Raw genomic sequence first — 144,179 nt, 5'->3', positions numbered from 1 at the left:
ACTCCATCTACTCCTAGTACAGCTTTCCTTCTAGACCAATCTCCATCTTTACAGCCCTCCCTGCACCAGCTTGATACTCTCACATTGTGGAGCCCAAAACTGCACACAGACTCGAGTTGATGCTGGACTAACTCAGAGTAGAGGAGGACAATCCCTCAGCTGGCTGTGCCTGATGCCCCCAGGACATGGCTGGGTCCTCCTGGCTGCCAGGGCCCTGCTGACCCATGTTCAGCTTGCCATGCTCTAATTTTTGTTGTTATTAGTAGTATTTGAAACAATATTAATACCTGTAGAAATTTTTCAATCTGATCCCAGATAGATGGAAGATAGATTGAAAAGGTTGTAAGTGTGCATTTTTTCTCCTTGTGAATACATAGCTCGGCCTATGGAAAATAACAATGAACAATAACAAAGTAGATTACATGAACTTTTTACATACAGTCTTGAAAAAGCTATACCCTTGCTAAATGAAAATACACACTTTGTTGTGAGTTAATATTGCTTCTGTTCCAAAGAAATAATAAGGATAATTATAGATACAAGATATTGTTGTAGAAACCATTCTCACTTTACACATTATGTGAATAGTCTTTATAGATAAAGTCCAATATTTCACAGATCCTGAGTACTTTGTTATTTATTATTTGGCTCTTGCAATGCTTTGGATTTAATTAATGCAATATAGTGGGTTTTGTTTCCTGTTATATATTGTATTTTGAAATTTGTTATTTTGCTTCTTATAAAGCATGATGGCTGTTTTCCTGTTCTGAGTAAGTAGTTTTATATATTGCTTGTTGATTTTAGGACTGTATTAAGAGATGTAAAACTCTGTTATAGATAATACTTATATAGCTAAATACAGTATTTCCATACCATACCTCAGTGTTCAAAAAAGGCTTCCTTGTCATTTGAATACCTCTTGAAGTTCTAAAGCCAGATTTTCTTACCCTGTGGGACTGAAAAATAGATGAACTGTTACAATATGAAGGTTAGGATACTTGGCTGATGAGCCATTGTAGTACACCCTGGCCATTAACTATTTTCTCTTCCCTTCAGTAATTTCAGACTTTAAAAAGATGCTGGAGGCCACTCTGTGACTTAAGCAACAATTTTGTCTTCAAGACTTCAGTTTTGAATAGCCTGCAGGACACTAAAATCTTGCACATAGTGCAGCAATTGCTGCTCACTACATGTAATTGAGAAGCAGCAATCCCTGGTGTTTCAATTTACTAGAGAGTAGATCCATGGAGCATAGCCAGTTTCCTGGACTATTAATTAAGGAAAGGATAGAGTGTTCTACTTCACTATGGATCAGTTAGACAATTTGTCATTCTTACGGATCCAAAAAACCACATCTGTCCACATCTTGTAGAACAATATTTTTTTCACCCTATATATTTCAACAACATATACCTTTCACCAGCAGGAAGTCTTGTTATTCACCTGCAGTGATCAGTAGCTGAATATATTCAGAGAGAACTTAATGTTCACAGTTTAAAAAGGCTACTCAGTTTACTTTTCACCTTTTCAGCTCATTCAGTTGACTAGATAAATTCTTACAATAACAATTCCAATTTCTGCAGTCTTCAGCACTGCCATCCAAAAGTGGGATAGTCGGAGCACAAAACATCAATATTTGGAGTTTGCATCGATGATTGCAAAACCTGTTTTGCAGAAGCAATTGTTTCAATGAGAAAACAATTGTCTTGCCTCAACCTGTACAGCTTGAGTGATTGAAAAAAGATGTTTGGGCAAGTGAGAAATAATAATCCCTGAGCAAATTTTGTCCACACTTGGCCATTTCTGTACTGTTTCTGAAGAGAAACTTGAACAATCTGAGGCAAATTGTGTGATCTGGCTTAAGTGTTAAAAAACACTTGGTACAAACAGAGTTTCACAACTTCTGTGTGATAAATCAATGTAACGTTCATAGCAGCAGAGTAGGAATTAGGACTGATGATGACAATGATGATCATTTTATTCCTTAATGAATGCTATTATGTAAAATTAGTCTAGCCTACACCTGGCATTTCAATCATCATACTTCAAACATGTCTTTTTCCGGAGTGACTACACACATATTCATGAAGCAAATATTTCAACAGCAGCAAAATTTTCTCCTCTATGAAAGAGTAGCTTTTAATTTTGAGATACTGAATAATCCAGGAATTAAAGGTTTTATTGTTCTATATGCTACACGTGCGTAAGTTTCTACTTATACTTCCTCTGCTTATGCCAAACATGGGACTTTCCCAGTATCCAGTTTTAATATACTCTGACTCATATTTTTTGTCAGTGTAAATCAGATTGCATTCAAATTTGAAATTCATTGCAGCTTACATTGCAACTCAGTGTAAATTGATGTATCATCCAAAACTTAAGTGATCTACACTGGTTTTACTGTTCTACATCAGTGCAGGTTCAGTGCATCTACAGCTTTCTTAGGCTTGTGGAGATGAGTTGGGTCGGCCCAGATGTGCAGTCCTGGATGAGGATTGAGTGGAAGTGGTAGGCATACAGGACTGCTGCTCTGGATTAGCTAATTAAACTCCAACAAGGTTTTTGTGGAGCCAGTGGAGCCTTTGCTCTGTGGTGTATCACTAGTAACAACCTCTCCTAATGGCTGGAATGAGGTATCCAAATTATCTTGTACCAAAGCAAGCAGCACACCTGGCTACCTAGTTCAGTGTTGTGCTTGTAATTTCCATGCAATCTTTGGCCTTTCTCATTAATCCAACAGGGAACAATTCTCATTAATCCAACTGGGATTGGATTCCTTGACTAGACTACCTTTACTGAAAATCAGTGCTCTGCATTGATCCTCCTGGCCTGTGTGTGCCTGGCTGTGTTGTCTTCGAAGCTGATATCAGGGTGGTTGGTTCGGTGGCCTTTGGTGAACACCCAAAGCAGTGTCACCCATGTTATCCTGGCCTTTTAATTCCTACCCATAAACTCTACTGGTTCTTCATCCCCCCTCAGGCAGAACTCAACACATTCCACTTGCTCTTCACATAAAGAGAGTAAAGAGATTATAGTTAGTTCCTATTAGCTGATATGAGGACATCATTCTACATTTGGTCTCTCATTATGTATATTTGGTTAAAAAATATTATAACATGCATATTATATATATTTAATTTTAAAATAAATATAAACATTTCTCAACAAACATATATGTATAAATACCGATATTTATTTAGCAACACCTATAATATGGCATTTCCTATGAGAATATCTCTGGTGCAAGAAAAGGTCTTTTCATATGTCTGACTTTTGAAATAGTGCAGCCTGTACTGTGCACACAGGGTCAGGATAGATCTTTATAGTTCTCTTCTATCCTTCAAATTTCTGGGCCGTTTCTTATTTGGCATAATTCAGTCCAGCTCTCTTGAATGCAAAGGCATGTACAGGCTTAATACAATTTCACTGTCAATAGACTCCTAATTTATAAAGGCAGCTCTGATACTCTTTCATCGTTAATGTTCAGGTTTGATCTGATGCTTTTTTTTTTTTATTGGACTTTAGGCAAACATACGAAATGTATCATTTTAGTTGCTACTGCATGCCTGAATTTAAAAAGAAAGAAAAAAATTTAGGAAGTTTTATCCTGTTTAACCACAGCATATTTTTTCCATCCTCAGGGAAAAAGAAAGTAATTCTGGTTAAAAAGGATACTCTGTTATGTATAGAATAATGTTTGCTCTGACTTTAATGGATTTTACTGTTTTAGAAAGCACTGGAAATGGAAAAAATTGCACACTAACAACAAAAATCCCATCACATTGGTTTGATTAAAAAACAAAAAGCCTTTAGAAAAGAGATCAGAGAGAAGCATGGGTTGACCAGTACTCCTCTCTTTAAAAGAAAGAGATTTCCATGATATATTTTGTTTAGAAACGTATGTAAGTATGCTTAATTGAGATACTTAGAGATATTTAATAATGAGCAATTAGTTATAAATTCAGAAAAACAATTATCATTTTTATAGTTTGGTTATATGTAGGAACTCTGGAGACATTTAGTTTTCATGAAGCATCAGTGTGACTTGATATTTGATGTAACAACTCAAGAACTTTCTGGGATCCATCCCATTATGCTTTAACATTTTTAGCACCATTCCCAATTAAGTTCTAAATTAAAGTCTTACATAAACAGAGGCATAATTGCAAATGCAGTGTTTGAGATGCCATGTCTGGAATATCACAGAATTTTAACTAGCAATTCCACTCAATCCTTTTACATTACTGATAACTCTGCTACTGGGGTCATCGCTAGTGAGCTAAAGCTTCATAAAAAGTAAATACTAATGTAAATTGATTTTGCAATATTTTATGGAAAGTAATTTTTTGTGGAAGTACCTGAGAAGTGGAATTCTTTGTGGAGATTTTTTGCTTAATGAAAATAAATAAATAATAAATATATTTTTCACAAAACAACTAAAAGAACTTGTTTCTTTTCAGGCGAATGTAACCTGAAAATAAAACAAAGTTTTCTTTAACTGCCATCTTAATTTTAGTTAAACACTAACCCACTCCTGTGTTGCATTTTTAAATAAGTTTCTGTTTGAATGCTCAGATTAGTGAGCATAATATACAATATATACAATATAACCATAAATGAGTCACTGTGTGACTTTATCACTGAAAGGCTCACGTTAGCTGACATTTTTCAATGAAGGGTGTGGGATTTCAGTGACCAAGTCCTTATATAACCCACTTGAAACACTTTTAAAATCCCATAATTAACTACTGAATTCTCCTAATGAGTTATTTCTGAAAGTACCCGCCTACCTCTCAAATGACACACAATGTAGCACTTTGACATACCCTTGTCTTTGAAAAGGAGAACAACAGGTGATTTTCAGGTGATATTTCTTAACTCTTCAAATAAAGTTTATTTTTTTATTAAATACAATTCTAATTTTATGCTACATATGAGCCATTTAACAACAAATTTAATGATTGTCTTTTGAGAAAAGTATGAAAATACTCTTGTGAAAAAGTATGAATTACTGAAAGGCAGCTATAAAAATGACTGCACTTGTATCTGGCACTATATTCTAGCACAGCTTCTATTTATCATTCTCCCTGAAGTGCTTTATGTATTCAATTATCTATAAATTTTGTATCAAATATTCATAAACATACCATTTTAAAGCACAACACAATGATTTTCTAATATTACTTTAATTACAGCAGTCTGGCATATCTATATGTCATTAGTTATTAATATTTTTGAGGATATTGTTGCATTTATCTAATATGAATATGAGTGAGATTAGGGTGACATTTGTGTAAATCTGTAGGAAGATTCTTCTGTTTCCAGGGAGCACAGCTTGTCTTTTGTCTGAAAATATCTGTAGTATTAAACTTGGTTTTGGTTCCATATCCTTTTACTGCCCCTTCTTACTGGAAAAATAAGCATTAGAGAAATTTACTACTATTCTGGCATCGTCCTTAGGATTTAATGAGATGTCTCTAGTATTTCTGATCTTGGAATATAGGGAAACGTAGCTTTACAATGTTATTCTTCTGAGAATTTAATTCAGTTTTTATATGCAAAGGTCAAATTCCTTACTCATATTGGTTTAATCGTTCTGAAAAACAATTGAGTCGTCTGCAGCACATACTACTACACAGGCACAAGTGCTACTGTATGATTTATACAGATAAAATAGGATTTAAAACCTAGTTTCTGAATTTTTAATTACACAGCACAGAAGGCCAAACACAATCACATGTATGGTTGTCTGAAATTTCTTGGAGGCAGCTATTTGACATCACCCACATTGACTTTTGAGTCATTCATTTTTAACAAATTATCATGTTCTTTCTCTACCTTCATAATCAGATATGAAAGTTACTCTTTCTATTTGACAGAAATAAGAGGAATATGGAAAATAAAGAATGGAATAATGTTACTAATTGGAAGATATCTCAAGTTCTATTGCTCATATCTGAAAGAAACAAGCTATTAAAATAGCAATGTGAGAAAAAAAAAGATTTTTTAAAAGACTATTTACTGTGGTTAAAATCTAGCTGGAATGGAAATACAGTTCATGTGAAAAGTGAATATATAAAATGAAAGTGTAAAATTATACATAAGTGGTTTTATTCAAGCAAGAAAAAGATTTGAAAATTTGATGTTATCAGAATGACGGGGTGCTTATGGTCAGAAGTAAATCCAATATTTCATAGTACTATACTGTGGTCATTATTTGAGTGATAGTGGAGATTAAATTGATTTAAATTATACTTTGCTATTATAACTATAAATTTCAGTATCGATTATTTGTATTAAGACCTTGCTTTTCCCTTGGAGATCTCAGAGCACTTTAGAAGATGTACAATGCTCATTAAAGATATGGTTCTCATTAAATAAGCCATCTGTCCAGTTTACTCGTTTGGAAAGCCAACATGTGTCTGCTGCATTAATATAATTTTTAGTGCCCTCTTCAAGGCAGAGGTCAGGCAACAGCATGGTAGTGCCAGTGAAAATTCAGTGAGTTTAAACTACTCATGCTGGTGCCACATCTCAAATATTTGTATTAGCCTCTTGTCTAACTTATATAGACAAGTGACAAGAGCTTGAGAATCTTCTATCTCAGTCCCTTTCCCTTCCTAGCTAAACAAGTTTTGTAGCCCATGAAATTCTTTCCCCATATTGCCTCAACTCCATGGATCTCCCCAAGCTCCAGTAACTTTCAGACACAATGACTTAAGCTTGTATATTTCTTATTACATAAATATTTTCTAGCAGAGCATCTACATTTATTGCAACAGAGTTATTTCCAGTTTGAAAAGTATACAGGCTTGGCCAAGGAAGGCATCTTTAAGAAATGTATTAAAAATATTGAAGAGAGACATTTCAGTGTCCCAGACCAGTTTCAAGAGCTATAACTTAAAAAATCTCATTTCTATTATGGCCTTCATATTTAATTTTATTTTAAAGTCAAAAAGTGTTATTAAAAAAAAAAAAGTTTGCAAATTATTCCATCAACAATTTTACATAAAACTCAATATTGAAAATATTTGGTAGGGCTATATTCCATTTGTTGATTTTTTGTGTTTGTTTATTTACCTTATCTCCCCATCAACTTTGCATAATAAGCAGGAACAATTTGCACTTGAGGAGAGATGAAATGTGATTTTTTTTTTATCAGAGTGGGCATAATCTTGGAAGGTAACTAGCTATAAAGAAATAAATTGATAATATCGTACAGTAAGGAGGAATATCATTAAATAACTAAGGGTGAATTTTCTTACATCCAATCTATCCTTTCTGTGAGGAGCAGAGGTCTTGTTAGGATCAGCAACAATTAGTACCTTGATTTTAGGTGGTTTTAGGCAAGTGTGAAATAATACCAGAAAGACAAGGAAGTCAAATCCTGAATCTTGGTCACAATATAAACTGAATAAAACTGGAATAAACCATGTCTCCTGCTATCTCCTCAAGGTGAGATATGAGTGAATGGACCAGAAAAATGGAGAAGGCATCCCAAAATATTGGCTGATTCAATAAAAATTCGGGTTCTCCCCTCCTGGATACTCTTGTCCTGCATAATGAACACTAAGGCCCTGTATCCCCCTTCAGTGTCCCCTACATGTGAAAGTTATGTATCAGCAGAGGGAGAACTGACAACACACTGCAAAGTATAATCTTTAAAGTCAGAAACAAACTGAGGAGCTGCACTGTGCCAGTCAACAGGGAATAGGGGCAAAGTTATAGTGGCAGTTCCCAGGTAGGAGACAGTTTCAGATATCTACAAGACAGAATAAAAACCTTTTTACTTTTTAAAGGTAATTATCTGCTTTTGAAACAGGAGAAGAAGTATCAATTTTTCTCCCTTGACATAACTTCATTACCACCTAACTTAATATGTAGAACATTTTTCCTTTGAGATGTAAGAGGTCTGAACTCAACTTCCTTCTTTGGCTGGTGGCAATATAATTTTTATCCTTCACCTCCAGTGGAGAATTTTGATATTGTGTTGAGATCCCTTGTTTGTCCTCCCACTGCAGCTATCACTTTTATAAAAACATTTAAGTCATTAAGGAGAGGATGCAGGTGAAAGTAAGACTAGCATATGGCAACCTGAAAACTATAGCAGTGTCCTGGCTCAGAAAATTCTGGACATCCCGAAATTCTCCACATATTTAAGCAGTTGTCAGCATACTAACTTTGAGTATTTCAAAATGAATTTCTAATTATTGCTTTAAATGTTGTTTTCATTGCTGAATTTTATTACACAGCTAATAAAAACTGAATATATCATCTGCACTGTAACACTGAATTTAGCTTTCTTTGAGACTCTTGCAACCCTGCCTTGCTTCTCACATCAATTTCTATTTTAAGCTCTGAACAGGAGCCAAGTAATTTAAAAGTATGTGAGAAAGTTAATGTGTTATAAGTGGCTCTAATAGGTTATTCTCAGAGCCTTAAAAATCAGCATTTGCAGTGAAAATATGAGTCTGGGAGAGACAGATCCTACTTCTCTGTAACTGATGTAGACTGGGGATTTGGTGATTTAGAAGTTCAATTTTAATTGCTTTGAAGATTTTAAGCTTTCACAGCCCTGCTCTGTAAAAGAAAGTTTGCTTTTGCTGACAAATGAGAAATCACAACAGATAAACATATTAAATCAGACAATGCCTGGGCACTAAATTTTTCTTCCATCTGGAAGCCTATTAGCCAATATCAGTCCCTGTGAGACTTGCTGCCAGTAGCTAGTTGTACTTGTTTATTTATATATCAGTAATGTTTTCACTTGAATCACTGAAACCCATGTGCAGTTTAGGGTTTCATCTGGACTCTGGATCTCTGATCTTAATGAGAATGGTTAAGTTAAGAATAAGAGTGGAATGCCCACATAAAAGGGTAGACACAGGAGGATCCACAAGTGCTTTGTAATCCTCCATGACCCTCCCAGCCTGGCAGGGCTGCCTGAAGCTCTGGGCAGGCTCTGCTCCCTGCCCAGCCCGGGTAACACCCCGGGAACAGGGAATTAACGTTGCCTTTGGCTCAGCTCTTCCACTTGCTGGCCAGTGTAGCTGAGCTGGCATGGAGGTGGCACAGGAATTTATTTCTGGAAAAGACCACAAGCAAATGGAAAGGCTGAGGGTGAAAGGAGGAAGCAAGGGAGGAATTATGACTCAGAGGGATGGTTGTCTGTGACTCCCAGTGTTTCCCTGGGTTACCCAGGAGTTACATGCAGCCTCCTACTTGGAGCTAAAATAAAGGAATAATCTGTTTCAACAGCAAAGTGCGTTCTGAGGTTTAGAGTTTAGATGTTTGCAAAGGGCAACTTCATAATGATGTTTGTATTTTCATGTGCTTTCTGTTTGAATTGAGGGCATGTAAAGTAACTCTGATGAGGTCATTAGAAAATCTGAGATCATGATTGTGCTTCACTCCTTCCATTGTGTTCATCATGAATCTCAAAGTGAGAAACACAACAGAAACTGTACACATGACAATAAAAATAAAAAGATGCAGTTCCTTACTCTAGAAGGCTTGCAGATTTTACAGCTTCATTCTTGGATACCTGTCAGGTGAAACTCTTTTAGACACCAGCAGTGCAGCTGGGTGTTTCCAAGGAGCAGAAATCCTTCTTTCTACAGCTTTACTCTTCTCTAATGAAGAATTTCACATGTCCCTGTATGTCAGGGTATGTTGAAATGCGTTCATGTTCTAATGTTCTAAAGTGTTAGCATTACTGTGAATATCTCTACAGAGGAAAGATGGTTTTGGTCCCAGAGTTATCCATGATAAGTCTCTTCAGCTCAATATTAACCCATTCTTCATTAGGATGCAAATTGTGCTTAATTAGTGTTCTGAACTAGAATGTTCATACAAATCAGAGTATACACCTACAAAAGACCAGTGGCAATCATTTTATTTGCTTTACTTACTTGGTGAAAGAGTTTGTGCCTCTCCATTGAAGTGCTTTTTTCTCATAATCTGAAAAACAGCTTATTCTTTTTGTGCACCTGGTCTGCTGCTTTACCTCAAGGGAAAAAGTGTTTTAGCTTTGCTCTCTCTCACTGTAATGACACTCTGGAAGCACCCTAAGAACTACTGGATGTAGCATTAAAACTTCAGTGGTTTGAGAGAAGATATCTAAAGATTCAGAAGTGGTTTTAGTTAAAGGCTAGGAAAGTGTATCCTTGAACTGATAGAAAATGCAGCAGCACATAATAAGTTTATGCTCTTGAAATTCGATGAGATCTTTGCCAACACCAGTGAGGCTCTGGGCTCCAGGTGCACATTTCTAAGAACAGCAGCTTGGCATTCGAAAAAGGTAAAATAATTGGTAGCCTCATTTTCTAGTGATCATATGTTCTTCTGATACAGTAAGATGAAAACAAGTATTAAGATGAGGAGAACAGTGTAGGAATGTGTTTACATGTTTATATGTATAATGATGTAGTGTGTATATAGACACACGTTTCTTTGATGTGTCTTTATACATAGACGTACATGTATACATGCATACACACGTCTCCACACTTTTGGTTTATAAAGTTTCACTCTTCTTTAAATACACACTTTTTATAAAACCTTTTCAGAAATTGTTCCTGTGCTGTAGGTTAGCACTGCACCATTTGCTCAGTTATAATGCCTTGCACAAGTTGTACAGAGATGTTCATTCACTTGTTAGTGCACAATAGGTATTCTGTATTTACTTACCCTTTTTTATCATTCACATGTTTGTACTTAACTGAAAACAAGAAACTAGTGTGGTGAAAATATTATTCACACAAAAAACAGAAGTTCAATGTCATTTACTTCTTTATGGACATTATTTAAAGCATAAATGTTTCCCATATATCCGAAGTTCATAGCAAGTAATTGACATTGCTATAAGGAAGTTTTCCATTAAAACATGGTTCTGTTCCCCAGCACTGAGGTTTCAGCCAGCTTCACTTTGACTGCTCATACTCCTCCAAGGGAAAAAATTCCTCTCTTGGAGAAATGGAAAGGATAATACATGCATTCATAGGCTAAATTCTGTGTAGTATGCTTCAAGTGTAATATTCAGCTTCCTTAAGCAAGTAGAAAGAAGCTTCTGTTTCTGCTATTAATACACATGAAAATGTTTCCAAAAGAGAAGGTTTTCCACCCTTCCTGAAATCAGATCAGATGTAGTCCCCTTTATTTAGATACAATTTCTGAAAGTCTTCTGTATGATGATTTACTAGGACAGAATTACCGAGTTTGCATTCTTAATTTATATTCATGTAAAGATTAATTTTCATTAGCCTTCAAGGAATAAAAGGAAAGGAAGCTGTAACTGCACTTTCTTTTTCTTTCTTTTGGTGTAAGAAAAAAGCCAACCCACACTGACACTAATGGGTGAAAAGCATCAGTTATTCCATAAAAACCTTTATATCTCATCCCCACCTTTTGCTGTAGTGAGATATTAGCTGTAGTCAGTTCACCTAAATCAGTGTCCCGGTAGTGTGGGCTACACATGCCAGGGCTGCAAACTATTAAAACTTTGGAAAAACCTTTGTTTCAAGGAATTTTAATTATGGCTCACAAGGTCATTCATGTTGAGACTTTATATCACGGGCCAAACTTCAGATCTTCATGAGTAAGGCAGGAGGTTAGCATGTGTAACTTTATCCTCACTATAGAGTTCATATGCTGCTGATTATAAGCTTGTAAACAAATCCTTCACATCTCTCCAGTCTGAAATAGCTTTATAAGGAGTTTATTTTTTAGAAAAATAAGAACAGGTGACAAGGACAAATTGTCCTGAAGACTGTGTGAGAAAGTTAAACCCCTAGTTTCTGATGAAAAAGAGGTTATGATCAGAAATATCAGATCTCTTTTGACTATGAGGAGCGTACTTAGGTCATGTCACAGTCTTGTTGTCAAGGAACACTAGTCCTTGGCTTCAGTAAAACACAGGATAACTTCCCTTTTCATTCTTCTCAGCATCTGCTTTCTTCTCTTTCTGTTCTTTCTCCATGAAACATGCTTTTTATATGCTAGCCTTGAGCTGAAGGCACTGAATCAAATTCTTTACTCACCAATTTGTACACTCCTTAATGTATTTGGCAACTGAGAAAAAATGTTTATGACTGCTACCATCTTGTAAGGGACTTAGACAAAGTATATAAATCTTTAATCCAGATTCTCCTTTTGGAAATGATTAGTCTGTGTGAATCATAGTGATGATTCTGCTGTTTAGTCTATCCTTTATATTTTAAGACATACCTGTCTTGAGTTTGTTTGGTCCATGCACCAATAGTATTTTATAGTGTTTTTAACTTGAAAAGACATAGTTCTTCTTTTCTTTCTTTTCTTGAAACAAGCCATTCTGGCTTGTCTGCCTCTCACTTTATTTGACACACACAACTTGTCTTCTGCTTTAAGAATCAATTTGGCTCGCTTGTGTAATTTGCTCTTTTAGCCTGCTTTTGTCATCTTTGCTTCAGAGAGCATTTATGTCTTCAACTGAGACTAAATTGTGTTAATTAGGAAAATATCTGATGGCAGCTTGCCCATCACCATGCCTGAATGGCCACGTAAAGTAAAAAAGTAAAAGTAAAATTAAAAAAAAGAGTACTTCTTCTCTTGAGTTCATATGAAATCCTTCCAAAACTACCAGCACAGAATAATTCACCTTTTTAAAACACAGACAAAGGCATAATAAAACAGATTTGGATGGGATATTATGTAGATTTTTTTAAAAAAATAATGAGAATAATTAATTGTTGGGAGAATTTTCTAACCAATGTGATGGAGCAGCTATAGCTGAGTGTTTCTCAAAATCCTGTACTTAAGCTCATCAGGAAGTTATTAGGCTTGATGCAGAAATTACTTCATTAAATTTTACACCTTGTGTAATGAAAGAGGTCAAAATAAATAGTCATAATAAACATTTTTCGTCCTCAATTGCAGGTGAAATTGTGGTCAAGTGAATCCTAATAGGATCTATTCCTGTTGATTTCAATAAGAAAATGTTTTCATCCAATAAACTTACATACACATCTTTTGCTTCTGTTAGGTAAAGACAGAAAAAAAGTATTTTAGGTAATTTATTTTTAATATATTGTGTTATGTAATCAAATATTATGAAGGAGAGTGAAATATGGATACAATGGGACACGCCTATCTGTGGTTTTGCCGTGGTAATTGAAATTAATATTTTTTATTCTTGTGTGCCTTTACTAAAGGACAGAAAGATAAAAGTACCCCCTTTATCATGCTGAGAAAACAGCTGAATGTCCCTATGGAAATTTATCATCCGTTCATCTGACTTTTCTTGGCTCATTATGACTAATATTGCTGCCAACGAACCTGCTAAGATTTTACTTAATACTGGGCTATAGTATTTACTATATTGAATATTATGGTGGTGTGTATATATAGATGTATATATAAATATGTACACAATGTGTGCTGAGTAGCAGATCTTAATCCTTTTCTAGTCAATTAGAGAACCTTTTACTTCCCTTAGTCACAGGTATATGTCCCTGCTGTTTTTTTTTTTTTTCCTTTTGCAAGTTCACACCTATATTTTTATCTCCTTCAGATAATGTAGCAGAGAGACCCATGCAATCTAGAATAGAAAGCAGGTCTGTCTGCTCTTGTGCCCCTTAATTGCTTCTGTCTTAAAACATTTCAGTCTTTCTACGACATGTAATTTCTTTTTTCTTTCCAGTGCACATGAAAAGGGATAATGTTAGCATTTTGCAGTTAATTCAATTACTTCCCACTTGTGAAAATGCTGACAGGATTTCCGACCACTGGAAGAGGTGCCCTGACTGTTAGATGTGATTGGCAGCCCAGACATAACTTATAAATTGCAGCTGAAATTAAAGCATTTTATCTTTCACTCATATATATCCTTCATGACAAACCATTCAGCAATACTTCCAAGTCATTATTTCAGTGAATTGATTTTCAACAGCAATTAGTGACCAATTTGTGAGATAATGTTCTCTGTCAAATCACAGACGTGTCAGGATCTGTTTCAGTAATAGACAAGACTTTAATGCACTTGTGATCATAAATCATAACTGTTGTTCTTTAAATACTGTAGATGAATTTTTTTCAGATTTACACCATCTGCAGTAATACTGTTATCAGAAAACTGTGCTCTGTGCATTTCATATAAACAAGAAAATGTGAAAAAGGAAAGCTTATTCGAAAAATGCGATTGTCTGCATGTTGGAGAAGATAACTTCTCATAATAAAACCATTATTTTTTAAAATGTTGTTTAATGATGATAGTAAAATTTTTCCAATAGCATAATCGGAAAGTAATTTAGAAAATAAAGCTTGCCAAAAGCAATTATAAAATATATAGAGGAAAAAAGGCTTACTTTAAAATATGTTTAACTAACACTCATAATCATCACACCTAACTTTAAGTGTCCATTTAGCTCACATTTTCCCTATGGGCTGTGGAAAAAAGAAATGCTCCCAAAGCTATTTCATGTGAGAGGTGAGCTGAATTTCCATATCCAAGTGGCTCCCTGTTGTTAAATGTGCAGAGATGGAGGATCCCTCTGTACCTGTTTAGACTTAGCATCTAATTTTAGAAAACTAACACTGAGACATAAGCCTCTATTAACTCACCATCTGATGACATTAACAGGATTTTACCACTTAGAAATGCATAAGAACAGAGGTGAAAGTAGGAAGGGTACAAATTCCACTGTGGTAAATCAATGACTTAATCCCATAATGTAATTTGCAGACAAGTGCTTGAACCCTGTATTAAAAATTAGTAGACAAGATAATAGCCACATATTGCAGTCTTATTTAACATTCTTAAAAAGATATAACGTGAAGGAAAGGTCAAGGATAGGGGAAAATTTTGAATAACATGAAGATAAGTAATGGCCTAAATTAGCAAAAGATATGCTTTATAGTATTACGAACAAGAACATTTATTTTCCTTTATTTCAATTTTTAATTTGGTATATTTATCCTGATCAGATAGAATAGTAATATTTAGTGTTCTGCATATCAACCAATGGAGAGGACTTTCTTGACTGAAGATATGTCTGGGCCAGTTGGTGCAGGCAGCTGCAGGAGCAGAAGGTCTGACTCCCGAGCAACAGCATTTCATGGTTTTCAGAATTAGATTTCTTGTTCTGTTCATCCTTCAGCACCCTGGAGAGGAGAAATGAACAGTTTCTTCTGGCAGCCAAGGTCTCCATGTTGACTTTCTGTCCCTCCTTGAGGAATAGCGAGAGGCTCATGTATGTTCCAAATCTTGAAAGGCAGGGAGGAAGTTGAGTTGCTGTGCTCCTTGTCTTCACATAGTATGGAATACTGGTTTAAATACCTTAGATATGCAGCAGTGAACATCCAAGATAGCCTGTGGATTTGAAAAGAATGGTTAAGTCACATTATATAGTTAATATTAGTCAATGCACATGCCTTTAATTTTTTTTTCTATAATAGAACTTCAGTTATTTTCAAATTAAAGTTAACAAGATTTAAAGATTAAAAGTTATTAAGGAAAATTAAGGGAAAGAACTATGCTTGTATGAAATTTATGTCTCCTTTAGTATCATGAAAAGATATTTTTGTAGTTTTAATCACATTTGCTTTACACTCTGCTTGGTTTTAATTAATTTTTTTCAGTTTCTCAACTTTCAGAATGCTAATTAAACATACAGAATGGTTTTTCCCTTTAGAAAGGAGTCAATATGTTTCATTCCTTTGAGGAAACTCTCATTTATTAAAGACTCATTTGCCATCCAATAGGCAGCTTGTTCTTTAGACATGAAGGCAAGCATTTGGTACAGATCTTTCAGGGTTATTTTGCAATATCCACTTTAACTTGCAAGCAGTTGCTAGGTGTATGTCGTAATTGCTATTGTAATTTTAGTGCCTCAAGCAAAAAAAAAATGTACTTTTATAAATGTTTCTTTGTTATGTCTATACTTAATTAAATGTAGGGATATGATTTTTCCCCATCATCATGTGCTTCTGATTACAGTGATACCTGCTTTAGCCTGTATTTTGGAGGATTTAAATCTTAAATATTCACCATCTGTTAATAAAAGGGATTATCTCACTGCATTTTGCAACAGGTATAGACTAATTAGAACCAATTGGTACTTTTTGCATTCCTTTTTTTTTTTTTTTCATAAAGGAACTGTTCAATGTAGAAGTTACATGGTTAAAATCTATTTTTTGGCTGAGTGCAGTTTTATTGGATCATTCCTTAATCCATCAAAGATGTTGATTATATCTTTTAATAACTGGAATAGTTGAGACCAAAAAAAGAGATTGATTTAATGATATGGCAGTGTTAGCACAAAGCAGGCATTTCAAAACTAAGTGGTTGACTGAAAGAGGAGAAATTGCCTGAAGGCTTTGGAGAAAGCATTATGGTATTTCAGTGACAGGTTTCCTCACTGCTACTTCAGCACAGCTCCTTCACAGCTGGCTGCTTCTGTTTGTGCTTGCAGAGTCTCCTAAGGATTATGAAATTATTGGTCTTGACTAAATAAAATGAAGAGAAACTTGAGATTTCTGCACAGGCTTTGCACTGTTAAAATTATATAAGTTTATTTCTGTGAGTATCTCTGTACCATTACTTAGTGGACTCCATTGCCTCAGTGATTCTAGTTTTGAGGTTAATGTGATATAAAAGAAAACTTGTGAAACAGCCTCAAAAATCCTTCTCTCTGAAGTAAATGCATTTTGACAAGAAGAACAAGAAAATATCAATTTAAATCTTAATGATAAACTTATTTAGACAATTTATAATCTCTTGGTCAGATCTACAAAATTAAAAAGGAATTAAGTCCGCTGAAAAAAATTCTTCTCAAAAGTAACTCAGTGGCTGGATATATTTAATGATCAGAAGAATCTCTTTAGTGTCTTTAAACTAATATGGTGTTTGGTTCAAAATAACGACTACATTGAAGTGAATTCTTGTAGAGTGAAATGATCTTGACCATAAATCCAACAAAAATTACCATGATACTGTAAATATATATTTACTTTGTTTTGAAAAAGAAACATGATTTTTTATGAGAGAGAGCTGGTTCAATAAAAGGAATGGTTGGAATTGATACTTTAACTTTTCTTATGTAATAACTGTAAATATTCTACATAAGAGGCTACATTTTAGATGAGAATGTGTGTTGTTGGGCTTGATGCTTCCTTGTTTCTTAAGATTCATTAGTATGTTGGGTTTTTTTTTCCCACACAAGTTTCATTACTTCAAAAACCCACATAGATTTATAGATATATATGCATCAATATAGAAAATACAGTTTGATCTGGAAATGTCTCATAGGCCAGTTTAGAGGGTTTAATCAGACCAGGTGAAAGAGAAACCTCGTGAAATCCTCAAGCAGCTTCAGAAGCAACGGTTCTCATTCTGACTTTCCTAACAACATTTTCATAGGTTGCCCAATTTTTGAAGCCTTGGCAAATTGTAATCCAAGATCTAAAGGGCTGCAGGAATTTGTGTAATCTGTTCCTCATTGATATTAGATTATTCACAGGCCCTGAGGGAGACTGGGTTTTAACCAATTATTTTCCATAATCATCCAAACTTCTAACAGTTTTAATAACATCCTCTTTGCTATCTGTGGACCAGCCATGGGCAGACCTCAAGACACTTTGTGATTTCAGCAGGAGCTGTGGGTGTCAGAGGAATTTCACCATTCACTTTGACATGCTTAGCTTTGGCCTCAGTGATTTCTTTTACCCCTAATGACTGCTGAACCAAGAGAATGTAATTTTTTTTTTTTACTCTGATGAGATTTGAGAGGTTAAAGGTGATATGAAGGACATCATCAATTGGACTTTTAAGACTACAATATAGTCACCATGTATATGAGTTATGTTGACTAACGTATGTTTATTCTGAATATTCTGTCAAAGAAATTTTGAAATACACTTTCTTGATGGTCTGTAAGAGCCTTTCAAATGCTTCCCTGAAGATTATCCTACAAGAAGTACTAAACAAAAAAGCTTTCAGCCCAGCTTTGACCATAAGGCTGCCCTTCATATTGTTTTCTTGGACTAAAAACTTCAATCAGTACTGAAAAATAAAGCATGAATGTTAAAGCTGCCTCCTAAAACTTTGGTTCTAATTCAGGCAGATTGATATTTATTATTTGATTGATTTATTTATTATTTAATTTATTTTAATTAATCTCCACGTTTTTAGATCTTTTGATCTACAAATAACCTATTTAGCTATGTACTAGGAAAACATGAAAGTAAAACATTATTCATAGACATACTGTGCCAAATGTTTTAGCAAAATAACTGAAAGGGATCTGAAATTTTACTTTAAGTGTTGCACAGGAGATTGTACTGCAGCTCAGCTATGCATGAATAGGTGACAATGGGCATCTGGGTAAAACCTGAAATATAATTTATATGTGGCAGACATCATACTTTTTTTAACTTTTCACAGAATCATACTGGGAATGAATCAGATGCTTTTTAGCTTCTCTAAGTGTTGGCTTCATAATGTAAGGAATCTGAGAGAACTGGAGAGAAAAAACAAAGTGCTTAACAGACAGTGCTAAGGAAAAAAAGTACATCAAAAACATAGTCTGTGTACCAGATTGGCAATGATCCTACCAATGGACCGTGAGCAGATTCCGAAATCCAAAGATCTTAAAGACAGATGGAACATCATTATTAGATAAAGAGTCTTTGAAAGTCAGTTTTTAACTTCGTAACTGCAAATGAACTTGGCAGATTGGGAGCAATGAAATCTATTTTATCAATATTATGCCTATAGATAGGATTAGAAAATTCTTGTACCAACAGCTCTACTTGAGTTTGTCTTGTGATCATTCTTTAAAACCAGTGAATAGAAATAACCACCTCTAGAGCACAATTCATGTCAGCAATGTTGGGCTTGTACAATAGGGAGTTCAACAACTATCTTCCTAGAAAGACTCATTTCCCTGTTACAGATTAGAACATATCTGAATATCATATTTCTGGAGTTGGATAATCTACCTTTAATGTTTTGTAAGACGTGAGCCATATCTACAACTTTGCAAAAAAGAAATTAAGTTTCTAAGCTTGAGTATTTCCAGGCTATTATGCAAGGATAATGCTATTAACCTGTCCTCTAAATGTGGTCCTGAGATCTTATTTGAGAGTGTTAGGAATGATTTTATAGACATAAAAATGACAGCAGAGCCCAAGTTTCTGACTTCTCTGACTGCAAAAATTGGAACATGCCTGTTTCCCTGGAAGCCTTAACAGCAACCCTAGCAGTTTCTAACACACTTGACTGAAAATAATTGAAATTGCAAGTGAATTGCAATTGCTACAAAAACCTTGCAGTACCACTGCAATTTCTGATGGCAATTTCCTTGGCATTTAGTGAGGTTTTGAAAAGTACTTAAGTTGCAATTAATAGAAATAATGGTGGATCTGTAATTTCCTTTGGCCTGAAACCAAACTCTGATTGACATATATTCTAATAACATTGTCATGAATGTTAGCTGAAACTTTTTTTTTTTCTTTTTAAATGAAGTAAATAGGATTACATGTCTTTATTATTACAAGCCATGAAGCGTGCAATTACTTGGCTAGCAAGTAAATAGTAACTGGCAAACTGTGTAGACAATCTGGAGCTCAGATATTTGGACTTTCCTGGTGGTCCCAGAGTCTGCCGTGAAGACTCAATGGCATAGAGACTGAACTATTCTTGCAGTTGAGTAGGTGGTTCTCTGCAGTTCAGAGCTAAGACAAATAACTAGCAAAGGCAGGAAAATATTTACTGCCACTACCCACTACACATACTGCCACCATACATCGTGTACCAGCATTGTGACTGAAAATAACTTTCCTGGCTCAAAGACTATCAAACTATCACATACTACACCAATAATACAAGATGTTTGTAAATGAAACAGAATGGAAATGCCAGCATTTATAACATCCTAACCACATCTGTGTCACTACATTCATTGTAGGAGTCAAAGCATATGCTCATCTTATCTAAATTCAGGCACCTATAATGCTTTAATTAATATTTTGATCTTACTAAGCAGCTCATACAGTCAATATAAAAAGATAGGCATTTCCAGAAGGCAAAGCTGATCTGCAGTAAGCTAAATTACTCTTTGGAGGACTTGTCTTGATTAACTCTTAGGGAATTCTGTTACTGGATATGTACCTTGTGTGCCCCTAAGCTCTTACTTGGGGTGAAATGAAGCCAAATGAATACAAATACTATTGAGGAAAGTGTAAAGGAAATTATACATGCTGTATCTGGAGGACTGAATTTCTTTCTCCTTTTTTTTTTTTTTTTTTTTCTTTTTTTTTTTTTTTTTTTTTTTTTTTTTAATTAATTATTTTAATTTTTTGTTCTTGGGATTTCTCTGATATTCAGTACAATATTACTGCGGAGTATGCAAACTTCACCCAGTTAACACTGCCATGTTTAAGCTAAAACACTCGATTTTTCCTAGTAACTGAATTCTTGAGTTTTACCATTAGACAACCAGTTTTCTCATGGGAAGTCACAGGTGAAATAATGCATTCTATAAATTCTAATTTATAGAAATAACCAAGTTCAACCAATATGCAAATTATCTTCATTTTCTTCTTAATTGATGCAAAAGACATCTCACTGCATGTAAGGAGTCAGACAATAATGTTTCTCCATTGCAGTTATTTCACCTTTTAGAATGAGGTTCAGTCTATCTCAACTGCTGGCCTTTAAATCATCTATAAATGAGACCTATAAATCATCTAAATTCCAAACAGAAAACTAGAGATGAGTGTATTCAATTGATCAAGAAATGTCATTGCATCCTATAGCTCATATTCTGAAAAGCATGTATAATCTTCCTGGGAAACAGGAATCACAACTTTAGAGTCTTTCCTCCAAGACAATGAACTGCTAGGCAAGGATGAAATGCATGTTTGCTCATTCGTCTGAACAAGCCCTTCCTTGATGTACCCTTTTTAACCAACTGAGTTGCACCTGCCTCAAAATTGACTTCACTGAAGTCTTCTGATGGATGGTTAATGATAAATATGGATGTCTGAATCCAAATAAAATAAGTTCAGAGCTACATTTTAAGTGTGAGTGTCTCATTTTATACATATATTAAAAAACTAATAAAATTCTAAAATTATAGGGTAGTTTTGATGAAGACCACTGTCAAAGGTTTCAAATCCCATACACTCCAGCATCTGACTAGCTGTTACAGTTACTTATATTTAAGGACTTTGTGGTCTTCTTTTTAAAGCACAAGTATGTATTTATGTATTTACACCCTTGAGCTAAACCATCAAAGGCATCTTTGTAAGCTACAATTTTTAGTAAAAATAAATTAAAATTGTTCTGAATGCTACTGAAATAACAAACTGGGGCAATCCATCTGGAATTCATTTTACTTCATATTACAGGCTTTGTGTCACTGCTGTCCAATTTGACACCGAAAAGCACAAAGAATAACATTGACATAAGGATATAGTTATGTTTATAGCACAGAAGTAGATTTCTTTTTTCCAGTTATTTTCAGAGAAGTATCCTTAGAGTTGGCACCTTCAACTGGATTTCAGAAAAAAGCTATCTGTGGTGATGATGTTAAAAAGCAGCAGCAAAAGCCTGTGGAATGAAGAGCTGTCAGTCCAGCCACTGTTCTTAGTCAAGTGCTTCCGTTGTACCCATTGGGGAAGGCTGCAGGGCTGGAACTGGGAGCCAGGCTTTTCCAGACATGCTTTGAGGAAATAGGTACAATACAAGTCTTCTGTCTGCATCAGGGCTTTTTTCTTAGGGTCCATTAAGTCGTGCCAAATAAAATCAATGGGTTATTTTTTCTTTAAAAAGCCAAAAAAATCTGATTTTTTTCCCTTTTCTTTCCCTGACACCATACTCATTATGCTTATGTAATACATTTTTTTTTAAATATCTAGAAATCTTAGTGTCCACAGTGACTGCAGTTGCAACAACTTTAGGTATCTGGAAGAAATAACAGGAAGATTAAGACAATACGATCATTCTTCAGTAAGGGCTTAGAAGTGATCTAAGTATGAGCCAAAGCTAAATAAAAGTTTGCTTTCAATGAGGGACATAATATCAAAATTGAAAATAATAGATTAATACTAATAGATTTATAAAAGAGAATTGGTTTTATTTCATTTAGAAAAAAAGCTATAAGGGTTTTCACAAATTCAAGTCAGAAAACATAACCTTCTTCAGCCCCACCTATAGGCTGATTGAGCTATCTAAAAGTATGGATCTTAGTTAATTCAAGAGAGAAATTTGGTATCTCATTTAATTCCAAATATGTCCGTGTATATGTACAGGTGCTAATGTATGAAGTGATTTACTCTTCACATATGCTTACATCTTTCACTTGGAACCTAAAAGGCTACTTTATACCAGATGCCTACAGTATGTTTTGCTAAATTTAGGTGGAATATTCCTTCAATTTAAAGGAAGAAACCACTCCTTGAAACAGAATTAATCTGAAAGCAAGATGATGCTGAAGACAGTTTCATCAAAGAAAACTGCAATTACTTGTACTAATATATTGTTATTTAATTTAGGATTCATTCCTTCAGACATGAATTGTAGTAGAGAAAATGTGTTTAGACTTCACTAAAACAATTAATACAGTGCTATAGGATGCTATTAGTCAGTCAAAGGGTTAGGGTTGGACAGGTATTAACACACCCCTTATAAAAAAAAGAAAGAAAAAGAGATAGTAGCTGGACTTGAAGAAGGCATTTTTTCGGAATTCCACAAGGGTTATTCATGGAATGCATCATCTTTAATAGACTCATTTATAGGCTTGGCAGAAACCCAAGCAATTTGCTAAAGAAATTAGCAGATAATGAACAAAATAGATGACCTTAAGAAAGAAGTGTTAGACTGAAATAAATGAAATTAAATTTTAATAGTATTGAATGTTTGGATGTGAACATAAAGGTCCATTACAAATGACTGTTAAAAGCTGCAGCCAAGATTTTTGGGACCCAGAAGGAGGAAGTGTAAGAGCTGATCCCAGAGACATTATTAGCTAAGCAATGGGATTGGCCATGAAAAGAAAGAGGGGCTCCAAAAATCTATTAAGCAAATAGATTTTTGGAGTAGAATTGGGAAATGCTATATGAGGCCTAGGTAAGACAGTCATAAAATCATAGATTCAACAGTTCTGTGAACTGGGAAACACTATTGGGAAAGGCATGGGGAATGCAAACCTCTGCCAGCCCAGCACCAGTGAGGATGCTCAGCACCACTTCCCTCATCAAGCCTCAAAACAAATTTCATTATCACCTCCCAGAACCGGGGACTGGGGCTCCCAAGTGAGAAGGTAGAAATTTTGAGCAGCTCTGTGAAACTCCTCCAGCTTCCTCCTTGTGATGCCAGAACCCAGAGCAAAGCTCTGTGAGCACATGGTACCTCTGCTGCAGCTCAGGAGACAGAGTTACTGACGTTTACTCTGGAAAAAAGCTGAAACAGCATGATCTGAAAGAAGTCTCAGGTTAGTGGTGCAGATGGCTCATGGAACTCAGTATGAGTGTGTGGTGGGGTGTCCTTTCCTTTTCCTTCCACACAGATGATCTCCCACTCACCATAGCGCCTGCCATAGGAAAATCCTATTTTGAGTGGTGTAGTAGCAAGGCAGTAGTAAGTAGCTGCAAAACTGTAAACTTAAAAATATGACCTCATCTAATAATCAGAAGAGGTAAAAGAAAGTGAATTTTGGTGGACAAATAAACTACTTTTGTATAAATGTATCCAGTGACAAGGCAAAGAGTGAAGTTATGCAGCAAATATATTCTATTTCAATAATGTTTTCCCTAAATGGTCCATTTTCAAACTTTTCCACATGACATCAGCAGGTCATATAAAAGATACAGCATGAACATGCCACTCAAGTGTCACCAGATTGAAATGCAGCCCCATTTATGCTGATAGAACATACCTCCATCCAACAATGATGAGGCATAAACAGCAGGGAGTCCTATTGTATGCTTATCTAGTCTGTGAGTTACTGTGCACTAATGAGTAGCAGATGAGATAGATTCTTTGTAGTAATTGTTTCATTGTTTTCCTTTCTCCCTTCCCCATTTTTTTTTTCATGTATTGTTCTTTTTGTTGTTGCTGTTGCTGTTCTCTGTGTTTTGTATTTAGTGTGTCTTTGGCTTCTAGACAGAATTGTCCTGTATATTTTACCTGTTTGTAAGTATAATAAGTTTGAAGTATCTTATACTCTGTCTTAAATATCTACAATTTCGCCTCTACTTCATGGAATTGCTTTAATGCATTCCCAATGGAAAATATTAGCGTAAAGTAAAGAAAAATATCTAGCAACCTTAGATCTGTATTTTTGTTTCCTTTATGCTTCTAACAAGGCAACAAATTTTAAAACAATTAAGGGTAAGTGAAGATAAGAAAAAGTAAACATCAGAACCTCTACAGAATACTATCTCATTTACATTCTTAATATTGTGTTTTTGTCATTAATTTCATTAATTTCTTTTCCTGGAAGAATGATCTTCAAACATAATGAAGTAAATGACAGAAACAGAATTAAAGGTTTGTAGATTATTTATACCTCTCCTTGAGAGGAATAACAATTTTTCAGCCGTCTAACAAACTTATGGGCCATGGAATTAATGAAACATATGGAGAAAATTTTATTTGTTTAATTCTAATTACTGTTTTTATAAAGTTCTAATCCAATAATGTTGAACAATAAAAGAAATTAAATTCAGCTTTTATAATAAATATCTTAAATGCTATATTAATATTCTTTATCCATACAAATATATGTATTTATAGACATAGAAAAAAAGTGTTTGATAAGAAAAAAATAAGACAAAATTAAATATAACACAACAGAGCTGAGGAGAATTTTAAAGTCTCAAATACTATGAGGAACTGAATATGAAGATAAATATACAATATTATTTAAAATAATATTCACATCATAAAGTGAAAGCACATTAAAAAGATTGTGTGCTTTCAGCAATCTAGAGAATGGATTGTTTTACTTATACAAATTAATGTACTGATTGAATTAGCTATGAACCTTTAATGAAATTGACATACTTATTCACAAATTATAATAGCAATCTATTTTCATACTCCTACATGTGTATTATATATCAGAAGACTCTGGGTGGGGCAGCACATGTGCTACTCACCTGGTCAGCATTAGAATTATTCCAGAGGCACCAGATTTTTGCCAGAGTCAGCAGAAAATTGCCAGTCAATATTAGCAAATTGTATAATTTAGAATTAATCTTGCATTATCTTTCCAGTATCAGAAAAATATCTTGAAATTATTATCTAAATGGACTTGAGGCAGCGGAAAACATATCTGTAATCTTATTGTGGGGCTAATTAACTCCTTCCTTTGTGTTACTTTGATGTGGTTTTTCAGTTTAGATTGTTTAATTTTGGATTATGCAATTCAGCATGTCTACGATATAGAGTGGAAAATGTAGCACTATGCCTACAGCAAAATGTGAGTAAGGAAATATTGGCACAGAAAGGTTGATCCCGTAGTGCACTCAAGCTGATTATTCATCTCTTAAATGAGAAAAGCTGGTTTTTGCAAACAAGATGGTGAATTATCACATAGTTGAAGTGAGAAGCCAAAGGTTAGTAGAGGCATATGAAAATGAAACTCTTTCATGCTTTAGTTGAGTAAGGAGCTGGCAGAGTTATACTGTTATGGTTTATAATATAGATTATATTAATATATACACATTAAAAAAGGAAAGAGTGAAATTATAAATAATATATTTATAATCATAGCAATCATTTGTAGATTACTTCTTAAAGAGACAGTAGACAGTAGACTTAAGGAGCAGTAGACAGCTCCCTGCCTATGTGAATAGTGTAGCTGAAGCTCTACTATAAGGAGGAATCCCCATATCAGGAGTACATAATCCTTACAGTTCTGGATATGGGGACTCTGATGATAGAAAGAAAAAAAGCATTGAAGCAAAATTCTGACTACAACCCTTAGATTCTGTTCTTGGCACTAGAACAAGTTGCAGTTGCTAAGTTACTTATAACAGCGTTCATGCAACTTTGCTGTTTTCCCTAGGGAGCAGAGTTTGTGCCTAAGCACAATATAATATGATTTATCTCTATGTATATCTACTATAGATCATGTGTTTAACTGATGAGGAGACCATGGTGGGAAAAAGTGACCTGTCACTCTCTTCAATATGATTACAATTTCCGTAATATGAAGCAATTATTTCAAGTACCATCACTGTGAAATAGGCTGCTGTGTGAGATCCTAGAAACTTTCTCATGGTACAGATTTCCTGGGGGCTGGATGTATCCTTATAATGACATTTGGATTATTTCAAATGAAAGAAATGTCTTAATTTTGTATTCCATACTCAAATACTTCTTAGATTAAACAAGATTAGTAATATTGAGCTATGTGGTAAACCTAAGTATGTCAAAGCAGCTTCTTAACTAGATTTTAATTAACAGATTACAGATATGCTTTTCTTAAACTGTTGTTGATGGTAACTGAAGTTACCACTGCTCATTAGCATTACTGTGGTGAGATGACTTATGGTCCTTATTGCTCCTTGGCTATGAGGCAGTATGTGAATATTTGCCTACTATTTTGTCTAACTCAAAGGCAAAGGACTGGACCTTTATTGTACTCATGTGAGATGTCTGGTACAACACAAATTCTTCTCAATTCTCCCAACTCTGCTCAGTTAAATAATACAGTTAAATTACTTCAATTAAATAATAACTAACACATTTTGGAACAGAATAGACATGCCATAAAAAATATTCCCCAAATGGAAACAAACTCATCAGTGTAGATTCAGAAAAGATTACGTATCATTTTAAAAGGTAAATCCAGAGCAAAAGCACCACTGAAGTACTGACCTGTGATCATTCCTAGTATTTAAATTTTTGGTGTTCTTCTAGCCAACTTTGAAAAAAAGCACTCTTCCAAATAATATTTGGTCATGGCTCAGGAAACAATACAAGGACTATTCTACATAGGGAGTTGGATGATGTTATGTTGCTTGGAGATGAAGACAGTGGAACATTTTAGCTAATGGATGTATGCCATGTGGCCTCTGAGATATAAAATGGTTTTCTTTAGTAATACTTTGGCAGCCAAGGAAACCATATTCTTTCACACTAGCAGGTCCTATTAAAGAATTGCTACTTTTCTAAAGAAGAGGTGGTTGCAGTGTTTCACACATCTCCAGGTTGTGTTGTAGTTGCATCAGCTGCAGCTCTTTATTGTCGATGTTATTTGCTCTTATTTGAGGATAAAAGTGGCTGAATGCAATTTAGACAATCATGACAAGTATGATTCATTAGTTTTATTCATAAATCTTCCAAACACTGTTGTTCGCTTTTGAGTACAAATAAATTTTAATTCAGTCTCTGAAATCTATCTCTTGGTTTATTAATTTACATTTCATAATTGAATGGAAGGAAGAATAGAGAAGACACTATTCAGAGTGACTTTCCTCCATAAATTTTTTTGTTAAATATCATAAAATTTGTTGCCAAGAAAATCAAAGTCATCACTAAGACCAGACACTGAAATTTTTTATGTTATACTTTCCTGCAGTCATCAGCACACAAGAGAAATAACATGGCCTTGAGGATTTTCATCACCTGAAAACATTTGTCAAGCTGACAGTTTGGCTACTTCACAAAAATACATAAAGTTCATCAGCAGTGCATAAATAGTTGTAAATTAAAGCTCTTTTTATTCCATTTCAAGATATATGATTAATGGGACATAGCCTAGTTTGATTAATCTGTGCATTCATAGTATCTCCCATTTGACATTTGTGGATAGTTGCTTCTTTTACAAGAATTTTTCTTACATTTATATCCAAAAGGGGATTAATCATCCTTCCAGTCAGTCACCTTTTTTGTCACATACCCACCAAAAAGACTTGGCTTTCCAGAGAGGGTTTCCACTAAACACTCTTGCCGTAATATTTGGTTTCTCCACCACACACTCAGTTTTCATCTCTCTTGGCAAAACTATTTTTCATTCTACAGCTTATATGGAATGTGATATTAACAAGGTATTTGAACAGAAAAAGACATTGCTGGTCTATTTTCCATTTCGTATGTAAAGGAAACAGTTTGAATTTGAGTTGACGTACAAGCACTAACAGTGTTCATGCAAGGGAAACAATAAATAATGACAAACATCAGCAGTGGTAGAATCCTACACTTGTATTTGACAAACAACCTCAGTGTCCAGTGATAGAGTGTATGGCTTGAGTATATGCCGGAAAACAAAAAGAGTGAAAATAAATCTGTTAAAGTATAGTCAGTATCCACTTAAGCTGAAGAAAAATGGTCATCCTAAACCATTATTTCATTTCATCTTTCAAAGGAGAGATGCTCCAGTCCTCTGAGCATCCTCAGGGATTCCTCTGGACTTGCTCCAATACATCCATATTGTTATATTTGGGGTCGCAGAGCTGGATGCAGCACTGCAGGTGGAGGGTCTCTCTCTCATGAGAGTGCAGTAGAGTGGCAGAAATCACCTCCTCAACCTGCTGCCTATGCTACTTTGGATGCAGCCCAGGATAGAGGTGGTTTTCTGATATGTGAGCTCACATTTTCAGATCTCGGCAAGATTTTCATCCACCAAATTCCCCAAGAGCTCCCCTCAATCCATTCTCCACTCCGCCTGTTCTTGTGCTTGATACTGCCCTGACCCATGTGCCACCTTGCCCTTGGCCTTGTTGAACTTGATGCTGTTTGTACATTCCCACCCCTCAGGCCTGTCAAGGTCCCTCTGGATGAAATCTGTTCCCTCCAGTGTTTTGGCCACTCCACTCAGATTGGTGTTGTCAGCAGACTTGCTGAGGGTGCTCAATCCCATTGTCACTGGTAAATGTGTTAAACCCTGCCAGTCCCAGTGCCAGCCCTTGGGGAACACCACTCATCACTGGTCTCCACCTGGACACTGAGACACTGAATCTGCTCTGTGGTGTACAGTGAAAGAGGAAGGCCTAAGAGTTTTTCAAAATCTATTATAGAATTTTATTGACAAAATTAATATAGCTCACCAAGTAGTTCAGAGGAAGAGATCTTTACAGAAAGGGCAAAAAAATTAACTTAATTTTAAGTTTCATGAGAAATTACATTAAACCCTTCTGTGTTGTGGGGGAGCAACAAAGTACTTGTAAGTATTAGGAGAGCTCATTAAAAATCTGCCCCCAAATCTGTCTCTTAAAACATGTCATCATATCTATAAGTGAGGGTGCTCATTAGTAATAGCAATTATTGCTCACGGCACTAATAATTGATGCTTTCCCAGTAGTTGGTGCATGTTCTTTTTTAGACATAAAAAGTTTTACTCTCAGTCTTCTTGCCTTATTCCCCTTGCTTTTTCAAAGGCAACTTCCCTCTCTCTACCTTGAAGCTCAGAGGCTCATATCTTTTGAATTAGGTGAATAAAATACTGGCAAGTAACCTGCCAGCTGTAGGATCAGTTTCCATTTTCAAGATAAACTTTTAAATAAGCTGGAATACTTTTCAGAGTTTGTTAGCTCACGAAGTCTAAATGTCAGATTCTTCTGTGCTGAGCACAGTGTAGGCCTGTGTAATTGTCGAGCACACCAACCCTATTGTTGCTTTATAATTAATTGATTTTCAAGGCAATCCTTCTTCTGTTCATTTAAACATATTTATGCTATTCAATTTGTCATAAATAAAGATTACCTAATATATCTCTTGATTTTTTTAATGTTCTTTCTTCAAGTAGGCCAGCAAAGGACCAGAGATTCTCAGTAGTCCTGAAAGTAAAATCTGACACTCTCCCAAATGCAGGCTGAAGTGCCATAATGTGAAGAACAATTTTTAATTGCTGGGTTTTTTCCTTCTCTGAAATGCAGCTGAGTAGCCACTGTCACACCTTTAGCAATTATATCATTCCCTGAGCACACAGAACCAAGCAAACCCCAAGAAGTTCCCATTGACAGCAACAGCAAAGAGACCTTACTGAGACTATGGCAGTGCATATTTGAATGCCATTATTGCACTTTTAATTGAAATTGGTCTCCCCTTAACATGCCACACTTAACCTCTAGGTACAATGTGCTGTACAAGAGTTTCAAGATTGTCACACATTAAAGGTGTGTATTTAGGCATAAAGCCAAAGCAAAGTGCTCCTCGTTCCTCCAGAGAAGAATATCCCCCAAGGAATGCAAATATTTATATTTGGAAGGTATCCTTACCAGCAAGTGATTCAGTCTTCAACAATCTCCAATTCTCCAAAAGGAAGTAGATTATTTTATAATGGTAATAAATGATCAGTATACTATTTCTATTGATATTTATGGACAAGCAAATAAATAAGCACTCTAGCACCCCCATCTTTCCTTCTTTATAGTCATTATTACAGTGTTAAACTGATACAAATCCTAGACCTTGACATGGATTTCCTTTTAGCTGATTTGTGCTAAAAAACATGTGATGTGTATAGATGAGTTTGTCCACCTGTTTACCATTTTAAAAAGTGATGAACAGGTCAAAAATCTAAGTCCCACTTTCCACTCTTTATATCAATGCTGGGAAACAACTGCTAAATGTATTTTCTTTTAACCAGCTTCCAGATGTATGTAGCCTCATATGTTGCTTCTGTCAGAAACTTTGCACATAACTAAACATAATTTTAGGTCTGTCTCTTATGTCAAAATTAATTTGTGAGGAGAACAAAATCTAGTACACAGTGTAACTAAGCACTAGCTAACCTAGATAGTCAAGGTCTATTTTTATGGAAAAATTAAGATATCCTTCAGGTGTCTTAACAGACTGTGACTAAGCTGTGATTATAAAAAACAAAGTTATATATAACCAGTTAAAATATGTTTTCAGGCACTTTTTGATTATTTTAAGAACTTTTGCATTATAACTATTCCACTAGCCCCTTCTAAAACTGAAAATGTAGATACTGTGTATCTGCCTGGCATCTGAAGAATAGTTGTGAAACAACAGAAATATTGTGATTTGAAAAGAAACCAAAGTATTGACATATCAGTATAAACTATTTTTCTCATTTATATGCATTAGAAAAGTGTTGAAATAACATGGAGTAAAACATAAAACTTCTATTATAATCTGAGCCACAATGTAGTGCTGTCCATTAATAGAAATATTTATTAATTCTCTGACTAGAAGTACTTCAAAGTGAAAAAATGCTTTTTAATATTTCTTCATTCCTTCTTGTATGGAATACTAAGTTGTATATTAAATTAGAGGTGCTTAACAGGAATGGGGATAAAGATATGTAAAAAAAAAATTGGAGGAAAACATTTCACAACAAGAATTTCTCAGTAGAGATAATAGTGCTAGTCAGCCAATCCTTCTATTGAACCACTATTTTGAGATACTGGTCACAATTAACAGCACAAAGAAAAATTCCATTCAACTAGAACAGAAAAGCTTTCCAATTAATAAGACATAAAGCAGGCATTGTCATGGTCTCAGTTCTTATGTCATTTCTAATAAAGATTGGATAATAGAAATGCATGCTAAAATGAACCTTTTCTTTATAATAAGAAGTCTCTATAGAGCAGGAAAACAGTATAAACTTTTTTGGTCTAGCTGTTTCTCAATCAAAGGGCATATCAGTTACTGTATATTGCTGCAACATTCCAAGCAGTAAATTAAATTATAGACAATAGAATTAAATACAGTTTACATCTGTGGAGCATTAAAAAATGAGGCACGTTCAGCGGTTTATTTATTCCCAGTAGAAATACTCCTGTTGAAACTGTGCTCTGAAAACATTCTTTCCTACCAGGCTTGGCTATCTCAAATGCATTCCTCAGGCAAGATACATATTTAGTTTTTAAATGTGACATGTAGAAATCAGCCTTGATTTTCTTGGATGGCTGGACTTTCTTTAGTTGTGCTTCAGTTTAGGTAACCTTATCACTCCCAGGCTCTAACCCTGCTACTGGGCCTGTACAAACAGCCTGAAGCACACTTATTCCACAGGGCTGCAAATAAGCACCAAAGGTCCACCTGCCTTAATACATTTTGAAAGCTTCTGTCACTTATTACACAAGATCAATGTGTAAGGAGAGGCCAAATTCTGAGGAGACTGAACATGCAATCTTTAGTCTAAATATGAGGATCTGGACCATCTGATCTGAAAACTGCACTGTTGGTGGAATACCATTACAGCTCCCTGCAGTCATAAAATAAAGGGCTGAAAGCTTTACTAGTAGATTTGGATGCACTTTTTAAATGCAGCTTAAAATTGTTTTATAAATCAAAAGTATTTTGGATTTACATTATAAACATCATATATTCTTGTTCCTAATGCTGGATAATTCCTTCTGTAATTTAGATCAGCAGACTGTATAAATGATTCATAAACAGCAATAGGGTGCATCAAGGGCAAGATTCTACACAGATATAAGTAAGTGAAACATCACTGAGCAATTTACAATGCTACCTTTTGCAGCGTGGTCATTCCATCTTCTTTGGCTGCTATGGTCTTTTGCATGGAGACACTAGACCACATTTGAAATGGAATCATTACCTATGTTGAGTCCATCCATTGCATGATACGCTACACTATTCTCTAAACACACATATTTCTATTTTTTTTTTCTCCCCAAAAAGACTCATTGGTCAAGAAAAAAATGCCTGTATCTTCACAGAGTTTGAAGCTTGATGTGAAATTTAGTGTGTTGAGTTCTGTGACTTAAAGCCCAGACTGGGTTGTATTGAAAAACAAATGAAGGTGATTAGGCAGAAATTAATCCAAATTTTCTAGAACTCTTGTATAATAGAACTTCTGACTATTTACATTAATATTCTGTAGACTTCCCCTACTTGGTTTTTTTTTTTTTTTTTTTTTTTTTTTTTTTTTTTTTTTTTTCTTTTCATTTCAAGCTCTCTAACAAAAGAATGTGAACAGCAGGTAAATATTTAACATGAAGGGATTCCTTAGATGTCTTTAGTACAACTTACTTGAAGCAGAGGATGGGATTTGAAAACATGTAATTTGTATTAAGGTGCTGATGCTTATTGTTTTGGTACAAATGCAAGAACAGGGGCAGCTGACTTGGTGGAAGCCACAGATGCCTTGACAAAATCAAGACATCTGTGCAAACAACACAGCTCCAGTGCTCAACACAGACAGCATCCAAAATGCTGCTTTACTAGATCAGGACATCAGTAAATCAGTAAATCCTTATCAGTAAGCCACCAACAGATACACTGTGAAAATAAATCCTTCTAAAGGACCTGTCTTCTGATCTTTATAAACCTTCTAAACAGAGCAACAAAGAAAGCAGAGCAAATTCCACTGATTATCTGACCTATGAATCACCAAAATGCTAAATTCTACAGAGAAGAAATAATTGTTTCCAATAGCTCTTTAGCACTTTTAAAGCTATTCAGATAATGATGATGAGCATAGATCAAAGAACTGATAACCACTGAAAAAATAGGTACCGTGAATAGCATTAATAGCAGCACCAGGCTAGACATGCATAGGAATGCGTAGGTATATATCAGCCCTTTAACAAATTTTAGAATAGAGCTTTATTTTTGTACTGCTATCACTGAGACTAACTAACTAAAAAAAAAAAAAAAAAAAAAAAAAAAAAAAAAAAAAAAAAAAAAAAGTTGAAACAGGAAAAAGAAAAAGCCAAAGTTTCTTTGAATTCTTATTATAGCTATCTTTTTCTTTTTTGGAACCTTTATTAGAATACTTTCAGATGCTAAGCAATCTTTTTTAAAAACAAGACCTTTGTGTGAAATAACGTTTTGAATATGCATATAAAGATACCTGCACACATACACAAAAACACACATTCTGCTAGTCACAGAATATTTTCATTGGATGAATATTTTCCTAGGACATGGATGTAAATATACTTTTTTTTTATTTATTTTATTTTACTGTTCCATAGAAATATTTTACTTGGAAATATGACACATCCAACCACTGATCTGGTATCAACATCCTGTGCTTGTAGAAAACTTTCTTCTTTATAGTATATTACATTAGGAAAAATGAAAATGGGGAAATAACCTGGAAGACAGCTAATCCTTTCCCCACTAGTATGTGGCTACTAACTAGAACAGATTGTCAGATGTTTCCTCCTATCTTTTTTTTTTAATTGGCTTTTCTACTAGCAGTTCCACTACTTGCCTTTGCAGATTATTCTCAAATAAATAGATCTAACTTTTACATTATTTGCCTCCTTATTTCTAAATTACCCACCACAATGCCTTGTCTTGTTCTGGCAGTATTTGCTGTTTACTTTTCCCTTTTTTTTTTTTTTTTTTTTTTTTTTTTTTTTTTTTCCAAAAACAAATATATATTACGCTGTGGTTTAACAACTTTATCATCCATTGCTTCCAACAGTGGAAAATAGGTAGAGAATGTTTGATATTTATCATCCACTCAATCCAAATAAGTGAATGAGATTGCAAAAGATGCAATGAAACCATTTTTTGGGGAGGTATCTTGTATATCTATGACATTCATATAACACACACCATGGCTTGTGTGGTCTCTCAGTGGTTGCCAGATGAGATGTTTGTATTGAGAAATACATCCTTCTGCAAGAGAGCCTGTTGAAATCAGAAACAGTGTATAAAGATATTTATGTGAATAATGCTGGCAGAAACAAACCAGATACATTGCATTTCCATTTACATATATGAGCATTTTCTAATGCTTTGCCTCTGTAGTGGTGCATTTTTGTTCCATTTGTAAATTGTATGGTTTGTTCTATGAACCCCCTAAGTTCACCCCCATATGGTTTACCCAATGTTACAGTTATTTGTCAATCATTTGCCATGTAACCCCCGGGTCCTGCCAGTCACATCGTTGCCTCTCCCTGGGTCTAGAAAGTTCCAGTGAGGTCATCATATGGTTGTTCAGGATCCAAGAAGTTCCCTCCCTCCCTCCAAGGATTGGTTCCTTGGAAAGTCCTTCATCCCTGAGACCACTCCCTGGTTGTTCCTGATTAGTCCCTTCCCCAACCCTTCCCCTTTCTCCTCCCCTGTATAAAAGCTGTTATCACAGGGTAGTCTGTGCTCTGCTGAGCCAGACTCCCTGGGGTTGAGGTGGCTCCTCGTGGGGTACCAATAAACTTGTGTGGCAGACCCCTGAACAGAGTCCTCCTTTCTTCCCTGTTGTGATCACGCCTACACTTAAACCAAGTGTCGTGGTTTGAAAGCAAAATGAGTGAGAGGCTCCAAGTCAGAAATACAATTTAATAAGATGAAAGGAAAAAAAAGTAAACTTAACTAAACTAAAATAAATCCAATAATACAAAAGACCACTGGCAGAGTCAGAATACAACCTGAGCAGGATGGTGGAAGCAGTCCAGATGAGATGGTCTTCCTGAAGCAGAGATCCTGTAGAAAGGTCTGGTAGCTCTGGTCCTCTGGGAATCCAGTGGGTAAGAGCTGCTTGTCCTGTTCCAAACCCCAGATTATATCCAGATGAGAATGCTTGGCTCCTCTCCCTGGGCGGAGCATCTCACAATGGGATGATGAGCCATGCAGTGGGTCCTTGATGGCCCATTAAACAGAGATAACTCCTGGAGGGAGTTACCTGTGAGTCATGGGCAAGGCATTGATGGGCCATTAGCAGAAGACAGCCCAAAGGCAGGGGCCTGGGAAGACACTGCCCCACCTGGTTTCAACAGTTCATGAAGATGATAATAAAATAAATACTTTGTGTACATCCTACACTATAACCCAGGACACCAAAGATCCACAGGATCAGCAAGGTGTGTCTGCACACTGAGCTGTACCTTGCTTTTCGCCAGTGCCAGGGCTAGCCAAGGCAGGTTGAGAGGACACCAACCGACCCAGACATGCCTCCTTTTATTTTTCTTTGTAAAGAAATGTGTCTCACTGCCATCAGATCCTATTTTATAATATCCTACAAGGGTCAGAATAGGACCCAATTCTTTAATTCTTAAAGAGAGAAAATTCCCTTGAACTTTAGTTAAGCTTATGTAATAAGTGGCAAAACTACTTAAGTGTAACATTTTCCTCTAAAGTATTTATGAAACATAATATAAACAGTTAAATAGCTCTGAGTTAAATAATATATGTTTTGGACCTATTCATTCCTAAGTGTACTTACTTCTGACAGTTGGATAAATATATTATTCTGTGACAAGTTATTTCATTCAGTTCATTTGGTTCTTTTTTTCTTACATGTTTTTCCTAGTGTCACGCATAGAGAATTGTATCCTGATGTATAAATACTAGTGCATTATGCAGCAGGTATTACAAAATTAATTTGTCCTCAGATAGTCCCATGCCTGTAAATAATGAGCAGAATATAAATCTCTGTTTCTATTCTATTCTAAGAAAAAAACATTACAGGAAGATTAAGTATATAGTACTTGGCATCTATAGCTCTAATATAATATCTTCACATTTTTCATATTTATTTTGACAATCATTTTGAATGTAACAGGCATATCTCAAAAGTTGGTATTTAGAAATTGTCTTATAATTTTGTAAATCTATTCTGAATTTTGTCTTCTATATTAATTTTTCTCTACACCTTTCTGTCTCTACACACTACTATGAAAAATCCATAGCAGTTTTTTCAGAAGTCGTATTGCTTTAAGAGATAGCTAAATGTTATTAAAGAAACATCTTTTTAGAGAATGCATAATAATAAGTGCTTTAAAGGTATGCAGAAATTCTTCGCTAGCTGTACAGGTTCTAGTTTTAGATTTTGATTTTGGTGTTTTTTTCCTCTGTGAAATTTTTTCCCCATTGATTAATATTTTGGCAAAAAAAGGGATATTTATATGTTTTCAATTAAGACTTCTATTTTGTATTAAGAACATGTAATTTTGAAATGTTAGCTGATTTACTATAAAAACAGAGGACTGCATTAATCAAAATAAAATATGTAAAATTATCAAAATAGTTCTATCCATGGGAAAATAATTGGATTTTTTAATGTTTAAAAATGCTCTGTATCTGAAGTTTTTATTCCAGTTTGAGATGGAAACATTTTCCAAAACCTTTACAAATTCTTTCAGAGTCTGAAAAATGTTCTTTCCCAGTTCCAATATATTTTGTGTGTTTTGCTCCCTTTTTTCCTGAGGGCAAATTCTCAGGATTTGTAGCCTGTGGGTCCCCCATTGTACTTGCATTCAAAATATGAACTGTCCAGCAGTTTTATGCAGACTTGCTGAGTGATCAATGTAAATCACGTAGAGCAAAAGTTAAACACTGGAGAATTTTGTAAATATTAAATTATTATTTTCTCATTTACCCTATCTTCATGATGGAAATTCTTTAATTTTGGTTACATTTTTTTTATTTTGTTTTGGCTGTGCCTTCAAAATAGATTGGAAATTCCTGGAGAAAACAGTTGTCCAGGGCTGTGTATTTTTTCAGCTCTGAGCAGTACATAATCTGTTAATGAGGGGTGTTCCTCAAGGATCTGTTCTGGGACTATTTACTATTTTAACAGTAATCTAGATTGCGAGATTGAGACCACACTCAGGAAGTTTGTGGATATCACCAATCTGGTGGAAGCAGTGGCAGTCCCTGGCTCTGGCAGGGGATTTTGGTAGATGATCTTTGAAGGTTCTTTCCAACCCAAAACTCTCTATGTGTCTGTAATTTAACTACTAAATCTCTATGGACTTCTGCACAACTCTTCAGTGTACAAAAAAGAATCAGATTAATCAATCCTTCATTTTCATAGTATGTCTATAATTCTAAACATCAGTAGCCCTTGTGAGAAACAAAGGACATTAATGAAATTATCTCATGTTCTACCTTCTGTAAATCCAGCTATAAGTAGAAAAGACAGATTGGCCCCAAAACATCTGAAATTCAGCCCCAATGTCAAATCAAGTATCAAGTTGAAGGTGATTTTCTGATTTAGAGTGAAGAAAGAACTAATGAAGGAACACCCATAAGTGTATGATGTTTTTACATCCTGTGCAAAATTATTCAGAACAGAGTCATAGTGAGACAATGTTCCATTTTGAAGTGGGAGAGGTTTATGGGAGATTTTTTTTTTTTTTTATGATTACCATTGGGTCAACTGAGGGTATAAAGATGTTACTTGTAATTTCAGGAGACTGTTTCTCTGTTTTAAAGTAGAATTCTCTTCAGTGTAAGAGGGGCTTTTGTTATCATTGAGTACTTTTCTAAAAGCATCTGAGAGGCTTAGGAGCACAAACTGCAGCTGAAATTCAGTACAGTCTATTGTATGACTCTGTTGGGTAATCAAATGTGACATGAGAAAAGATAATGTTTATATCAAAGCACAATAAGCTTCTAAACAAGCACTATAATTTTTCTGTCTTGCAAAATCCATCAGAAACAAATGAATAGTGGGGTGAAAAAAAAAAAGGAAAGGGAGGATGAGTGGACATATCCATGAAGGTTTGAGGATAATATGCAGCAGTCCATAATACAATTTATTATAGTTACATGACCATTAATAGCAACCTATAATTGACTTATTCTCCAGTTACACTCTTTAACTTCAGCTGTGTTGAGTTCTACCAGGTCAGAATCAAATCACAGAAGACTGTTTTGACTGTTAATATTTGCAAAGCATTACTGATTCTGAAAGGTTTCAAATATGTCTTAAGTTATTCAAATAAAGCTTTTATTCTGTCTTTTTCTTCCAAGGTGTTTACTTAACCAGCATTTTGCAGATTATTAGGCATAATGGGGGAGAAACAGAAAAGACAACAAAGATAGCTATTTCTATGTGTTGCCCATCACTGCAGTGATTAAAATTGCAAATATTGATAAAATGCAACCTTTGTTTATTTATAGAATGCATTTTGGAGTGGAATTCACCTACGGTTCATTATGCATCTAAAAATTAGATTGCATTCTTAAAATTTGGATTATAGAAATTATTGTTTTTCATTTATATTTGTTTAGATGCTCTTGCAAAGGAATTTTAAAATGCCATTTGGGAATACCTCTTTCTTTTGTTCTGATAAGAAAAAGACAGCTGGATAAATACGTTAAACTGGACACCTGACTTTGAACAAAAACAAAAACTGAATATGACATATCCCCTTCTGTAATAAAAGAGCTTGAATTCTTTCATAAAGCTCGGTGTCATAATAATAATTTTTAAAAACCCATAACTAAAATAAAGGCAACAAAAAGACCTTTGATGCATTCAGTTTTCATTAATATTTAAAAGTATTTGAGATGTATCAGGAAAAGCCGGGTCAAATCATGGATGTATTATTGCCAGTTAACTCACATGAGGTTGGCCTTCCAAATGTAGCAGCTGAATACTTCTCCTTTCTATGAATTAAATCTTTCCAGAGAAGATATTCTGGTCAATTAAAACTTTAGGGTAACAAAATGTTCATTTCTAGAAAAGTCTATTCACTGCTGTTTATAGAGTTTCTGTGCTCAGGGAAAATTGAGTTTATTTCAGTGTGTGAGGTATAGCAAGTCTTTCCGAACTCACCTATGGAATATTGTCTCGAACTCTGCATATACTGTGAGTAATTTATTTCACAGAATAAAAAACAACCTTGAAAATTTCCTTTCATCTTTTTAGTTATTTCCATTTCAATTTTCCCTCTGCCTTTTGCTTTTCTTACAATGCCTCATTTCTCCTCAATTCTATTTTTTTTTCCTGTTGATATCTCCAGATATCCTCACATACACTGTCAATCACATGCCATCCTGCCCAAGAGCATATGCTGCTGAAAATCACATGAGGTAGCTCCTTTTAATCCATCTTTTACAGGGGAAATTCAATTTAACAGTCATTTCAAACAGCATAAACCCGTGACTCTTGGCATCTTCATTTTAAATGAAAGCACCAGATTCTCTTTCTGTCAAAACACAGGATCTCTCCAAAGGAAGAATTCTCCTCTTCCCATGCTGGTGTGGTAATAAGCATGTAGTAACTGGTACACCTTAATAAATCAGGTCCTCAAGAGACTGGACTGTCTGTGTTTCATCAGCAGAGGTCTGTGATTATTTGAACCATATGTACCTTCTAAATCTGTAGTTTTATAAATTGATTATTTCACTTGTTAACACTATTAAGATATTAAACATAATCTGTGAGTGTAATTTTAAAATGACTTTTCTTTCTGTGCTTGCTTACTTACTTAGAGGTACATTGGATGAAATGCATAAAGTTCACAAAAACTATTTAATGGATGCTTGTGTCTTCCATAGACTGGAATAATTGCACAGTAAAAAATTACAATTTATATTTCTACTGGAATGTTTTAATAGAAAAACACATTTCTGAAGGTTTCTATCCTACAGTCCACCATTCGGAAAGAAATTTATAATATTGATGAAGATATTTATTATCTACAACATGATAATGTATTATCACCTCCTAAAATGCTTTACTAAAAGTAAAGGATCATTAGGATTTGAAGTTTAGAAAATTTTAGGAAGCCACATAATGCAGGTCACTGAGACCTGGGAGTTCATAACAGCCACAGTGTTATGTCATTTTCTATAAAGAATTTTCTATATTTTCTATCACAACCACATTTCTGAACTGTGTTGTCAGATTGCATTTTGGGGATGCATGTACCTTTTCCAAGAAAAATCCTACTGGTAAGCTAAACAATTTTTTTGATAGTAGAGTATAATGTTATACTGAGTACGTCAACTTACCATAGCAAATTTGTTTGAACAAGTGCCAAAATCTGCTATCTAATACTGAAATTAATTAAAAAATACATTTCTTCACGACTCTGCAACCCATAACCCTCTAACTTGAAATAGATATGGAAAAAATATAGTTAGCTTAATTTAAACTATTTGAAATTGTTATTATTGTTGAAAATTAAATACTACCATTAAAAGCATAATGAATGGTAGACATCATTTATATAGTAGTTTAACACTGAAATGATGAAAATTTCTTCTCACTCTGAGTTGATTCTCTGTCAGTTGTTGCTCAGGTTCAGATAAAATGGCAAAGGAAAACTATTTTCTCTATACTGTTCCACACCTATTTAATCTATTGGTGTAATTACCTAGGTCAAAATTAATGAAATGAATTGAGCAAAATGGCAGATGAGCCTTCTATGAGAAACCATACTATCTTACTTCTATGATAAAAACCAGCAAGATCCAGAAATTGGTAGGATCAAATGTGTTATTGTCAGACAACAAATATCCCTTGAACATACATGACTGTTTAGCATGTTCTGTAACTGCTTTCATTTGAATTACAGAGAGATTCTCTTCTAAAACAATCTGTAAATCATCCATCATTTCTAGGTAGGTATGATTAAACCCCAAAAATATAAACTTTTTATTACAGTGAATTTAACGTCTTTTAAAGAATTAGTAACATTAAATTGAATATCAGATTTTTTATTGGACCAGCAAGTAAATCTAGAAATGTATCCTAAAATTGCTGTAAACCCAGTTTGTATGAAGATGGTGTGTGATCACCCTTAAACTGATGTACACCATAGAAATTTCCAGCAAGAATTAAAAAAAATATAAAATACTGTGTAAGCATACATGCTTTTATTGTTATATAATATAATAACACTATAAACCCTGGTGATTTTTAATGGTTATATTGCTGTTGTTTCATGACTAAAACCAAACCAGCTACAGTGCTACTAACTGAATATGCTATTTTGCCAGCAGGGAAGAAAAACTTAGTGTTTGCTAGATGTGACAGAATACACGAGTATCACAGTATAGATGTGACACATAATAGTTTGAAATGGAAATATCAAGAATTAGGACTTGAATTATCATGGTTAGCTGTGTTAAGGACATTCAAGCTATACAGACTATTTTCTGTCATTATCTGAGTAGAATTACTAGAAACAAACATATTTCCCAAGATTTAATATGCGTTGCAGTTTAAGGTTTTTCCAATATTCTTAGGGCTAAAAAAGCCAGAAGTGTGTTTCGTCTTGCATCCAGATTGAAACTATTCTTGTCTCCCCAAACTGTGCCTTTTAATTTCAGAAACTTTTACCTCTGTAATTTGGACAGTGTGACAGGGAAAGATGTTGTTTGAAGTTTTGTCTATAATTTCAACTTCATCACTAAATCCAGAACATTTAGAGGAAGAGAAGCAAAATTATTCATGGGCTTTGCTGCACCAGCTCCCTTCATCAAACCAATTACATTCTCCAAAAAAAGCTCATCAGCCAAACTCACCTGCTGTTAAGAGCAGAGGTTGAATCATATGAAAGTTGTTATGGACTAGTGGGTTTTTGCTTGTTGTTACTGGAGTTTGCTTTCTGTCTCCTACCCTGCCAAGTTTCTGAGGGATCTGCCTGGCAGCCACATAGATAAAACCTCAAGCAGTGAGAGCTCATACTTCAGTCTCCCTCACAGACTTTTAAACCTATCTCCTACGGATTCATCTTCTCCCAATAAAACGCGAAAGTATTTTAAGAACAGTGGTTTAAAATTGTAGTGGTGTCTTTCAGCATTACTACTATTCTGGATGTTTTAGTTAATTACTATTTGCAATTAATTCTGCTATTACAGTTCTTAGCTCAGATTTTACTACCTGCAGGAGGTTTTACTTTGGCCACCTTGGTCAGTTGACTCTGTCTCCTTTTCTACTTCCCAACCAGTTCAGTTCCTTGCTGTTTGACCTGAGTTAATGTAACTTTCCATTACTTTATGATCACTCTCATGACTTTATAATTATTTTTACTGAGTTATATTTGACTGAAGACTGTAAGCACAGAAAAGTAAAAATTGTTAATCTAATATTCAGCAGAATAGGGGGGTTTAGGAGAATTTTACTCTCTATTTTTTTTTTCCCCTGGGAAGATATCTTCTGCCTCCTGCTACTAATTTTATATAGAATATGTCCAGTTAGAGGTCAAAAAGATTCAACCACTTGTAAGTTTATATTTTTGTCCTTGTGATGGATGAGTCTTTAGAGTACCCTCAAATAAGCATTTGCCTTAAAATACCAGCGTTTTAAAACAGAAGATACATATATTCCCTGGTCTTACAATTGACCTGCAGTTCATAAACTGTGTCACAGATATTTCAGGATCTCCTCTATGTCTCTTTTTATTTTCCCTCATTTTTTTTTTCTGTCTCTTTCTTGTCACATGTAAACAGATTTTGTTATCACTTGTCAGCAAGGTAGCAAAATGCTAAATTAATTAAAATTACATAAGGTCCATGAAGTTCTTGAAAACTTGTTCCACTGCAGTATCTATATTCCAGGACTATGCCACTAATTTGAAGCATAGGATGACATTCAGGTGGTCACATTACCTAGATTTTATATCAGTGGCCTTTTACATTATTGATGGGTACAGAAGGCAACCCCAGCCATTAACTCTTCCTGTAAAGCAGCACGGAAACATCCACCTTGTGTGGACTCATTTGTCAGTGCCTTGCATCTGGAAAACATCTTTGCCAGAAGAATGATCTGCAGCATGAAGTAGTGTGGGAGGTGAGACTATATTTCTGAAGAATTTAAAAGGGGAGCCAAAGATTTTTATGAGGGCAAAAAAGGGCAAAGGCTATAGACTTGTGCAGTTGTGATGATGTAATGCTATGAAGAACAGAGCAGAACAACAGCAGCTTTGTAACTCCCCGAGAAAAATAAAAATTATTAAAAGTTTGTGGTGATTCTTGTCTATATTCAAAGCCCAATGTTATATATTACTCAAAATGTGCTTAAATTCTGAGAATGTGTCATAAATGAAATGTGTAGTTTGGTTGCTGTGGAACAGCATTGAAATGTTTGCCTTTAATTTTCTAGGCGTATTTAGGTTATCAATCCTTAATATTAAAAAAAAAACCCAAAAAACCCAACCAAACACTGAAATAAAAATAGAATTCCATTTTTTTTTTCTGATGGAAGAAATGACTGTTCTAAAATAATCATAGAAGTTAGAATTATATACTGCTCATTAAAGTGTCCAAGAAATTGCCTGTTAGGAATATAATTACCATTGTTAGACCAATGTGCAATAGAATCCATTTTGTAAAACAGGATACAATATGAATATTCTCACCAAAGTAGATTCTCACCATAAGAGATGATGTGTTAAGCAAGATCAGTCTGAATATTTGCCAGCAAGCTCTTTCAGACAGATAGCAAACCATCAGCTTCGTTCTCAGCTTTTAAAGCAGAAAGAAATAAGATTTGTTCTCTTGTGAAATGTAATTCAGCCATCCAGACTTGCCTTAAAGCTTTCACAGGTAAAGTGAAGTGCCATAGAGGAGTATGTAAATATTGATGCAGTCTTTCCTTTGTTGAGTAAAATGCTGTTTGTACTGCAATGGTGTGGGTTTAGGTATGGTCTTGAGTCTTTAGATTAAAATGGCAAAGCACTGTAGCACAGAAGATAACATTTTCTCAAATTTATGGATCACTACTCCAGAAGATTTGTTTGTACCAAAAGATAAGAGTGGGAAAGGTCTTTTCTCTTTCTTTCTGTGGGCTGAGTACTAGCAATATATTCACCCTGAATAATTCATCCTCTGTGTCTCTGGCTTTTTGCTTCTTATGCAAGATCTTTACAGAAAAAATACCTTTTTTTTCTTTTTTTGTCAGAAAATTGTAGAAACTCAGTAAAAGGAGGGTTTCTGGTCAGCCGAAACCCTTAGTCACTCCCACATGAGGGAGAATCCAAAGGTTTCTAGCCCATGTGCTGAAACAGTTTGTGTAGTTTATTAAATATTTAAATCTTTTTTGTACAGCTTCAACAGAAAATGGAAAAAGCATCCATCCTTCCCTACCAATCTAGTACGAATAACTTGTCATTAGACCTCTTTACGGAAGGAGAAAAATGTGAGTTTCTATCAATTTAGAAAAAGAAATTGACCTCACATCTGCTATTCCTCAGGTGACCGATTTAGCCTTTAGGATATTTTACAAATATTAGGTAGAACTATATTTTCTCTGGCCAGGTTGTTGAAGAAAACTGCACTTGCATCTGATCTTGTAAGTGTACTAGATGTGCCTAGCATAAATGTGAACATTAAATCCTTGTATTAGGTAGAGGAGCAACGTCTTTTTGGGTTATGCTCAAGTTTAGAACACAATTGTCTAGAATTTCAATTGTCTAGAAATTGATCTTTTAATTAAAGGGTATCAGTATGACCAGGAGTACAACTCTTGACACCTCAAGGAATCTGTATTTACACAGTGACCTTTGTGAGCATAAGCTTCTTCAAGGTAATTGAAGGTGGATTTGGGGGAAATTCACTTAAAATTTTGAATCCAAGTGCCTCACCCTCAATTGTGTTGTGATTTCAATGAGCAAGTGCAACTCAGCACTGCCAAGTGCAGTGATCTGTGTGTCCAGCTCTGGGGCTCCCCAAAAAAGAAGGACATGGACCTGTTTGGAGCAAGCCCAGAGGAGGCCACCAAGATGATCAGAGGACTGGAGCACCTCTAGGATGAAGACAAGCTGAGAGATCTGGGGCTGCTCAGCCTAGAGAAGAGAAAACTTTAGGAAGACCTTATAGCAGCTTTCCATATCTAAAGGGGCTACAAGAGAGCTGGAGAGGAACTTTTCCCAAGGGCATGTGGTGATAGAAAAAGGCACAATGGCTCTAAACTGTAAGAGCATGGGTTGAGATTAAATGTTAGAAATCTTCTACTGCGAGGGTGTTGAGGCACTGGCAAGGTTGTCCAGAGGTGTGGGTTCCCCATCCCTGGAAGTGTTCAAGGCCAGGTTGGACAGGGCTTGGAGAAACTGTAGCAGGGGGGGTTGGAACCAGGTGATCTTTAAGGTCCCTTCCAACCCAAACCATTCCATGACTGTAAGAACTAACGATGCACTTGTGTGAGCATGAAAGCTGTGCTATGTGTGGAGGCAGCAGCTTGTCCAGAAGCAGTACAGCTTCATTTCTGCAGGGCTATACTGAAGCCAACCAACTTTGCTGAAGGGGCATAGCACAACAAAAATTATGTTCTATTGCTTTAGAACTTGTGTCAAACCGCACCATGGTGAGATTCACTCACCTAGAAATGGCATGCTTCTAGTGCTGTTTTAGACTCCTAGATACACCACTCATTCCCCAGGCATTCACTGCGTGCACTATCCTAATATCTCATGTATCCTACAACATATGGAAATTCTACTACCTTTCAAAGGATCCACATAATGTTGCTACAGTTGTGATCCAGTACAAAATCACTCTCCAAAACTGTTTGTTCAGATCTTGGGTTCACTTCTATTCTTGTCTCTACCCCCATAGCAGCCCCATGTCTGTGTAATTTGTTGCACATAGTCTTAGAAACATATCTTTTTACAAGTTCTGTCTTGAAAGATGTTTAGTATTCTCAATTTCCATTTAAGACAATAAGACTCTCAGGTGTGCTTTGCAGGACTGTCTTATATGAGCAGTTGCCAGTTTATGTGATCATGTAGAGAATTGTTCATGAGAACACAAGTCATGTCTCTGATCTATGTAAAGAAATACTGTCTCATTTATGAACAATTTGCCTTCAGGACAACATGAAAATAAATCAGGGGAAGCTACCACAGTAACCTTTTGTTGCTTGTATATAACTAGAATTTAAAATGTAATTCTTTTCACTCCAACACTGATTAAAATATATATATATTGAATTATTTAAATTCTTGCAAATAAAAAGTGGCTTTATTTAGGACCTAAAGTGTATTTCTAGCTCTGCTTTCATTTAACTTCTAATCTGTTCAGAAACAAGCGATGTTCTTCCAAAACAGCAATCTGCTCATTTGCTTGGCGAGAGCAAGCTTTATAAGTGCCATTTCCACATTGCTGTGCAGCTGTGTGCTGAGTGTATCACTGTCAAAAAATTCGTGTCTATCCACTGGTTAGTATGCAATGCTTGGACAAAAAAGTCTCTTGTTCTTTTCATCATGTTGTTCATCTCTGTGACTTATTTTTCCATTTTCTAAGTGAGGGCAGTCACACACAGGTACAACTATTTAATAGATTCTGCTTGAAAGAATCACTTGAGAAAGACATCATATGTGAGGCTGTATTTTTACTACAACTGCTTTGATGTAAATTTTATCATATAAGGAAACAGTTTTCAGAAACTAGTTACTTTTAGCCTTTCTTGAGCTGAACTTAGCCTACCTAGTAAATGGAGCAAAACATATTTATCCTATTATTAAAATCACTTATCATCACAAACATAATATACTTAATAATTTAAAATGAATAGAAATTGTATCAATTTGTTGGGTTAAATTAATACCCTTCTTGAACATTAAATTTCTTGCTTACAGAACATCAGCTGTGGTTTCTCTGTTGCTGTCAAGGTGCAGCATGGACAAATGAACATAACTGCAGGTGTGGCATATGAGCAGGAGCCTCCAAACTGGATGGGAGCTCATTTGTCTTTTCTGGCTTAGGAACAATCCCACTTCGTCCAACATCACCTTTAGGACCACATCCAAATAATTGAAAAAATTATGCTTATGGAAAGCTGTGACAATAAGGATATTTAATTAGTTTTACCAAGACTGATTTCTTCAAAATAAAACAGGCTGCTGCAGTACAGACATAAGAACATAGTTGCTTTTCCTCAGTCCAAGCTCTATCATTTTGGAGGGAGGCCAAGGGTACTCTCAAATGACTCCTTTTGAGGCTTCCCAACAGCAAAATCATTTTCAGCCTCTGTGACTTACTGCAAGCTTGGTTGTGCACTGCACCACAGTGCAGTGAGACTCCCATGTTTTGCCTCTTTCTTGCTTCCTGAGGCCTGAATCCAAGTTTCTGCAACATTACCCAGAATGAATTTCCTTTTCTCAGTGGAACTGGCTTTAGCCTGGATCATGTACAGCTAAACCTCAGATTCCCATTTCAGGTCAGTGCATTTCCTGACAAAATCAGTGTTAGAAAATTCTTCATATGCATTTCACATATTTCATACTGCTTTTACTGAATTTAGAGGCAATACATTCAGTGAACTAAGTGAACATAGTGCTAGGCTTAAAACCCACAATGCCATCCTCCTAAAAATATAAAGCCAGGTAAAAATAGTGTGTACACTGAAAACCTGGAGTTTCACATACCTGAAAGACAAGGACACAATTTCCAGTAATATTTTTTTTCCAATTCCCATTAATTCACTCTTCCCCCCCCCCCCCCCCCCGCCCCATTTGCAGTTATTTGTTTTCAGAAGTACTATGTCCTTTTCAGAAAATGTCCAGGAGAAAACTAATTTTCATTCCTCCCCATCTCATATCTCAGGCGTAAAGATTATGATGTGAAGACTCAGAGACAAACCTCCTGGAGAACTGGCTTAGTATGAAAATTGTTCCCAGGTGTTTCGTGTCTCTTTCTTACTCAACGATCATATGATTAGCATTTTAATGTTCCACAACTTCTCGCCCAGTTCCCTAGGAAAACGTGAAGATGAAGCCATGAAAGCTAAGCTGTTTGGTATTTATCAGGAACACTCTGATTGTATTTCAGAGCTCTGGGATTTGAACAGGACGTCAGTGTTTCGTAGCCCCTTTGGATACCTTGGACTTCACATAATGCTGCTGGATGAGTATCAAGAAAGACTGTTTGTGGGAGGAAGAGACCTCTTGTATTCCCTCAGCTTGGATCGGATCAGCGACAACTACAGAGAGGTGCAGTAAAAATCCATATATATGTACATATATATATCTTTACATGTATTAGTCACTTCATGTCACATCACGTAGCACAGGATATTAGAACTTGTATGACTGTGGTAATCGAGTTTTTTTAGGTGTTTTGTGCACAAATATGGTTCTTCCGAGCTTGTCTCTCGGCTAGCTCTGCCCTTCAGATACCATATAAATGAGTTATTCCTTTGGGTCCAGATTTCAGACAGAGACATGATCTTGCTTGGAAGAAGGAGTAACTCACACTTGGTGGTAATTAAGGTGTTTATTCAGGGCAAAAGCCCAGGGTGTGAGAGTGTGAGTGTCAGTGAGTGTCAGTTTGGGCTCTTAATGCTCCTTAAGTACAAGGGAGTTACTGTTGGAAATGAGGGGGAGTGACTTAGGTAAAGGGGGCATTGACATGGCCATTTTGGGGCAAGAGGGGTGGGGGGATACCTGAAGCCTTGGCTGAGCTACCTGGCTTTGCCAGGGCCATCAAGTACCAGGGCGTGTCCATTGATAAGATACAATGGGAGATGCAATGGACTGGGAGAGGGCTATTGAGGGGATAACGACAAGGATTAAGGAAAGGGGTATGGGTAGGGATGAACCATTACAGAAACTCAATAACAAAAACCATACAGAACTTTAGAAAGCCCAAAATGGACATTGCAGCACACAAACTCTAAGGCCATATTTATGTTTAAGAAAAATACACTAAATACCATTTTTCCTCCCTCCTCACCCTTAAGGCTCACTCTGGATGAAGAGACCTGGGGTCATATAATTATTTCTCACTGAATTTCAGCATGGTTACAGATGTTTAGAGCACTTCACATTTGTAGACATCTGATTTCTGTATCTCCCCTTAATTATTCAGGAATAAAATCTCCCTGGTATTTTTTGAGGGTTTCAGAAGAGAAAATGTTAAGGCAAAAAAAAAAAAAAAAATTAGCATGTAAACTAAGAATTTTTCAATAACAGCATAAACCTTGCAGCTTTTTTTTTTTTTTTTTAACTTTCTTTAGAAACTGGATTTTGCACTGGTTTGAGCCAGAGGTGCTATTACATAATGACTGAAAGTGGCATTTGAGGGCTCCTCAGTGGTCTGTGCGAGAAAGGTGGGTTAGGTCATAGTCCTACCAGAGAACTCAGTACATTGCAGAAACCACAAGTGACTGGCAAACTGACAGTTGAAGAGGCTGGAGTCTGAGCTGAGCCTTGGATGCCTTACTCACTTATGCCCTTGGAAGCCAGAATTGGAAACATGCAGTAGCAAGGGAAGCTGGCAGGAGCATTGTTCCATTGTTCAACCATTTTGAATGTGGATAAACGATCTCTGGAAATATTTCAGTGATTTCCTTATCTGCTTCTTTAAATTTTCCCAATGTGTTTTGATCTATTTTCATTTATTTGCAAATTAATAAGTAGAGTAAAAAGTAAGTAAAATAAAATAAAGTCCTTTGAGATAAATATTTTTGTTGATGTCTATACTGCACTGACCACTGATGTTTCAAATTCTTTTCTTCCTTCCCCCTTGCTAAAGAAAGTGAATATCACTATTCTTATGTCAACACTCTGGCCAACTTTACCATAAGTATCTTTGCTTATCTCCAAGCATAATTAGCATGTTCCACTACTGTGAACAGATACAATATGATTTATTATTTTATAAACATTTGGGAATGTCAATCCTAGATATGGGATACGAATCTACTCAGGAAGGCTATTTGAGAATTTATTTACATTTAAAAAAAAACCCAACAAAACAGAATTTAACTCCTCAGGGAGCAGGGTTACATGCTGAGCTTTGTTCCTCAATGGTGAGATATAAGTTAATTCCTTTTCGCTTTGATACAAATTATTAATATCCTGTGACAAGATATTAGAGCTCAGGGATATGAAAATATTTAGACAGCATTTGTTTCTATAAAATAAGGTTTTTGTCCTTACTCTTTTCTTCCCCGTTTGGCAGTAAATCTGTGAGGAAAGATGACAGGGTAGAGCACTTCATGCTTCTGTCCAACCATCATGGTCCCATCTGGACTCACTCGAAGTTCATTGCTCCCCTTCTTGTTTTTAAGTGCAATATCAGCTATTTACTCTGAAACCATGTTCTCTGTCTGGAGACCTGTGCAGAGTATGGCAAGTTGATGAAAACTCTTCTTGCCTTTTTTTATGCAAAAGATGAGAAACTGAAGTAAATTAAACTGGCTGACACTTTTAGAAACATGATCTCAAGGGACCTCTCTTGAACACAAATGTCATGAGCTTTTTCTCAGTGTTCACTCAGTGCAGATCTTGTTCAGGGATAGTTATGGAAAGTGTGATCACGTTACAGCTCTATCAGCAAAAGTGTGGAATGAGCCATTTCTGTTAGAGCAAACCTTAATTGCTGAAATACATCAAAGTTCCTGGAGTTGAGAGGCTGGTTGATTAATTATTACCAAAGTTCTTAATTAATCTGTCTTTAACTGTGTGTTGGTTTGTTTTTGACCTTTTTCTTTTTGACTAAAGAGTTTAGCTTAATTAATCTAAACTAGAAGTTGTAATCCACTGGAAGTGTGGATGAGTGCAGGCAAGTTCCTGGGTTTTATTCTCTCCCTGGTAACCAAGATGGTTCACTATTTGCAAAACAAAGGTTTTGTGAAGTTTTGGGCAGATTCGCATTGATCTTCACCTTCTGTGACCCAGAAAACAGTTTATGTCTTTTAATTCATAGTCATCCCTGTCTCAACACTTTGGAATATGAATATGCTTTCTAAAAACCAAACCGAAATCCATTCTCAACTAGAGATTTATGCCTTTTGCTGTAAAATGACAAAATAATTCAGTCCTAGCCAGCATATTAGAAGTCATCCCAAAAGAAAACAACTAAATGCTGAGTGGACATAAAGTGCTTTTGCATTGAGACCTGTTGATTGCCAAAATAATCCAACATTTCCAAAAAACTTAACTTGTGATGCATATGAGGTATGCCTCCTATAAATCTGTATTTAATAGACTACATGTTTTCTTCAGGTTCAATTCTCTTCAGCTTTCAAATACACTCTAGCACTCTGAAGGGAAGATTATAGCTTTTTCATGTAGGCTAATGACTGTTTATGTAAATCTCTACCAAATTATTTTGAACATATTTTATCCTCACCAATTTTCATATATACAAAAAATACCTAAAAATTGGGGAAAAAAGACCTGCAGGGGAAAAAAAATACTGCTGTCATTCTTGCATTCATTACATTGGTGGGGAAATCCAGATATTTGGGCTGAGCTCTCAACTGTGGCAAAAACTTTCCATGTCACCTTGGACACAGAAAGTGTCACTTTTCACTCACTTCACTAGTTGTCAAAATATGTCTTTTCCCTACTTTTCTCTTTGTATCTCTCATTTAATATTTGCAGAGTGTATTTCATTCTTGCTTAGAGTATTCAACACATAATGCTATAAGTTTTAGAAGCAGTTACTTATATGTGTTGTTTCTATGTGAAGAGTGCCCTAAGAGTAGCAAGAATGAGGGAGAATGTGAAATGTGAGTATCAGTGTTTACAGAGAATTAAAGCCATATAAGCACTCAAAACCTTGTGTAAAGCCAAAGCTTTGTAGGCACATTCCACTTAACTTTTGCTTTCCTTAAGAGCTCATTCTCTTTGGCACCATCTTTGGAATAAAACCTTACTCATATTTGAGATTTGGTCCAGAGCCTTAAGGCGTGTAGTGATCTAACAGACTGATAGAGAACTTTCCTTGCTATCTGGTGCCACATTTGTTTTTAAAAACATTGCAATTCATTGTACGTGGTGCCAGAGAGGATCTTTGTTAACAGCAAACTTGAGCCAGTGCCAGTAGCTCATCACCACTGGTCAAACAGCTCACAGAAAAGGGAGACCTTTGTTCCCACTTTTAATCTCATGTTGGAGTGAAAATAAACTGCTTTTCCTATTCGCCCACAAATTCCTTACAGATAGCTTCTGCTTCAAGGACCTTAGGAAGATCTGAATCTGAATAGAAACCTTTCCACTTCTGTAAATGGGCTTGTGCCGGCACATTTCAATTGTGCTGTTTCTCACCTAGTGTGAGATGGCTCCAGATTTGGTTTTATATCTACTGTAATAAATTATAGAGACCTCATCATATATCTTGCCTTTTGTAAAGCTCTGCTTCCACTACAGAGTTGGTTGAACACAAGTCTGCAAGAGCAGGGTTTGCTTTTTGCCTTGTTTGAATTCTGTCTAGGAAAGTGCACAAATGCAAACTGAAATAAGATTTATTCAATCTCAATTTAGGGAGTTTGATTATCCGTTGGAATATACTTCCAAGAGGGAAGGTGGCCATGTATTTGTTTATAAATATATACAATATCCAGTCATCAGCAGATATTTTTAAAGAATTTGTGCTTCAGCCAAACACAAGTTAGCTGTTAATTGAGCACTATTTATTGACTTAAACTGGGGACAGGTTGGTTGAATTTTTTATTTGCCCTGTCACACATTAGAGTTCAGATTAGAACACACAGAACTTTATTTTGGCCTGAAGTGCTATAAAGCTCATATAATTTCTTTAAATTAGTTTTCAGTAGAGATACCATCCTGTTTTTCAAGGCTAGTGGCTGAATGGAGAGGATGTTTGGAGATACTAATTAGCATTCTGGCTCCAGTTAAAGTTCCCCCCATATCTAAACTGCCTTACAACTCCATTTTTTTCCCAGGATGAGTATATTTAAAAATACCTTTTCTTTATAGAGCTTTACCCTTTACAATACTAAAATAACATCATCCAGGTCTTAAGGATGAGAATACTGTGGTACAAGAGGAGAAAACATCACTAAACAAGCAATTTAAAAATTTAATTCACAGTAATCTGAAGTGGTGAAAAATTTTGAAAAATTATGTTCAAGCCAATGATAATGTCAAGACTGCAGCCCAATGGAATGTATGCCAGCGTGATGCTAGTACAGTCTAGCAGGGAGATTTCCCAAAATACTTACTGATAATTTGCCAAATTATTCTAATCCCAGCAGAGAACCAATTAAAAATTAAGGCTGCTAATTGTCACAACTCTAAAACATAAATATCAGGAAAAGTAATACATGGCAAGTTAAAGATGACCATTGCAACTGATTAATATTTGGATTTTTGTGCGGTGCAAGCACTCCTTGTGTTAATTTGAAATTTGGTATGATATCTGACAAGCAGAGGTTTTTTTTTACTCTCAATTCTAAAATACTCTTGAAGAGATTAAAATCTTAATATTTATTTATGCTAAGACTCAAGAGCCTTGCAAGAGTTATGAGTTTTAAAAATAATTTCTGGATAGAAAAACTTCTTCAGGAGACATCTATCTATTACTAGAGTAATAATTCAGACCCATGTACTCCAGGTAATGAACATGGACTTGCCTTAGAAGTCAGTAATTTACTATGAGCATCTAAAGTCAATTCCTGCACTGCTGCACAACCTCTGAGTTGCCCGTCTACTCCTTCTACTCCTCTCTTTTGAGCCCCCAGCTGGAGTACTGTGTCCAGCTTTGGGTTCCCCCATGTACAAAAGATGTGAACCTGATAGAGCAGGTCCAGGGGAGGGCCTCAAAAATGGTCAGAGGGCTGGAACATCTCTCCTGTAAAGACAAGCTGAGAGAATTGGGGTTCTGCCTGAAAGAGAGAAAGCTCTAGCGAAACCTTAAGTTGGAGTTTCAATTTGTAAAGGGGCCTTATAGGAAAGTCAGAGAGTTTTCTCAGGGCCTCTGGTGACAGGACGAGAGACAGAGGTATTAAAATAAAAGACTGTACATTTAGATTAGATAGTAGGGAGAACTTCTTAACTATGAAAGAACAGTTTTCCCACAGAAGTTGTGAATGCTTCATCCCTGGAACTGTTCAAGGTCAGGCTGGATGGGGTTTTGAGCAGCATTATCTAGTGAAAGATGTCCCTGGCTATAGTAGATGGTTGCATTAGTTGGTCTTTAAGAGCCTCTTACAACCCAAACCATCCTGCAACTCTATGGTTGATTCTATTTTTCTGTGCCAAGGACTAAGTTCCACTGCAGCTGCTTTTTGACAATTCAGACAATCAGGAACGTTAGGTTACCTCCTTGGCTTTTTTCTCTTAATTCTGTATATGTATTTAATTCAGTATATCTTAAGTGGAAAATGTACATAAGAAGTATTTTCAACAGCACTGGGAGTAAGTCCCCAAATACAAAAATAATCACCTACACACAGTGTATTTAATATCAGGTTACAGACTCAAGTGTTTTATTCCCTCCGTGGTTTCTGTGTTCCTAACAACCACCTACACCTGGTGTGGGTAAAAGCTCTCATTTTAGCCTGCTAGTTAGAACATGTCTTTGGGAAGTGAGAGCTGTGGCTTCACACTTAAACCCTCGAGAGACCTTAGAGATCTCATAACTTGTAGGTTTTTTGGGTTAACTTAACAAGCTTAACCCAACTTTCATTCAGCTCCTGACCAGTGACTGAAATAAACAACTGTGGACACTGAGTTTTGCAATGAATGGATTGGGAATGCTCTGACCAGGATGACTGGATGAGAACCTTCATGGGAGTTCAGCAGAGCCCTTTCCAGACCATACAGCAGCAATGTACAGACAGCAGAAATTATGAAAGTCATTTTTGATCCCTCATAGATGACTGTAAGACCATCCGACTGAAAACAGATGTTCTGGTTAACTTGGGATTTAGATGGTATGAGGCCTAAACACTGCCATGGCACTGCTGACTCAGACTCAGCTTGTCACTGACCAGGATCTCCTGGTCCCTTTCTGCAGCTCTCTCATTCCCTGATCCATGCACAGAACTGGACTTGCACTGTCTCAGGTGCAGAATGCACTTGCCCTTGTTAAACTTGGTACAGTTGGTGATTGCCCAGCCCTCTGATCTGTCCTGGTCTTTCTGCAGTGCCTTGACCCTCAAGAGAGTCAAGAGCTCCTCCCATTTTATTGTCATTGACAAATTTACTTGGTATTCCTTTGATTGCCATGTCCAAGTGGTTAATGAAGATATTAAGGATAATTGGGTCTTTTACTTTCAAGTCTTAGGCATCTAGAATTCATAATTTATCCCCACTATCTTGCAATTAAGTTTTCTAATAATTTATAATTTTCTCAGATTAGAATTATTTTAAGAAAACAAAGATAGTTCAAGTAAAAAAAAAAAAAAAAAAAAATCCTAGCAGAAGAATTTAATTTGAAATGTTTTCTAGACAGAAAATAAACTTGTGATTGGATTACTGACAAAAAAGTCTTAATGATGACATCGTTTTTTTGATATTTACTTGGTTTCAGCCAAGCCTGATAGCACTGACGTGAACATGTTTTTGTTTTCACTTTTAAATGTTGTAAGAAATTAAGTAATCATTCCAGTGTGATCAGTCATGTTTAAGATTGTTTTCATCCAAACAAATCATGCATCTGGGATGAAACATAAGTGTTATACAGTAGGCAGCTGAAGAAAAACTCACTTGTGTAATTTGACTTCACTTCTGGCAATTGACTGTGAAAGGCTGCTCCTATTCCCATAAGGTTAATTGCTGACCCTTATTAACTTCTCTGTAAACCATTTTCTTTCCTAAGTGTCACTTCAAGCAGGAAATCTGTAGTTCAAAATTAATAACTATGTTGAAAATCACTGACAGGTTAGCATAGATGTTTATATTGAATTTATATAAAATGTTGCATGCATTGACTTCCTTTAAATTCTGTTGATTACTACTAAGTTTGCTGTGCTACCCTAATAAGACAGTTACGTTCTAAAAGGAGAGGCTGAAGGTTTTTTCTCCCAGGGGAAGCAAGGCTCAGGGGGAATTCACCACAGTATTCCAGTATTTAAGTATTTAAATGGAATCTCAAAGAGGAAAGGGGCTCTCCCTTCACAAGGAGCCAGGGAGAGGGGGAGTTTCTGCTGCTGGGGGGTTTAAAGACATCTAGGACAGTGATAAATAGTCTCATCTGGGATCCCATTCCCACTGAAGGCTGGACCAGATGATCTTTTGCGGTACCTTCCAACCTGAGCTGTTCTATGATTTTGTACTTCTGATCTGAGAACTTTCACATGAGAAATAGTGGGAAAAGCTGGATTGCCATGATCAGGCTGCCAATTAAATTACTATTTTTTCTTCTCAGATCCATTGGCCTAGTACACCTCTGCAGGCAGAAGAATGCATAATTAAAGGAAGAGATGCTGTAAGTATCACTAATTACAGATCAAATATACTTTAATTATAGCAGTGGCTGGTCCAAAACAAGGATTCAGGCATTCCTAACTTAAGCGAGATTGAAGCACAGATACAAAGTTAAATGTTGCAGGTTAAAAACATGTAACTACTGTGAACACATTAAATTATTAGTTTAATTGCTCTTCAAACCAGCTCCTAAACAGGCAATGAACATTTCTGATCATATGAACTTTCTCCTAATTCTTATTCTGATGGTATCAAAGAAGGTACCTTAATAATTCTCCTTTTCCATTTCTATGTCCTTTTCTTTTTGTACACATGGATTATCTTCTCCATATTCACATTCCAATTTATCTTTAAAATTCACATTCTCTAGAATACATTTAAAAAAAGAGTTAAGTTATTAATAATTATAAAATACACTGTAATTTATATTGTCCTATCAGTTTTGTGTTCTGTTAATAAAAATATTCTGTTTTAATGAACCTCAGAACTGTTCTGTTCTTATGATTCAGTGTTCTGACTGTAATCAGTTCCTGGGAAAAGACCTAAAAGCTCACTGACACACAGCAGCTGGTATCATTGGCAGCACAGGATGAAAGTTCCTCTGAAGGGGAGCTCTCTTTAATTTTGCAGTGCCCCAAGCTCATTATCTGCACCTCATAAAAACACAGAGAGTACAACTAATAAATCCCACAGCTGAGAGAGCTCACACTGAACCAAGGGATCTGAAAATTATGATGGTTTTACAGCAACAGTGACAGGAATGTAGGACATTGAAGGAGACCTACAAGCTTTGCCTAGAAACACAGCAAACAGCAGCCTACATGATAACTGACACATTCCCAGTAAATTAGGAATCTATATTGATTTATTCTGAAGTAAAAGCTTGAGAACTCTTCATATTAAGGCACTGGAACTAGATTGAAAAGTAGCAGCAGTAGTAGTAGTAGTAGTAGTAGTAGTAGTAGTAATAATGATAATAATAATAAAAAACCCAACTCTTCCCACTCACCTAGCCTAGAACTGATTATTTTTGAAAATTCTTAACAGTTCATTGTAGTTTTTTGGGTTAGTCTTATATCCTTGATAATTTTAGGTGGCTTTGGTTGAAAATGGTGGTTTTCTACAATGGCTGAACTTTATGGTCATATTAAATGAATCTCAAACCTAAATTATTTGGTCTTTATTTGGTACTACCTCTCAGCATAGGCTATTATTAGTTAAAGCTCTACCATCCTTCTTTCACCACTACATATTTTCTGATACTCTGACAATATTTTTTTGTTAAATAAATGCAGAAATAGGTACTGTTGTTTAAAGCAAAGATAGCTCAGTCAGACTCATATTTCTATAAAACTCAAAATCTTTTTGCAATCCAGTTTGTAATTATAAATCTTCAAATTTACATTGTATGAATGTGGTCATTTAAAGAGCTTCATGTGTTTCCCACATTTCTCTGAACCATGGAGGTCTGGTGTAACTACTGCTTCTACAGGAAAAAACAGAACTTTTAAATAATCACAAGATTATAGAAGCAGAGTGTTTAAGAAAAATACATTAAAATTTTAAAAGCTGGAAATATTGTAATACCAAACAATATTCTGATCCTCACATGAGACTTAATTATGTATAGACTATGTGAACCAGTAACACTAATTAATATCAGGGAAACATTAGTAATTTTCATCACCATGCCCAGTATTCAGTAAGAGAAATTACTCAACCTGAAAGAAATCTAAACTAGAATCAAAAACCTTCCTACTATTTTCATTTTCAGCTTCATTTTTTGTAGCCATAAGCCAATATTGACTTAATAACATAATGTCTTAAAATCAACTCTTTGTCGATTTTAATTTCTTAATGCTATTTTTCACACTACAAACTAGAAAAATCTTGTTCTATTTTAAATTTTTTTGCTTATTCCATGCTGCTTCTTTTATTTTCCTTTACAAAAGATCTGTTACTCAAGGCATAATTATTAAGTAGAACTGATAACATGGTAATAATTTCTTAGCATTGAAATACTTCACATGTACTTTGCTGCCTCTTCCTATATAAAAGAACAGGCCACTTTTGCAAGCTTGTATAACCTTAAAAAGTTATCAATTCATGTTGTAGCAGTAAAACTGCAAGTATTGTAGTCATAAACAGTTTCAGAGCTTGTAACAGACTTAATAGGACAGTGAAAAAAGACTTGTCTTAACAACACATGCATACTCTTAAAATAAGGCCATGCTTTTCTGATTCAAGTGAAGGAAAGGAAAAAAAAATCCTTCAGCTGTCATCCAGTGTGCCAGGAATCACACCTGTTAGCCTGTGGTGTGAGAGTTTTCAATTACCCTGAATTACTTTATCAGAATTGGAAATCATTCAGATGTAGAAATTGAGTTCTGTAGAGATGCCTCACTCCTCCATACTGAGAAGTTCCGGATAAATAGAATTCCGCAGATCTATTAATATATCTATGGAACATCCTAAAGCCATCTCAAGTATTTAATTAATTGACATAGTATAAAGAGGTCTTATTTAGTGTCCCCTTGGGTGATGTATCTCTTCCCTGCTCTGTATATAGTACATTATTAATAGGATTATCAGCAATGCCTTTTTTGTCTGACACGTCCCAGAACAGCACCTTTTGTCATCTGTTAATAAATGATCAAGATTAGCCATTTGGAATTAGTTTTCTTCTATGTTTGGTATTTCCACATCCTAGGTTATATTTTTTTTTTTTGGCAGAATTTTTCAGGCATTTCTACAAAGGCACACAGGAGAAATAAAAAAGTGTAGATCTTTCCCATTTTAAAAGAAATCTTAAATCCCTAAAATGATTTTGGCATAAAGATCAAGAGCTGAAAGCTGGATAAAAAAGGAAATCATGGAGTAAAGAGCAGACCACCACTGAGAACAAAAAGAGGGAATAAGTCAGGACAGTCATACTTGGAGGAGAGGGAGAATCAGGGACAACATCAGCACCCAGTAAAGCATCTATTCAAAAACTTCATGGCATCATAAAATAGCTATGAAATAGCATTTTGCTACCACCATTCAGCAAACATTTGGGAAATGAACATAAAAAGGGGACTCCTCTGTCATAGAGTGCTGATCCATACAAGGGGGAGCACATGCTATTGATTTCAACCCATTCTTCTCTCCATATGTCTGACTTTATGTTTTTATTTCCTTAAAAAAAAAAAGAACAAATTAGTTACAAATCAAGAAATTCCAAAAATAAGATACTAAAAGGCTGATTTGCCCTTTGTATATGCATAATATTTAATTACACAACAGGTTATGTCATGTGTAGGTTATTTCTATGAATTGGCAGGATGTATCTTGAGGATGAACAGTTAAGAAGAATCAGGTAGCAAGGGAGATTTCTTTCCTTTTTTATTTGCTGGAGCATTTGGAAGACTTACATTGAATGATTTAAGGATTTGAGGAAAGAAAAAAGATCATTTCTTAGTTTTGAACATAATGTGGATTTGCAAGTGTTGAATTCTGCCCATGAATCCCCTGCAGACTCCTGCTTTGTGACATTAAGTTCTTGCAGTTGGTTAATAAGACCCAGGATTGTTCTCACACAAATACAGCAGCCCAAAAATGAAAGAAGTCATCAGTGAAGAACTGGAAATTTTCAAAAAGGAAATTCCTCCACTCTGTTTTACATGTTCATTTCAGGATTGTATTAATTGCCGTTTGGAGATGTCTGGCCTACTTCACTGACTATTGAAAAAGCCTGGGAGAATTGCATAAATTACATGTCTAAATGCCAGAACAGCTAAAGTTAGCTCAGATTAATTCCGTTTTAAATGTCTTAAACTTAATGTGACTCTCAAAGCTCAGGGTTCTAAGCTGCAGAAATATTGAACAATGAAATGAAATTAACAGTAATTTAGCTCCAGAAAATCATTGCGAAAATCCAAAATCCAAACCTACAACCAAATCTCAGGAATCCCAGGCGTCCCAAAATCAAGGGATACTTTTATCTCACTGTCTCTATTTCTAGTTTAGCACAGGAATAATGATCCCACATCTCAAAGGGATCTTTGAAAATGTTTTAATTGTAATATTAATGAAGCTGCAAATGCACTAATGAGTCCCAAAGTATTGCCCTGGGGGAAAAGAATATTTCTTCTTCAAAGGTGTTTAAACAGTGGGAACAGGCAAAGTATGTGTTGATACAATATAAAAAATATTGGTTAAAATTAATCATACAATAAACTAATGCTGCAATTAAAAAATTATTTTTTTCATGAAATAAAGTTTATTTACTCTAGAGAGAAGCTATTTACTGACCATTCACATCTTATGCTCTGAAACTTATGTCTATATCTTATGTATCCATTAATATGTAGTAAAGACCTATTCAGATTTGCAGACTATTTCTGAGACTAAAGAAGCACAAAAGTGTGTTTTATAATTTAGTAACTCCTAACTAGTTAAGCATCTAAAATAAAACATGATCAATCAGTGCTCTAAACTTGCTTTTTTAATGTAAAAATTCCCATTCATGAAACTGATGGCACAAAGTTAGTAACATGAAGTGAAATAGAATAGAAAGATTCAAAATTAGAACATCACCTACAGGCACATAAGATATTAAAAAAAATAATAATTTGAAAGCTAATATTTCCCTATGTTTATATTTACATAAACTAGGATGAATGTGCAAATTACATCCGTGTCCTTCACCGATACAACAGGACCCATCTTCTGGCTTGTGGAACAGGAGCTTTTGATCCACTCTGTACTTTTGTAAGAGCTGGACATTCATCAGAGGTAAGAAATTTGTTTTACGGTAGTGACTCTTCTGGTCTAGATTCCAGCAAAGCCCCTGTGGTTAAAAAAAAAAACCACGAAAAATTAAGTTCAATTGTTCACAGTTCTCATATGCTATATCTTTTCCCTGATGAAATGTAATGCTGGACTATAATTTAATTTGTGATCAGAGGAACTCACTAATATTTGAAAGTATATTATGGAGAATTATGCAAGGAATTCAAGGACTTTTCATCATAGGTTTTTGGTATGTTTTTTTACTAGATAAGTTGATACAGTATTTAAAAAATATATTAAATTTTTGGGGGGAGCTTTTGCTAAATCAGTGGGGTTTTGGTTTTTTGTTTTTCTTTTTGTTGATTTTTTAAAAAAATAAATAATACATCATATATCAAAATATGTGTTAGTTGATTGGGAGATGGAATTTCTTAACAAATCCTTGGTAAAATCAGCTTCATTATATTGTTTTTGTTCAGCAAGTGCATGTAAACTCCTTAATGCTTACATGCTTACAGCTGAGTGAAACAATACTGCAGAGATCAATAAGAAGAATATATCATCAATATTTTTCATATATTTCTTATGCAAAAATATAAATTGTCTGGACATCTCATAAATTGGGATTCTTTCTGTCTCAGCTATGTTAAAACAGGTTTTTAAAGACTCAGCAAAAGTACCAACCTCTCATTTTAAATTAGTATGTAAAACTCCTTGAGCATCAAATCTAGGCTGCATGAGGGCACACGTTATGAAAGCTTTAGAAACTGAACCAGCAGTTCTTGGAAATGCACTTTATGAGGTGGGACTTAATAGATGGAGATGGTCTATAACCCAAAGATAAGATTGTTTTAACTGGCAGGTGTCAGGAAGGGTTGCTGGTCAATGGGTTTGTTTAGTTGGTTGACATGATGGTGGAGCTGAGCACTTGTCATGGAGATGATGCTACAGACCATCCAAGCAAATTCTTGCTTTCCCTCATGGGCAGGAACTCTTGGCCTCAATAAATATTATTTTCATATATAAAGTTTTTAAAAGTGTACTCATAGAAATCAACTACAGGATTTACTTCAGGCAAATGTTTTTCATTAATCTTTTCTGAGTAATGATGTGTCCTTTTAACAAAACAAATGAGAACAACGTCAGCAGAAGCAATCTCCAAGGATCCAATCCTTGCTGTGTACCTCCAGCTGCTGTCAAAATGAGAAGCATGAAGAAGACTCCAGACTTGGATTCAGAGTTGTATGAATTGCCGAAACACACTATCTTCTGAAATTAAGGAAGGAGCTAAATAATACGCAATGTTAAAATAAGGCAAATTTGCATGTGTTCTTTGCTCCTCTCACAAACCTCCTGTCAGACTTCCCAACAGAGTTTGAAGGAAGCAATGGCTGAATATGTAGGAACATTATTTTAGAAAGCATAAACAACAGACTAATAAAAATAGAAGTCAACCAAACAAAAAATGGGAAACAAGATATATATATGACTGTGTGGCCTATGATCATCCCCTTATCTGTCACTGTCCTTCCTTCCTTTATTTTTGTTTATTATTCTCCCTTGTCACACTGAGGTTCTAAAATTTTATCCACACTGAAATCATGGGAAATTTTTTTTTTGTCGTGTAGATCAACAGGAAATATATTTTCTACACTAATAAGTAGCTGTACTGTTTCCTGTTATCTGAAAAGCTGAGCATCAGGATTAAAAAAAGACAGGTGCTATTTATATGGTAGGTTAAAAATAATACATAGTATGTGGTTGAGTGGGAAAATTGTAATCTTTGCTTTCTTTGAGTGATAAGGACATGGTGTAGCTGCAGAAAGTGAAAGGACAAGATCCTTCTGCAGAAAAATGCAGGTCAGTCTCTGCTATCTCTCTGGTCGGAATATCCTTTTCTAAAAACATCCGATTACTGTCCCCTATTTCTTCCACCTCATCTCTCTGGCCATTTTCTCACTGTCTGACTGTCATGGAAAGGACAGTAGCAAATGAAACAGTATTTAAAATATGACTATAGACCTCTTTACACTTCCTCATGTCTGAGTAGCCTGAGGTATGTTTGAGGTTCATACATATTTGCACAATGGCAATTCTTAGACATGTTGAGGTGTAAGGTGTGGGATGCAGGAAAGGAGGGAGCCCTTTATGACAAAATTCTGTGTATCCAGATGCATAACTAATGCAGCATATGAAGGCAGGTGCACACATCCATATGGAACTATGAATCAGCAGTATCAGCATAGAAAAATACTTGCTCTGTGGTCAAGGAGGTTAACTAGAAGTTTCAATAGTGCTCCCTGAGCTGATGGAGTAGGGAGGATGTGACCTTCTCAGTAAAAACTGCAGGGTTCTTGAGTTATTAACTGTATATAAATGCAAACTAGAGATGATTTTGGAGAGGCATTTAAGCACCTGGGAGAATAGCAGGACTGTATCTTCTGCAACTTTATCTCTTCCCTTTTACTGAGCAGGCCAAAGAGGAACATGTTGGAACCTAACATCCAGTTAAGGCTCTGGATCTTCGTGAGCGCTTGGTGGTCCCATGTTGCAGGGAAATTTATTTTGTAGTTGGCTTCCAATAAAAGTTTACATGGTCTTCCATTTCTGAATAGTAATTTGGTATGAAAATGAAGCATTGCTGGTTTTCCTTTGAAAATTAAAATTTCCCAAAGTTATGATCACAAGCGTGCTGTATGGCCCCCTGATTAGGATGGGTTTGTGAGGTGTAGTGCAGTTTGTGAAAAGGAGCATTCTGTCTCCTGTATAAAATCTTACATACTTACCCAACCACAAATTCATCTTTTCATATCAAAACCAGGTTTGAGCTGTGCCTTGCAGAACACTGAGCTCTTGTCAACAAATTACGAAGCCAAAAGGAGATTTCCAAAAATAGACAGAATTTGATTGCTTTATTGGCAGATCATTATACCTTGGAACTGCCTTAAAAACAGAACATTTAATGTTCTTGAAAAACACAGCAATAATGTCTATCCTCCAACCAGTCTCTGTAGAAGGTATTAATCTTAATATGTAATCTTTAAAATGTTTCTCATGCACATTGTGCTATGATACATTACAGCTTCTTTTGTGCTTTCCATGGTATATAGAATTTAATTTTACCATGCATTTTTTTTAATATCTTGATCATATAAACCAACAAGAAATAAATACTGATTTTATTTAAGTCTACATCAAACTTGTGTCGTACCACCAGAGTATAACCAAATATATTTTCCTAAATCAAATTACTTATAAATTCTATTATACACTATATATCCATTTGAAAGATTAAATATAAAATGGTTTACTCCATTCTATTCCAATATTGGTTTAATTGATTTCACTTTGGAATTCCAGGCTGTTCAGTTTAATAAAGCTGTTGTCAATTATTTTATTTCTAAAAATATATAAGTATAGTCACTGACAGCAGCTTTTTATCTTTTTCTCTTTCTAATTACTTTGACTCTGATCAATGTTGTTTTTCCAAATTTAAACATTTCGGCAACATACCCAATGTTTTTCTGCCATTTAGAAATAAGTTACAAATTAGGAAAAATAGGAGTGCTGACTTTGCAGACAGAATAACTACTGGTGTTTGCAACAGAACATATTACAAAGTCTTGTCCAAGAAAACATGAGCAAGTTAAATGCCAGCCAGTAAGTTAGTTCATTATCTCTGACTTCATTAAATGCTTCCAAATGTCAAAAAATTAGTGCAGGTCAGAAAAGATTGGCTTCTTCCAGGTTTTTTTGTATTTCATCCAGAAATTAGGGTGAATTCATTAAAGTAAACATTATTTTTCCTAAAGAAAGCAAGAGTCAGAGACCCTGCACCCCAAATTTCTCATGAGGAAATGGAAATTCGTCATTCCCATGTACACTGCAAGAGAAAATATAAGTCTTCAGACCAGATATAGAAGATGAAGCAAAGTTCAGAAAAAAAAAAAATTATTTTGCTTTGATTCTCACCAAATTGACGTTTGTCTCTCTTGTTGACTTTGATGCCACAAGGCAGGGTGGGGTAGACAAGGAGGGAATCACCTACATTTAGTATCTTCCTTTTGCATTTATATAAACTTCTTAGTTTTGGCAGCATATGGCAAGTGCTGGAGGAAGTGCTTTCTGTCTCAGTCTATGTTTTGCCACATCCAGCTGCTGGTAAAAAAGTACTCCAGCACTGCTCAGTACAGCTCAAAATACTCTGGGTGAGTTTTAGAGAACCTTAGATAAATCAAAGGCTCTATCTGCATTCAGGTAATGATTTTATCTTCATGAGTTATCTATTCAGTAGAACAACAGGTTGTAGGGGTGCTCTGGAGGCCTTTCAATGATCAAGGTTACCTTATTCACTATTTACAAAGCACCTTTAACTAGTCCATGTTGGGGTTTCACCAAGTACAGATGAAAAATTACTCTGCCTCCATAGGATCTGCAAAATTAGTAGAAATTCCAAAAGAAAACAACATGCAGAAATAATATCCCAAGTTTTTGTAAGCTACATGGGGACAAGATAGAGCTGATTCCTGGAGAGCCAGGCATCTCTGCATGACAAAACCTGTTGAGGAAATTAAATTTATGGGAAAGAACAATGCATGAAGAATTTTCCCTCCAGAACAAGCTGTAAATTTTTAATATGTACATGGAGCTGGCAAGGTGCCATTTTCAGTGCCTCATTTAGCTCAGTAAACTGTTTACAGCTGTATTTCTCCACTTCAGAAGGCTGATGGACTAAGCCACCCTTTCCACAAAATGCACTGGTGGTTTTGGGGATTCTCCTCTAGGTGTTCCTAATCTGATGTATTCCTTGTTATGTTATTTTCTCCTCAATTAGCCAAATGAGATTCTGCTTATCAGGGAAGACCAACTCTAAATTTTAAGTCTTTAGTCCTATTAGAGAGGACTTGCCTTTAGTAAGCAGCAGATTTTTTTTTTTTTTTTTCTTGGAAGATAGTTCAGTCAAGTTCTTTCTAATCTATATCACCTTTAATATTTTGTTGACTGTTGGGAAGGACACTTCTTTTTCTATCATTCTGTGATTCAATGCAAAACCAAGACAAGGTTCCATTGTGCAATTAGCTTTCTGTTTACCCCTCTACACCAACCAAACACAGGCAACATGAGCTCCTCAGCCTTGGTTTAACAAACTAGAGTGAATTCACATGGAAGTCATGAGAAAATGTTCCAGTCATATCTCAACTTAGCTTTGACATGACATAATTCTTCTGCTCTTGACCAGCATGTGATAATGTCACCATTCTTCCAGCTTTGTTGAGAAGCAAAATTGTAGACATATTTTTATCTATTTTTTTTTTACAACAATAAAGTAGTTTCTGTCGTATTTTTGTGATCAAAACAAGCAATGACCTGCCAAATTGCTTCCTCTCGATGCTTATTCCTATTACCTCATCTCCACAATGTTTTCAGAGGATTAAGGAGGAGGAACATCTGGTTTCACTGACCAAATAGAAGTGGGTGTTGGTCAGTTCTTCATTAGATAGAATGTGCGACAAATTCTTGCCCTGAAAATATTTGCTCAGAGACACAGTGTCCTTCTGCATGGGTGAAAAGCCAACATTTGAAGCACCATCCACTTAATAGAGATGAAGTTCTGCCAAGTGGGCATTAAATCTTTTACCAGAGGGGTTCATTTACATCCTCTGGTCTGCATGTCCACACCACAGACCACCAAATTGAACCAAAATATCCATACACCTCACACTCCATTTAGATTAAAGCATTTCATGTTCTGGAAGTTGAATATGCATACATTTCTGCAGAGGTTAAAATGCTACCTAACTCAGACAGAAAATTAATTAGGTGAAGACAACATCCATGCTCACAGCAAACAACAAAGGTGCTGTGCTGCAAAAGTAACACCACTGTTTCTCTGGCCTAAATATTAGCTGTTCTAATATCTAATTACTTTTAGTCTTAGGAAATAGCCACTTGTCTAATTTTTTCTGACTTCAGCTTCCTGTCATTTAACCTTGATATGCCTTTGATAGCAATGTTGAAAACTCTCCCACTATCTTTTCCACATCTTTTCCTCATGTAAGTACCTGTGCACAAAGATCAAGCCGCCTCTTCACTTTTTTTGATAAGCTGAATAAATATAGCTCCTTAAACCTCCTATCACCAGGATTCTTCAATCTTATTTGTGTCCTTCCTGTGAACTCTCTGCAGTGTTTTCACATCTTCTGAAAATGCAGACACTAGACTCACACATGCTATTCCATGGTGTGTGTACAGGCAAGGTCACTGCCCCACCTCTGTTTGAGATTCCTCTTTCATGGACTCAGTTGCTGAGTTCTTGGCACAGCATCTCAATGAAAAATCTCTTTTTAGTGGTTTGCACTTGACCCAAAGTTCTTCACTTGAGCACAAAGTTATCCCAGTTTATATACTTTGCTGAGGTACCTAATTATCAGTCTTGTATAACAAGGTAAATGAAGAGATTGCTGGTGTTGGCTGTCAGTGTCAGCTTTAACAAGGCATCTGGGATATGCAAGATCCTAAATGAGGCACCTCAGTCTAATACATGAAAGTGGAAAAAGGATCTGAACTTCTATCTCCTAGGGTGTTCTGATGTACTTCAGATACAAACTCTGTTCCCTGTTCCAGGATGCAACACTTGAGATAGGGGTGTATTAAAATCTACTTAGCAAGCTTCTGACCTTTAACTCAGTATTCCAAGCATTCCATAACCTGAGGTCTCATTAGCTTTTTCTCATTCTTATTTTGGTCTCCTCAGTACTTTTGTAAACTTTAGTAGGAAAGAAATCATATGATTTCATATGATTTAAATCACTGTTGAATTAAAAAAAAACCATCTTTCTAAAAAAATAAATAAAAATCAGGGAAAGATTCAATAAAAGAGGATTCATCAGTGATACCTCAGAAGAACTGTACTTGATATACGTCAACAGTTTGTATTTCTTAACAATTCTACAATGCACATTGTTTATCAAATAGCTATGTACTTAGTGAAGTCCTCTGGAGAAAGCCAAGTATTCTGTAACAGCACAGTTGCTCTTATCAGTCATTCTTACATTTGTAGCAGACAACAGGGGTTTTTGACAGTGCTCTCCATCCATAAAATGAGGTGAATGACATTCATTCCTTTTGAATGTTGTCTAAATATGGCCATACGTGAAGTGTAAGTTCAATCTGGGAGATTGGTAGAGTATGTGAATTGATCAGCCATATGAAATGAATTTTCCATCATATTAGACCTACCCTTTGCAAAATTAAACACAGATGGTCCAGGGAGAATGGATCCATACAGAGGAATAATAGTGTTATCCCATAGAGAAAGAAATCCTCCACCTGTGTGGTAATTTGATGGGGGTAAGTGAAATACTCCAGCTCTCATTATAATGATTTTTATATTCTGCCATATTTATTTATAAGAAAAAGTATTTTTCTAAGTGACAGGACCTGGTCAACTCTATATTATTGTTTGAAGAATAGACTTAATAATCATTAAGATGTTAGTTATTATAATTAAAACCAGAAAAATAAGTGTTTAGTTAATATTTTTGCATTATAAGATGCACCCTTAATATTGTATAATCCTTCTATGATGTATGACTGATATTTTTTCTTACTTGACTGATATCTATATAAAAAAATTATATTTGATTAAAAAGTAAAAATGAGTATTGTTAGCAGTTCATCTGTGTCACTGGGATACAATGGATCCACTCCTCTACTCCTTTTTTTCCAGAATGTCCAATTTAGACATCCTGAGCTGAAGGTCTGCAAAGGTTGGCTGTCTAAGGCTCCATTCCATGGAGAGAGACAGAACAGGGGATCTGAGTCCTTCTGAAATTCATCCCCAGTTTAATGTTGATGTTCTTTCCATGCCCAAAGCAGCTCTTCCTCGTTTCATCACCAAAGCCTAGACAGAAGCTCAAACCTTAGAGCTGCATCCTTCCTTCCTTCTTTATTTTTTCATGACCTTTGTCCCCAGTTGTTATGACAGTAATCATTAGATTAGATCATTAGAGAGGGTTCTATTTGGTATTTGCTCTGATATGATCCTCACAATCTCAGCACAGGTTTAGCCTGTCAGAATTATGGAAGAGGAAAGGCTTTGGTTAGTGAGGCTGTGTAAAAACCCTGCACTTCCCCACAGAAATCCCTTCACTTTTGCATAGCATTTGTGGATCTCGTTACCCTCTCTTTTGCTTGGATATAAGACTATATCACCATATACAATTACTCATACATTTTAATTCTAGAGAGCTTTATGTGGTCCCTGGAACTTTCATTCATATTAACTATCACATTATTGCAATATAATCAAAATTTCTAATGGCTCCATTCTTTGCCATAAGATGCCTAATGATTTTATGTGACCAATTCAAGGTGTCTCTTCTAAAATTCTGACCAATGCAATCACTGCCACTAAAATACTGTGAGCTGCTGAGGATAAATGTCTCAGATTTCTATGTGCAGTGTGGTGGGATCTTTTTTCCTTTTGCCAGATTTTTTCACAGTCATTAAGTCAGGAAAATATATTATTTCTGTCACTTTAGGCCAGATATTTTGACACAAGTCACAAATTGCTAATCCTTTTGCGAACTCAGACAGCAGTCTGACATAGCTCCAGATTTTAAACACATTTTCAGATTGAAGCCCAGTGTGTCTTAATCATTTAACTGTGGAATAAAATGCACAGACCTGAAAAATGCATCTGAATTTTTAGGGAGGATTTAATGTCTATAGTACTTTATGCACTCTCATCCCATAGGGCGATTGATCTTTCCAGTATGTCAGTGGATAGTAAAGAGGATTGAAAACAGATCCTCAGAAGAAATACAACCTCCCAAATAATCTTAATGATGTCAAATAGCAGAGTCTTGACTATTGCAGACAGTTTTTTGAGGACTCTATTCCTGATATTGTATCCCATTTGGCTTGAATAAAGTTGAGTGAATGCTGAAGGTATAATTTTAAAAGTTAATAATCCTCTGAAAACCAGAAGAGATTTTTTGCCAGTGCTTAGATCTTTTTGAAAATTAATGTTTGGATTATTTAAAGAAGATATTACATTAAAACATCTTTCCCTGTTGGAGCATCCTTGTCATGCTCACCTATATACCTGCATGCCTGTTTTATGGTGACTTAAATAGGGCAGTGTGTTGCAATAGGAACTTATATTGTAAGTATTTGGAGCACAGATTCTTTTATATAAACTCAATTATATTCCACTGGGTTTAGGTTTTTCATTTTTCAAGGGATTAGTTGGCTTTGTAGCAATTAGACACTAGCTAATGTTTGGGACTATATTTATCAGATAATGCTAATGCACATTTTTCTTAGCAACAGAATTTAGTTGGTGTAAATACAAAGAGACAAATAATATAAGACACGTCTTCAGGCCTGAGACAATAAATTATTTTCTGCTGTTATACAAGGACAAACTATTTTCCTGTAGATCTCTTACCACGTGCCTTCTTGATGAGGCAAGTGTACAGATTAAGGCGGGTCATGGAGTTGAATGTTCATTTTGGAAACTTATATTTGAATTATATTTTCTGCTGATTTACAGACATGTTCTGTGATTTTTCAGCTTTTTTTTTTTTTTTAATGGGCAAGTCAAGGTTCATCCTTCCTAAAAGAAGCCTCTGCACAGTGTATCCAATGTGTCTTTCCATGTTGAAATAAAAACATAAGGATAAGTATAGAAGAAAGAGAAAAGAAGTGAAAAGTACTATTTCGAGAATATACAGAACAAAAGAATATTTGCAAAAAAGGTAAATTTATATGTGAATTTATTCTAAAACCATTAAAGAGTGAAAGAGAAAGGAAATCAAGATGAGGTTTGTGAAGTATTTCACTGGTGTAACTGGACTTTTTTTCTCCTGAGAGTGCTTGAATACTAGGTAAATGCATAGAATTTTTTTGATCACGACAAAAAGTGAAGTGCAATATATACTCCCATTTTTGATGGTTTAAGAATTACTTGAGTAGAAAAAAGAGTGCAACATATATGACACTAGCACAATGTGGCTTTATTAAGAATTTTAAAAGAGCATTTCTCATAGATTTGCACAAGCAGTGAATCTTTATTTTATGCTTTCCCTTTCAATTGACTTTGCATACGAACCCTCCTTTTTCTAGTTCTCTTCGAAAAAGTAGATATTACATGACCCTTAGAAATGGAATGCAACAAACAGCTCTTGCATGTAATATCCTTCTTACTCTAAGTTGAAGAACTGTGAGATCATTAAAGCTGAGAAATATTTTTTTCCAGTGCTTTAGAACAGTAGTGAACAGTATAGCCAGTGTTTAAAAATATGCTTACAAAAATCTATACAGACCTTTTCCCCACTGTAGTCTAAATATGATTTAATATCCAGCAAGGTAAACAATATGGACTTGTTAGGGGAAAAAAAAGAAAAACAAACAAATCAAAACATACCACACACCAGAAAACAAACCACAAAAAACCTACCAAGCACAAAAATGCAAAGGCCTCCTTGAGAGCAGACCATCTCAGTACAGTTGCAAGAAATGCATACACAGTTAAGAGTATAATTAAGGTTATGAAATTATTTCAATCTCCTTTAAAAAATGCCAGTCTGATATGTTTTAATTTTTTTGTTACGTGGAAAATAATAAAATTTAAAGTGAAATAACCAAAACACCACAAATTCTTACAGAAAATCAAATTATTTTTCTCTCATAAAATTAATATCCTAGGAAAACACAACTTAAACCTCTGTATTTTTAAGTTCCAGGTTTAGAGCAAAGATACAGCCATTGTATTAATATTCAGAATAGGCTTAGGTACTTTGCTGAACAAGAATGGAAGTAAGCATATGTTTTAAATTAATCACATGCATAAGTGTTGTCTTGACCCAGAGCAAAGCAGCACTTGGCATTAGTGAAAGCAATTTTCTACAACAAAAGTTAAATTCAGACTTTAAATTTTAATGTCTCCGACTGACCTTTTCTTTCACTATTGTCTATAGCCTACATTATTCTTCATTGTCTAAAATTATCAATTCATATCAAGTAAATGGCAAAATGTTTGATGCTTTGAAAATATCTTATATTTCTTTGAAAGAACATTATTATTTTACTAATAGTTGAAAGTGTATTATGTTTCCTGAGTCACTGGTATCATAAATCAAACCCAGAAGCCCATTTCTTTTCCCAAGCTACATGTAGAAACACGTAACCCCACTCCCAGCCCTCCATATGTGCTTTTGCTAAGTTTTTACCCTAACCACTGAAAAATGCCCATAAAATAAATTGTGATGTTGAACTGATGGGCTGTATAATCTGTGAGGAAACTGTCAGTTTTACTCTGACATTTCTCAAGGGATTTCATTGTCAAAAACTGCAAGGAGGGTTAGAATTATGGAATTAGCCTTCAAAGCTGATTATTAATGTGTAATGCTTATTTCATTTAAACCTTCACCCCATGGAGGCTGACACATCATACACCTGAACTTCAGTTACTTGCCCCAGTGATAGGAATAACTTATTGCAACCATAGAATATTTGGCATGCTGTCCTAAAAGCTGAAGTTGGAAAGTGTCTCTTGGAGGAGTCATTGCTTACATTTTCAGCAGCTTTTCAGACAGTTACATGTATCTGCAAGCATTTATGAGATACACATCCTGCTTTATATCAAAACTAGTGACCTTTTCTTAAAAGTTCCACCAAATTGCACTGAAATTTTGTCCACTCCCAGTGATAACACTAGGTTATATATTTATGCTACAATTCTTATTCATAAATTCTAGATAATTAACAGATACTATGCATATTATTTGGCATTATCATTCCACTGCCATGTAGTTGACTGTTTTAAACACATTCATATTATGAATGTTAAAAGAGATGGGATTGTTTTTACCATTGATTTAATTCTGGTTCTCAGGAAAATGGTTAACTACAACAGTAGCTTTTTCATTGTGCTGGTACAATTTTCTGTACAGTGATGAAAATTTCTTCCACATCATCCAGAAGACTCCCCTACCAGCCATATCTCCCTGCTGTGAGCACCAGTGGCATTTTACCAAGGAAAGACCAAAATACGAAGTGTGTTTTTTGATGACCTGGTGGGAGTATGTCTCCTCCAACAGCAGAAAAACTTTCAATATCTATTCCCTATGCAGGATGGAATGTGACCACAAACTATAAACCAGGAAGTATGGATAATACTACTTCTTCAAGTATGGTTTCAAAACAATATTATCTCCACACATGATCACTTCACCTGAGTATGTGGGTTTTTTCTCTAATCAGTTTTAATTTATTACTTCTTCCTTGTATGTGCACTTTTTTTTTTAATTGTGTGGAACAGTAAACAGAAAGCATGAAAACCAGAATAATCTATCAATTTTTAACTCTTGGTTTACCTCTCCACTTACTTCAAAATCTTTATTGAGCCAATTCACTGACAAATAGTTTACTTGACATCTCAGAGGAGAAACATTTTCATGAGTAACTTTATTTTGAATACTCAAGAGAATTCATAACTTCAGACAGTTTTTAGAAATACTTCCTTTACATCAAATTTTATGCCATTATGATTCCCAAGTATTTTTTATTATTTTAGACAGTTTTTCTTTTCCTTCCTGAGTTCACCTCACTATTATTTTATCCACTGTTGACTCAAAATGTTACAGTATTTAGTTTTGAAAAATACATGGTATGTGATGTTTGAAAAGTGTGGAGTGGGACTGAGATTTCCACACACAGGGAAATATTTCTCCATTGTTTGACATTTACCCAACAGCAGAGGGGGAATAGTTACTACTGATGTGTAATTGTTGCTGATACAGCATAAAACAATATTCCTTCACCATCAGTCTCTAGCCAAGACAGTTATTTTCTGCTACATCAGCTTTAACAACCAGGCACTAATATACCAGGGTTAGGCCAACAAAGGAGCTTCTGGAGAGGTGAGATTATGAACACTTTGCTACTGCATGAGTTTTAGGTCCATTAACTGAAATTTGTAGGGGCTTTTTTCCTATTTTATTTTATTTTATTTTATTTTATTTTATTGACTTTTTCACTGCAAGTACACATGAAACAGATGTCCTCTTTTTGCAGAACTGCATTCTAGATTGCAGTCCATTTTTTATAGATGCTCTCTAGCTACTGGGAATATTTCTTTTTGACCAGAAGTTGCAGCAAAATGACGTGTATGATTTAGACAGTTGATAATGGAAGACAGGTACATCATCTTGTCTGATCTGGGGATTAAGATGTGAATAGCGCTTTGAAGTCAAGGGGCTTATGACAAATTCAAGATTAACTGTTTTAAATTAAATGCACATGAAGATTCAAATATTTGTCAATTGTGGGAACTAAGAGCTCTAAAACTTTTTTCCTTTCCTTATATATTTTTTCTTTCTGTCCTTTTAAAGTATTTTTTGATTACTATTATTATTATTATTATTATTATTATTATTATTATCTTTCCAGTTTTCCACCTTCTGCTTCTTTGGTCTTTGTCTTTTTAGGCTGGCTTTTTGCAGGAGGGCATAACTGTCATGAAGCCACCTGAAGAGAATATTTATTTAGTTTCTGGGGTAATTGCAGTCACTTCAGAATTTTGTATGTTGTAGGTTATCAAGCTTTTTTCTGTGCGAGTATTGAGTTAGTCCAATAAATAAGTGAAAAGTCTATCTAATAAAACCTGATTTTTATGACTATAAAGTCCCTTGGATGTTTTTGATAATGTGTTCTGTAAAGGAGAGGCTGAGGCAAGTACTTCTCAAAATTCTGGGGGATTTGGTTTCCTGTTGCATGTACTTTTATGCCTCACAAAATATTTGCCTCGTATATTAGGAACGTGAACCTGAGATCTGGTTTAATGAACAGGTAGGTTACATTGATCCTGTTGATATAATCTGCAATTCAGTGGAATTTTGAGTAAAACTTTACGCAGAACTGGAACTACTAAATTATCAAAATATTTGCTAGTCACCCACTTGATGGCCATGTGGCATATTTTTTAAACAAGATTTCATAGCTTTCAATCTATTTGCCCTTTTATTCTCTGTGTTTTGTGGCATGCTGTTCTGTTAATATCTAAATTAAAAATATTGTGCTCTCACTTGATATTTTAATCAGACATTAATGGACTTTTCTGTGAAAGCTGAGACAAACGTACCACTGCAAATGAAAATTTAAAATTTAAATTCTTTCTCAGTCTTTACAGCCTTATACAGACAAATTAAACCAAGTTGCCAATATTTTTTTTCTACTGATATCCTGTTAAATCCACTGAAGAAATCACATCTGCTCTGAAAACCATAACTGGGGATTCATTCCTAAACATACTTCTATGAAGAAGATATATAAACATCTCAAAGCTATGAAGAGAAGATAACACAGTGTGATATATTTAAAAACTACTAGGGAAAAAAATTGTTTAAAGGGGGAAAACACATTCCATGGTGAGATATCTATTTAATGTTTAGATAGTTTGGAGAAAAGATAGAGGAATCTTTCCTCCCTACTCCCACAGAAATGGAATAAGTGCAATTTTAGTGCATATTTTTCTGATTCTTTTTGGGCAGAGCACACACAAAGGTGGTTTGTAGAAACCCAGAGAATTTTTACTAGTACATCAGTGAGCAGCCATAATTGTGTTTTCTCCCTAATGAAGTCAATTCTCTAAAGGTGCAACACAGTTAAAGCTTGTCTCTAAGGACTGTTTCTTTCCTGTAGGGTTTATGGTGTTCTCTGTCTTTTTTTTTTTTTCTTTTAAGGATCATCTGTTTCAACTGGAATCGCCCAAATTTGAGAGAGGACGAGGCAGGTGCCCTTTTGACCCCAGTTCTTCCTTCACCTCCATCTTAATTGGTAATGATCTTTATGTCACAAGCTTCACAGTCCTGTCAATCTGTCATTCTGAGTCTCTTTCTTCAGCACACCAAAGTGTTGTCAGGCTTCCACTGCAATCTTCCACATGTCAGAATTAATCCTCATGGTGCTGCCCACATTAATATTGCATTCCAGGCAGCCTTAACCACAGCAAGGGTGTCGCACTGAAGTGAAATGTTGAATGACATGTGCCATCCTGAAAGTAATTGATTGTTGTGTAATTATGGAAATAATCATTTCCTGCTTTCCTTAAAAGCAAAGAGGCATGACTGGCTGAGTCATTTACACCACTTTTGTTTTCATCTACTGAGATGAATCTGAGCAACAAGCACCCTGTAAAAATGTGAATTTAACTGTTTTCATATCAAGATTTATTGATTATATAAATTACCATTCTTGAGATTTTTTTATTATTATTTCAATGTTGCCTTCTAACAAAACTATCACAAAGTGGTGATTAGTGTGTTAGAAGAGTCGATCTGATACTCAAAAGACATAAAAATAGAATTTAGTCTAAGTCCTGCCATGCCAGGAAGCTGTGCTGAGATACGGCTCCTCTGTGCCTTGCTGGGAAGTGTATCACTATAGGACTGGGATCTTTGAAGCTGTGATATAGCAAACCATATGGGCTTTCCTCAAAAACGTTTCCTTGAAACATTTTGTGAGATGAAGCAAAGACAATCTTGGCACTATTGACTAACTGTACGTTGACTAAAAATAGCCTGAAACAGCAGGTAAACTGTAAAAGCTAGATGGAGTTAGGGAGTAGCACAGTGATTTCTGGGTTTAGAAAACATAAACAAAAACTGAGCTTTCAAAAGGGATATGGATTACAAGAAAGAGCTTAAAAAAAGAAGCAAAATATTAAATATTTTTTCTATTTTTCACAGATTAAAAAATAGGATTTTAGGGCCCTTATGATATTTACATTTGTCTCTACATGTTAAAATCACACAAATTCTCTGATGATTGACTACAATGGTATGGCTCACCCATGGTGGTGATGAAGTATTGATCATGAGTGACAGGGGTTTTTTTACATGCTAGGTTTATTTGTTCAATTACATTAACAAATTATTTAAAAGAAGACTCTTCAGCAAGTAATGACAAATCTTTCACATTTCAGCAATTCATCAAAATATTCATTTTCATTAAAAAGAAAAAAGGTAAATTAGAGCTCTAATTCTTAAAACTTAGTGAGTTAAGAAGTCATAGAAGAAACAGAAAAACATACTGTATTTTCCCTGACCCTCCAAAATCCATGAAGCACAGATTATCACACTTTTATCCCACCCTTATATCTAAATTGTTTCTACAGTTTTTGACAGATTCCAGTCTCAGCTTAGCCTGGGAACAAAGACTCATGGAATTGCTCTAGGCCTGAAGTCCTTCTCAGCCTTTCCTCAGATAGAACTATGTAAATAAATTAACCTGATCATGTTCCTACTGTGAAATCAATGTGAATTTTATTCCCTTAAATGGAAGCCAGATTGTCCCACTGAGCTTTAAGAGTTTGCCTGAATTAGGGGAGGTCCTATGGATCCTCATATTTTTATCTGAAGGAGAAAATAATTAAATAAACCTTTCCCTCATAAAGGCTGATTTGAGTCTTGGTGGTCCATTGACAAAGACTTATAAAATCAATCTGACAAAACTAAAAATTCTGTAACTTAGCAAGATTAACAGGAGAAAATATTATTTTTATCAGATCACTGATACAAACAGACTAACTCTCACCTCTTCATCAAAACTAGCAAAGAATTTAGAGGCTGTTTTTCTGGCCATCAATTTGGAAATTCTATAATTTCAAGTTATCGTGCAATGATACTTTAAAAGCAGAAGAAAATTCTACCAAGATTTTATAATTTTTTTATTTATTCACATTTTTAACTGTTAAGTTTGAATTTCCATTTATTCTATTTTATTCTACCAACTTCTACTACCCAGAGACACACAGTTCACAGAATAAAATCCTGCACCCTAGACTGCACAATGTATGTCTTTTATCTCTGCAGGTAGCCAGTTGAAAAGACTGGAAGACCTAGATGAAAACACAATGAATAATAATCTTTCAATTGACCTTTGAGAATGAGACAGACTTCTATTGCCAGATGTACTGAGAAGGAAGAGATGCTTCTTCATTCAGACAAACACTGAGTTCAGATCACTATGGACATTACCCCATGGCAGGAGATACAAACTACACCATGTACCCTCCAGGATTGTTCTTCCAGTCCTTCCTCCAGTGCTTGGAGGTTTAATTCTTCTTTATGCACTTCAGTTTTCTTAGAAAGTGAAATCTGTCCTGGTATGAAGTCAGCATGATCTTGGAGGCTGCAGACCAGAGTTGTCTGCGTTCTCTGATGCAGGTTCAGCCAATGTGCATGTCCTTGAAAAGGTTTTATTCAAACCTGTTTAGCAAAATACACCCCAGCACCTACTTTCTCCTAAGGAAAGGATTCAAAGCCTGCTCCCACCTCTTCCCCTCACATTAACAGAGCACCTAAACCAGCATGGCCATTGACTAACCATGAGGATTAGGCTAACAAAAAAACTTTACATACCTCTCACAAGGTTTTAAAAGCTTTTAAAATCTTGATCTTGAAAAATCATTTGCACCATACCAGTTACGACCAGATTTAGCTGGATTAATTTAGGAAGAAAGATAATCCCTTGTTCTGCATCTCTTTATGTATTTCAACATAAGAGTTAAAATACCCACTCCAAGAAAACTACAGTTCGTGACTTGGCTTTAAAATGAAATATCTGTGCTATTGTAAGCATTATTGTAGGTTATCTGACCCACTAGTGAAGTAGCTTATGATGAATTCCTCAGTATATGAACAGTCAATTAATTTATTGCTAGCATCAGGAAGCGGAGTGGAAGTTGGATGGCAGACAGGCTGAATAAAATGTTTATGTTTAGCTCAACGGCATATAAAACTTTTGGACTTTTATTCCTAATGAACTCCCCCATCTGCTTTCAATAGCCAAAACTATTTCTGATACCAGATCTTGCACACTGATTAACTTAGACCACACTAGCTGAGAAATTAGTTTATGTCCTTACCTGCAATATATCAGAAGCCAGTGGTGAAAAACCTAAATAAGTTAGGTCTGAATAGGTTAATCCAGGAAATTCATTCCAAAAGTATTTTCTGCTTTTACAGTTTTAAAATTTAGGTATTTGTATCTTTTCTTTTAGTCTAGACAAAAATACATTTTGTCTCAAAACAGAAAACAAAATACTTGAGTGACAGACAGAAAATACAAATATATAGAGGTATACATACATTAGTTTACCAGTTAAACTATAGGATTTTTTTCAAGTTGCTGTTTTCGTACAGCCAAAAGTATCATTTTCTAAAATGTGACTTAGTCTTCTGATTTTAGTTGTCATATGATTAATAACTGACTGACAGCTAAAGAAGTGCATGAAAGGTGCAGTTTATGTTCTACTCGTTAGGTTCTAATGCTTTATTCATAAAATAGATTTTCCATTTTACACAAAAAAGACTACTGATGAATAATAGCTTGTGTTTGCATTACCTTCCAATTTGATGCAGATACACAAACCATGCTGCCTCTAAGGTGGTAGCAGCCTACTTATAGAAATCCTTTGTATGAGTAATTTAATCTAAATGCTTCAATCTGTTTTGCTTTGGGGTTGTTATCTAGGAATTTTGAAGGGTTTAGAAGAAAAAAGTTGCATTTAAATTTGTTATTATTTTGCTTTGAATAAAAAAAAAAATAAAGGCATTTTTAAATGCTCACTGTTGAATTTTGAGGCATTTGTTAGCTTCAAAAGATGCTAGCTAAAAGATGAAGAAATGCTAGCTAAAAAGCATGTGTGTATCACTTGAGCCAAAACTTGTCTTTGAGGTCCATGGGAGTTTTTTGTCTGCTTAAATAAGGAAAGAAACAACTTTTTATTCCTTTTAGAACATGATTAACCAGGCTGTTAACCTGATTATCAAAACTTAAATTTTAGCAATTTAATGTGGAGCTGAGGTTAGACTGGGAGAGGGGAGGAGTAGTGAAGGTCTCTGAAGTTACTCGGCTGATTTTCACTGGAAGGTAGAGGTTAGTAAGTGTGATGTGCAGCACTATGAAACCCCACAACCAGGATTGAATTGATATGTGAAAGTGATTTTTCAAGGGAGGAGAAAAAAGTAGAAATCTTTCCAGAATTCTTCAAGCCTCAATCTCATGTTATCTCAAAATCTGGAATTGGTCAGCACCTGTAAAAACCTAGCAGTGTTCAAAATTTGTAACTTACATTTATACAAAAGACTATTGAAAAGGACAAGAGAAGATCTTCTTAGTGTCAAAAGTGCAAAATATATCAGAATTATGCTGAATGTTTTTGTGCTGAGATATTTGACAGTCACATTTGTCAGTACTGTCCCATTTTTGTTCTTAGGTGAAGTGACTTGTCTGTTCACTTGTGATACTTACATTTAGTTTAGTAACAGCTCAGTGTAAAAATCAGATTTCATTTCTATATCTGTAAAATATCTTCCATGAAACAATATCTCTCCAGGACTGGAACTTCCAGTTTCTTCCCTCAGGATCTTATAGGTATAATCAGTCATATCTTCTTCAGTATATGGCAGAAAGCCATACCAGCAGATTAGTTATTTATAACAAAATTTTATACCTATGTCAAACAGAAGGAATAGAATTTATATTCAAACTTCAGAACACCTGGACTCACAGATGTCAATCCTGATCATTGGCAATATGTGATGAATCATTTACCCTGCACTGATGAATTTTCCAAGATTCATTATAGTTCTTAAAAGATAAAATGTCCTGTTTTGCATGACACATCACTAAAAGTCAAAACAGTACCAGCCAGTCTGATATATTTTTCCAACAGAATTCCCAAAGGAGGATATCTAGCTAGTGTAACTCGTTAATTAGGGTTGTGAAGATTGTTTGAAACAAATAAAGTTATAAAGACACTGGCAAATTCTACAGTTTAGGCAGATCTGCTGTTTAAAAAATGAAGTTCTGGGCAACCTTAACTTCTACATATGCTATAGTTTATACTTACTTTTTGCTTCCCTTGTCAATATTTTACACTAAACCTTGACCATTTCCAGGGCAATAACCATTTTTTATATGATGAAGCCTAAGGCAAAACTATGCTCAGCTCCTGTTCAGCAGAGATGTCAGAACCGTCCCCAGCTGCCAAACTATTCACTTTCCAGAATAATCATTCACAGTTAGGCCACCATTCATTTCATGTCTCTCTTAAAAGGAACAAAATTCACACTTTGAGGGAGACCTACAAACAAAATTCTTGCTTTCTGCTATTATATTTTATAAATGCCAGCAAACGTTATTTGGATGTATCAGTCATGTTTATTTTGATTAGGGCACAGGAAGCTGTGTCACTGAAGCCTTCACTGAGATTAGCCTTCAACTGGAAATAATTTATTTCCCTCTCCTTGTGCAGTTAATTCCTTTTGTGTTATTTTCTAGCCTAAGGATGCCACCTAGTGACAATTTCTGCCTGCTTCTTAAATTTGACCTGAAAATTTCTAATCCAAGTCCACAAGGATATGAAATAAGTTATTGTTAATGCTTGGTCATTTAAGGGGAATAGTATCCATATAAAACTGAAAGGTAGAATTATGGACAGAATTTTACCAAGGTAAAATAGATTTAATATCACATTTTTAGATCAGAAATAAGAGATCAGGGTCAGATATCAGGGAGATAAGGGTCAAAGATAGGCTTGTTTTTTGAACTTATTATATTGTACCTATATATATATTGATTTTTCAACAGTGTCTGTTATGCAGAGTATTATTTCTAAATTTTCTGATGCTTGCGTAATTTGTGAATACCATCTAAATCCTTTGAAAATGAGACTCAATTTACGTTTACATAAAATTTTCAAGAACTATTAATCACCAGTTTTGGAGGATGGATGAAATCTCAGGTTCTGTTCTTACACTGGTAAGTATTTCAATACTATGAAAACAAGTTATTACTGGACTAGAGAAAAATAGTCCCTTTTTTTGTGTCCCCTCCACCAGCAAGTTATTCCCAAACTGTGCCTATTCCAAGTGAAGTGGAACAGTTCTAGTAGGCTGATTGGAAAACCCCTCAGCCTAATAATTAGCATACACTATACTTATAATGTGATTCCTTGTGGGAACTTATAGTGGTCAGAACATGGATTCTTCGGGTCCAGGCAGAATCCTGAAGCCTGTGGGAAAGCCAAGTACAAAACTCTCTCAGTCTGGCCTGGGAAATCATAAGGAGGAACCCAAAACAATGTTGTAGATACTGTCCCTCTGACATCTGGTGTTCTTCCAACTTGTTTACTGGTAGAGGTGTTTACAAAAAGGTGGTGCCCTACAGGACCAACCCTATTCATTATACCAAAACACTGTATAAAAGAATCTGTCTTTCAACAAACTTTGCTATGAGCCCTCTGAAGAAATCGGAGTTCTACATGTCATTACATGAGTCGTCTTGAATTGTAACAATAGTTCCTATCATGCAATGTGCAATGAAATGAATATGTAGAGCATTACCAATTTGGTTCATTTTAGTTTTTCTTTTTTTTTAATGTCTGGTCTGCAGGTGGTGAGCTTTTCACTGGTCTGTACAGCGACTACTGGGGCAGAGACGCTGCTCTGTTCCGCTCCATGAACCGCCTGGCCCATCTCCGCACGGAACCCGACAACGAGCGCCTGCTCAAAGGTGTGGGGGAGAAGGAGCTCAAGCCACAGGGGTTCCAGATGACCAGAAAATTTCTGGTTTGTGTGGGATCAAAGATTGCTATGCAATCGGAGATTTGCTATGTGAATATAGCAATAGCATTGGGTTTTGGCCTAGTTCAAATTAAAATATATAAAGCACAGAGAATGGGACTGGAAAACTTTTCTTTTGCAAAAATGCAAAGGAATATTAATTTGTCAATTGGAGGTTTAAAAATACTTCAGCATTAATCTATTCTTCATGTTTTAGAGATACCCCCCCAAAAAAAATTTTTTTTTACTATTTTTATCACTCAATTGCCCTTAGATAGCTCTCTGACTGACAAAACCTTTACCTCTATATTTTTTGGTTGCTATCATCTGTTTTTAAAGCTTGAGAAAACAAGGCAATATTTTAATAACTGGACTCAAATCCTTTTTTTTTTTTTTTTTTAAAGAACCAAAATTTGTTGGCTCATACATGATTCCTGACAATGAAGACCATGATGATAACAAAGTGTATTTCTTCTTTACTGAAAAAGCTTTGGAAGCTGAGACAAGCACTCATGCCATATATTCCAGAGTGGGACGTGTATGTGCGGTAAGATCGTTTCTCTGATTGTGCAGATAAGAAACTAGAACACACGATGAATTGTCCAGCAAATTATTATCACAAACAGAATTAAGTTTTACCAGAAGGAGAAGATCATGAGGAAAGACTTTGCTTCCCTGCATTGCTCTGTTTGGTTATCTATTTCCCACTCAGACCATCCTCCTGGTGTGTTGATCTCATCTCTTTTTGGCTCCCTGGCACCCCCACACAGGAATAAGGTCTTGGGCAGTTGCTGGAGAGGAACACTGTCAACATATCATCTCCCAGCTGCCCATATTGGTGCTCCCTAAACACTGATGAATTTTGGGTGCCTTTCTCTTCTAATAACCAACTCCTGTAAAGCTGATGGGAGGAGCCCTCCGATTTTCCCACTTGGGACTACATCAGCTTGATTAAAGGAAAGAAAGGGAAGGTTATTTCTTAACATCTGATTTTGTTTCAAAAGAAGTTTGTATTCCCCCTCCTAACTTTAGAGGGTACAGTTTAGGGGATAGTTTAGGGAATTCCTAAACTATTCTAGGGATTAGGGGATTCCTAAACTATGTTCTTATTGAGCAAAGAGCAAGATACAAGTTAATAATTTTCTGTCACCTCGATAAGTGGTATTTGTCATGTATGCTTGCCAGCTTACTGCCCCTTAAACTTTCTTAGGTAGTCATGTATAACATATAACACTTAAACATCTGATATATGCAATGTACTGAATTGCAGCCTCAGACATTAATGTTCACAAAGCCACTTGGATTTCTGGATTCCAACCTGCATCAAGATCCAAGATGGAATTTTTTAGCTTATGTTGTCAATATATGCCTGGATAGATTATTTTAATAGTTCCCTCTACTCTGCAATATATCCACCTGGAAGTTTTATCTCTAGCCATGGGTTAAACCAAAATCCCACTGACCTTTCTCTTCCACTTCTCCAAAACTTATCTGGCCATTAACCTCATACCTATATTTTATAATTCATATTTACAAATATGAATACAAAAATAGCTGGTGATTCAAGAACTGGCTTTCCCCCCCAGCTTTTGCATTTGCATCTGAGCTGTAACAGGTTTTGTGACACAGAGTCTTCTCTGTGTCTGAGGAAAACAGATCTGTTTGTGAGAGGAGTTTTGCAAGCCTATTGCAGAGCAGGCAGTTACACTGGTCTTGAATATAAGGCCACAGATTGAGGATGCTACCTAAAGCAAGTAGTATTAATGTTCCCTTTTCTTGAAAGTCTCAACTGTTGCAAGAGCAAGAAAAATGTGGGACAGCCATAGCAAGGTAGGTGTTATTTAAAGTTGTTGAAATTGTTAGAAAACCATGTAAATAATCACCCCAGACTTGCCCCCGCTGCACCAGGTCTATAGATAAATTCAGGGCTTCAGCTTCCAGATACACTGAACTAACCCTGCACTGAACTCTTAAAACAAACCTAAACTTCAGCAATGTACTCAGTATATCTAGTTCGCAAAAATGAGCAATAAAAAAAAAACTTTACAACAGCTGTATAACTAAAACTATCCAGGGATGTGGTACAGAATTAAAAAATTCTTATGAAACCACAGATCTTAATGAGACCTGGACTTGATCAGTACAATCCTACTTGAAAACTGACTCCAGAGAAATAATTCTAGTAAGAGACATGTGGTTTGTAAATGGATGCTTTTGACATTAGAAGATATAATGAGCGGCTAATTCATCAGAGATGTTTGTGCTTCTAGACTTACTCATTCTTATTACCACTGGCTTTTGTTTCTCTCTACACAGAATGACATGGGAGGCCAGCGAATGCTCGTCAATAAATGGACCACTTTCCTCAAAACCAGACTAGTTTGTTCTGTGCCTGGGAGAAATGGAATTGATACACATTTTGATGAATTGGGTAAATATCCTAGACAATAACAAACTTGAAACCATGGAAAAAATCATATACCTTCATGATAACACATCTTACTGTCAAATGTTGCACTTGTATTCATTATCAAGGAATGGTGGTTAGCCTTGTTTCCAACATATATGAAATCCTACACATATGGCTTTCACTATCACCAATTACTCCTTTATGTACTGCATTGTTTTTAAAGTTTGGTTTTTTTTAATCTACATAAAAATAAATGGAATATCTGAGTAATATAGGATTATGCTTTTAAGAATCAATGAATTTTCTTTTGGCAGGCTGAGAAAAACAGGTTTTTAACAGTAACATTACATTTAAATTTTACAGAGGATGTATTTTTGCTGCAAACTCGTGATAACAAAAATCCAGTGATATTTGGCCTCTTCAACACAACAAGGTAAACAACCAGAAGAAATAATAGCAGCCATAGAGGAATGTTTGAACAGTCTATTAAAGAGATAGAAACTGGATGATACATATCCCTTAGCAAATATATGGTAAACAGTTTAATCTCAGTTATATTCACAGCGGGCTTCCTTGTTAATGTAAAAACTCCTCCATAACACTCAGGGGCTTGAAGTCTCATTCTGTGATTCAGTATATCTGTATCACAAATTAATTAAGTGTTTCTCAGCATGACAATTTCCTATGTCAAAGTATATGCACTTCTGCATGCTTATAAAAATAGCATCTCAGAGCTACCTGTCTTCCTTTAAGAGCTCCACTGGAATCCAGGGTTAAGTAGATAGCAGCTTAAATTCCTACTAACTTCTTAGTGAAGCCTAAAGCAACAGCTGCAATGTTGCTGGTGGCCTCCTTTTCCTTTTCTAGTGCTGCCTAGCTCAGGTGCGAGCACACAGTACTCCCAGATTGGAAATCTGACTGTTAGTTCAGGATGTAACTGGTAGAAAAGAGCATCTATACTTTTGTCACTTTCTCCTGATTTTTTTTAATTTATTTTTAGTAACAAAAGGCAGATCTGCTCCTCTAGGGTTGCAAACGTCTGACATTTCTACTGACTTAATGCCAATAGAGAAAGTTGGGCACCAAATTGAAATTTTCTGGATCACTTTCTGGAGTCTTCAGAAATAATTTCTTTGTAGAGAGCAGTGACGCTTCTTTAAAAAACAAACACACAAACAAACAAAAAAACAAACACACAAAAAAACCCCCTAAAAACAATTGTTCTTTTGGAACAAAATAAAATTTAAAAATAAATAGAAACTTTTATCTGGATGGTTCTACATAAAGTGATCTGATCTAACTAATAATACCAACCAACATTCCCACTCAATACAAAAAGAACTCATTTTAGGACTGTTTATTTTAGTCAGCACTGATTGGTTCCCACGTTTCCAGCAAAAAAAACAGTAGGAAAAATGTCAAAGAAGAAAGCTGGTCGACTGTTTAAGTCACTAATCAAAGACATACAGGACATGGGTCCAGTCTGTTTTGCTTTCTCTATGTTTCTAAGCAAGTAATTAAGAGTTTGTATACATCAGCATAAAATTTTGGCATAACAACACAGAGTATCCATAGAGAAATGTTATAAATATAAACAAATTAAAGACTTTTAAAGAACATTGGATGCAGTACTTAGAAAAAAAGCATATAGGAAAGAATAAGTAGTGTTTTCTCTCTGAATGCTGTTGAAATGTGATTTGTTTTTAATTGCATACTAATGCCAGTATTATTATGCATTTTAATATGACATATTGCTTTAATAACGTCTTTAAATTTTACTTCATAGCAATATATTTAGAGGATATGCTGTATGTGTTTACCACATGGCAAGTGTCCGAGCAGCTTTCAATGGACCATATGCTCATAAAGAAGGACCTGAATATCACTGGGCTCTCTATGAAAGAAAAGTACCTTATCCTAGACCTGGTTCAGTAAGTACAGTCTATTTTCTACTGTTTTGCTGTGTAAATGATTTTGGAAAGAAAAAAAGTGTGGAATGGCTCTGCAATAGGTTTAATCAAGTACTAGAACCATACATTTTCCAAAGGAAAATAGTGGAACTAAGTATATAAGATTTTTCAAAATCCTGTTGGGACATGATTTTATCAACATTGTATAAAGGTCCTAAGGTTCCAAAATTAGGACCCCAGGCAAAAGGGATAGAAAGAGGCAGATCTAGAAAGTGAGTCAGACAATTTCAGTTTCATTCATAAACATTAAGTGCATTACCTGTGAAGGAACTTCTCTTTCTTTCTTTCTTTCTTTAGTGTGCTCAAACCAGGACATTTAACATGGGTTAAAGGACGAAAAAAATAAAAAACAAAACCCCAAACAAACAAATGAACAAACAAGCAAAAAACTCAAAAAAACAAAACAAGAGAATCCACTATTTCATTGTCAGGTGGTTCTGGTTCCTTTTTTCCACCTCATTTTCCAAAAGGGTCAAATTTAAATACTTCTGTAATTTAGATCAATGAGCAAGTTAGAAATGAGACATATTTTAATAAAAGTAACTAATCAGAATAAATGCATTTGTAGACAAGGAGCGAATTCGCCATCATTTAAAGTCCTTTGCTCAAGATTGGTTCTTTCTGGAAGCAATGGTCTGGCACCCTCACAGTTCATTGATTTCCTTTCAGATATCACAGTGATATTTTTCTACCCTTCAGTCAGATTCCTGAGCTTTTCAACATTCATGTTCTGTACCCTTTACAAAGAATATAAAAATATTAAAACAACACTGTAAAAAACCAAATTCAGAAAAATCACTCATACTTTCCTGTTAATTTTCACACAAGTTTCTTTATAAATATTTTTTTTCAATGGCTATTAACTGAAGAAAAGAAACAAGAGATATTTTGAAAATGGAATTAAATGGAAACTACTGTAGCAAGCATTCAGCAGCTATAGAGGTGCTGTCATGTACGGTGTTCCTGTCTGGTGCTTAGATTTCTGTCACAAATTTATGACTTAAGAAACAAGTAATTAACTTCTACACGGAATTCCTGTGTTGTTTTCTCAAGGACATCACAAGTAATCTTCACCTCAAGCCCTTCTCCTGTTTCAGTGCATTTTCAGGTGTTTCTGCAATTTCTCTGCCGGACACTCACATCCCCACTCAAGAGGTGAGGAGGGCACATGTTGGTGCAGGTCAGAGGTGCCTTTTGCGCTGCAGAGTCTGTCACCATCTCACAGAGCAGACACAACCACAGCCTTCAGGAGGAGGCAGGCATGCCAGCCTAACTCAGGGAAGCACAACATCCAGAATTTCTTTTTTGCCCTGTATCTTTTGGGATTACAACTACATACCCACCTATGGCAATTGCCATGTGCTGAAAAGCTGCTTTTGTTTACACTCAGGAAGATCTAGTCCTTGTCATGTCAGCATTGGGCAGATTTCTAACTCTGAGCAAAGACATTTCTTACAGGCGTTTGGCTAAATTCCCTCCAGTTTTCACACTTCACCTCTTAATCTCCTCTCAGGCTAGGGGCTTACACTCTTGATCTTAAAGGTGGAATAAACAGTTGCTGGACATCCCTTTCAGTGCTGTTTTCTCTTTCCTAACAGAATCAGTATCTCCTTTTATGCTAAAAGCAATCCTTTCCAGAAATAAGTATTGCATACAATTCATTTATCACTGAATCTCCTGAATGAGAGATAGAAAGACCTATTAGCTTGTCTACACCATTCCAGTGATATCTTTCTTCCTCTAGTATGATTTCAAATGCGTGCCCTTTCTCATTTTAAATTAATAATTTAAAATTAATATTTTTCTCTACTTATCTTGGGGTTACAGATATAAATCAAAATTTAGAACAGATACTACAAAACAGAGATTATCTAGCATTTAAACATTATGGATATGATTTGACCATCTTGAGTTACCTCTGTAGCAGTGATGACATCAATACCAATTTTTTTGTTTGTTTGTTTGACATCAATTGAAATCATTAATAATGAGTCAGGATACAAAAACAGGTAAATAAATTTCCACCTTTTAGGAAAAAATTGTTGAATTCAAAGGAATTATTGGTTTTCTGTTTGATATTTTGTATAGCAAATGTATGGGTTTTGCAGTTTTACCAAATAATGAGACTGTACCATGCATGGATTGCAGAACAGCTGTATAGTTTGCAAAGATGATATGATCCAAATTCTTTAAGAGGTTTTCATTTTTTTCCAGTCAGCAGAACACCTCACATATGTTATTTGGACTAGCATTAAACACAGGCATGAATTCACTATTAATGACTGCAGTTATTACATTGATATCTCCTAGCACTGAAGATTAAATGATGTCTTTTTGGCAAGAAGAAGAGAACACAGAGCCAGCACTTCAGCAAGGTTGACAATGATTTATAGGAAGGCTGCCCTAAGTTCCACTTGCTTTCAATGCTTCTCTTCCTTGGCCATGTTTAGATCATACTAGAGTGTCATCTGTCCAAAAAGACAAAGCATAAGAACAGAAAAAGGAGCATAAGAGTTCAAGTAATTTTCCAATATCCAGGAAAAATTAGCTGAGAATCAGGTCTCTCCTGGGTGCTAATAGATTTAATTTTGGTTTTCTTTATATGTTGCAGAGCACATCAGAGGCTGAAGTAGATGGCTCTGCCAGCTAACAGAACATTAATTGATTAATTTTTAGCTACTCATTTAGGGTACAGTGTAGAGATATTTTCAATGCTTATCCAGTAGCATTAAGAGAAAGCATGTAACAGGCTGTAGCCGAGTGTTAGCCTTCACACTCCAAACAATATGCAGCATGTTGGTAAACTAAATCCCACTACCTTTCCTATTACAGGAGTGACAGTGACAAGAGGCAAAAAATAACCCCCTAATGGGCATCTCTGAGAGTCAGCACTCCTTGATCTTAGGTACTGAATGAGTAAAGAATAACTCTGTGAGGAACGAGACTAGAGCTTAAAGCTAAAACTAAATAAACAGAAAGCCACTGTTAAGGGTCACACAGATTCTGACAGACTCTCCAATCCACTGCCATAATCTCTGCTGGTCTTTTTAGATCATTTAGGCTGTGTTGCTTCTGGAAATGACATCATCTATGTCAAAAGTGGTGTTGATAGATTTCAGAGACAGCTGCATCTACTGTTTCATTTCTACAGTACTTGATTTTATTTAATTAAAATGAAAAGCCTGTGAATGATTATATTTTTAAAATCTCTTCAGGACTAGAACTTTGCAAAGGGAAACTGGCAATGCCTATTCACTTGATATGATGTGCAGTGCATGTGAAGCATAAGGCTTAGCCTGTCTTCATACTGCAGCTCTGTCTCTTTATTGCAAACAGCTGGTAAAATTCCATCACTAGGTTGATTAGACAATTACTTTTAAGTCAACACTGAACAAATACATTCCTGTAGCAAAACTCAAAAAATGGAAACAAATATTGCCCTGCTTGACAAGTGCAGGATTTTGTTATTGTCAATTACAGCTGACCACAAGTTTAAAATTACTGTTTCCAGTAAACATAAGGAGTATTTTATTTCATTTTAATGATTGAAAAATCCAATTTGAATAGAGAAAAGCTGCTACTGTGGCTTTGCTTGAAATGCTTCTTAAAACCACACTGTTGTATGAATATTTGGAGAAAGTAAATGGTTACTGAGATATTTCCAGCTTGATCATAAATGGTTTCAATTAGACATCATGAAGCAAATTGGAAATGTAGGATCTATGTTCAGTTGGGAAACACTATCTCGTTCACAAAGCATCCTAAAATTAACTTCTCTCTTTAACGCATTAAATTATCTCTAATTGCACCTTTGACTGAAGGAGTAAGCCTCTTTTAATCAGTCATTGACATAAAGTTTATTTGCTTTGCAAACTGGTAGATTGATCAGTGCAAACATTGGTATTTGAAGCTAAACTGTGATACATAATACTGTCATCGAGAGTCAGGAATTAGAATCAAACATAATACTGTTAGAATGCCTGAAATCAAGAATTATTGTTGCTGATGGCATAATTTTTAAGTGTGTTTAGTTTCTTATGGTAATACATTTTGCAATCCAAAAATAGTAAGACTAGAGGTTGATTTTAAGCATTAGTGTTCTGCTGACTTTACATGGCTGTTTCTCTACTGGGATAGGAAAGCCTTTTTTTTCTTACTCTGTCCATGGCTTTTTTGATTGCATCTTCAATATGAATTTGAGGAAGACATAACCAATATGGCTTTTGTCAAAATCTATAAGCATTACTCTTTATTCTGTATTAGTATGCCGAAGAGGGGTTAACGCCTTCTTTCTAAAAATGACAATGCCAAGGCACAGTTCAGCGTTTCCTTTCTTCTTGTGTTTAATAATCCACACAAGCATAAAGAACAAAGTTCACTGTCCTAATTCCTGCTGTGATCTTCTGTCCTTGTCTATTTTCTACAGACTTGTTTTTATCCCTGAAAACAAGACCTTTTCTTGACAATTTCTTGGGCAAACCTTGGTGATAATCTGTGTTCTATGTTTTTGCAGTGTGCCAGCAAGGTGAATGGTGGGCTGTACACCACCACCAAAGACTATCCTGATGAAGCTGTCCATTTTGCCAGGAGTCATCCACTGATGTATCAGCCCATCAGGCCTGTTCATAAGAGACCAATACTGGTTAAAACAGACGGAAAGTACAATCTTAAACAAATAGCAGTGGACAGAGTGGAAGCTGAAGATGGGCAATATGATGTTTTGTTCATTGGCACAGGTAAATAAAACAATAAAGAATTTTTACATTTATGAAATTATTTTACTTTGGATGGGTTTGGGCTTTTTGTTTTATTTTGGGTTTTTTTGTTTGTTTGGGGTTTTGTTGTTTGTTTTGGGGGGTTGTTTGTTTTTGTTTTTTTGTTTTTCTACAGGATGAAGCAAATCAATACAGCATTTCTTTTTAGCAACTTTTTTTCATGCCTGTGCCAGTCTTCTCCTTACAGAGGTTGTTAGTCATTCTAGACATGTGCTTCACTGTGATGCTAATATTATATAGAAAAGTAATGGTAGGGAAACATTTAAAGACTAGCAAGAGAAACAAGTATAGGATTCCATTTTTATTTCTTTTCTTTTCAAAAAAGAACATAAAAAGAACAACCAGCCTTATTTTTTAAACTTCAGAACACTGTCATGCATCTGAGCTGAGACTTGAGACTGAGAGAAACGAAGGTGTTATGATTTCCAAACATATCAGTTCAGGTTATTGGCTTTATTCCACAGTTTCTTTTCCCCAGTTCTGGAGACAACAAGTCTAGCTGATACCATTAAAAAATCTGCCAGCTTCCAGTTTTGGGTTACAGTACAGCTCAAGGGAGGAAGGAGGAAATGCCCGATTTTAAAAAACCCAAAACTGTTAGAAGTTTCCTGCCAAGTTTTCTTGTCTTTCTTCTGTGCCATTTTATTAAAATATAGAGATCTTTTTTAAGCATCTTCCTAACAAACAGAATAAAGGCAAAATATAATATATACCTGCACTAAGTCTAAAAAAGCAGAGAAAAACCAAAGACCCTAATGATATTTGAAAAATAGAAAAACTTAAGAAAACAAGAGGAAAGGATGGAACTACACAAGACTTAAGTCACATCTAATCTGCCTGGAAAAAACCCAAGGATCCTTACATTCACATTTAATCAATTTAACAACAGGAGTGGTATCACAAATAATTTTGACCATTTTGTCTAGGAAAGCAATTCCAGTGAATTATTTTTTACTAATGAAATTCCTCTGATAAGTACATTTTAGTGTTGAGAACATCTGAAAAAAGCATGTTCATAGAATAACAAGTCCTATTTATATTAGTGCTGTTTTCTAGGATTTTAAATGTCCTCAGTATGGTCTTGGTAATTGACTTAACTGTGGCTTGTAGAACATTGTATCATGTGTCATTACATTATTTCTGTACAGCAGATTTTACAGTGGGTCCTACATCCTTCATATTTTCTCCTTGCATTTCTAATTGGGACTGCATCAAATATTCTTGTACACAAGTGTTTTCTTCAGCAAAGTTGAATCCAAAGTGGCTTAAGTGTGTGCTTTAGAGCTGTGCTGGATTGGCCCCCAACAGCTGCCCAGTGTTCTCAAGCTGATGTAAGGTGACATGAAATTCCAGCAAAGGAATTTGGGTTTTAGAAACTCTGAAGTGAAACCTGCAATCACTACTCCAGCAGAGCACCCATCAGAAAACTCACTGCTTCTTTGGGCAATATAATGTTAGAAAGGATTGATACATTTTTTTAAATCCCAGTCCAACACCTGCTGTGTAACGTAAGTAAAGCAGCATCTTACAGCTGAGCAAGTTTCCTTAGGGTAACACTGCAGGTTGGAAAGGTTCATCAAAGGCAAAGTCTGAACATCAGAGCTTTCATATGTCTGTCAGCAGGATTTGAAGAAGGACTTGCTTATGAAAATCAGAGCTCAGAATACAAATTCTTTTCACTCTTCTACTACAAAATGGTTGCCTTTGATTACATATTCTCTTTGAAAAATGGTGTATGACCCCAGTTTAATGGTTCCTCTTTTTGTTTCACTCTTTGATCTTTTGCTGAACATTTTCCCCAGTGCTTCCCTGCGTAATATTTCCCCTGTAAATCAAAGGTGACTGAAAGTAACAGAAGACAGGAAGTGATATTTGCCGTTGTTGATGACAGATTTTCAGGTTAAGGAGAGCAAGGCTTTTCTATAAATAGCCAGCAAGGCAAAACCAAAGTGATGGAAGACCAGATGTTACTTGTGTGTTTTACTGTCCTGCAAGAGTTGCAGAGACAGAGAGGTTGATAAATCTAAGTCTAATGTGCCTTGGTTTTTTTGAATGTGCACTTTATACTTTGATTCAACTCCCTTTGACTAACATCTTCAGCTCAACAGAAGTTCAGTGTTTCCTTAGAGAAGGGTAAGAATTGTACACAATGATGCCCTGAAGGTTTTTGTACTTTTGCATGGGGGAATGGAGCTGCTGTCAGCAATTAAGGATATTAGTAGCTTCCTATCTAATGTAAACATTCAGATCCTGTAATTAAAGCTACTTTACCCTTGCTTGCCTCAATGCACTAGGCTTCCACCTACTCCCGTTTCTTTTTCTGAAATGTGCTTGCCCTCTGTAATCCTTTTGCTATTCACAATGGGTTATGTCCCAATGTTTGAAAAATAAACAATTATTTATGTATCTTACAAGTGTCTAAGTTGACTCTTACTTGCCAGGGACAAATTGTCATATATTTCATTTTCTAAGAGTAAGAATCCTCATTAATGCACAAGTCAGATGCACAAGGCATCTAACTTTTCATATTTATAAATTTCAGTCCATTATCAATTTGAAGAAGTCGTTTCAGGTATTTGAAGGCCATATAAATGTTTCAACCAATCATAACATTTACTTTTGTTTTGTTTTAAATTTGTGTCCAGATAACGGTATTGTGCTGAAAGTCATAACAATTTACAATCAAGAAACGGAATCAATGGAAGAAGTGATTCTTGAAGAGCTGCAAGTATTCAAGGTGAACTGTGCTGTATACGAAGTATATACACAAGTCTTGAATTTTCTGCAGAATTAAAATGTCAAAAAAAAATCTGAGCATAGTCAAATATGTAATACTTGGGTGCAAGACATTTTCTAATTATCTAGTAATTTTATGACAGGAAACCTTCATTTTCAAATGAAGTTTTTCTAATGTCCCAAGCACCAAAGCATGTTGAAGCAAATCACAATTACTGCCTTTCTCTTTAATTGCTTGGTCATTGCAGTGCAACTTTTAATTAGAAACTTATCGCATTTTGTTTAATATTCCCCCATATCCAATTAAGTAATTAACGAAGTATGACTGGGCACATAAAAATGTGCCTACTCCAGTCTTGGAAACTTAAATGAGAAAAAGTCCACTCAGAAAGAGTGAATGAGTTAACTTGACTCTCCAGTGGGCAAACACAGGTCCTGGTGAGGCAGAACTCCATTCTCCTAAAGAATAACCTGTGACTAAAGCTCAGTGCTTGGCATGTGACAAAGGTAACATAATGAAGTTCTCCCAGTGAGTATTCTCGTCATGTCATGTTAGCCAAATACAGCAGGAGGCTAACCTGCTTCAAACCATAAGGAAAATCTCATATCGAAAGTTAGACATTCAAACCTAGTGCCTGAATTTAGGCAGTGTAACTATTGACTTTTTGCCCAGAGAAAAACCACAGAATTTGCCGTTCTTGATAAAGCTAGTTCTCAAAAGAACAATGAAGGACTGTGTATTGCTTCAAGAAATCTGAGCAGAGGGCAGAGAGGACAATGGGAAAAGAAGGAATTCCTGCTATTTCTGTCTTATCTTCAATGAATGTTTTGTTATAAAGAACACTCCACTTATCACTCTCAAGCAGGACAAAAGACATTCAGTGGTGGCAAGAGCTAATGTCATGTTTGACAGGGAAATTGTAGTGTTCCTGTAACTCTGATAATCCTGAATTAAGTGTCAAATAAACTGTTTTAAAGCAATACTTCTGAAAGTCACAATTTTTCACATTTCTTAAAGAAAGTCAAAATATCTAGCAAATGTATCTGAATGTAGTATCTGAATGTAATAAGTAATACCAATACTATTTAACCTGATTTATTTTCATAGCAAAAAGATCTTTTTTCTAAGCAAAAAAAAAATTTCCTATTTTTTTTAGATGCCAGTTCCTATTATTTCTATGGAAATCTCTTCAAAAAGGGTAAGTATTTTGCAAGTTTGAAATATGATGATTGTGACTCAAATGTAATGCAGCTGTAAACTGCACAGAGCAGGATGCATGGATAGATAGGCAGATGTACATCATGTATATTGAGATCTGGTGGGGTACATGTAATTACTCTGTAATACAAACTTATGATTATATGCTCTGTTCCTTTATTTATGTATTTATGTTTTTCAATTCTATATTAAATGTCCTTATTTCACAATACCATGCATATCAAAGCAAGTAAAAACCAATCTGTTTCATAAGTTGCTGTCATACTAATCACAGTAGGGATTAGTTTGGTGGATATGGCAATTCACAGAAAAATTCTTTGTTGATAAATGCAGACAGACTTCAGCCCCATGGGGATATCAGTGCAAAAAGAACCTTGCTGGCTCTCCCACATATTCAGTTGTCCTGTAGGGCTGTTTAGATCTGAATTCTTTTTGAGTTTCTGAAAGTTTCTGCTGATATAAACACCCAATTTATTACTCTTGTGGGCAGATTCTCATCCATATCATAGCATCATATCATCTCATCATGGAGCCATTATAAACATCTGAGGGTAGTTATATCTTAATGTTAAACATGTCCAACAATGATGTTAAACATCCGGTGCAATGTAGGTGCACATAAACACAGTGAAACATGAGTAACAAACACTGAAAACTACGTTGTTAGGAGGTGTGACCACATCCCAAAGCGTTATTTGAGTCTTGGTGTCTAATCAACTTGCATTCTTCCTGTAGGTAATGCAGAAAGTCAAAGTCCTGTGATGGTAATTCAGAGGAGGATTTGGGTTTAAGTATTTTGAATTATTTCCTGCCTCAATCTTTTCCCACAAGCTGTGAAAGCTGCGCTGGAGACTAGATTGTCTAGCACTGACCTAAATGATTATTTGGAGAAAAACCCAGTGTCTTTTCAGATGTTTGCCTTACCTTTAACTCTCAATGAATTGTCATGGTTATAGGCTTATGTTGGAAAAGTAAAAAAGGAGATATAAAAAATATTGAAGCAGCATTCCTCCATTGTATTCACCTCCCAAGAGATGTGCTAACTGCTAATTCAAGGTATATCTGGAAAAGCTGGAGAGAACTGTAAAAAAGCCAGCAGAGCAACCTAGTAGTTGAAGAAAGAACTTCTTGTGAGAAGTAAAAGTAGCTTTAATTTTTCAAGAGATCAAAGAGAAGACTGAGAGAGAACAGGAGAGTCATATATATATTTTTACTGTGTGAAGTGACTTCCTACTGTGTGTATAAGGATTCTTGAACATTGATGGCAAAGCAATATCAGATTAAAAAACCAAGATCAGCTTGTTGAATGTAGATAAACTTATTCTTGAAATAGGACACAGTTTTCTGACACCAAGGACAATTGTATATTGGAATATGTGTTGGGGACAGAGTTGACACCAAGTAATTTTGTCTTTAAAATTATCAAGAATATAACTTAGTTGAGCAGATGTGAAAAATTTTGTACCTCAAGCATTTTCACTGATGTCTTTTGAACTTGGAGTTACTGAGCCTGTGGAGACCTCCTTGCTACTTGTATCTCCATATCCTTGTAACACTGACCAGTCTTCACCAAGTCATGGTATAATAAAATATCATATTTCAGGGCTGAGTTTTTTATCTGTAGAGACTGGAAAAGAATGTTCTTTGATGTTCAGTTGGCCAGATATCAGATGCTTCTTTTCCCTCCTGTGATTTACCAAGACTTAAAGAAGTTTTTGCCCCTGCTAAAAGATAAAAGAGAAAATCTCATCTCATATGTCTCATTGAAAGTGTTGTTCGTGTCTTCTGGGACAATCACACTGCAGCACTTGCAGACAAAGAATTCACCTCAAAAAGGTATCCTAGGTTTTCTCTTCATTTCAGCTGGCAGATTGAGTTCCTGCTACTATCATCTGGTTTATCTCACCAGAAAAATTCTTCAAGCATTGCTGTCACCAGCCTCTCCTAGTTTATTCCCCTGCCATCTCTGAAAGTTAAATTTCTATGATCTAAAGAGATATAAGAGGCATAATAAGGAGCAAGAACAGACTATCTGGATTAGAACTTATATTTTGTGATAGACTACATGAGGTGTCAGTATTTTCCAGCTTTAAGTAATTTTAAAATACCAGATTTTGACAGCTTGGTTGAATAATAGGAATTATGGACTAAATTTGGGCATTAGGATGAGGAGCACAGCAAAGGAATCCTTTTTCTGACTGGTAAAACTGTGTATGTGAGCTGTGCATAAGCAGTTTCTATTGCAGTGTGCAATGCATATTCCTGTGTTCAGAAAATTTACATTCATCAACAACAAGACTTTCTCAAATTTCTTTCAATTCAAGCTTTTCTATTCTGAATTTATTGTGCTAGCACTTAAAAAAATTAAATTGATTATCTGTAATTTCATTTGAAAAGGACATCTATGTGAACTCAAAAGATTCAGACAATCAATGTTAATGCTGAAAGAACCCCCACTCAAACCCTACAAATAAATACTAAAGAAATAGATAGTGACGAAGTAATTTGTAAAGAAAGACTTCAGTGCAACAGGAAAACAATTAAACATCTGTCTATCTATCTATCTATATCTCTATTGTCTATCTTATATGTATATCAGTGATTAATTATACAAATCACAGCACTACTGTGAATGTGACAATATGTGACCATATTCTATGTAGCCATATCAAGACTTAAATTTACTTGAAAACTCACATTTTAAAACTGAGTTTGCTTATAGCTCTTGCATATTTGAACTTCTTTGTTAAAGTCTTTCATGTTAAGTTCAGTTTTTTTTGGAGATCAGTTAGATGACAGACAGGTGTAAAGAGAGAGGCATTGGAAAATGTCTTGATGAAGAAAAAGAAATGTGAACCCTTGCCTATTCAAACACAAAGCTGAAACTTCAGAAGTGAGGAAATGCCCAAATAAACTTGTTCATTTTACCTTCTTTCTGTTTCTGTCCTCAGTAGGAGAGTTTACTCTGTAATCAGATATTTTCCTGCAGAGTAAGTCTGCCTCCCTCAGGTCACAGGCTGGATGCACAACCAGCAAGCAACGATCAATCCAACAATTCCAATAACTGCATTGGGAAGAGACAGAGACGTTTAAGTGGATATTGTAGCAATCCTGTCTGGTTTATTTTTTTTTTTCAGCAACAGCTGTACGTGGGATCCGAGTCAGTGATAGCTCAGGTGAAGTTCCACCAGTGTGACATGTACGGTGCAGCCTGTGCCGACTGCTGCCTGGCCCGGGATCCCTACTGCGCCTGGGACGGCATCTCCTGCTCCCGCTACTTCCCCACGGGAGTGCAGGCAAAGAGGTGAGAGCTCTTGCTTATTCTGACACACTTTTAGTAAAGTATCTACATCAACAGTTTCTACTGCAGCACAGAGTGTGCGGTATCACCCCTCAGACAGGACTGAACTGTGAGATGTTGGCTGCTGATTCCTCAGCATAACCTTAGGGGATTGCAAGGAACCAAACTCACAGGATGGCAGAAACTGCAGTATCAGGAGTAGTTTTATGACTAAAGCTAAGTCACTTCATCATTATTTGCATTACACTGTAAACCTTAATTTCCTTAAACATTAATTTGCTTAATTTCCTTTCTCAAGTCTTAGCAATATCAGAGACTGAGTTTGGTAGTATTACATAGCGAGTATATCACACTGCAATGACATATACAACAGAATTTCTAAAATAAAGCAAAGAAGAACCTTTGTTAATAGTCATATACCTTTACCAGCCAAAATGAAACCAGAGTTTCTGCAAAAGCTAAGGTTTGGTTTAGGTTTTCTGCTGTGGGTTGAAAGGCAAGTTACTCTAGACGTCAGTTCAAAGCACAAACCTGATCTGAGTGCTTTAAATTTTCCTCCAATTTAAATTTGAGACTTTCTCTGTATCACCCTTCTCTTGTTCATGTTTCTTGATATTCACTCTTTCATTCAATGATTTCCCTTGGACCTGTTGTCCTTCCTTCCCTCTCAAATGCAGGTCCTGCAATTCAGCTACATGGATCAAATATCTAGAACATGCATGTTTTAATCCAGATCTTTTCACAAAAATTAGTCAGCTTTGCCACCTGGACAGAGAAATTTCTTACCTAATCAGCAAGATTTTGGTATTGCATAATTCAAATAATTTCTGTGGCTTTTTTTGCAATTACTGATTTTAAAATATATGCTTATCTATATTAGACATACAAGGACTATAAGAAAGAATTGAATAAATTCCAGAGAGAGTTTTAAAAAATGGTGCATGTGGTTAAGGCCAAACCAAGTCATAGTATCCCAAATGGATTATTGTTTCTTAAGAAAAATCAGGAATATGTGGCTTTGTAATTATTTATTTTTCATCTGGCATATGTTATCTTCCCATGAACCTGGATGCACTCAAATGCAGACTGACTACTGCCAGGCATAACAGACATTCCCATAATTTTTTATAAAAGATAATTAATACAGTCATGTTACCTTTAGTAACATCACTTTTTGGATGAAGCACATTTATAATTACAAATGAGAAACATAGTCTGTGACTCAGCATAATTAAGAATCTCTTGGATCTACTGTACTAAGGCATGGGTCAAACCAAGCAAGATAACCTACACAGCTTTTACAAGCAGAACTGCATAGTTTTCTTGTGCCTTTTGTGAATAGATCTGAAGGGAAGAAGTGGGCTCTCGTTGACTGCTCAAAGTGAGATGAGTCTGGTTAAAATTTTCAGGCCCTGGATTAAGAAAGATGAGCAGCTATATAGTGGGCCAGAGAGATTAATGTCCTACAGTATAAGTAGAAATTGGATTATCATAATGATAAAGCATATGGCTTACTCATCTAATGATGTAAAAGTCATTTGGGAAGGAAGAGAGGGGGTTAAAAATTTCCCAGCAGCCTTTTATCTTGCTAGCAATATCACCATTTATGTTGTGCAGGCTACTTCTTGTCTAAGAAAAGATGAGAGAAACTCACTGAGGCCTGGACTCTGTTGCACATGTTTCTCACCTAAGACAATTTCCAGAGTAGCAGCCTTTAAGTTCCCTGAAAACACATTTATCCAGGGTGGAGTGATATGAGCAGCACCCCAGGCTCCTTCCTGTGCCTTATTTCCCCAACAGATCAGCCTCTAAAAGAAGAAAATACTGCTGCTATCTCACTCCTTCTCTTAAGATAAGCACTGTAGCAGTGGAGAAGGGATTTGCACTCAATTGAATGCTCTTGAAGTCTGCAAAACTTGTTTTCCATATCAGAGTTTGGGGAACAGCCAGCAAGACTAACAATGTTGAGAGGCATGAATGGCATTTGCTTTGTTCACTTCAGGTCACAGCTGAAGCTCAGAGCATTTCAAATTTAAGACCTTACACTTGTGTGGCGCAAGGAGAGGCAGGGAGAGGTACTAGGGATATGTGTATAGAAGTTGTTTTAGGTTGCTTCCTGTCAGGTACCAAGTGTAGAGTACTATGGGAAAAGGCAGGTCCCAGCAGACAGTGTGGAGTTTTCTGATACCAAGTGGCATTGACTTGTTGATAACCCTGCCATGGCTTGGTTGGACTCCAGACAGAATTAATGCCACATCTCAGGAAACTCCTGTCTTAGTCTGGCCTTGTCTCCAGATTTCTGCTCAAGCTGTACATGGCAATACAAGTAATGTGAGTGCAAGGGACATTAGAGAGTGCTTGTTTCTCCTGTTCCTGATATCTGTCCCTTCATCAGAGTCATGGAGTTGTGCCTTACATTGCAACACACTTGAGCTGGCCTTAATATCACCTGTCTCTGCTCAAATGTGGCCTTCATACTGTACATTGAGGTGGACTTGTGATTGGTAAGAGCAATGCTGCTAGTGAGTAAGGCCTTTTCTCAGAGCCGTCTCTTTGCTTCCAGTCCTGCTGGCAAAGGGTTGAATTGGGGCAGGGATGTACAATGTGTCCTCCCAACTTTGATCCAAATGCTGTCTGCTTTAGATCCTGGTGCCTCCAAGGTACAACAAATGTTTAGAGAAACATTAAATAAAAATCTGTAAACTAAGGCATGTAATGGATTTAGAGAGAAATGAAGCACAAATACAAAACTCCTATGCTTGGCATCTGGTACTAATTTTTAAATTGTGAAAGTCTACAATTCCTTGTACATGTATATCCCTGATAACTAATTAAGCGTGGGATTTAATTAAGGAAAAATAAAAACTGATTCCAAAATCCCATATCTTGATGCTGGCAGCACAGCACACCACAATTCCGTGGTAATTACAGGTGTAAGGCTCCTGAATACTGCAAATGCCTCAGATGGCAGAAAGAATTTCTATTGCATTCAAATTTCATTAAGTGCACTTGAGAAAGCAGAGGTCCAAGATTTAAATGCTTTAGTTCTGTATTAGCTCTGCAATCTGATTTAGGCAGGTTCAATTTTTATCTAAACATACACTAAATTCTGCAAGTGAGATTCTTTGCTGTAGTAGCTCACCATCCAGGCTGAAAAAAGTCTGAGGTAATTTAAAAATGTCTTTGAACTTGGGTAGGCATAGTGTGATCCTTTAGCTAATTTTTAGAAGCTGACAGTCTCTCCCATGCCTCATCTCCCTCTCTGGCTTCTTTCTCCATCACCCCTCCACCAGCAAGCATCAGTTTACTGATTTACTTATGCAAACCGCAGTGGTGCCTTTTCTTCCCAAGACTTTTTGATTTTGCCTCATACATTCCTGGGAAATAATAAAGATAAGTGAAAATTATGGTGATGGTAAAGATCACGATTATGACTCTATTGCTTTCTTGCAGATAATTTTTACTAGGTTCCTGAAAGCATAGAGTTAAGGGCTGAAATAAAAATGAATAGATTTTAATATATAGAAATTATAGATTGCAAAAGATGCTTCCCTACATTCAGTACATTTGTTAATTACTGAAAATTGTTCCTTACAGTAATTTATCTCAGGAATTGTCTGATACTCTATTATTCACAGAATTCTGAGTAAAATAATTTCTATGAAAAAAAATAATGCCAGGCTTTTGTCAGTATTTGTAAAATGAGTTTTTCTCCCAGCATCTCCCTCCCTTTTAGCATCTTTCTCCATTTTTTTCCTTCTATTAGAGAAAATAACGAGTGAAGGCACTGATAATTGTATCCTCCCCAGTCTTCACAGTCGCAACAGTAAAATTCCATCAAACAAACACTTCTTTTCCTCTAATGATTCTGACAACTGGAGAAATAACCCTGTCTTACAGAACTAGGTTTTTTTAGCTTTACGGTGATCTTTAGGAACTGATGAGTAAATAGAACATGCCTGCTACCTGTCCTGTTCCTGCTAGATAGGGCTGTTGGACCCGACAGCAGCAGGATTGTCTTGTGGTTTTTTTAAAGCTAATGTATATCCTATAGTGCTTATGCATATTTGTGCAGGAGAATGTCTCTTCTGAGTAATCTACACATACAGACTTGCGAAGCTGGTGACAGCATTTATCAGCACTGACACTACACATTGCAATGACAACACCCAGGGCAGAATAAGGCCTAGTTGCTACCTCAGAATCTCTGTTTTATTTAATAGGATGCAAGTATTTTTAGCATTTCTCCCTAAAAGCCCAATGCAGTCTCCACTGAGTTTCCAGATTCCTCTGGAACGAAAATGGAAAATCTCTGGTTCTTCTCTGAACATCAGTGGATGTATAAGCTGTGATCTTGGTCCATCAAGAACACTGGATCAAAGGGTGAAAGAACTCAGAAAATAATGACTATCTACAGCCAGATTAAAAATGAAATGAGTAACATCCATGGACAAAACCTTTGGATGGTATAAATCTAAATAGTTTCAGTAAAGTCTATTTGTAACAAATTAATTTTTTTTCTTCTGGGTTCACATAAAACTGAAGAATAACCTTATTTCACTAGTAAATGCAAAGAATAACAGAACTCTGACTTTGTTTGATTCTAACATAATTACTGTATACATACCTACTGTATGTAGATTTGATGCACTGCATATGTCTTCTGTTAATCTGTTATGTATGGCATTGGCAAAGCTGTGTAGAATTATTCTTTATGCAAATATAGCAAAGGTATCCTTAGAAAAAATAAACTTGAGGTTGTTGGACATACTAATCTAGCAAGATACAGCATTCCAATAGGCTCTTTTAGCTCCCAAGTAAACAATCTTAATTTTATTTATCAAGACACTTAAAGAAAAAAAATCTATACAAAAGCACAGTTGTTCTGGGAGTGCACTGTATAATCATGGTTTTAATTTTTTTTTTCTGTAAATGCAATAAAAAACTCAAACCTCAGAAGTCAGGATGATTTTTTTTTCAAAAGCACTTGTATTATTTTCAGGTCAAAAACCGGGCTGACAAGTTCTGACCACAGTTCTGCCACCAGTTCACTTTCTAGGCATGGGTATTTATGAATGTGTCTCTTTCCCTATTGAGAAAAGTAAGCTCAGTAACTGTCTGTTACAAAGGTGAAATAAAGTATTTCCTGTACACGTTGAGATTCTCAAGTGAAAAAAAAACCATGAGAGTGAAGGATAAAAGAAGTACCATTCACACACATGGGAAACTGTTCAAAATTAAAAAAGAAAAATTTCATTCCTTTCTGGAGAGAGAGAGAGAAAGAGAACCCAAAGTCAGGCTAAAGGTCCCTATGACTGAATGTTACTCAGTCAGTTTAAAGGATCTTCTTTCAGCATTTATAACATCAGTATAGTTATATATAAAATGGACACATAATTGTGCCTCTTCTCCAGACAGGTGTTTCTTTTTTTCAGACACATGACTCCCAGTAGGTTGAGTAGAGACAAAATATGGATTTATAAATTAGTACTTCTCACAACAGAGGTAAATTGCTAGCAATCAAGGTTTAACTCCTTAAGTTTTTAATGAACGCTAGTTCAGCACAAACCCAACAACATGTAAGCTGAACATTTTCTCTCAAATAATCCCACTTTTTCCCCTCCAGACGTTTCCGCAGACAAGATGTCCGGCACGGAAATGCGGCGCAGCAGTGCTTTGGCCAGCAGTTCATTGGTAATCTATTCACACACCTACAAATTGCTTGTAAAGGCCTGGAACAGCCAGCACAGAGTTTGCCAAGAGCATGAGCCAGACCATGATCTCACCTGCTGTTTTGCACTGGCATGTTCCTATAACGTTATAAGAGCCATGGGGCTGAGCCCCTGCCATCCAGGTCTAAGGGTGACTGTCTCCGTGGCAGGTCAGGTGCATCCCAAAATGTTCATGGGGTCCTGCAGCACTGATATTCAGACTAAAGGTGTGGAGAATGCATCCCAATGGATTCCAACAGAAAAAAAAAAGGCAGAAAGATGAGGCAGATATGAGAAACAATGGAGCTGCATCCTGAAACGTGTATGAAATAGTCAGGACAGTTAGAATTTAATCACAAGCATGGACGGTGCCTGAACATGACAGAATAAAAATGTTTATGATCAAGTCTTCTCTCATAAAAAAAGGATAGAGTACTGTTATCCAAATGCTGTTATCCAAACCTTGGAAAGTGAGGATTTCAAACATGGGTATTGGGAATAGCAAAACAGAAAGAAAACAATTGCCTGGAAATCCTCTGTAGTTTGTAGGACAATACACAATACATTTGTAAAAGAAGAAAATAAAACATTAATGGTTTTTCTATAATGATATCTAGATAAACATTACTTTGAATTTTATATATATATATATTTTACCAGGGAAAGCTTCATTAAAATTGAAGTCCATTGGAGGATATTGTATGTTTTGGAAAAGTATGTTTCAATATTAAGTGTTAATTATTCCACAAGTTTGAATACAACAGAGAAATCAAAATTATATAAAACAGTGTATATTTTTAGGATATAAAGCTATTTGGGCCAAAGGATCTTTCTCACTATTATGAAATAAGATGATTTCATTAATGAGGCAATTGGTTTCATCCAGTGTAACAACTAGTTTATCCTCCTCCAAATGTTTTGTTGGATTGAAAATCAGAATAATTTTTTTTATTTAATTCATTCACCCTGTTTTTATTAGCACCCTTGGGCCCAAACTGTACATTCAGTTTACACATGTATAGCATGGATATGTATAATATTGGTTAGAATATTTATAGTATCATTCTGAAAACACTTACATGCTGTAATTATCCCTAAAAGTTTGAAAATTTTATTGTATTTAAACATGTTTTGAATCCTCCTGTTTCACAAAGTGAAAATTAAATTTACTATTCATAAGAACAAGGCACAAGCAATTAGCAGTGTGAAAGGCTGAGATCTGTTTCTCTATAATCTTAGGTGAGTCACAGCACAATTTGGTCAGATGCTGTGAAAGCCTGGGATGATGGGAAAATTCATTTAGCAGGTCAGATCTTCATTAGACATTACTTTTCAGTCATTGTCTGGTTGGATCTAAATTAGGCTTTACTCTTAACAGTAAATATACCCTGAACATGGAGCGTAACAAGTACTTGCAGTAACACATCTTTGAAACATTTATTTCCCTTCCAGGTGAAGTTCTGGAGAAGACTGAGGAGCGTCTTGTTTATGGGATAGAGTACAACAGCACTCTTCTGGAGTGCACCCCTCGAACCTTACAAGCTAAAGTAATCTGGTTTGTCCAGCGAGCACATGAAGCTAAGAAAGAAGAGGTAAATATTCTTATGGGCCAACTTTTTTCAATAAAAGAGCCTATTGTTAGGAACATTACAGCTTCACTGAATTTCTGCCACCAGTTGCTGAGATGTATATAGGTGTCCAAGAAAATCACTATGTTCATCTGGTCTCTTGAATTAATAGACCTGAGAATTTCACTTGGTGTTTGCATTCAGCATCTTGAATGCAGATGTTCGACGTAGTGCAGCTCAAAATAAAGGAAAATCCATCACTTGGTATGTTTTTGCAGTGCTGAAATGTGTATGTATTATTTCCAGTATTAATCTAACTTAACTGCTATTAATTCTTACTGCCTCATCCATTTATTAGAGATTTTTTTGCAAATGAGTGGATTCTCTGTCTCTTTGACATGTATCTTACCTTCTCTGCCTCTTTTACATGTATTTTACCATTATGAAAGTGCTTCATAAATGCTATCCTATTTATTCCTCAATATCTCACTGATACCCATTAATGTAGCTAACACTACAGTGTAGATACATAACTATAGGGCCTGGTAAAAAAGTCCTCATCTTTCTTATATGCCCCCTTTCAGAACTGAAAGGTGAAAATAAGGTCTTGCTGGAACCTCCTCTCCTTTAGGCTGAGCAACCCCAGCTCTCTCTTTCTTCATAGGAGATGTGCCCCATTCCTCTCTTCATTTCTGTGACTCTCCTCCAGTCCCACTCTAACAGGTCCATGTCTGCCTTGTACTGAGGATCCCAGAGCTGGATGCAGCATTGTCACAATGGGACATGAAGTAATGATGCTTGACTCCAGTCAGAAGGCAGTAGAAATCAGAAGGCTTTATTTACAATTTATTCAGCCCTGTTATAACACGCTGCACTAAGAAGGCACATTATTGGTCCATAGGACTGACAGTTTTTCGTTGGCTAAGTAACAGAAATAGAAAACAATACCTGTTGTTATGGGAAAGGAATATTGCTTACACAAGGTATTTTTTGAGAAAAAGAAAACTGTTGAAAAGTTTCCCTTGAGAAGAGCTAATTCTTCTCAAGCTCCGAAAATATCGAGTCCACAAAGCACTCCAGGTAGGGGCTTGCCAGAGCAGAGTGGAGAGAGAGAAACACCTCCCTTGACTTGTTGGCCACATTTCTTGTTATACAACGCAGGATACAGTTGGTTTTATACAAGTGGATGTGGCCAGCTCTCATCCAGTTCCTCATTCCCTCAGTACCTCCAAATTCTTCTCTTCAAGGCTGCTTTTGATCCCTTCATCACTCAGTACATCTGCTTAAATTCATCACATTGCTGTTAAATGAAAAGCTGAGGATGCCATTTTCCTGGCCACTCCTGCTGCTGGATTAGACAGCTCAGTGCTCCCTGCTTGCCAACATCTGTGAATGTCTCATAGTGAATAGTGTAGTGGAGCTGTAGGAAGAACTCAAACAGCCAACTCAGAAATGAGGCTTTAAGATCACACTGGTCCTGCAGTTAGATATGCAAATACATTTATGAATGTCTCCTCAAAGACATACCAGTCTATAAGAGAATTCACAGGGATTCTTATTACAGGTCACCTGGAAAATGCCCTTTTATCTTCCATCCAGTAGATTATGTTCATGTTTCTAACTTATTTCCCTCTGCAATTAAAACATGGATTTGTCTGCTCCACTATATGTTCTTCTATGCTTCCCAGTTTCTTTGGATTGTTTCCATTTACAATTCAATCTCTTCTTCACTTCAAGTAAATATTTTTGTTAATACAAAAACACTGTGAATTAAAAAATTGTAGATCTCTAATCTTACTCTCAAAATTTAATATTACAGTCATGAAAATATAGTTCAGAAATAATTGCGATTGTTTAATGCAATAGCAAAGGCCTGTGCTCTATAACTGCATTTTATGGTTTTTTTTTTTTTTTTCAGGTGAAGACTGACGATAGAATAATAAAAATGGACCTTGGCCTTTTATTCCTGAAGCTGTATCGACTGGATGCAGGGACTTATTTTTGTCAGACAGTGGAGCACAGCATTGTTCACACTGTCAGGAAAATCACTCTGGAAATAGTCGAGGAAGAACGTGTAGACGAAATGTTCAATAAAGACTATGAGGAGGAGATCCCTCACAAAATGCCATGCCCAATGCAGAGCAGTATACCTCAGGCTTCAAAGCCATGGTACAAGGAATTTCTTCAACTGATAGGTTACAGCAACTTCCAGAGGGTAGAAGAATACTGTGAAAAAGTGTGGTGTACAGATAAGAAGAGAAAAAAGCTGAAAATGTCTCCATCCAAGTGGAAATATGCCAGCCCTCAGGAGAAGAAGACAAGGGTCAGGCCAGAGCATTACCGTTTGCCCAGGAACATAGCTGACTCTTGATGGACAAAATCCAGTTTCTGAGCAAAATTTTATTTGGACTTAAGAGGGAGAAATCAGTCTTGGTTTGAGTAAATTTCACAGGTTTATATATGTAAAATATTGGGACTGAAAACAAAAATGCTATGGTAAGTTATATTGTACACTCATGATGACTGTTTAGAAGCATTTTAAACAAATCTTCCCAATTATCTGGTTCTAAGTAAGTAAAGGCAATCAGAGTTTTGCATTAGGGAGGACGTGACAATCTTCAGATTTTGAGTGCTTGAATCAGTTTCCTGTGTGGATTGTGCTTGCGCTGTATATTGTTGCACATGATGGCATATTTAACAATTTCAAATAGTTAAACATTCACAAGTGGATGAAAAGTATAACACATATCTTTTCTTTGTTTCACAAATTTCTCATGCTTCTGAAAGCAGCACGTCTTAAGATCTTATTCCTTTTGATGTGACCTATCTGAGTTTATCACTGAGAACAATGAGTTGTGTTAATACAGTGTACTGCTACTTCTAGAGATAATGAAAGGAAATTCTATTTACTTCTCACCTTTTTTTTTCAGTATCAGTCATTTATGAAGCACAGTGTACTCCCAGAGCTAAGTAATATTGACTAGTAGCATCATGTAAGCCGCATGTATGCTGAGAACACAGAAAGAATGAAATCTATCCATTTATCTATATAAGAAGTTGAAATAATTGTTTAGAAAGAAAACGAGTCCATCTTGTGTCTGTACATTGTGATGACACGAATTTAGGGATCGCCCTCTTGTGGCAAAAGAAAGCAAAACCCAATATTTAATTATTTTTATGAAGAAATATGTATAAGCAAAGATGTATTACCAAGATCCCCAACTAGTTTGCTCTCAGCAGACACTTTCAGTCTCCATGTGTAAAGCCACAGATTTAGAAGGTATTGTTGGAAATAATTTATACTGGAAAGGCAACATTTTAAATAAGTGATGCTATATGTTAACATGCCTTTGGGGTAAAATGCAGTCATAAACATTTAGGATGCAGACTAAAAAACAAAAAAAACCAACCAAACAACAACAACAACAACAAAAAATAAACAAAACCAGCATTATGCAGCTGTGTTTCTACACTTTCAGGATCTGGTCCACATAAACCTTTTCCTGATTTGTGATCTCTATTTGAAAGGGCTGCTTTGCTGCTGTTGTGAGTGATACCAGGAAAGGAGATCAAAAGAACTAAGTCATTTAAAATCTAGGTCTTTCAAGACTGACTTAAAAAAAAAAAAAAAAGGAAGTATACCAATATATATATATCTTTAAGAAAAGCTTGCTTTAAGAAACCCGATCCAGAAAATGTGGGAAGCTTAACATTTCAATACCTGAGAAATTTAATACTACAATATGAATTGAATTTGGGATTTTTTTAAATTGAAAATATAGAATAAGAAAGGGAAATTAAACACGAGTTAACATAAATACAAGTTAAATGTAAACACAAATAAATCATAAATAAGAACATGAAATAAGAACATGATGCCAATAGGGGAAATAGCCAGGCTGATCCGAATTTTTATGCCATGAAAATATACAAGGGATTCATCACCTACAAGGAGTTTCTTCCTGAGCTTCAACTTCTAACCCAGGGAGAGAGGGAATGAGCAGGCTGGGTAACAGAGATTTGTGGTTTGCTGTGTTACCAAATGCAGCAATCATTGCTAACCCAGAGTTTTCCAAACAGGCTGTTTGTGAGAGGAACTCACAGCTGCTGGCAGCACCAGCAAGCTTTGCTCTGCTCCTCTGGGAGCACCTGTGTTTGGAAGAAGCACAGGTCACACTGTCAGCAACTGGAGTGTGAGGGAAACAGGGTTTCATCTGGTGTGGGTATAGCAGCAGATGAATCTTCATCAGCCTGTTTAAGAAATCAATGTATCTGAAGGTATGCACCTACTTTAGCTACAATACCTCTCTAAGAGATGGACCAGACCCCCTGCAGATCCTTGCATGGATTCGTGCATTTGCTAGCTTTGATCTGAGAGAGGAGACTGGATAAACTCATGTTGCTGGGACAGTTTAATGGAACTTAGTTGCTTTTAGGATCTCCTATTTGTTTACAGCTGGATGGAAAGCACCAGGACTGAGTGTGGTAGCAGTGAACACACACAGAACAAGCATCCCTGATCTAAACTTAATCCCCTATACAAACCTCACTGACACCCTTGGTGAAAAACTTTAAAAACACTAAAATCCTGATGAACTACCTTCTTTTAAAGAACAATACAAGTTTTTTTTTTACTTTTTGGTTCATTTGCAAGTATCTAGTGTTAAATGTATCATTAATGAACTATTAGAAAGGAATTATAGCATCTAAGCTTCATGGAACAAATACAACTTTGTGTCTCATTCTCTGAGATTTCAGGTGGAAATAATGTAATATGGAAATTAGGATTCTTGATTTAATATGAGAGTGTATATTTTTAGCTACCCATCCCTTTAGTGTTTACATATGGAGAATTGCATTATCTCTTTATTTGTCTTTTAAAACATACATTTTTAGCTTACACTTGCTCCTTTCATGGTTGCAATGCCTGTGAGAATTCAGAACTACAAGGTCTTGTTCAAAGAGTGCTCTGACATCTATAGAAGAAGAGAAAGAGTGACAATGTATTTTGGAAGGATATGCACAAATGTGCATTTACCACAATGTTATTTAAAATGCTTCTTTGTATATTTGGGGGCCATTGTCTGCTTCTTATCATTATGAGTTCGATGTATTTTGTATGTGCATGAAGTGGTCAAATTATAAATATAATTAAGAACCATATTTGGCTGAAATAATCTGTATTATTTCTTATAAATTATTTTCCCCAGACAGCATGATTATCTGCAGCTCACTAGTCACACATTGTTAATTACAGATGTCCTTCACCATGTATTTTATGCGCAGAGACCACAGATAAGGACAGAAAGATGTATGTATAGAGCTGCCAAAAGGGAACCGTGGCACAGGGTAATCAGTAGATACAGTTTATCTGATGCATTAATATATTTTGAGGGTGGAACATGGTCACTTAAGCCCAGAAGATGCTAACTGATGGAAATTCACTGGGAAGCTGCAATTTGGATAAAGCTTTGGACTCTACCCTCTTTTGTGAAGGAAAATCCAGAGCACTTGGATTAACACTTCCTTTGCTTTGCTCTTGCTCTTTTGTTGTCAGTGAGATTACTGTCACCTTGTACAAAGCACTGTGCTCTCAGATTCTCTTGGGACATCAGGGCAGGAGAGTGTTAACCTGATGTGCAATTCCTGGCTTGTATATCTCAAAACAGTTTTTCAGGATATACACTGCTGTTCTGTACCACGAAACAGATCTCCTTCTCTAGGCAATTGAGAAAAATAATTACCCTGAAGGGGAATTATTCAAGTACCTGAATTGCACAAGTTACAGTCATATTTGAAGAAGTGCTTGACTCAACATAATTTACATAGTTCTCTTGTTTTTTATTCTCTCTCAAATGTTGAGGTTATGCTGGTTTTAGCTGGTGTAGAGTTAATTCTCCTCACAGTGGCTACTATTCATGCTGAACACAGTGTTGATAATACAGAGAGGGGTATTTTAATTGCTGAGCAGGGCTTACACAGACCCAAGGCCTTTCTTTGCTTTTCATGCAGCCACACTGGTGAGGGACCTGGGGAGGTGTGACACGCTGGGAGGAGACACAACTGGGACAGGTGACCCAAACAAATATTCCAAACCATATGACATCATGGTCAATTTATAAAGCGAGTGGAAAAAGAGTTTGGGGGGAAATTTGGAGTGATGATGTTTTTCTTCTCAAGTCACTGTTACCTGTGATGAGGCCCTGATCTCCTGGAGATGGCTGAACACCTACCTGCCATGGGAAGCACTGAATTAATTCCTTGCTTTACTTTGCTTGTGTGCATGGCTTTTGCTTTCCCTATTAAAATTTATTTATCTCAACTCAAAAATTTTCTTTCTTTTACCAGTCCAGTTCTCTCCCTGATCCTGCTGGTTGGGGAGAGAGTGAGTTTCTGCACTGGGGCTTGGTTGCTGCCTGGATCTTAACCCTGAGAGGGGAGGAAAAAAAACCAATTTTCTTCTAAATGTCGGTCAGTCAGTTTCCCTCTTTAAAAAAAAAAAAACAACCAAAAAAACAAAAAAAAAACCAAAACCAAACAAACAAAAAAAACACCCAGTAATCTCCTTATTCTACCTTGGAACACTGAGGCTGGAGTTATTTATGCAACTTTATATCTGTGAGTCCAGAAGGCACAAATGCCTCTGAAAGCTGCACTGTCCAGATAAGAGGCACTGAAAGTGAGCTTTTCTACAGCTGTAACCAAGCAGGATGCCTGCAATTCCTATCAGCCCTGGAATCCTGTTCACTTCACCAAATTACTGTTTTTAATGGAGAATTCATGTCCAGCTAACATGAGTATTTATTGTAAATGAAGCCATGATTGGCAAATTTTCCCTTTGGGTGATATTTATTTTTTTACTCACAATGAGGGATTTTTTTATTGTTAATTTAATTTTTTGAGGAAATAAGTTACCTGACTAGCACTATAAACAGAAAGATGGCAGAGCTAGCAATGTCAAGTAAACCTCTTGTCACTATGAGTTGATCAGCTGTCTACACTGATGCACATATTGAAGAACACATTTGCCAAACATCAACCTAATCCATTACTGTAATTGCATTTCACAAAAGAGCTTTGCTCCTTTGAGATGTGGCTCTCCTGTAATGCTGAACCAGGAAATACTTTGTTAAGGATTTGTGCACATATCCTCATAATTTGCTGAAGTGAGAGTAGCAGGACAGAGCACAGTTAAACAAGCTTGAAGCATGGAAGCCTTATCTGCCTAAATCCTAGATTTCTTGAGGCTGTTATGCCTATCTAGAAAGAACACATGTAGTTGCAGGAGGAGAAGCCTGGATCAATGAATGGGTTGGTGCAACACAAGGTGAATTTCAGGACACCTGTAGGCTATGGAGCCTTTGTGAACTTGTGTCAGTAGATTTCTCCAATGGAAACACACAGAAAACTCCATTGAATCAAAACATCTCTTAACTTGCCATATCACTTAATTCAACAGCAGAATTTCGTGTCTTTGAATGTGGTTTTGCACATCTTTGGAAAGCTATGTTTTAAGAAAAACAGTCTAGGCTTACATTTCATGTGGTTGCATTTGTTACTTATAAATATGAACTCTCAGAATGTCTCTAGTCAATTTGAGTTTCAGCATTTCCAACATACATGCAGATAGCTCATGATGATTTTTTTCTCACTCTGAAGAATCACATTTGCCAAGCCCCCTCAACCTGGACTTCAAGCACGTCTGCTTGAAGCAAGCACATAATAATGTCAATAACCATCATTATCATCATAAACCGCAACAGCTGTAATTCACTGTCTTCTCCCTTTCCCAATAATATGAGATGAAATTTGCAGACCAGTGGGCATGATTAATGCACCATGAGTATTTTCTGTATTTTAATTTGCTAGGTGTATTAAAAAGTGCTATTAATCAGAACTTGAAGAATGTACTGTGGACCTTATCGTAATCAAGGTAATGGAAATATTCCACCTGTAGCTTTAACTCAAACATACAGATCATTAGTATTTAATTTACTGCATTCTTTTGCTTAAATTTTTTACCTGATACAATATCACTTTTCAAGAATTTAAAAAATTAACATTTGATAGTGGGTTTTACGTTTGAAATTGGCTTATCCTCGCAATAGCCACCGGAGGGATGAAAATACATTTTTGCATCCCTTAATCTCTTATTTAGAGGAGCAGAAAAGGCCTGTGGCCAAAGCTCCCCATGTCACAGTGCAGTGTCGTGCTGCAGCAGTGAAGAGTAGTGCCAGGTGAGTGGGCAAGTTAAATCATCAGGGGGATCCCAGCTTGTGCTCTAAAAGCAGGGAGGGAATCTTTGTACTAAACAATATGTTTTTCACAGACAGGTTTGATTTTTGGTACTATAACACAACCTCCTCAGTCATTCCTGTTACAGAGTGGAAACTTCAGGAAGAGGGTCAGAGTGAAAAATCAGGGGTTAGTAAGTCTGTCAAGGAATATAAATTCTTTTTACAGTGATGTCCATTCATGGTCTTGTCAGATGGAGTCCAGAGTACAACCCATGTTAATATTCAGAGCACAAGAGCAGCAGCTGTTCAGGCTTCTTTGATTTTTTTTTTTTTTTTTTTTTTTTTTTTAACCTGCAGAGAAGGGAGAAGGTATTAGATTTTTGACTGCATGTTTGTGGGTTTGTATTTTTAATTTTTTTTTCTATTCTAATTGTTGATGAAAAGAGAAATATGAATTTTTAAACTGCAATTTATCCTTTTAAGATATGTTTTTTACAATTAGAGAATTCATCAGATTAACTTCACCATGATGTTTTCAGGTAATCAGAAAAAATATTTCAAGCTGATTTTTGTCTCAAAATAAATACTCCAAAATACTAGAGCCATCAATATATATGAAAATATGGTAACTACTTCCCAGCAATTTTGCCTTAGAGAACTACTAAACAAAGTCACTGGGGAGGGTGACATTGACGGCATTCAACCAGAAAATATATATCACAGAACAGTTTTGTTCAGAGGGATTTTTTAAAAAATGTACTCTCATAGGTCATATTTCATTAGAGAATAATTTTAAGAAATCATTATTATTTAGATTTGCTTAGAATCTGGGGAATGAAGTTTTAACACAGTTTTACACCATATTTCTGTAAAAAAGAGATATTCATTAACCTGAAATATAGCTTTAAAATACTATCTGCCTTTCTATATTCTGCCTTTTAATCATCTTGGAGAAGATCAGAGATGAGATTTTTTTTTAATCATCTGAAAAATGTAGTATTCTTTTTTTAATATGCACTGACCTTTTTAGAGTATGTAAATGAAAATAAAATTAATTTAACATCCAACATATAAAATTATGGCTGCCCCAGCCTAGAACATTACCCTGTCTGTTCCGTGCTCTGGCTTTTTGAAGGTTTTCCATACTTTCATGGCATTGTTTTCCGAATTTCACTAAATGTTGCGCTTGTCAGAGGGAATTTTGAGATGGCAGATGAGTATTTGGCTGCGAGTTATTTATATTGGTGTGGGGTTAGTGTCTATAATGGTATAAGAACTGTTCACCCACAGAAGCTTTTATAAAAGACTTTGAGCTGTAGGGGTTTTTTATCATAATTCTTGTGCCCGGATGGATTATGGAATGTGGAGAAGTGTTTAATTGCAAAGAGAATATGTTTCAGAAAAGCAAAAACATATATTTGTTGCTTAAATAAAAAAAGAAAAAAAGGTATTCCATCCCATGCATCCTTTCCAAAGCCCCTAAAATGAACAAATTGGGAAACTATGGAGGAAAAAGAGTTGCAAGAATGACCTTTCTGGGTTCTCCTGACTTTGCTCTGTCTTTGGTGGTGAATTATAGGGTCAGTATGAACCGAAGCCTCCTCCATCCTCTTCAACAGCTGCCAGTGGAGTTAAGCTGCCAAGAGGATTGCCACATCCACAGCTTGTGCCAGGGAGCACATCCCTAAAGAGATGATTCTTGCCACTGGTTGATCTCAGTGTGTTCCTGTGTGGCTCTGGTCTGACCCAGCCATTAGCACATGGATTGAGAAGTCTTGTGGGGGACTTTGCAAAAGCCATATGGCAGGAGCAAAGGGTGCTGTGGGAGGACTGGTAGGTATGTGGGGAAGCCTTTCTCCTTCACATTTGACTGCATTTTATAATGTGCAATTCAGGGGAAGGAGGCAGAAAAAAGATATTATTTTTAGAAATTTCTGGAGTTTGAATTTTCCCTCTTGGAAAGCTGGATTCGCAGAATTAAAATTAATTGAATGGCATCTTTGGTCAGAAGATGCCATATGGTCCACAGAGCTTTCAGTTGCAAAGCAACTGCAGAGAGGGCCATCAACATTGCACTTACACAAAGGCCACAGGAAAAGAGAATATATCAATCTATTATCTTGGTGGGAGCTGAATATGAACAGGAGCTAAACTTTCAAAGGTTGCAGAATAATCATGTTAGTCCCTGTTCTATTCAGGCCATAGAGGAAGTAGGTTTGCATCCCTTTCACTAGACATAAGGCTATAAAAGACTTAAAAGGACGAAGAGATGAAAAAGAGACTGATCTCTTTCTTGTCTCATATTCAGTCCACATCCTACATAAGAATTGGTGGGTTTAAGCCACATTAAAACAATGTATCAAATGAAGCAATTAGTCTATTTTTGTAGCCATAAACAAAAGCCATGCTGTGGGAAATCTCTTCTTACCTGAAACTGAACTTTCCTGTCATCAGCATAACAAAGGCTGTTCCCTCACACAAGGCCCAGGCAGGCAAAGAGACCAAGGTCTGAATAATTAAAGGCACAGGCAAGGCAGTGATTTATGCAGCACAAATGGTGTGTCTTTCTTTAATGCATACAAGACTTTTACCTGAAATAAGCAAAACCAACCTGCTGAATTTGAAATCAGTAGCTACCTACTTTGAAATAGAGTTAAAGAAATTTCTTAGTTTCTTTGGAGACAAACTTATTTTGTATCTTTCGGCAAGAGCTCATTATCGTGAAATGTTAATGACTCAAAAAAACCCACAGAGTGCTTTGCTGAAGCCAGATTTGCACTCCCAGAGCAGGAGGATGTGATTTTTGGGGGGTTTAATGGCAAGACTCAGGTCTGCATAAGACACATGGGGTGAACGATCACTACCAGAGGTTACAAGCTGGGCTTTGAGGCCAATAAGACAGATCCTGAAAAGTGGGATGGTGTTTTTTATCATGCCAATGGTCCTCCCCTTCACAACTTGTTCAGTTCTAGACCCACACACACACACTCTCTTCTCCTGGGGATATTCCTGAAGGAACTAGATGGATGGTTGCATCCAAAGAGTTGCAGTCAATGGCTCAGTGTCCAAATGGAGATCAGTATAAAATGGTCTCCCTCAGGTGACTGAGACTGGTACTTTTCAATAGCTTTATTAATGACAGACAGTGATACTGAATGCACCCTCAGCATGTGAGGGACACTGAACTGAGTGGGGCAGTTAATTTGCTAGAGGGCAGGGGTGCCATCCAGAGGGACCTGGAGTGGGCTTATGAGAAACTCATGAAGTTCAACAAGACCAAGTCTGTTGCAGTGCCCTCCCGGATGCTTGCCTCGGCCAGCCCTGACACTGCAGCAATCCCGGGGCTCTTGATGCCTTCAGAGCAGTGCTGTAGCTAAGGCGCAAAGCTGAAGAAGGAAGGGACTCTCCAGAGATACAACACAACTGGGTTTATTGCAGGGAATACCGGCTCCCAGGGTGGTGCCTCAGAGAGAGACCCTGAACCACTGGGAGCAACAACTTATAAAGGGAGGTGGGTTCAGGGGTGGAACAGTACAAAGAACCAATAGGGAGAAACTGGGGAGTGGCTCATGGGGTGACAATCAACTGTGGAACAAATAAGGATAAAACAGGGAGGGGAACTCTCAGACCCTGACCAACCCCTTGAAGCCTCTCCTGGAACTTTCCAGACATGGGGTGAGGCTCCAGGGTGACTGGCAGGGCTGGCAGGCCTCCCAACCTATGATTGACAACTGAACAAACAAAGGAGGAAAGAACAACCAGTAGAAACAGGAGGGGGGGTACAGGGAACAAACCATTTCAACAGGAACATAGCAAAAACATCGCCATTAACTTGTACAATTTTGCCCAAGCACCCCTGCACAAGTCCAAGGCCGTGCACTGGGACCAGGGCAAATCCCAGTATCTGGACAGTCTGGGGCATGGTCGGGTTGACAGAAGTAATTGGGGATTACAGGAGAAGAAAAATTCAGCAAGACATAGCCATATTGACTTGCAGCTCAGAAAGTCAACCCTGTCCTGGGCTACCTCACAAGAAGAATGGCCAAAAGGTTAAGTACTCTGCTCTTGTGTGACCCCACCTGGAGAACTGCATCCTACCCTGGGGTCCCCAGCACAGGAAAGACCTGTTCAAGTAGATTGAGAAGATGGGCACAAAAATGAGCAGAGCAATAAAGCACCTCTTCTATGCAGAGAGACTGAGAGAGCTGGAGGGCAGCCTGGAGAAGAGAAGGCTCTGGGGAGACAGTATTTTGGTCAATATACAAAGGGGACTTATAAGAACACTGGGGAAGGACTTTTTACTAGGGTAAGGGGGTAAATTTAGATTGAAAAAATAAGATTTTTTTTTTTGGTGAGACACTGGAACAGGCTGCCCAGAGAAGCTGTGGTTTCCCCATCAATGGAAGTACTTAAGGTCACTTTAGCAATGACCTTGAGCAACCTTATCTAGTGAAAGTTGTCCCTGTCCCCATTAGTGAGGGAGGACTACACGATCTTTACAGGTGCCTTCCACCATGCTATGATTCTATAAATCTATAGTTCATAGCTCTATTGTATGTGTAAGCCACATATACAGCTCATGCTCACAACAAAGATGATAGGAACCTGCTTCAGATGGTATGAGCTGAACCTTTTAGAGCCCAAGGTTGCCCAGATCTAAGGAAAGTACAGACAAAATTTGTAATTATATATTAGCTGCAGGGACTACTGAATTGACAGATAATTACTACACAAGGTAGTATGCCTGTAGATAACTGGTATTTCTATTAGTACCTTGACACTTTCCCAATCCTGCCATTTTTGTTTCTGTCATAATTTAAAAATATTTTCAACTTACCTGCAAAACTAGTATATAGTTTGGGTTTTCTGAATGAAAACCTGCATTCTGTTCCCAGAAAATGAGGATTTTATGCTAGAAGTTTTCTGCTGAGACTGTGTTCTCAAATCTCTCACTATCTCAGTGTGGTTTTTCTTGCATCAGCAATTTTTTGAGTTCTCCTAATTTCGGCAGTGAAGATTTTTTTAAATATTATTGTATTTAAAAATGCCACTTCGAAGCAAACACCATGCTAGGCACTTCACAGATACAGCTACAGCCTTTTTCAGGGAGAGATTCTTCTTCACATCAGGGATTTAGCTTGAGGAACTTGAAATCGATCTATTAGCACACTTGGCGTGGTTAATATGATTAAAAGAGAAACATCAGCAGTGGATTAGATAGATTTACATGGCAATATGTCTGGTCATGGACCAACACAAACTGTGAGCCAGTTTGGGAAAAATTTGTTGGGCATTTTGAAAGCTACCTAATGCCTAATATATATTTTTATTAAGCTTTGCTGTACGCTAAAAGGTTGCATGCATACATCATTTGATATGTACATAGATTGCAGGGTTAAAATAAAAAAAACCCTAAACATGTAAATATCTGTGGAAATACACAGAAAAGAGATCTGGACAAACATCCAGATAATTTGTTTACTGTATATTTTTTCCAAATTCTCATTCCTGAAGCACAGCTCAATCCCTTTGCACATAGCTGAGATAATGGTGAAGAAGAAATTTTGCTGCTCAGCAAATCAGTAACGTATGTCCTACTTCTTGAAAAGAACAAATAATGACACTTTTGTTACCTGACATTGCAGACCAGGACAGCTGTAACACATAACATACTTGCACCAGCTACACAAGTCAGAAAGAGGGGGCAAAAAGACAGCAAAATTTATCAACTATTTCGTATTGCAAAAAGGATCTATGACATTTAATTTTCACCAGAAACATTTTTCTTTAGATAAAACACACACATTTGTTTGAGAGTTATTTGATTTCCAGAATTATTTCAATTATATCCTTGTCTTGCCATCTGTGTTTGAGTTAGGGACATATCTGAGGATTTGTAGTCATGTAAACATGTGCAATGTACATATAAAATACACCTCTTAGCAAATAGTGCTGTAGAATATATATGTTTACAAGCTAAGCCTAAGAAGTTATAACTTCCCTAAATAAAAAGTATCTAACACTTGCATAAACTGGCCTGGCTGCTCTCACTGCTGCATTGAGTGAGCACCATAAATATCTTCATTAATAGATAGAAAAGCTCCAACACCTGGGTAAAGTAAGTTCAGAAGTTGAGAATTCAGAAAACCTTCTGACATATGGCCCCTTTAGACTCTGTTGGTACAGTTAAGACATGACAAACCTGAATAAGAATCAGAGTGAACAGCTTTCAAATAACTTTTTTCCTTAAAAATAGTGAAAACCCATATTTGTATCTGTCAGGAATAGTCAAAATTTTTGAGCAATTAAACACAAAAGAATGTGGACTGTACGTAGAGGAAGACACATAACTGAAATGGTCAGGAATAGATACAGAAATATATATTTAAAATTCAAATTACCACAATTCTAGGCTCAATAACGGGATACAAGTCTGCTTTACCCCAACAGAAAATCCACAAAATGGGACATTTTATCTGCCTGTTTTCATCTCCTCTTACCAAAATGCAAGGTCCTCTGCTCGGTTCTTACACAGTCTACTACAATCCCTTTTGCCTCTGACAAGTGGCCTGCTAGACATCTCACCTCTGCAGTGAAATAATTTATTGTCATACAGTTATTTACACTCTGTTCCTAGGGCATGAATAATGGGATTTGCATCTGAAAGACTCCAGGAACAGCTGGGATCCACAGGTGATTTCATGTTAAGTACTGTTTACTCTCTTCTCTCACAACCAACCCAAATGTGTACAGGAAGATGTGTTTTGCAATGCATAAATGTGAAGCATGAACTGTGGGAAGGAACATGAGGCCCCAGCTGGCATCCATATGAAGATGGAGAACTGTGAAATAAAGGTGTCAAAGAACAAGCCATAGATGTGTTCCTGCTGCCTCTATCAGATCTGTGCTTGAGAGGCTCAAGATAAACAGAACACAGGATGGAGAGCTGGTGTATAAGTTAAAAAACCTATATGAATGTATACAGGGGGATTCTGATTCTAGAGTCCTTTGAATGCAAAGGAGGTGCAAGATAGTAAGGCAGCCTTTTAAAGAGTGCACTATACAGAAAGTCCCCTCACATAAAGAGAAATTGTTTAAATTTAAAACAAACAAACAAACAACAACAAAAACAAACAAACAAAAAAAACCACCACCACCACCAACAAAAAACCAACCAACCAACCAACCAACTAACCAAACAAACAAACATACAAAAAACACAAGTGAAAGCTCTTCAAGAAATATGGAATCTGAAAAAAAAAATATGTTCACTTGTCTAGCACTTAATCTTTTAAGGAAGTTTTAGAACTAATAAAGATAAAAAGAAATAAACAAAAAAGAATAAAGACAAGAGTTTGAGGCAATTATTTCCTTGCAAGGATTGTTATTAAAAAAAGGCTGTAGCAACAGTAAAAAAATGTAGGCAAGCAGGGAAATAAATGCTAAAATAATAAAATTCAGTTAAATGGAGAAATAAAGATAAGCAGCTGGATTTAGATTGTCTGTACTGGTAGTTTTTAATTAAATTACTTTTCATATAATGCTAGTATGTAATTATATTTTTAAAAAATCCTGGATGATGAAAATACCCAGTTTTGAATAACACATATTTATGATGAATAATATATTTGTATAAGACAAATATATATTTAATATGCCAGTTGGAAACTTGATAGAAAATAATCATTATGCTATGTGTTATTGTAGTCCAATAATATCAAAATGAGAGAGTGTATTGTGTTTGTGAAAAAGAGAGAGGTTATGTTAGAAAATAATAGTCAAATATTCTTTGCTGTCACATTGTGTCACATAGTCTTCATAGACTGAAATTCCTGCTTGAATTAGGATAAAAATGTAATAGTAGATTTGTTCAAGGAATAACCTGTAAAAGGAGAAATATGATCTAAAAATGATGAAAAATATTATAAAAATTATGAAGTAAATCGAGAATTGTTTAAATATTCAGTGAACCCTCCTTAACAATGAGGAACATGGCGTATAAGCTCCACTTTAAATCTGCTGTGTACTGTGTACTGTGGTAGTGACAGCATTTACAAGAGAACGAATGACTTTTACATCAGTAGCATCCTGGTTCAGGACAGAAGACTGAAGTGGCAATAACATATCAGCAGTTTAATTTTTGAGTAATGGGGCTGAAATACAGCAGTGAGATCTGATAATCCTTGGAGAATAGTCCTTCTTTAGAGGTGGAATCCAAAAACACAGGATGAAGAAAGTTAGAACGAGATAAAATGAACTGCTGATAGGATAAAATACTTCCAATAAAAAATTGGTTAAAAATGTCTTAATAGATACTTAAATTAAAAATTTACCACTACTCAGAAGGTGACAAACAAAATGTATGAGAAACACACACACACACCCCAAAAAAAACACAACAAAAAAACCACCAACCTCAAGCCAGCTATCATGGTTAAATGGTAAAGAAAATAAGTATTAAGAACAAAAAGTCAACTTTCCAGAAAGGGAGGCTTTGCAAAAAAAGACACAGAAGAGGATAAAATGTCAAGTTAGATATGAAAATGCAATGAGGGAAGTTAGAAGAGAATGAAAAAATAAAAAGAAAGATATTTTAGGAAGAAACTTGCTAGAGGCATGAAAACTAATAATGAAAATTTTCAAACACATCAGAAGAAGGAAACATGCTAGAAAATTTACAAGGCTGATAGTTGATACCACAAAAAAAAAAAAAAAAAAAAAAAAAAAAATAAATAAAAAAAAAAAGCATTCAAGCAGAATAAGAAAAACAGCTAAACCAAATTAATTTTGTGTACTGTGCACTAAACACGGGCTAGAAAGTAGTTTCCTAAACAAAGTTCACACATATTCCTCAGAGGTCCTCAGAGGATGAGATGAACAACTGTCCGGAATGGAATGGAACGGAACAGGACAGAACAGAATAGAATAGAATAGAATAGAATAGAATAGAATAGAATAGAATAGAATAGAATAGAATATTTCAGTTGGAAGGGATCTACAACAATCATCTTGTCCAGCCAACTGACCAGTTCAGGACTGACCAAAATGTGTTATTAAGGGCATTGTCCATTGATTCTTGAACTCTGACAAGCTTGGGGCGTTGCCCACCCATTGACCACTGCTCTAGGAAGCCTGTTCTAGTCTCTGATCACTCACTCTGTAAAGAAATGCTTCCAAATGTCAACTTTGAATTTCTCTAGATGCAGCTTTGAACCATTCCCTTGTATACTATCCCTGGATTCCAAGGAGCAGACATCAGTATCTTTCCTCTTCATTTTTTTTGAGATCTTGGAAGAAATGGGTGCAAGGAAGAGCAGCAATTTTCCAGGATGGAAAATGGTTGGTGTCCTCCCAAAAATGCCTAAGAGACATGAAAATGAAACTGATGAACTGCCATTTGTTGTGTATTTTACAAAAGCAATGAGGTAACCAATCCCAATGAAACCAATCTGATTTACCAGGAGTGTAGAATTCTGCATAGTCTTTGGGAAAACAATTTTTATTTGGTGAACAGTATAACAAGACAGGCCAAACATTATTATCTATCATTTAGGGGGGGGAAAGGGGAAAGAATCTGATTTAATCTCTAGACTTCACAATTTGAGTTTTCAGAATTGTCACTTCTTAAATTTAACACTGTTGTTTAACACAGAATGCTGGACCAAAATTTGTCATGAGAAGTAACAATGGCCATGCAAGCTGAAAGCACCTGTCTACCAATCATATAATTGATAAGCTCACTTGCATCAGGTATTACTGGGTAAAAAAAGGAAAGACACGTACAAAAAAAACCATTTTGCTTTCTCATCCTCTGTAAGTTAAAAAAATATTAATGTTCTGAAAAAATTAAATTTATCCCTTTTTTTAAACTCCTAAGTTAGCAGAAGACCAAATTTCATGCACTAGACAGAGAAGAAAAGAGATGTTGGGAAGATGAAGTGAACAAATTGAAGCCTGTACTCTCACATTTTTTTAATGTAAATTTGGAGCTTTAAAACTAGGTATTTCCCCTAATATAAAAAACTATGCTCTAGCCATTAGCACGGAAGCAGCCATAACCATGAAAGAGGAAAGGGGAGGGGCTTACATTCTCTTGTGGGTTTGGCTTGGATAGAGTTTATTTTCTGCCTGCTAACTGGTACAGTGCTGTGCCTTGGATTCAGACACAGAATATTGTTGCTAACTGATGTTGCTAGCAGTGATGTTTTAGTTGTTGTTCAGAAGCATTTACTCTAAAGCCAGGACTTTTCAGTTTCCCAGGCTCTGCCAGTGAGCAGAGCCTGAATCTGAGGGGGAAGCATGGCCAGGACAGCTGCCCTGGGCTGACCAAAGGAATGTTCCACACCATGGAGCATCATGTCCAGTACAGAAACTGGGGGGAGTTGGTCAGGAACTGTTTGAGGACAGGCTGGGCATTTGTCAGTGCATGGTGAGCAATTGTATTGTGCAGCACTTGTATTTGTTAGGCTTTATTCCTTTCTCCCATTATTAGTATTGCAACACAGACATTATGTGTAAGTAACCATTTGAGGAAGATTTTTCAAGGAAAATATTGTATCTACAGTGGAAAATATTATATCTATTATATGTAGAAATATATAAATATATATATAGTTTTATATACAGCTATAAAAATATTTTAATATACATATATTTGTAGAGAGAGTTCGTAATAAATTTCTACAGTGTGTCTGAAAAAAAGACATTAATTCTTACTGATAACTCCAAAATATGTATTTCTCTTATCTACTATTAAACAAAGAGCAAACCAATGAACAGAACTGTCAGTAGTTTTAATTAATCTGTGGAAAACATACATTAGGTTGTATCTTCTGTGTGGAGGAGACTGTGATTAATAGTGATGTAATTTTCTTTTTAATTAAAAAACCTCAACACCCTGTACATTGAAAGTTATAAATTGCATGTAAAATATTGTGTTAGTCTATACTCCATTCCATTTTTTTTTAATATCTTGGAAGCTACTGAAGGAAGCTCCACCATGATCAATGTCCTGGTAGTCTTTTAGAAATTTATTTTAGATCTGCTATCAAACACCAAAAGCCAGCAAGGACACTAGAGCCTTGATAATGAGCTGGTGAAAAGCAGAAGAGTAGTGTTGCTGCCTTTGTTTAGAATTAAAGTGGAAGGCAGGATATCTATTCCAAACCTGGCTGGGGGCTCCAGGTGTGCAGCGATCCATAGTGTGCAGCTGCTGAGGCACAGCTGTTTAGAGTCATTATTCATGAGTGGGAATGCTGAATCCATTTGCAAGGATGTCACTTGAAATGAAGACCACAGATGCCCTGAATGAAGAAAAACTTTTCCACCCCTTGTGTGAGTCCATGCGGATGAGGAACTGTGGCACGCATGTTCTGCAAACCATCTGACCCCCCTCGCATCATCTCTCAAGGAGCCTGTGGATCATAAAAAGATGCTGCCTTTACCATGCCTCTTCTTCCTTTGCCTCTTTACCATTCAAAGGGATCAGTATCTGAATCTCAGGCCTGGAAGTTGTCCAAATTCAAGTATCCAAATGAAGGTACACTTGTGGGAAGGCAAAAAAGTTAAATCCATCTGTTACAGAGAGAAAAAAGTAAAATTGAAAGAAAATGTAGCCTGTCTGAAGCACAGAGGTAAACCTTTTTGATGTATAATGCTCTGTTCAGGGCTCTCGGCCTAGCAGATCTTTGGGTCAGAGAAAAGAGAATTCCTTTTGAAATCTTCCAGTAATGTTCCAATAAAGCATAAATATTCATTGTCATCTCTCTCAGCAATTAGAAGGGAATCCATCTTAGCCCGAGTTCCTGAGAACACCAAGCTCCTTGTCAGACAGACAGAGTCTATTCCCTCCATACAAACTGCAGGGAGGCATATTTAATCCTGGAATTGGAAATCATTGCACCACTGATCACAGTGACAAACTTATTTCTCAGTTCACTTATTTCTATGCCTGGATGAGCTTAACTGGGCCAGACGATTTTTGCCAAACAAGTATTTGAAGCTTCTCAATCCAGGTCAAGGTAGACAAAAATAAAAAATAATGATGAAAAAAGACAAGTTAAGAAGCTGTGCTGACATTCCTCATTATGCTAATGACCAGATTGGTCCCTTTTGCTATGAGATAGTCGTTTCCCTGGGTGAGTGATGGAGAAGAAGAGCAGTCTGATGTGTAGTAATATAGAGGAAGCTATTCTGTGCTTTACAGATGCCTCATCTGACCCTTGAATGGGGTGTACTTTTCAGCTCATCAACTCCCCAGTGTTTGGAACACTTTCTTATAATCATAAACATGGAATCAATGGGGATTTCTTGACCAGTGTAACAATCCATTTACCTTTGGGGCAAGTCTTTGTGAAATGAATCATTTAGCATTAATTATGCACTCAGATACCAGACTACCAAGGAAATGAAAAATTTTGTTCTTGGACATATGTTCAAATAATACAATGATAGTACTGCAGTAATGCATAGCCAGTACAGGCAAAATATTGAATAACTTATTGTTCATTTGGTGTCCTGAATAAAGGAAGAATCCAATTGGAAGAGATAATTTGATTTTTTTCCACATTGTAAAGTGTTTATATATGAAAGGATCAAATTAAAGCTACAAATATAACTAATTCTGATGTTTCTTTTCTTTGGAATTACTTGTTGGATTTTACTTTTTTTAATTAATATTTTAATTAGTTTGTGTACAATACATGATCTAGTGCAACTGTCTATCTCTGCTGAGGTGCCTTTCAGAACAGATTTTAAACTGATTTTTCAGATTGATGTGACTGCATTTTTTTCCACTGTGAGTTGCATTCAATTGCTAATAATAAAGTAGTGAAATAATAAAAGCAAAAAAATAAGTGTTAGCACAAAAGCTATGAGAATAATTCAAAGAGTCTATGAAGAATCTAGATGAACCTAAAATAACCATCTGACAGCCAGAGATTTATTTTCCATAATTTTCTTCCATAGTCAGAGGAGAGGACAAGTCCTCTCTTTGATCTTGACAGACATATTCTCATCCTCCGAATCAAGTTCAGGATGGGACAAATAGTTATAACAAAATCAATAATACAAGTCCTGATTTTTATATACAAATGCTAATTTTACATTAAAAATAGCACAAATGAATATATAAAATATATGAGTGCTTGTTATTGAGGAAAATTTAATATTTGCATACATGTACTGGTCATCTTAATCTTCCTTCTGATTTTTTTGTGGGGAGAAATGTCAGATCAGATTTGGAAGAGAAATTCAATATTAACCTTCTAAGCCAGTGTTGATTTGGAATAGCTTCAAAGTATTCATTTTATCACTTCATTTCAAGTCTTCTGATATGTCATTAATACTTTAAAGATGTAGAGGAAAAGCCAAAGCCTTACTGAAAAAAAGATGGAATGAAAAGGTTAAATATATATATAACATTTTTAGCTGTTGCTGATAATTTGGTTCCAGAAAGCATCACTATCTCAAACATGCTCTATGACCTCTGAGCATTAGCTAAAAAATCAGCATGGAAAAGTATTTAAAAATTTTATGCAGTTATTTGCCACCTAAATTAAATAGTATTGAACTGTGGGATCTCAGTCCTTATTTCAGGTCCCTGTTATCTCCAATACAGATGGTTCAGGATTTAGTTTTTAAAAGATTTTCCTTTCTCCTTTTTTAAAAAGATTTTTTTTTCTTTTTCTTATTTTTTTGCTTACAGCTTTGAGCAGCATGTGGAAAGGAACAGGCTGCAGGCAGCAGCAAGGAATGGGGATGTGATGCCTTTGCCTGCAGGGCAGTGGCCTCACCAAGCAAGACCAGTCCCACTGCACCTCCGAGGGGTGAGTGGCATAGCCTGGGCATGGCAGCTGTGGTCTGCCTAGAGTCCAGGTGACCAGAGAAGTCCATGGCAACAAAGCAAGTCCAAGATTTGTCTGGGAAGTCAGCTCTGAGGATCAGGATCAAGCTCAGCAAATCCAAGGCATAATTGAAGTGTAACTCAGGCAAGGTCCAGGACAGGTTCTGCACTTAAACACAGTTCCTAAGGGCCAATAGACCTATTTTTCAAACAAGCCAGCAAATTTACACAACTGCTCCACGCCAGGGCTGACCTCCAACATCACTGACCAAACTTCTGGAGAGGCAGTGTCTGCACTCAGGTCCCTGACACAGACCTTGTTATACAGCTCACTGACTTTAATGTGACAGAGTGTCACGATCTGTTATGTCCACCACAGCCACACGCCACATTAAAAGCCCTGTCAAGTAGCTGTGCATGCCATGTGAGCACAGAACAGCCCTGCAGCTGGGCACGATGAAAAGCTGATTTTTAATTCTTTTTTTTGTCCCCTGGCCGTAACTGTTTTTCTCACTCCAGCTGTGTTCGGATGGTGAGTCATCCTCAGTGCTAAAGGTGTAAGAAGCACTCACAGAAACATAAGGAACAGACATTACACAGCTGAATTGTCAGAACTTCCGTGAGTGTCTCGGATTTTCATGAAGCAAGAATCACAAGTCTCATATTTAATGCATGAAGGGAAATAACTTAAAATTACTTCTGTGCAAAAGCCTTAGAATAAAGGTGTCAGCTACTGAAGAATCGTGCTCTACAGTGAGGACCTATATAAAAAAGTTCCTCCATCCATACAGCATGTGGAGTTGGTAAGACTTTGAGGTAGGACTGAGAGGAAAACACAGCCCCTCTCTGTGTTGGCAAAGAGCCCTTGGAAAGCTGAAATCTGAATCTGCTGCACTTGGCAGTGGGCAGCAGTATCCTGACTACACACACTTCAGAGACTCACTGAAAGTGAACAGGTCTAGACTAAGTCATTTTGATACTTCTGAGATAAGAAGAGATAATAAAATTTGTATTTTGGAAAAGAGAAAACATAAGCCACCACACCATTCCAGATAGTTATTATTTGATGTGTGTGACTACCTTTTCTTGTTCTGTGGCATCTGAAAAGTTTAAGGGCTGTATTTGTTAGAATAGTTATGTGTTGCTGATATCATGATACAAATGGGGATTACACCAAAACAGATGTCGAAAATGCCTACCACAGTCTGATAAAAAATACTGTTTCCTTCTCCTCAAAAGAGGCCCTTCTCAGTCCAATCTTGAAAATAAAAGAGTGCATTTTTCTGTGAGAGGAAACGATTTCTGTTACTGGAACATCCATGTTTACAGCACTGTATTTTAAGCAGCAGGGACAACTGTAAGAGGTAGTTTTGAAAATCTGAAGGGTTATGATCTTTCTTACTTTATCAACAGCCACAGCGGTTGCTAAAATAAGTTACACAAGGTTACTGAAGAGTAGCTTGAAACCTGTGATGCAAAATTTGACACGGGGGATAGCCTTATAGGAAGGACTTGGTCATTATCCTAGGGTGACTTTATGATACTTGTATAACATATAGACTGCTCTTCTTGTGCTGCATGTTGAGATATGCACATTTAAGACTGGATCTGAGAGCCAAGCAGGGAAAGAAGAAGCACAGAGTTGGTTTTGAAAAACAGCCTTCACTCCTCTCTGCATTGATTACTTTTCCTTGGGAGAGTGCTGTTCATTGGAGGCACAGACAGTGGCTGGAAAGAGATCTTTTTAACTTAATTTTAGATAGCTGAGGCAAAGAAACTTCCTGGACAGTTTTTTATTTTTTTATTTTTTCCTCAGTACTGAGGGCTGGCAACTGCAGCCCACAGGGGCCTGGACCTCCAGAAAGACTGGGACTGGTGAGAGGCTGAGTGAGCAGAACTTCACCAATGGAAAGGACTTCCTCAAATTTGCCATCTGTCCTTTGAGCAGCAAGAGATTTTATTGTTTTGTATTGTTCAACTCTTGGGTTGCGGGAACATTCTTTGATAAATGAATGATATTTTCCACATTCCAACAAGGAAGACCATTTCCCAGATAAGCTGGAATAAGGGGACATTTGGGTTTGCACACCACAGGAACCCCATGTGGAGGTTCGCATCCAAATTTGCACGACAGGAAAACATAGTTTAGGGAATTGAACTGCGCTACTGAGTTGCTTGTCTGCTTTTCAATAATGTTGGGATCTCTCTTGTTTGAAAAATTAATAAAAGGAGACAAGGTTCTCAAATGGCCTCAAATGTGTCGTTCTTTTTATTTAACCCTCTGTAACTTAGGGAATGTCCTTCCTAGACCCCTTCCTGAAGTCCTAAGGATCAATACTACTAGTAGAAAATGTCCCCCTCCAGGATTTCATCAAAGCCTGCACCGAGAACATCCATGGGTCATGTCACCCAAATGCAGAGTTGACAAGGCTTGTGCAGGAGGATGCGTGTGCCTGCTCTGTCAAGGGAAGCTCTGGGGTTGCCCGGTGGCCCAGGGATGGGTGTGCACTCGGTGTCCCTTGGGGCTCTGGCTGCCCAGGGGGCCACGATGGGTTCCCCGAGCTGGGCCGGGCAGGGCGGGCGGGGCCGGCCCGTGATGCGCTCTGGCTCCTGTGACAGCGCGGGGGCCGCCTCACAATGGGGGCAGCTGGGAAAGGCCCCAGCGGGTGCCGCTGCCCCAGTCGAGCTCGGGCAAGCGGTGAGTGCACACGCGGTGAGGGGACGAGGCCGGAGGAGGGCTGGGGCAGGAGCGCCGGCAGCCGGGGCCCGTGTTCTGCCCCCGCACCCAGGGCCCGGCCCCTGGCGGGAGCGCCTTGCTCAGGCCCCGGCTTGCGGGGGCAGCGGTGCGGGCCTTGCCGCCCGCCAGCAGCTGGGGGCCCTCTCCTTCCTGCCCCCCACCGTCTGTCTCCATTCCGGCCCCACTGAAGCCCTTCTGTGTGTCCTCCTGCAGACCATGGAGTTCTTGTCCGTGCTCTTCGGGCTCGTGCAAAGCCTGATCCAGTACCTATGGCCAGCTGGCGACGGGCTGGATGAGGCCAGGCACCGGCGTGTGCGGGTGCGTCAGGAGCTGCTGGAGCGCCAGACGGCTCGGCTGCTGCAGGAGCTGGAGCAGGGGCCCCCGGAGCAGCAGGACCAGGCCTGGGGAGCCTCGCTCTTTGGCGCTCTGCAGCACTGCTGGCCCTTCTGGCTGCTTGCTGGAGTCCTGCTCCTCTTGGGACTGTGGTTTAGCCACATGAGGAGGAGCCGTGAAGCCAGCACCAGCAGCAAGAACCTGAGCTCCTGCAAGACCTTAGGAGATGAGAGAGGAAAAGAACAGGAAGAAGAGAGCAATGGTTCAGAGGAAGGTGGAGCTAGCATTGCTGTGACTGTGGAGGCAGAGGACAGCAGCACTGGAAATGGCAGACAGGGCAGTCGTGTGGCTGCAAATGAGGAAGACGGCTACGGTGCCGTCAAAGGTGGTGCTGATGGGAAAGCGCAGGAAAGCAGTGATGCCGGTCATGAGAGAAGCAGCGATTGGACTGGGCAGGAAGAGAGATGGGATGGTGGGAGTGCGATAGACCCTAGTGATTTGTCTGCAAGTGAGGAAGGAAAGAAGGAAATGGTCAAAGAAGTTGACAAGGACGTAAAGAAGGATGAAGAACAGACAGGTGTAAATGTGGAGGAAAAGAAGCTGGAGGCTAGAAAAGAAGCCAAACAGGGTGACATGGCTGCCAGTGAAAAAGAAGGCACTGATGGTGGCAAGGAAGGAAGGGGCAGTGATGGAATTGAAGGCAGAGACAGGCCAGATGTTGGGTTTAGGCCAGGCATCCTTTCAGAGGATCGTGTCCCGTGGCCTGTGGAGGAGCTGGAGAGAGGTTGCTCGGTGACAGCTGAGCTCATGGAGAGCTTGAGGCGCGTCTTTGCGGACAGCCTCAGCCACAGCTTCTACCCGGTGCCTCAAGAAGCCATCGGGGTGGGCAGCGCCTTTGAGGGTTGGAGTTCCCGCGAGTGGGACGGGGTGTACCGCCTGCTGGTGCCGCTGAGTCCCCCGCCAGGGCACGCCTTCCTCCTGGAGCCCAACGGCGCAGGGCAGATGGCAGCCAGGAGCTTCAGGGTGCGTGTGGAGCTGGTGTGCACGTGCCAGAGCGAGCAGCCGGACCAGGAGCTGCTGTGTTTCCTGCACCGCTCACGGAAGGAGCTGCGGCAGAAGCATCAGCGCAGCCTCCTAAAGACCCTGTGCGCTGGCTCCTACCTGGATGCGGAGAAAACCTCCCACTGGTTCTCCAAGTGTGTGAGAACCTCGTGGCTGCAGGTGCCTCAGTCGGCCTCATGGCACTTGGTGTTTCAGCCCTGCCGCCGGTCCTGCCAATTCCGGCTGAGCGATGGCAAGGAGAGCCTGAGGGTGGAGCTGCTCCTTGGGGTGCGCCAAGGCGACTCCGACATCTTTGTGGTCAGCCAGCCCTCAGAGGCCCAGAGAGGCAGCTCCAGCAGCTTTGGGAACAGCCAGCCCACCAAGGCCAAAACCATGGCAAGGACAGCGTGGCCTGAGTCCTACGCCGTGGCCGAGGCCAAATTCTTTCGGCTCGTGGCCAGGCAGGTGCCCTGTGAGAGCTTGCACCTGAAATGCCTGCAGGTCTTCACCTGCATCCTGAGGGGCACGGGCTTTTCCAGCTCTGTCTGGAAAACTGTGGTCATGCACGTGCTGACCAGGGTACCGCTGTCTCACTGGCGCAGGGAGGAATTTGCACAGCGGCTGTGGGGCATCCTGGCCTACCTGGGCCGCTGCCTGCAGCTGAAGTGCCTGGAGCACTTTGTGCTGGGCAATGACAGGCTTCCTGCAGTGATCAGCTTGCCCCCGGAAATGCCAATGGTTGAGCCCCCCAACCTCTTTGAGCACCTGGCCCGAGATGCAGCTGCCCACAGAGAGGCCATGCAGGCCTATGGGCAACTGCGCTTTCGCCTCTGGGTGCTGCTCTCTGGGCAGTGAGAGGAGGGAGTTCCCTGCACAGAGTTGTGCTGAGGGGACTCACAGCCTATGGCAGCCAGGCCAACACCGCATCATTGTTGCCTTTGTCACTGGCAAGCCTGAAGCTGCTTTCCTGCTCCTGCGCAAGGAAGGAAGAAAGGAAGGAAGATGTTGCAGCACATGGATACATGCATTCCTTGCGCAGCCACATCTGAGAGTTGCCTTGCCCTTCACCTCCCAGTTACAACAATGCTGTTGCCTGTGAGACAGCAATTGGCTCCACCTGCACATCCTCACAGAAGGCAGCAAAGCTAGTAGAGCTTGTGTGGAAACACCTGGAAGACAGAGAGCTAGCTGCCTGTCAGGGACTTAATGTATATAACTGTAACTGTAACTGTAACTGTAGTAGTAGAACTATTTAGTTAGGTGTAGCTTTAATGGTTTTGTAAGGACATAGTTGCCGGCACATAGAGTTTACTATAGGAGAATAGGTAGTCGATGTTTGAGACTAGCTTCTTAGCATTATTTCCAGAGGCCCTTTAGTGTTCTCAGTTTGCTGGGGATGAGTTAAGTTGAATGGGCCAGTTGTGGGTTGTTGTTTGGGGAATTGTTCGGGCTGGGTTTGTGTTTGCAGTTTGGGTTTTTCCCTTGGTGGTGAGGGACCACTGGGGCGGAGCTGAGAGGGGAGAGCAGGAGGCAGCTTGGGCAGGAGGAGGGACGTCCTGGAGAACTGGTCTGAGGCGGTGCAGCAGCTGATCACTGGCCGGAGTTGCAAAAGGATTGGACAGAGATGTGCCATGGGGTTGGACCAATTAGGACCCCCCGACGGGAGGCAGTGAGAAGAGAGATGATTTGGATTCAGCTGGAGGCTGTAAAAGGACTCCCCCAGGCAGGGGTGGAGTTCTCCAGAGGTGCTCAAGGCCGAAGGAGCACCCAGCACGCGTGCTGTCTCTGTCTCTTTAGTGCTGTCAGTGTACAACTCTTTTTCAAAGTTATGGTTATGTCCTAATGTGTATTTATTATGCCTGCATCTTCAGTCATGTTTTCCCTTTGTGCTGTATGTTGAGTTCCATGTCTGTAAGGCTGTTTCTGAGCGCGTTGCAGGAAAAGAAGAGGCGTGTTGCTTGTTTTGAAGAACAGCCTTCACTGCTCTGTGTTTTTAATGTTCCTGAGGACGACGTTGCTTTTTGGAGGCATGGACAGCAGTTGGAAATTATTTTTTTTTTTTTGCTTTTAGTTTGTTTTATCTAGCTTGGGCATAGAATCTTCCTGGACTGCCTTTTTTCCTTTTTATTGGGGCTGTTTAATTTGGCTCTGGACTGAAAAACCCAGCAGAGCACCGAGGGCTGGCATCTGCGGCCCACCAGGGCCTGAACCTCCCGAGGTACTGGGACTGGTGGGAGACTGAGTTAGCTGAGCGGCACCCACGGCAAGGACTTCCTCAGTTTTGCCATCTCTTTTCGGAGAGGCGAGCAGTTTTATTGTTTCATCTTATTAATTCTTTATGCTTGTGGGCATTTTGTTTGTTAAATAAATCTTTTTTTCCCACTTTTCTCCCAGGAAGTTCTTTTCTTGGATCAGCTGGTGGGAGGGGCCATTTGGGTTTGCTCTGCAGAGGAACTCCATTCAGAAGTTTCGTCCCAAATTTGCTCCAAATCATGACAGTCATGCAGGTTCGTTTTGTTGGAAACTTTTATCTTTTTCTGATTACTTTCTTCCATCATAAAGATCTGATAAATTTTTCAAAAATTACTCTTTTTTTTCATGCCTTCTGATGCTGCTGACACTGGAGCATTTTAAAGATTTTAAAATTATTTTAATTTTATTATGACAGCATATTTTTCTGTTTGAGTTTTTGTAACAGTGAGATGTGTTTAATTTTGAATTTCGGTACCTTCATCTATGGAACAGGAGGGTATTTTTAATGGATGATATATTCCAGTCTACTTATTCCTACATACATCTAGTTTATGAATTCTTCTAATGCTGGGAAAATATGAAGATTATTCAGCATTCCTGTAGCCTGCTGGTAGGGGTGCTATATGTAGTCCTTCGCTTTGGGACCAGGGAGTAAGACAAAGAAAAATTATTTTTCTTGTGCAAACCTGGATTATTTGTGCTTTCGGTTTCTTGAGTGTGAAGTCAAGTATAGCAAGAACATAATCAAAACTGCTTGGATGTATTCTAGGAGCTGGTCTGGTCCGAGGACACACACAGAGCAGAAATTACCATTCCTTTTATGGGGTTAGAGGAGCTGTTGTTTTTCAGCTCAGTAACAACTGCTGAGCATTTCTTTCAGACTAGCACTGAGAACATCATCCTCTGCAGCAGCAGAGTGTTCCAGTTTCAGGAGGGAAAGCCACAGCATTCTAACATTGCAAATTGGAGTGTGGGGCAAGGAGCTATAAGGCTATAAGCCATGCCTTCTTTCTGTGCTATTAAGCTGCATTAATCATCGTGTCATCTGAGTGCTTGCTTTCCTTTGCAGATTTTGTGAGCTACCCAGGTTATTTTACTCCTCTGATTTAATATTGATTTCCTCCATTCTGTTCTCTGTGCTAGCCAGTTAATCATTAACTATCTGTGAGAAGTATGAGCAATTATAAATACAATAAAAATAATGAGAATTCTATCATGAAACTACTGTGAAAAATGCACAGATGATAGTTTTAACAGTCTCCAGAAAACAAGGCTTCTGTGAAATCCAGAGCAAAAGAGAAGTGGTGTTAAAAAGTGAGAATCCTTCCAAAAATTTATTGAAAGCACTAAGAAAAGTAATAAGAAAAAAATCACTTTTGTATACTAAAAAAAGCAAATTTTAAAATTAAAGTTATATAGCAGTTTATAGAAAGCCTCAGCCTATTGTACTGGGTTACACAGACTCTAGATCAAATGATGGCAGACTTCCATTCTTCTGCATTAAGGTATGTTACAGTGTGTCCTAATTCTCTGGTTTGAAAGAGCCTTCAGGCATGTCAGGTAACTTCTGCTTCTATACCTTTTCATTTCTGCTCTGCACTCAAGCTGCAAAGCTGGAAACCTGCAACCACACACTGCAGACTGGGCCTAAAAAGCCAAGTTACTGTGAAGACCTAGATTTACGTACTGAGTAACAAAAATATCAGCAAACCCCTTTGTAGATATAGCTCTGCTGCTATTTCAGTGGTGGCAAAAGATAAAACAATTCTAATTGTTGATACTAGCTGTGATTTTGCTGACAGCCAAGCAAAGGAAATCTCAATGATTGAAGTTGTTGCCCATTATCAGCTGAAATTCCAGGTCTGACTCAGTTCTTGCTCCTGATTCCTTCTATTTGTGAGGCAAAATAGGCTGTTTTGTGCAGCTGTCAGAGAGGCTAAACACATCCTGTTTCATAAATGAGAGAGTGAAAAGCATGTCAAAAAGGCCAGAAAGGTAGCACAGCTGTGAAGAGATAAGTTGCTAAGCTGCTATAAGTCACACTCAGCCACACAACCATAGCCTAAGAGCAAATGGTCAGTGTGTCACCTCTTCACAACACTGCCACTGTTGGCTTTAAGAGCAGTATGAAGTGTAATGTGATTTCTTGTTGCTCATTCTGCTCAGCACATTGTCATGGGACATTTCAAGCTATTTTTAGCTTCCTTCTACCCATCACATTTTCAACACAATGGGAAGACAATGTGCTGTATCTCATTCCCATTGTTATAATGAATTAATATTGTGCCATCCTCTGTTCTCATTAATAACCTTCTTAGAGAAACAGTATAATAGCAAAATACACCAGTCAGTTAAAGCCTTCAGTGACAACTCAGCATTGTGATAAAACATGCTGCAGTACAAGAAGAAACTTGTATACGTTCATTGTGAGGAAATGGAAGATGGAAAGAAGAGAATCGAGAACAAATTAACCCCTTCTGATAACTGAAGCTCATAAACCTCTGGAAGCTTCTCTGCCTCTGTTAGTCATAAGACATGACAGTAGAGGACACAATCTCTATTGCTCCCCAGGGGATATTTTTCCCCTTTGTAGCAAAACAACCCATTAGGTAAACAGAGCTTTGTTGCCCATAGCAACAGAAAATTGCATTCCAGCTGGATAACAATGTATTTTAGCTCTGCTTATTTCTTTCAAAATTAAAAGTAAAGATTAGCAGGAAAACAGAAGTACAATTAAAATTAGGCCTTGCTTAATAAAGACTGGAAAATTTTTTAAAAAAGGAAGAACCAGGTTCATCAACCAAATGAAAAACATAATAAAATTGTGCTGTATTTACCTGCTGCTTACTTTATTTACAGCAGTTATAGTCTGGCATCCAGTTATTTCCACACTGGCAGACAGCTTGATACAAAGAAGCTGACTTTGTTCATATTATAGAATTACAGCATGTAAGGGACCCACAGGGATCACTAAGTCCAGCTTCTGGCCTTGCACAGGAGAGCCCCAATATTCACACCATGTGCCTGAGAGCATTGTTCAAACCCTTTTTGAACACTGTCAGGCTTGGTGCTGTAACCATTTCTCTGAGAAATCTGTTCTGGTGCCCTATCCACATTCTGGGTGAAGAATCCTAAAGTTTCCTAAAATCCAACCTAAATCTCCCCTGACACAACTTCAGTCCATTCTCTTAGGTCCTGTCACTGGCCACTGGTCACCAGGGAGATGAGCTCAGTGCCTGCCCCTCTGCTTCACCTCTCAAGATAGCTGCAGACTGTAATGAGTTCTCCTTTGGTTTCCTCTTCTGCAGGCTGAAAAAACTAAGTCACCTCAGCCTATGGATTTGCCTTTACACCCTTAACTAACCTAATTTCCTTCCTTGCACAGGCTCTAACAGCCTAATGTACTATAATGTACTGCCCCCAGGTCTCAAGGCGAGGCCGCCCCAGTGCAGAGCAGAGTGGAACAATCCCCTTCCTTGCCTGGCTGGCCATGCTGTGTTTGATGGCCCCAGGGTTGGTCCTCTTGGCTGCCCAGGAACTTCTGACTCATGTTCAACTTGCCATCAACCAGAATTCCCAGGCCCCTTTCCATGGCATTGCTTTCTTTGACTTGCTTGGACTGCAAGGATATAAAAGCCCTGGGGTTCCTTTGTTTGGGGTCCTCTCTGGAGCAACCAGCTTGAGTCGTTTGTGTGTTACAGGACTGTTAAAAAATTTCTTTATTGAGCAAATCATCTGAAATTCTGTTCTGGCAACCCTGTGGTTGAACCAGCAAGGAAATTTTTCTGACTGTGTGAGTGGGATGTGTGGAGAGCCAAGCAGGGACCACTTGGGTCACTGGAGCCAACGTCAGTCCCAAGAGTGGCAGCCTCTGTCCTTAGGAGTGTGACTGCCAGAGAGTCTCATGAAACTGGGAAGTTTCCTTAATGAAACCTTTCACATTAGAAAAGTTTAGTATTTGAAACCCATCTTTTCAAGTTGGTTGGTAGCACACATCTTGCTTTTAGGAAGGGTGGATATATTATTTGGGTGCCCTGCAGATTTAATGAGGTGCAAGAATAAAAAAGGATGAGACTGTAAGTTTTCTAACTGTGCTTTTACTTCCTTTAGAAAAGGCTTTGGAAAGCTTTTCTTTTATCCTTATATCTTAATGGCTCCTTTCTTTTCTAACAGTCCTTGGCTTTTATTTTTTTTTTTTCAAGGAAAGCAATGGATAGCGTTGGTTAAAATATGACTACAAAGAAAATACTACATTGAAGCAGAATAATGGTAGATTTTATCTCAAGTAGTGAATTGGGGATACTTTGTAACCATCTAGTTTTCTTCAGCTTTCATTACAACTGAGTTACAAGGGTGGGGAATAAGCTTTGTAATTTTTTTAAAAAAGCTACAGACCTGGCTACGTGGATGGTAGGTAGAGACACAAATTGAGATGTATTAATGCTGCTATGGGGAGAGAGTCTCCAATAATTCATAAGTCATGAGGGAATTAGAGTCCATTTCTCATGCTCAGTTAGCAGTAAGAACAGTCTTGAGAACCTTTTTGGTCTGTTTCTAAAAATAAATGAAAATAAATTTCAGCAAATTACTTATAGAATACCTCTTGATTTGTTCGGTTGGTGAGAAAACTGGAGACCCTCTGATAAGGTTTCCAAGAGCACCATCTGCCATTTTAAAATGTATGATCATGGAATCAAGTTATTTTAAACTGTAATTTTTAAACATATTTTTGAAAATTTAAATTTTGATCATAAAGCTGAAACAATGTGAAAATGTGAGATTCAAAGACATTTTTCAGAAAGCAAGAAGAAAACAAGTAACAAATATTTGTTTCTGTATTTCAAACAATTAATTATTTTAAAGATTAATCCATAATTTCTCAGTACTTTATAATATTCAAATGCCTGATTTATTTTTCCTTGATCTCGTATTTTAATGTAACTTTAAGAATCACATTTCTAAAATAAACGGTATTGTCTATTAATTAAAAATGTGCTTTGTGTGAATATTCTGGAATAAAAGTTAAAAAATGGATGTTTCATTGCAGTATTTGTCAGCGTGGAACCATGTCATTATGGAACCATGTCAATGTGTTTGGTGCAGGAGAAGTGGAGAGTGAAAATAACTAGGAACTGATGAGACTCTTTTTGACTAAGAAGTGCAAAAATCACACTTAGTGGAAAAATAAATTGCCCCAAACCTACTAAGCTAACTCCAGGGTGACTTTGGACATGACCCCCCATGCATTGTTGTGGTGGTTTGACTTTGGCTTGATGCCAAGTGCCCACCAAAGCCATTCTGTCACTGCCTTCCTCAGCAGGACAAAAAAATGACAAAAGGCTTGTGGGCTGAGGTAAGGGCAGGGAGAGATCATTCAGCAGTTATGGTCACAGGGAAAACAGACTTTACTTCGGGAGACTAATTGAATTTATTGTTTACTGAAATGTAATGGGAGAATAAGAAATTTAAAAAAAATCTTACAAACACCTTACACCTACCTGACCCTTTTCCCCAGGCTTAACTTCACTCCCAATTGCTCTACTTTGTCCTCCCCAGCAGTGCAGGGGGAATGGGAGTTGTGATCAGCTCATCATGTGTTGTCTCTGCCCTTCCTTCCTCTGCAGGGAAGGTCTGCCCACACCCTTCCCCTGTTCCAGCATGGGGTCCCTCTCACAGGGGACAGTCTTCCACCAATTTCTCCAACATTACTCCTTCTCATGGGCTGCAGTTTTACACAAACTGCTCCAGGCTGAGTCCTCTGTGGGGTCACAAGTCCTGCCATCAAACCTGCTCCAGGGTGAGTTTCTCTCTGCGTAGGTTCACAGCTCCAGCTGGGAGCCTGAGCCAGCTTGGCTTTCCCACAGGGTCACTGCCTCCTTTGGGCATCCTGCTCCAACACGAGGTCCTCCATGGCCTGCTCCTGCACCACCACCACCATATTAGATGTGGGCTGTCCCTTTGGTCAGCCTGGCTCAGCTGTCCTGGCTGTGTCCTCTCCCAGGATCTTGCCCACCCCAAGATCACTGGGGAGGGAGGAATGTTGAGGGATAGTGGTGATGCTGTGCCCACCCTGCTCAGCAGTGACTCAACACAAGGTGTGTTACCAACACTTTTCTAGCTATCAATGCAAAGCACATCAGTAGGAGAGATGCTGTGGGGAAAATTAACTCCATCCCAGCCTGACCCAATACCATCAAATACTATGACCCAACTATCAAAAGAATCTGAAAAGCTTTTATATCACATGAATATTAAAGAAAGCTGTTCTGAAATATAAAGGATTTGCAATCCTATGTTTCTGATAACTTTCTGGGTTTTTAATGCCATCTAATTAATGCAGTCTTTTTCATACATTTTCTTTTCTCTCCTAAGTTTTTCCTGACTCATCACCATTTTTTTCCTCTCAGTACTCTATTTATAGATCTTGACAAACTGCAGAAACACCTTTTTTCATGTATTCAAATGTTTATATTCCTTAAATACCAAACGTTTTGTTATACATACGATCTGATGTCTTCAAATCTGCTTGTGAGTCCTTTCATGTTAAGCATCACCTACAGAATATTTTGTAGTCAAACCATTTCTCACATAAAATGCAGGCTAATTGCTCTTCTCTATACATAACAGACTTGCCCCAGGGAAGTGAGGAAACAGCTCTTTTGAATTAGTGGCCATTATCTCAGTCACAAGCAATTTACCTGCCAAGAGTTAGAATCAGGACTGACACACAGAAATTTCTGATTGCTGGACTTGCATCTACTTCTGATCCAGACTGTTAAATAAAGTTTAGCCAAATAGAAACTGATAGATTGATTTTGTCCCAACATTCTCCATGCCCACAATATTCCATATTTTCAGTGATACTTTTATTTCCAGGTTATGCACTGCAATCCAGCTATATTATTTCTTGATTTCCTGAAGTAGAATATTTCACTTGGTTGTGACTTATTTGTGAAAGGCTGTATTCAAGTAGGATTAGAATTCAGAACATTTTTCTAAATGATTTTCTACAAGATTCTGTTCACAGGTGAGAACTTTCCTCCATTCAAGTAGTAGTGCCAGATCAAAATCAATACAGATAAACATTCATGATTTCTCTGAACTTGGCAAGAGTAGGAACTGGTTTGGAGCCACTATGTACAAATTATAAACAAAGTTCTTAACCAGGGATCAAGAAACAGGTGCAGTAATTTCAATGTGATTCTTTAAAATCAGTAATCCTTCCTTTCCACTAACAACAAATAGTATGGGTCAGGAAAAAAAAAGAAAAAAAAAAAAGTTTATAGGTGGTTTTGCACTCTGGAAAGTGGAAAAAACAAATAAAAGTTGAAGTGTGTGGGAGTAGCAGAAAGAGATGGTGCAAAAGAATCAGGATCTGTTCCCAAATCATTAAACGGCGACAACTTTATATAACAACCACTAATATTTAGCTTACAATCTTTCTGAGATGGATTTTTCCCTCTTCCCTCTTTCTCTGTAATAATCATAATTTTTTGCAGCAGTTATCAATGTTATTTTTTACCTAAGGAGTTGATAGCTGGTGTGATTAATAAAGGCACAGCACAGCTAAAAGTCAAAATGACCAGGCTTGCAAAACAAAAGTGAAGTACAGAGCTGGAAGTGATTGATTGTAATGTCTGGGAAATGCAAAGGACTATCATTTAGTATGTAGAGGCAGTCACATCTGAAATCTGGTAGAAATCAGGTGAGGTGTGAGTGTAGACATTAACCTTGGTGGTAGGCTAGAACACTGTATTTCAAACACAATTTTGTGTCACTTGGATGACTGAGAGCAAACACAAGCTTTGCTGGGTGTACTTAGGTGGTTTTTTACACAACTTTGAGGTTTCATATTTTGCAGGGCTGCTCCTAACTGGATTTTTTGGTATAAAGTACAGATGGCCTTGAATTTTAAAATGAAAAACATCATCGGACAAATGGGCATAGGTTAGCTTGATCAGAATATAATTACAATATTGAGAATTAAATAATCCTACAATGACTAAATGTCATATTGTGATAATTCTAACTATTGAGTCCAATATGCCCTTTGAACCCAGTCACTTGAAATCAAATCTCATGAAGCTGGTAGTTCTTCTTTCAATAACTTCAGCTAACCTTGAAGCACCCCAAGGGCATTACTGTGACAATTTCCTTTTACACTGTAAAGTTATGGTTGAGACTTCCAAACACAAGTGAGGTATTAGGATCCAGTATATGCTGTTTAGTCTAACTCCATGATGAGAGGTTTATAGCAGGTTTTCCTTCAAGCAACAATACCAGCAGTGGGCGACATGCTCAGATAAACCCTTTGCAAGTACATACTACATAATTTTGCAAATTATCTATCTTTCTTCTGATAGGAGGAGGTTAGTTCCACATTTCTAACAGCTAAATAATTCATATTAATTTCACTGCCTGCTTATTTAGAGTTGAAGAAGAAATTCTTATTTAGTCCTTCAGGTATTGCAACCGCACAAAGCTGTTCAGTATTCCTTGATTAGGCGACATGTGAAAAAGCAATGCCAAACACACAAGTGTAAAAAAATGAACCATAGAAGAAACATTATAAATTACTGTCCATTTAAAATAGCTGTGTTTCCAGGTTCTCCTGTGAATTATTAACTAACTTTTGTTTCTTTCACTAGAGCTAAATGTGAGATTTTCTCTTTCCTTAATGACTTTTTTTATCTGTCTTTTGTATATTTACACATGAATGTGATTAAGAAGGAACATGCTTTTATGTCTTCAACATATTTAATAAATGGCACTGTTTAGCCTGAAGAAAAGAAAGGCCAGAGGGACCTTTTTGCTCTCTACAGCTACCTGAAAGGAGGTTGCAGCCATGTGGGGGGTCAGCCTTGTTCCCAAGCAATAGAATAAGTGGAAATGGCCTCAAGT

General features: G+C 36.8%; 2 protein-coding genes across 2 annotated transcripts; both read left to right on the top strand.

Annotated features, from left to right (window-relative positions):
- Positions 1-48,432: 48,432 nt before the first annotated feature.
- Positions 48,433-109,205, top strand: SEMA3E (semaphorin 3E; the record flags this gene model as incomplete). Its single annotated transcript, XM_083859719.1, has 16 exons — positions 48,433-48,543; positions 56,675-56,734; positions 61,390-61,509; positions 76,257-76,350; positions 82,975-83,094; positions 83,549-83,691; positions 85,461-85,575; positions 85,918-85,987; positions 87,341-87,485; positions 92,038-92,260; positions 94,945-95,036; positions 96,193-96,234; positions 99,392-99,558; positions 105,182-105,249; positions 106,719-106,858; positions 108,753-109,205. The coding sequence occupies exons 1-16, from the start codon at positions 48,448-48,450 to the stop codon at positions 109,203-109,205; spliced, it is 2,148 nt and encodes a 715-aa protein (XP_083715845.1). The 5' UTR covers positions 48,433-48,447.
- Positions 109,206-131,357: 22,152 nt separating this feature from the next.
- On the top strand, positions 131,358-133,880 carry LOC310909066 (uncharacterized protein; the record flags this gene model as incomplete). The annotated part of the gene is made up of 1 exon (XM_083860629.1): positions 131,358-133,880. The coding sequence occupies one exon, from the start codon at positions 131,358-131,360 to the stop codon at positions 133,878-133,880; it is 2,523 nt and encodes an 840-aa protein (XP_083716755.1).
- Between the last annotated feature and the right edge of the window lie 10,299 nt (positions 133,881-144,179).

The sequence above is a fragment of the Zosterops lateralis genome (assembly GCF_965231275.1).
Source record: "Zosterops lateralis genome assembly, chromosome: 4".
In the NCBI taxonomy this organism is placed as follows: Eukaryota; Metazoa; Chordata; class Aves; order Passeriformes; family Zosteropidae; genus Zosterops; species Zosterops lateralis.
This window is presented reverse-complemented; position numbering and strand designations above follow the sequence as displayed.